At 45.0% G+C, this 144,179-nt stretch overlaps 1 protein-coding gene across 1 annotated transcript; it reads right to left on the bottom strand.

Annotated features, from left to right (window-relative positions):
* Positions 1 to 33,463: 33,463 nt before the first annotated feature.
* On the bottom strand, positions 33,464 to 105,057 carry CDKN2AIP (CDKN2A interacting protein). Its single transcript, XM_069199284.1, has 3 exons — positions 104,717 to 105,057; positions 69,247 to 69,377; positions 33,464 to 36,264 (listed from the first exon to the last, which is right to left on the bottom strand). Exons 1-3 carry the CDS (start codon positions 105,052 to 105,054, stop codon positions 34,247 to 34,249), a joined length of 2,487 nt encoding a protein of 828 aa, XP_069055385.1. The 5' UTR covers positions 105,055 to 105,057; the 3' UTR covers positions 33,464 to 34,246.
* Positions 105,058 to 144,179: the final 39,122 nt, after the last annotated feature.

The following is a 144,179-nucleotide window of genomic DNA, read 5'->3' as shown; positions in this document are numbered from 1 at the left end:
AACATCAGAAAAAAAGACTAAGTCCGAACGTAAAAAGTTGACCGGGACCTTCCAGCCATCGTATCCGAGAAGGGCTCCACGGACGTCGGATCAAGATCCAGGTTTACCCCGGTCGAAGGATTTTCGTCTCGAAAAAACGACTAAGTCCGAAGGTAAAAATCACCACCGAGGAAACCGACTTCGCGTATCCGGACAAGGGCTCCAGGAGGTCGGATCCAACTGGCAGGTTCGTCCCGGGGAAGAAAAACATCGAAAAAGAGACTAAGTCAGAAGGTAACTTTTTGACCGAGGCCTCCCGCGACTTGTAGCCGAGCAGGGCTCCATCGCGGTCGGCCTGAAAGTTTGACTTTGCCCCGGTCCTGGTGCAACCAGATGACCCGATTGGCGCTTTTCGTTTCTGAGCGCTAGAAAATAATAATACTTTAAAAATTCATATCTCCGGTTCCCCTGAACCGATTTTAATCGTTTTTGTGTCATTTTAAAGATAAAAATATAAGCTATTTTTATAAATTGGTTTTGGATTTTTAAACTGTTTCCTGTGTTTTATTTAATTACTGTTTTGTGATATTTGAATGCTTTACACTTTGTCTCCTAAGTTAAGCCTTGACGCTCGATGCTAAGCTACCAAGGGTAGAGCTGGGATTAATTTACTGAGACCTAACTGTACTTTTGTGGAGGTTTGTGGCTTGTTGCTAGGTGTAGGTACCTACCTGCCCTATCAATAACCCATTTTCCAACAGAGCCCTTCTCGGATACGATGGCTGGGAGGTCCCGGTCAACTTTTTACGTTCTGACTTAGTCTCTTTTTCGGATGTTTTTCTTTACCGGGACGAACCACGAAGTCAGGCCGGGTCGCGGTTGAGGCAAGCTGGCTAGAATTTCCGCGGCGGGTCGGTCCCTCTCTGGAGCTTTTTTACAAAATTTGTCAAATCTTCTCCAAACTTCTGGGGCTTCACCCAGATGTTCTTTTAAGGTTCTTTTGGGGTCCACAGCTCACCCCAAGGGTCCAGAAGTTCTGTGATGGTCCTTGGGGGGTGCGGACATCAACTCCCAGAATGCACCTGGCGCAAACTCCTTTTTGGCCACTGGACAGTGGTCAGCTGGTCGCTTTCTTCAGGAGTTGGTGCAGGGGACTCTGGTTAGCAATTTTTCACCTGTACCAAACAGGGAGTCCCTCCTTGAACCAGTTGAAGCCAGGCAAAGTCCTTCTTGTGGTGAAGCCCAAGTGTGCAGCTGGTGCAGTCCTTCTGAGTGCAGGTTCCAGGTGCAGGCCAGGGGTCCAGCAGGGCAGTCCTTCTTCTCCTTAAGTTCTTTCTTCTTGAAATTTGGTGGGGATCTGAGGCGTGGGTGCAGGTCTGCCAGTTTTATCCTTGCTCCTGGGTGAAAAGCAGGGGGGCCCTGGTTCTCCAATCAGGGACAGGGTCGTCCCCCTGTGATGACCACTTCCTGGGAAGTGTGGCAAAAATCCATCCCAGAAGGCAACAGTCTCTAAAAATCCAACATGGATGAATCTGATTTTTGGAGGTTACATCTGGCTGAGCCCACCCACTGGTGTGGCTAAAAATCATAAACACACCCCTCTCCTGCCCTCTCCTAATCTAATCAAGGGGGCACCTAATTGTCTGGGGTTGCAGGATGTGGGGGTGTTGCTGGGTGCTGCAAATGTCCTTCTCTGCCTTTGAAGACCAGTTTGGCAGCCCTCCCCCTTCCTGCCTCACCATCTGCTGAGGGGAGATTCTCTCCCCCAAGCACATTCCTTTGTGTGAAGCCTGGCCACTTCACACCTCATCAAGGCAGCCTGGCAGAAGCTGCTGCAGTCTGGCCAATCAGAGCACAGCAGCAAAAACAATGCAGAGCTGAAATTGGCAACTTTTTAGGTAAAGTCTAAACTTTTTACCTGGACAAGTTATATTAAATCCCACAACTGGAAGTTGTGGGATTTATTACAACAATTAATTTGATACCATATTCTTGGTATGTAACATTTAAGGAGACTTTAAAATTTAAAATAAAGTCTGCCCATTCTAGCCTATGAAGGCCATTTACTTCAATGAGGGAAAAACGAATTTGGCTGTTTTTACCTCACCAGGGCTTATAAATCTATTTTTATAAAGTCCCTGCTTATAGTTACATGGCACCCAGCCCTAGGGGCACATAGGGCACACCTTAGGGGTGACTTATATGTAAAAATAAGGTAGTTTAAGACTTTGGAAGTACCTTTAATTCCAAAGTCGAATTTGCATATAACTTTAATTTAAAAGCAGCCAGCAAGGCAGGCTTGCTTTTAAAATGACACTGGGCACCTCAGCAGTGCACCTAGGTGTGCACCACCTATGCTGTGGTCCCTAAACCTAAATGCCCTACCATATACTAGGGACTTATAGGTAGGTTAACTTGGCCAATTATAATTAGCCTAATTTGCATATCCATTTTACATAGAGCACAGCCCCTGGGACTGGTTAGCAGTACCCAGGGCACCATCAAAGTCAGGAAAACACCAGCAAAAAGAGGAAAATGGGGGCAAAAAGTTATGGGGCCTCTGCAATCAGCCCTGTTTTCTCACACCACCCCCCCCCCCCCCAGCCCACACGCCCAGGAGACTCAGCCCAATCCTGGGAGAGTCTTCCTGGCTTGTTAGGCGAGGAAGACAGTGAAGAAAACTGGCTGTCCCTTTGCAGGGCCTACTCTGCCTTATATCCTCCTGTCAGGGTCACTCCCTATGGGTAGTGAAGCCATCCCAACAGTAAAAGGACCCAACTCAAACTGAAACTTTCCTCTAGGGGGGTCTTCCTCCTTTCTCTCTGCCAACTTGGGTAGTGAGGTGCCCACCTCCCCTACTCCAAACTTTGCTAGGGCAACACCTAGCTTACCCAAAGAGGTCACCCAACACTTGAGCAACCCCACCATGACCAATAGGGTCAGGGGGCCTTCTTTGCTATTGGCCCTGGGGTCTGCCTCCCAGGCCAAGTACAGTGCTGCCAGGAAGGCTAGCACCCAGCAGAGGCTACTGACAGCTGTCAGTACCCAGAACCACACCCTAAGCTCTCCACTGACAGGTGGCTGAGCTGCTTTAGGGGCAACTTTGGGGTCCTGGCACCCCTCTTGCTGTCTAGAGTGGGGGGCTACCACCTGCTGTGGCAGACACCCTCCTTCCACTCTCCCTTCTGTCAGTGCAGGGGCAACACCTTGCATCTGGACAGCTGCCTGACTACTCAGGACTTCCTTGGGGTCAGGTGAGGCCTCACCAGTGCCAACTCTGGGCTCCCCCCTTACTGGGGCAGAAGGCCCTTGGCTCCCTGGATCTCTCTTTAAGAGTGGCCTACCCTTCCTTTTCTTCTTTCCTTTTCTTGGGGACCCCTGTCTCCTAACTGTAGGGACTGACTCCCCAGGACTTTGGGTTGGGGGGGCGCCCTGGGCGACCACCCCATCTGTGACCAGACTCACCTCTGGGAGGTCATTGCCCAGGATACAATCTAGGGGAAGGTCAGCACTGACTACCACCCTAATCCAGTCAAGGATACCCTCCCTCTCTAGGGGCACTATGGCTACAGGTTTGGAGGTGACCTCCCCTGTGGCTATCCTGACTTTCTTTGTCTTTCCTGGGACATACATGTCTGGGGTCACTAACCGGTCACTCACTATAGTGTGACTGGCACAGGTGTCTCTCAGGCCAGTGGTAGGGATCCCATTCACTTGAATGTGGTGGAAGTGCCTACTCCCACCCTCAGGGATCACCAGCTTACCATCTGGTCCTGTCTCCCAGCTCAATGCTAGGAGGACTTCATCATCTGAGGAATCCTCCTCTATGGCTACACTGGACAGCCCAGTGCTAACCACCTTCTTTGGACAGGCTGCATCTCCTCTGAAGTGACCTGTCTGCTGACAGTCAAAGCAAGCCCTACTGTCCAAGAGCTTTTTTAACCCTGGGTCTAACTGTCTCTGCTGGTCAGAGTGGGATTTACTCTCCTCCTTCTTAGGGTTCTGGGGTACAGAGGGAGTCTCTGTGGTGGGCTTACCACCTCCCTCCTTAGGTTTTTGGGGACCTGTCCCCCCCTTCTTGGAGTCTCCCCCATGGGACTTGACAACCACCCTGGTTCTCAACCACTCATCAGCTGCCTCCCCTAGCTCTCTAGGGTTGGTCTGCTTAGAGTCCACTAGATGCTGGCGTAACCTTTCTTGGATACAATTGGTCAAGATGTGCTCTCTTATGATCAGATTGTATAACCCCTCATAAGTATCTACTTTGTTACCAATAATCCAGCCCTCTAGTGCCTTTAGTGAAATGTCCACAAAGTCAACCCAAGACTGGGTTCTGACCTTCTGGGTGTCCCTGAACTTCATTCTATATTGCTCTGGGGTCAGACCAAACTTCTTGGCTAAGCACCTCTTCATACTAGGGTATGAATCTGCCTCCTCCCCCCTTAAGGTCAGAAGCCTATCCCTCCCTGAGTTGGGGACCAACTCCCACAAAAGGGAACCCCAGTATTGAGGCCTAACCCTTCTCATTTGGAGTGCCCTCTCAAAGGCCCCCAGCCACTTATCTATGTCATCCCCCTCTACATAGGCAGGAACCACCCCTTTGGGTAATCTGGGGCAAACTCCCCCACCCATGGACACCTCAGCTTCTTTATCGCTGCCTCCATCTCTTTTCTCTTTGTATGCCCACTTTTTCTTTTCTAGGGCCAGCTTGTCTGCTTCCAAAGCTATGTATGCTAGCTGGGCCTCCAGCTCTCTTTCTCTGATGGATGGGTTCTCTCCTCCTGAAAGGACCCCCTTCCCACCACTAGCTTTGGGTCTGCCCCTAGTGACTGTATTTACTGAGGACCGTTCTTCCTCATCCTCACTTAGGCTCAGATGCCTTCCCTCCCCTGAGTGGTTAGAGCTTGCATCCTCCCTTCTTTCTCCCTCCTCTGGAGCTTCCTCTGACTCTACCTCTTGGGCCTCAGCCCATGCTGTCAGGGATGTGATCAGGATTTGCTTCCTGAGATCAGTGGTTGCAGGCAACCCTCTTTCAATACACAACCCCCTAAGCTGGACTACTGTCAGTGTGGGTAGGCTAGCCAGATCAAGCTCCATGGTTCCCTAGTTTTGTGTCAACAAAAACTTTTTGCAAAAATTGGAAACAAGAATTTAGAAAAATTACAAAAATTCAATAATTGAAATTAATCCAAATTAAAAATTAAAAACAATTTTTGCACTAGGACAATTTAAAGGATTTTTTATTTGTTTTACCCAAAACTGTAACGTGATATTGAACACAAGTACAGGATCCCATCGCTGCTTCCAATTATGTTGGAAAATGGGTTATTGGTGGGGCAGGTAGGTACCTACACCTAGCAACAAGCCACTAACCTCCACATAGGTACAGTTAGGTCTCAGTAAATTAATCCCAGCTCAACCCTTGGTAGCTTGGCATCGAGCGTCAAGGCTTAACTTAGGAGACAAAGTGTAAAGCATTCAATTATCACAAAACAGTAATTAAATAAAACACAGGAAACAGTTTAAAAATCCAAAACCAATTTATAAAAATAGTTTATATTTTTATCTTTAAAATGACACAAAAACGATTAAAATCGGTTCAGGGGAACCGGAGATATGAATTTTTAAAGAGTTATTACTTTTCTAGCGCTTAGAAACAAAAAGCGCCAATCGGGTCATCTGGTTGCACCTCGACCGGGGCAAAGTCAAACTTTCAGGCCGACCGCGATGGAGCCCTGCTCGGCTACAGGTCGCGGGAGGCCTCGGTTAAAAAGTTACCTTCTGACTTAGTCTTTATTTTGAAGTTTTTCTTCACCGGGACGAACCTGCCAGTTGAATCCGACCTCCTGGAGCCCTTGTCCGGATACGCGATGTGGGTTTCCTCGGTGGAGACTTTTACCTTCGGACTTAGTCGTTTTTTCAAGATGAAAATCCTTCGACCGGGGTAAACCTGGATCTTGATCCGACGTCCATGGAGCCCTTCTCGGATACGATGGCTGGGAGGTCCCGGTCAACTTTTTACGTTCGGACTTAGTCTCTTTTTCGGATGTTTTTCTTTACCGGGACGAACCACGAAGTCAGGCCGGGTCGCGGTTGAGGCAAGCTGGCTAGAATTTCCGCGGCGGGTCGGTCCCTCTCTGGAGCTTTTTTACAAAATTTGTCAAATCTTCTCCAAACTTCTGGGGCTTCACCCAGATGTTCTTTTAAGGTTCTTTTGGGGTCCACAGCTCACCCCAAGGGTCCAGAAGTTCTGTGATGGTCCTTGGGGGGTGCGGACTTCAACTCCCAGAATGCACCTGGCGCAAACTCCTTTTTGGCCACTGGACAGTGGTCAGCTGGTCGCTTTCTTCAGGAGTTGGTGCAGAGGACTCTGGTTAGCAATTTTTCACCTGTAGCAAACAGGGAGTCCCTCCTTGAACCAGTTGAAGCCAGGCAAAGTCCTTCTTGTGGTGAAGCCCAAGTGTGCAGCTGGTGCAGTCCTTCTGAGTGCAGGTTCCAGGTGCAGGCCAGGGGTCCAGCAGGGCAGTCCTTCTTCTCCTTAAGTTCTTTCTTCTTGAAATTTGGTGGGGATCTGAGGCGTGGGTGCAGGTCTGCCAGTTTTATCCTTGCTCCTGGGTGAAAAGCAGGGGGGCCCTGGTTCTCCAATCAGGGACAGGGTCGTCCCCCTGTGATGACCACTTCCTGGGAAGTGTGGCAAAAATCCATCCCAGAAGGTAACAGTCTCTAAAAATCCAACATGGATGAATCTGATTTTTGGAGGTTACATCTGGCTGAGCCCACCCACTGGTGTGGCTAAAAATCATAAACACACCCCTCTCCTGCCCTCTCCTAATCTAATCAAGGGGGCACCTAATTGTCTGGGGTTGCAGGATGTGGGGGTGTTGCTGGGTGCTGCAAATGTCCTTCTCTGCCTTTGAAGACCAGTTTGGCAGCCCTCCCCCTTCGTGCCTCACCATCTGCTGAGGGGAGATTCTCTCCCCCAAGCACATTCCTTTGTGTGAAGCCTGGCCACTTCACACCTCATCAAGGCAGCCTGGCAGAAGCTGCTGCAGGCTGGCCAATCAGAGCACAGCAGCAAAAACAATGCAGAGCTGAAATTGGCAACTTTTTAGGTAAAGTCTAAACTTTTTACCTGGACAAGTTATATTAAATCCAACAACTGGAAGTTGTTGGATTTATTACAACAATTAATTTGATACCAAATTCTTGGTATGTAACATTTAAGGAGACTTTAAAATTTAAAATAAAGTCTGCCCATTCTAGCCTATGAAGGCCATTTACTTCAATGAGGGAAAAACGAATTTGGCTGTTTTTACCTCACCAGGGCTTATAAATCTATTTTTATAAAGTCCCTGCTTATAGTTACATGGCACCCAGCCCTAGGGGCACATAGGGAACACCTTAGGGGTGACTTATATGTAAAAATAAGGTAGTTTAAGACTTTGGAAGTACCTTTAATTCCAAAGTCGAATTTGCATATAACTTTAATTTAAAAGCAGCCAGCAAGGCAGGCTTGCTTTTAAAATGACACTGGGCACCTCAGCAGTGCACCTAGGTGTGCACCACCTATGCTGTGGTCCCTAAACCTACATGCCCTACCATATACTAGGGACTTATAGGTAGGTTAACTTAGCCAATTATAATTAGCCTAATTTGCATAGCCATTTTACACAGAGCACAGGCCCTGGGACTGGTTAGCAGTACCCAGGGCACCATCAAAGTCAGGAAAACACCAGCAAAAAGAGGAAAATGGGGGCAAAAAGTTATGGGGCCTCTGCAATCAGCCCTGTTTTCTCACACCTTGGAGAAAGCACAAAGCAAAATAAATGTCCTACTAGGAACGTGATGCTTTCCTAGGCGAAAGTACAATGAGAGAACAAAAATAAAACAGCACTACAAATGTGGCTATTGCTAGAAAAATAAAGCAATGCTGGATTAAAGTGCACAGCGGGAGGCCTAGTAAGCTAAAAAGATGTGTCTAAAATATGGCTAAAATAGCTATACAACACCCTCCCCTTGCCGGTCAAAGGTGGTTTAAGAGCTCAAGGTAAAAGAAATATAATAAAACCCTTCTACTAAATCCATAAATGTCAATAGTGACAAGTTAAGAGACACAGTGGCAGGAAAAGAACAATCTGAACAAGTAATGCAAAAAATCCAAATTCAATAGTCAGTGTCACTTTGGAAATCGCCAATTACATCCTGGACAATTAAAGCCAGGAGACGTTTTACCTCAGCAGGTGGTAAAACATCCAGATCATATCCAAGGGAAGCCACAGAGCACTCGTGGTCCAAAGCCTGAGCTCCGGCTGAGGCAGCAGCATTCCGTATCGTGCCCTCCATAGAGTTAAGAGTCGTGGAATCCACAAAAGGCAACTCATAAACGACTTCCCGTAGCAAGCGCATCCTCAATGTGCATGTCTGATAAGCGCTGCGTAGAAAGACAGACTTTCAGTGCACATTCAAAGAGGCACCAGAGGCATAGGAACATGGCCTGCACACAATCCAAAACCAGTTGGAATGACAAAGACCAGTCACACTCCAGTTTTCATTTATTTCTCGTTTTCCTCATGAAAGCTTACCATACTATTCAAAGTGAAATGAACGTGCTGAAGAGAGAAGTGTTGTAATTGTTTTCAGGTGTGGAAACTTGTGGACTATCAATCCCAGAATGTGGCTTATAAACCCGGATGGCAGGAGAGAATCAGAAACAGCAGACAAAACCACCTGGAAGAAGACATTATGTCGAAATGCGTCTTGGTGTCTGATGGAAAGCTTTCATGAGGAAAACAAGAGAAATAAATGAAAAGTAATTATTGCAGCCTCCGGGAGTGCAGCGTAGTTCTTCTGTGTTTATTTAGGAAGGTTCTGTTCTTAACCCTAATGCTGCACCAGCAAGAAGGCGCATAGCTATCTATGACCAAGTGTTTGTGTGTGAAGAACAAGTTACTTACCTTCGGTAACGCTTTTTCTGTTGGATACACTTGCTACCTGTGGATTCCTCACCTTATGAATTTGTCCTTGCGCCAACATCCGACGGAAAGTCTTCTTCCTAGCTGTCCACGTCGACGAGGACGTCATAATGGCACGGCTCCACGTGACTCCGTCTGACGTCAACGTGCCAATAAGAGGTCCTCGTTGGCGTGCTGACGTCAGTTTAACCTCACTTTTTTACGTGCCTTTGAGGCGAACAGGTGAGAACCGACCCATCAAAAATCGTAAAGAAAAATACATATATACAAGAACATTTCCCTTAAACGCATATATTTAAATAAATATATAAATACATATATATATATATCCAGATAAACAAAAGTGAAATAACTGTGAAATCAGGCAGGCAACGGGGAGGCGGGAGGGACTGTGAGGAATCCACAGGTAGCTAGTGTATCCACCAGAAAAAGCGTTACCGAAGGTAAGTAACTTGTTCTTCTGATGCATACAACTACCTGTGGATTCCTCACCTTATGAATAGAGACCCAAAGCCGTACCGCACTCGGTGGTGGGTGCCTGCCTGATTACACCAAGAAATCTTGCAATACTGAGCGAGCAAAATGACCGTCCCTCCTCACTTCAGAGTCCAAACAGTAATGTTTTACGAAGGTATGGAGGGACGCCCAAGTTGCTGCTTTACAAATGTCCACTAATGGAACTCCTCTCGCTAGGGCCGAAGAAGCGTACTTCGCCCTAGTAGAATGGGCCCTGATACCTTCAGGGGGAACTTTCTTCGCCAGAAAGTAACAAACTTTTATACACAGGATGACCCACCTGGAGATTGTTCGTTTCTGGACCGCTCTGCCCTTCCGCTGTCCAACATACCCTACGAACAGCTGATCATCCGGACGAAAGTCTTTTGTTCTCTCCAGGTAGAAACTCAGAGCCCTCTTAGGGTCCAACCAATGGAGCCTCTCTTCATCCTTAGAGGGTATGGGGAGGAGGGTAGAACGAGGGAAGGGTAATAGCCTGACCCATATGAAAAGGAGTGACAACTTTTGGCAGAAAAGCTGCCCTGGTTTTCAACACCACTTTATCAGGGAAAAACATGGTAAATGGAGGTTTAACAGAAAGGGCTTGAAGTTCCCCAACCCTCCTAGCAGAAGTAATCGCAATCAAGAAAACAGTCTTTAGGACTAAGTATCTCAACGGGCATGAATGCATAGGCTCCAAAGGCGAACCCATCAGAAATGTCAGTACCAGATTCAGGTCCCACTGAGGCATGTGAAAGGGCATGGAGGAAACTTACGAACTAAACCCTTAATTAACCTATTTACAATCGGAGATTTAAATAAAGAAGGCTGGTCCAGAAGGCAAAGAAGAGCCGCCAAGGCCGCCAAATAACCTTTAACCGTAGCTACCGTACAGCCTTTCTTTGCTAAATCAAGAGCAAACAAAAGAACATCTGAAAGGTGGGCCTTTAAGGGATCTTTTTGATTCTCTCCACATCAAACCACAAATTTTGCCCACCTACCGGCATAAGTGGATTTAGTGGAGTGTCGCCTGGACGATAGAATAACATCCACTACATCCGGTGGGAGAGAAAAGGAACTCAGGATGCCCTGTTCAATCTCCAGGCATGAAGGTGCAGGCTCTGGAGGTAGGGGTGTAGAACCTGCCCCTGCGACTGTGAGAGGAGGTCTGCCCTGAGCGGGAGACAGAGCGGAGGGCACTGAGAGAGTTGAAGCAGGTCTGTATACCATACCCTTCTCGGCCAGTTCGGTGCCACCAAGAAGACCTGGGCCCGGTCTTGACAAACCTTCCTCAGAACCCGAGGAATCCAGGGTTGGGGGGAAAACGCGTAAAGCAACTGGCCGCTCCAGGACATCTGAAACGCATCCCCCAACGCTCCTTGCAACGGATACTGGAGGCTGCAGAACAGCGGACAGTGCACGCTCTCCCGAGCGGCGAATAGATCCACCTGAGGCGTATCCCACATCCCGAAGATGTAGAAGACCAGGTCTGGATGGAGACGCCACTCGTGATCTACTGAGAAGAGACGACTGAGACCGTCCGCACGTACATTCAGTACTCCGGCCAAATGATTCGCTATTAACCAAATCTGATGGTCCTGAACCCAGGACCAGAGTCGCAGAGCCTCTCTGCAGAGAAGGTACGACCCTACTCCTCCCTGCTTTTTTATATACCACATCGCGGTAGTGTTGTCTGCAAGACCTGAACTGACTGACCGCGAAGGGAAGGGAGGAAGGCCTTGAGCGCCAAACGTACCGCCTGCAACTCCAACAGATTGATATGCAACATCTGTTCCGCTGGAGACCAATGACCCTTGATCTCCAGGTCCCCCAGATGAGCTCCCCACCCTAGAGTGGAAGCATCCGATATTACTGTGGCCACAGGAGGTGGTAGTGAAAATGTTTTTCCTTGGGAAAGGTTGCCGTCCACTGTCCACCAATGAAGATCAGCTACAGCGTCCCTGGAGATCTTTATTGAATCCCCAAGATCTCCTTTCTGCTGGAACCACTGCCTGCAGAGGCACCACTAAAGAGCCCTCATATGCCAGCGAGCGTGAGTGACCAACAGAATGGAAGAAGCAAACAGACCTAGCAGGCGTAAGACCTTGAGGACTGGAACTGCTGCTCCAATTTGAAACATTGGAATCAGTGCCTGAATGTCCTGAACCCGCTGAGGCGGGGGGTAGGCCCAAAACAGTGTTGTGTCCAGTGCTGCCCCTATGAACAGGAGGCGTTGAGAGGGCTCCAGGTGAGATTTGGGTACATTTACTGAAAAACCCAGATCAAACAACTGGGTTGTCATTCACAGATGAGACAACACAAGCTCTGGAGTCTTGGCTTTGATCAACCAATCGTCCAGGTAGGAAAAAAACGCTACTTCCCTCCTTCTGAGATGTGCTGCAACAACCGCCATCGCCTTTGTAAAAACCAGAGGTACTGAAGTAAGTCCAAACGGAAGGACCGCAAACTGGTAGTGTTGCGTCCCGACCACAAACCGGAGATACTTCCTGTGAGACTTGATTATTGGAATATGAAAGTACGCATCCTGCAAGTCGACAGACACCATCCAGTCTCCTTCGTTCAACGCCAATAGTACCTGCGCTAGGGTCAGCATTTTGAATTTCTCCTGTTTGAGGAACAAATTCAAAATCCTCAAGTCTAGAATCGGTCTTAGACGACCGTCCGCTTTGGCAATCAGGAAATATCTTGAGTAACACCCCTGATCCCTTTCCTGCAACGGCACCAACTCTATTGCGCCCTTTGACAACATGGTCATAACCTCCTGTTGCAACAACCAAAGATGGTCTTCTGAACAAAATGAGGGTCGTGGGGAAAGGGAGGAGGGGACTCCTGAAAGAGGAGAGCATAACCTTTTTCCACAATTCTTAACACCCATGAGTCCGTTGTAATCGACTCCCACTTTTGGAGAAAAAGACTCAATCTTCCCCTACAGGAGAAGTATGGACGATAAAGTGGGGAAAACTAGGGCTGCTTCTGCTGTTGTCCACCGGAGGAGGAGGAGGATGAAGATGAAGGCTGCTGGGCTGGCCCTCTAGCTCTTCCCCTACCCCGCCCTCTAAAGGCACGATAGGGTGGATTGGCAGGTTGCTGGGCCAAGTATTGGGCAGAAAGGCAGACGCCACGTGTAAACCCCCTAAACCTGCGAAAAGGTCTATAAGATGCTGCAGCAGAAGTCTGTAAGCCCAAAGACTTAGCTGTTGCCCGACTGTCCTTAAACCGTTCAAGGGCAGAATCCGCCTTGTCTCCAAACAGCTTTTCCCCATCGAATGGTAGATCCAATAAGGTGGATTGAACGTCCGATGAAAATCCAGAGGACCTTAACCAGGCATGCCTCCTAGTAGCCACAGATGTTCCCATGGCCCTGGCTACCGAATCAGACGTGTCCAGGCCAGACTGTATGATTTGATGTGCAGCCGCCTGCGCATCCGTAAAAAGAGACCCAAAGGACCTTTGCACCTCCTGTGGCAGATCCTTGGCCATCTCTTTAGCGGAGTCCATAAGGGCGTGGACATACCTGCCCAGCACACAGGTAGAATTAGTAGCCTTGAGCGCCATACTACAGGATGAAAAGATCTTCTTCTAAGACTGCTCCATCCTCTTGGACTCCCTATCAGTTGGGACTCCAGGGAATGCTCCAGGAGCAGACTTTGCGGAGCAAGACGCCTGGACTACTAAACTTTCAGGAGTCAGATGACGTGACAGGAAAACCAAATCTCCTGGTGCGCCCCTATGTCTCCTCGCCACTGCCCTGTTCACTGCAGGAGTCGTAACTGGCTTCCTCCACAAGTCCAATATAGGCTCAGTTAAAGCCTCATTGAAAGGCAGCAAAGGATCAGCACTGGACGCAGAAGGATGCAACACCTCTGTGAGCAGGTTAGTTTTCACCTCCGCCACAGACAAAGGCAAGTCCAGAAACTCTGCTGCCTTCCTTACCACCGTATGGAAGGATGTGGCCTCTTCTGTAAACTCCCCCGGAGACGCAATGTCCCACTCCGGGGAAGTATCCAGCCCACTTGCAGTGGCCAGACCTTGGAATTCATACGAAGGCTCAATCTCACCTTCCTCCAGCTGTCTGTATTCTTCCTCCTCCAAAAGTCTTAAAGCCTTCCTACGAGACCGAAGATGTGTCTCCAAAGCCGGCGTCGATAATGAATCCATCGACGCCGAAGACTTCGGAAAGGCCCAGGAAGAGATGGGTGACTGCTAGCCCCACCCGGCGCCGACACGGAGTCCAACGATGACCTCCGCGGAGTTGGTTGGCAAGAAGGTGATGGAGCCGGTCTGGAAGGAGACATAATCAACGTCAAATGGCGCGCCGATGGCGTCGGCTGACGCGATGGTGGAGCCACCGTCACAGGTGGTGAACTCCCACAAGGAGATACCCTCGGCGCCGAGCCGACACTCTCCGCTGGACATAAGGGCATGAATGAGCCGCCTTATACGGCGCCGGCGAGCCCACATCAAATACCAATGGCCTTGTGGGACCCGCCGGTGCACCAGCAGGGGCCATGGACTGAAAAACAGCATACATTGCATTAAAAAATGCAGCCGGATGCATCAGGCTCCCTCGACGAAAATTGAGGGCTATGATGACCAACCTCAAAGACAGACGGCGCCGGCGACAACTCCGGACTCCTGGGCTGAGGTGTCACAGTAGGGCTCATCTCCCATGTCTTCTGGCGTCGAGAAGACCGAGACCTCGACCTCGATCGGCTCCGCTCCGACCGGCGCCGAGAGTCATGACGGCGTCGTGAATCATGATGACGCCGCTTCTTATGCTTTTTTGGTGAAGCATGGGAGGAATCCCTCTTATGGCCCTTCTTCGCTTTTGTCAGAAAAAGCTTCGCCTCACGCTCTTTTAGAGCCTTAGGGTTCATACTCTGGCACGATGAGCATCCTTCAACATCATGCTCAGAACTAAGGCACCAAATACAATCCGAATGTGGGTCGGTCACTGACATCCGACCCCCACATTCTCTACATGGCTTGAAACCGGACTTCTTTGGAGGCGACATTGTAACCACCAAAAAACGCAACAGTAATCAATGAGCCACGAAGAAAAACCGTTGGCGTCGAAGGCACGGAAAAAAGGAAAACTGACGTCAGTACGCCGACGAGGACCTCTTACTGGCACGTTGACCTCAGACGGAGTCACGTGGAGCCGTGCCATTATGACGTCCTCGTCGACGTGGACAGCTAGGAAGAAGACTTTCCGTCGGATGCTGGCGCAAGGACAAATTCATAAGGTGAGGAATCAACAGGTAGTTGTATCCATCAGAAATATTTAATTAGCGACAGTGCCCTGCATCAAAAACTGTGGAGAATTTTGGAGTGAGCAAGGAAATATTTATCTCCTGCCTTTGTACACTGCACTGGAAGAAAAGGTACTGTGGTCTGACTTTTAAAAGCGCCTGGTGCTACCCCAGAATGGAAGGCACTATCTCATCAGAAAAATATGGTGAGCAGATGCCTCAAGTTTCTTACATTGCCGATGCGGCCCTATAATATAGGGTCCAGAGACTGCGTGTTTTACTTTAGTTTATACAAATAAAAGCATGGCGACCAGGAAATGGACTGAGGGTTTAAATCTTGTATGGAAACAAAGAGACATTGAGGATGGTGTTTTAAAGGGCACGGTTTGCTGGAACACCTTTATAATTCCCTAGTATATGGTACCTAGGTACCCAGGGTATTGGGGTTCCAGGGAATCCCTATGAGCTGCAGCATTTATTTTGCTACCCATAGGGAGCTCAGACAAATCTTACACAGGCCTGCCACTGCAGCCTGAGTAAAATAATGCACACGTTATTTCACTGCCATTTTACACTGCACTTAAGTAACTTATAAGTCACCTATATGTCTAGCCTTCACTTAGTGAAGGTTAGCTGCAAAGTTACTAAGTGTGAGGGCACCCTGGCACTAGCCAAGGTGCCCCCACATAGTTCAGGGCATTTTCCCCGGACTTTGTGAGTGCTGGGACACCATTACACACGTGCACTATATATAGCTCAATACCTATATGTAGCTTCACAATGGTAACCCCGAATATGGCCATGTAACATATCTAAGATCACGGAATTGTCCTCCCATGCCAAATCTGGTATTGGGGTGCCACTCCCAAGCACCCCGGGGCTCCACTATGGTCCCCGGGTACTGCCAAACTAGCTCTCCGGGGTTTTCTCTGCAGCTACCGATGCTGCCATCCCACAGACAGGGTTCTGCTCTTCTGGGGTCTAGGCAGCCCAGTCCCAGGAAGGCAGAACAAAGAATTTCCTCTGAGAGAGGGTGTTACACCCTCTCCCTTTGGAAATAGCTGTTGAGGGCTGGGGAGGAGTAGCCTCCCCCAGCCTCTGGAAATGCTTTGAAGGGCACAGATGGTGCCCTCCTTGCATAAGCCTGTCTACATCGGTTCAGGGAACCCACCAGTCCCTGCTCTGGCGCGAAACTGGACAAAGGAAAGGGGAGTGACCACTCCCCTGTCCATCACCACCCCAGGGGTGGTGCCCAGAGCTCCTCTAGTGTGTCCCAGACCTCTGCCATCTTAAATCCAGAGGTGTGAGGGCACAATGGAGGCCTCTGAGTTGCCAGTGCCAGCAGGTGACGTTAGAGACCCCTCCTGATAGGTGCTTACCTGACTAGGTGGCCAATCCTTCTCTGAGGGCTATTTAGGGTCTCTCCTGTGGGCTTTTCCTCAGATAACGACTTGCAACAATTCACCAGAGTTCCTCTGCACCTCTCTCTTCGACTTCTGCCAAGGATCGACCGCTGACTGCTCCATGACGCCTGCAGAACTGCAACAAAGTAGCAAGAAGACTACCAGCGACATTGTAGCGCCTAATCCTGCCGGCTTTCTCGTCCGTTTCCTAATGGTGCATGCTTTGGGGGCTGCCTGCCTTCATCCTGCACTGGAAGCCACAAATAAATCTCCTGTGGGTCGACGGAATCTTCCCCCCTGCTCCAGCAGGCACCAAACTTCAGCATTACTGGTACTCTGGGTCCCCTCTCATCCTGACGAGTGTGGCCCCTGGAACACAGGTGGTGGACCCAAGTGACCCAGATTGTGCAGTGGTCCAACTGTCCAAATTTGGAGGAAGCAAGTCCTTGCCTCCCCTCTCCAGACAGTAATCCTGTGCTCCACGTGAACTGCAGCTGCTAGGGCGTCTGTGCACTTTTGCAAGCATTCCTTCGTGCACAGCCTAGCCCAGGTCCCTAGCACTCTGTCCTGCATTGCTCAACTTGCTGAGTTGACCACCGGCTCCGTGGGACCCTCTTTCTTAGTGTTGAGACGACCACTGTGCACAGTTTTCTTGAACCCGTGTTCAAGTACTTCTGCTGGTGCTGCCTTCTTATGCGTGGGCTCTCTGTGTTGCTGAGGGCCCCCTCTGTCTCCTCTCCCAAGTGGCGACATCCTGGTCCTTCCTGGGCAGCACCCTTTTTCTTCAACCGTGAACTTTGCAGCTAGCAAGGCTTGTTTGCGGTCTTTCTCCAAAGAAACAACTCTGCATCCTCCAGCGCTCCGTGGGACATCTTCTGCACACAAGAGAAGTTCCTAGCACCTTTCGTTGTTGCAGAATCTTTAGCTTCTTCCATCCGTAGGCAGCCATTTTGCACTTTTATCTGGGGTTTAGTGGGCTCCTGCCCCCCCTGGACACTTTCACCACTCTTGGACTTGATCCCCTTCCTTTGCAGGTCCTCAGGTCCAGGAATCTGTCTTCAGTGCTTTGCAGTCTGTTGTTGTCTTTGCAGAATCCTCTATCACAAGTTTAGTGTGTTTCTGGGGAAGTAGTATCACTTTACTCCTACTTTTCAGGGTCTTGGGGTGGGGTATCCTGGACACCCTTAGTGTTTTCTTACACTCCCAGCAACCCTCTACACACTACACTAGCCTAGGGATCCATTCATGGTTCACATTCCACTTTCAGAGTATATGGTTTGTGTTGCCCCTAGGCCTATTGCATCCTATTGTATTCTACAGTGTTTGCACTACTTTTCTAACTGTGTACTTACCTGATTTTGGTTTGTGTGTATTATCCTAAGAGAGTATATCCTCTGAGATATTTTTGGCACATTGTCACTAAAATAAAGTACCTTTATTTTTAGTAACTCTGAGAATTGTGTTTCTTATGATATAGTACCTATATGATATAAGTGGTATAGTAGGAGCTTTGCATGTCTCCTAGTTCAGCCTAAGCTGCTCTGCTATAGCTACCTCTATCAGCCTAAGCTGCTACAACACTACTGATCTACTAATAAGGGATAACTGGACCTGGCACAAGGTGCAAGTACCATCAGGTACCCACTATAAGCCAGGCCAGCCTCCTACACTGGGGTTACGCTCAAATTGGGGTTAGTGCAGAAATCCACCTTACAGTCCTACTGGATGACTCGCACGGTTTGGTTAACACCCATCTTGGCACCATACATGAGCAGAGATAGTTTTTTGCTACTGCAGCGCATGCTGCATTTCAATGACAATTCTGCTGCTGCTGTGTGCTTGAAGCATGGAAAGTGGCATGAGAGTCGGTATTACTGTCCAAAGTGCTCATCTCAACCAGGCCTCTATGTCCCTACTTGCTTTACGTTGTATCATACTAAAGCAAAGTTCTGGAAATTGACTGAGGTGGAGCTGCCATTGGGTAATCCTTTCAGTGGCTGTGCATGGGTACCGAACGTTCATGGGCCACTGCTTCGATAGGCAAGCAGCCACAGAATTTTACCTCATCTACTTCAGGAAATCATGGACTTCCTTATGGCCTGCTTGAGACCTATATCCACCATCAGAACGTGGTAGGTGTTCTGTTCAATTAAAGTGCATTATAGTCCGCATACTGCACATACTAGTGGGCAGAACATATGCCACATTGTCACAGAGTACCCTGTGTGGCAGAATGTTAAAAGCATCACTTAATTTTGAAGTGCTTGTTAGGGAACTTATGTATGCTACATAAGGACCACCATGATTGCCAACGAGAACCAGAGTAAGTGTAATAAGTCAAACAAATGTCCCGATTCACAAACATTTCTACTTGTTTGAAAGTGTACAAACTCAATTTGTAGCTTCACTTTCAAAGCAAAAGTAAAAGTCCAGCCCTTAGTTTCAAAGGTAGATATACTCACTCAGTTCGAGGAATCACTTTGTACGGCATACTCGGACACCCCCAACTTGCATCCACAAACTGGAAGGAGTTGGATTTAGCACAGTGAGTGTGCTAAAGGCGCATGAAAAACACGTCTTCCTGAGCCTCGGGTGGCTGTCATGGGAATCGTTAGTAAAGGTTAGTTACACATGCCTTCAATAATGTTCAGGAAGAAGGAGGTGGTTACTTGACAGGTGGTAAAATGCAGTCAAACGTATTCCGTCCTGTAGCGTATGGATGTGATGGGCCCTTGTCTGGCAGCGGTAAGTTAATGTTAGTGCAGTGATTGGTTGGATTGGGCCCAAGGCCCGCGGTATGAAAGGGTTGTTTGTTGTGCGTGTATGGCATGTGAATGGACCATAAAGAGGTTGGTGCCTGGGCGTGGCTTTATGGCCCACGTTCAGAAGGCTTGGTTTCAATATTCAGATACTTTGATAAGTATTCATGCTTTGAAACTATAATTTCTGGAGGTGCTAAAACCAACTAGTGTGAGTGGTGGATTAACTTTAACTTACTAGTACGAGGGGAGTCCAAGGGTGCAGGACTTGCGTGGCTCTCACCAATTCTCCTTCACCCAGAACCCACTTGAAATCACAAAATTTGCTTAAAAAACACTTTTGCCTTGCATTTCAGTGAGGGAAGTCCTGGACTCTGCAGCAGCCACAAATTTTCTACCACCCAGCGTTCCACTAAGTCTCCAGAGAAAAACTGCCTCACTTTAGTGAGTGGGCAAGTGACCACAACAGGAAATTACCCAAAATGGATTGTGGAGACATAAAAATTACCTACCACAAAACAGCCTAGTTTTGTAAGACAGTCACCTGTGTACTAGGTCCTGGGCTCGGTGGCCATATAGGGAAATCTACCAAACCCAGACCTTTCTGAAAACTAGGACAGCCGAGGCAGTCCACCGAAGTGTGGCGTGTTTGGATTTCACACATTTTTCTTACCCAGAATACCCTGCAAAAGTGAAACATTGATTAAAAACACAATTTTCATCACAGAAACTACAGGAATGTGCAGGGATCAACAAAATTCCTACCACCCAGTGTTTCTCCACTTGCCCTGATAAAAACACAACCCCACTTGTGTGCCTGGGCCTAGTCTCTGCGTCAGGAATGGATCACTCCAGGGTTAACAGTAGCCCTCATGCGCGGACTACCATTGAGACTTGGGGGAATACTGGGTGGAAAGAGGTTTGTGGCTCCCCTCAGATTCCAGAACTTTGCAGCACCGAAATTTGACAAAATAGTGTTTTTTGCTACATTTTTAGGTTTGCACTTGATTCTGGGTAACAGAACCTGGTGAGAGCCCCACAAGCCACCCCTTTCTGAATTCCCCTGGGTGTCCAGTTTTCAAAAATGAATAGGTTTGCTAGGTTTCCCTACGTGCCGGCTGAGCTAGAGGCAAAACCCACAGAAAGGCACTTTGAAAAAAATAGGTCAGTTTTCTTTCGGAAAATGTGAAGTGTCCATGTTGTGTTTTGCGGCATTTCCTGTCCCGGGCACTAGGCCTACACATACAAGTGAGGTACCATTTTTATCGGGAGACTAGGGGGAATGCTAGGTGGAAGGAAATTTGTGGATCCTCTCAGATTCCAGAACTTTCTATCACTGTAATGTGAGGAAAAAGTGTTTTTTTTTCTCCAAATGTTGAGGTTTGCAAAGGATTCTAGGTAACAGAATCTGGTGAGAGACCCACAAGTCACCCCATTCTGAATTCCCCTAGGTGTCCAGTTTTCAAACATTTATAGGTTTGCTAGATTTCCCTGGGTGCTGGCTGAGCTACAGGCCAAAATCCACAGCTAAGCACTTTGCAAAAAAAACACGCCAGATTTCAAAGTAAAAATTTGATATGTCCATGTTGCTTTTTGTGTCATTTCCCATCTCGGGCACTAGGCCTACCCCCACAAGTGAGGTACCATTTTTAATCGGGAGACAGGGAGGAATACAGAATAGAAGAGCAAGTGTTACTGCCCATTGTCTTTCTCTACATTTTCTTCTTCCAAATGTAATACAGTGTATAATAAAGAAGCGTATTTGAGAAATGCCCTGTAATTCATATGCTAGTATGGGGACCCCCGAATTCAGAGATGTGCAAATACCCACTGCTTTTCAACACCTTATCTTGTGCCCATTTTGGAAAATTCTAATGTTTCCTGGATACCTATTTTTCACTCTTTATATTCACCAAATAATTTGCTGTATACCTGATATCGAATGAAAACCCATTGCAAAGTGCAGCTCATTTTATTGGCTCTGGGTACACAGAATTCTTGATGAACCTATAAGCCGTATACATCCCCGCAACCAGAAGATTCCAGCAGCTGTAACGGGGTATTGTTTTTTAAAATATCACATCGCAGGAAAAAGAGTAAAACGTGGAGAGAAATGGCTGTTTTTTTTCCACCTCAATTTCACTATTTTTTTTATTTCAGCTGTTATTTCCTATAGGAAAACCTTGTAGGGTCTACACAAATGACCCCTAGCTGAATCCAGAATTTTGTCTACTTTTCAGAAATGTTTAGCTGTCCAGGATCCAGCATTGGTTTCACACCCATTTCTGTTACTAACTGGAAGGAGACGAAAAGCACAAAAAATTGTTAAAATGGGGGTATGTCCCAGTAAAAGACCAAATTGTGTTGAAAAATGTTGTTTTCTGATTCAAGTCTGCCTGTTCCTGAAAGCTGGGAAGTTGGGGATTTTAGCACCACAAAGCCTTTGTTGATGCCATTTTCAGGGAAAACACCACATGTTTTCTTCTGCAGCCTTTGCTTCTCCATTTTTTGGAAACAAACACATTTTTTGCTTTATTTTGGCTAATTTCTTGGTCTACTCCAGGGGAATCCACAAACTCTGGGTACCTTTAGAATCCCTAGGATGTTGGTAAAAAAAAAAAAAAAAAAAAAAAAAAAAAAAAGAAGGACGCAAATTTGGCATGGATAGCTTATGTGGACAAAAAGTTATGAAGGCTTAAGCGCGAACTACCCCAAATAGCCAAAAAAGGGCCCAGCAGGTAAGGGGTTAAACTGGTACACATCTTAATTTCCAAATACATTATACTACTGCAGATCAGACATCATAGCATCAACAGTTTTCACATCCCAATCATCAGAAACCACTCCGGGTGTGATTACATCTATCACAGAGAGTTTGAATACATATGGTATTTGAATGACCTAAGTTGGCCCATATATATCAAATAAAAGTTTATCCCAAACAATCCCATCAGGAATTGGTATGGCTGTAATGTTCACTAGGGACAAGTCTCTGCAAATTTTGTGTGAAGACAAATGTGGTTTTAGGACCTCATCCACTAATTCAACTGTAGAGCGTTCAGGAAGAAAATGACCATGCATAAGGAAAAACAAAACAATAACAATCCCAATCCACGGGAGGAAGGCGAGTACAGTCAATAAGTGCCATAGATAAATCCATGGACAAATGAAATAGTTAGTTTTAAGCCAATGTATCAGCTTGTGACAGTTCAGTTGTAGTAGAGGCAGATGAGTCACTGAAAGTGTTGTCAACGTCAACAAAATAACCAGAATCTCTTTGTGCAAAAACTGCAGCTGTGTTTTGAAGAGGAGAACTTGCTGAGGATTCCATTGGTGGTCCATAGCAAATTATGACATTCATTTGTGTGAAATTTGTAAGAAATTGCTCATTATTTTAATCACTAATTGCAGAAGCAGTTGTAAGGGGAACTAATGAAAGCTCAGTTTCCACCCTCCCCAAGCTCAGAGAGGTATCAACTTTGCTGTTGGAGACTTGTAGGGGAACATCCTGATCTGTAGAGGGAGGGATTCGGGCACTATTCAGGAGCCCTCTAGGTCTGCTGTGCAGGATCGCCACATGGTGTAACTTGACATTGTCGATGAAGACAAAGTAATTTTCTTTAGAGCCAGGCAGCGGTGGTAGAATCACAGTTCTGGTACTGTGTATTCCCAGGACTGGAACCGGTGCAAGAGAAGAAGAACCAAACTCCTTTTTCACAGCAATATCTTCACAAGTTTAGGAATCCAGCTGGTAGATGTTACTGGTACATCCCTGATTCCAAAACAGGCAGCACTGGCAAATGCGTTGTCATTATGGACCTGTATTAAGTCCTGCAAGACAGTGACACGTTTGTTTATGTCAAAGGGTGTATCCCCTGCCTCCACACCAGGACTATCAAGATATGGAACATACATTTGAGTTCCAAAGAGGCATTCATATGATGTACCCCCTGCAGGGACCTTCTGGGCAGAATATTAAGTGCTCTCTGGACTCCATATAGGTGTGTAAGCCAACTATGACCCGTGCCTAATACTCTAGCTGTTAAAGATTGCTTTAAATCTTGGTTTTGTCGCTCTATTACACTATTTCCCTCAGGATAAAATGAAGATGAGTAATGCAGTTGGACCCCTAATGAAGCCATGGTGAACCTGTAAGCCCTTGAGGCAAAAGCAGGGCCCCGGTCCGAGTGGAAAGCCGCAACAGCATATGTGCTGATAAAGACTCGCAAATCTTTAATAACAGTTCGGGCATCAGCCGAGCGTTGTGGCCAAACGTAGAAATCTGGAGCGTGAGTCAACAGCGACTGGAATGTCTTTGTATGCACTATCTGGTGTTAGGGGACCACAATAATCCAGGTACACACACTGTAAAGGTTTGTTGGAAATTAGGAGGGGTGTCTGCGGTGAGCGTTTCACGGTGAACCCCTTTATTTGCTGGCAGATCTCACAACAGAGGACATACTGCTTGGTCTGTTTATAGAGACCAGGCCACCAACAGCGTCATTGTAATATTGAAATTGGAGCCGCCATATCAGCATGAGCAGAAGCAACTCCCTCCTGCACTGCTTTTATTAATTCAGGTCTTAGGTCTTTATTGGGAATTACTCCAACTCCCACACCTGGTATTGATACTTGTGCATCAAACAAGCCTGCCATCCGATAGGAATATTTAGCAGGATACGCTTTAGGTAAAGGCGTGCCATCATCTGAAGCTTTTACATCTGCTAACATTTCATCATCCACTTTTTTTTTTAGAATGAGCGACTGCAGCAATAAAAGCCAGGTCTACTGCTGATTAGGCTGCTTCATCAGCTAGGGTGTTGCCTTCAACGTGGATTCCAATACGCTAATGTCCTAGTGTATGCACAACATGGACATTAGGTAGCGTTTCTGTCAGCTCCGCTACTTTCCCCCACAGACGTCTGTGCTTAACAGTGTTGCCTTTTGAATCTCTGAACCTATTTTGGCATCAATGATGCAGATATTCATTGAGGAACTCGACACAATATTCCAAATCACAGACAAAGTCATCTGCTCACGATCCGTATGTTCCATTGCCATCACCAGAGCCTTAAGCTCTGCAAGTTGTGCAGTACAATCTCCTGGAGTCTGCATGTAAGTATTTTGTGGATGGAACTTGTGATCCTTCATGTAACCACTCACGACTGCGCAAGCAGCGGAGTAGTAATGTTTTGTTTCTATTGCTGATTGGGCTGAACCGTCAGTGTACACGATTCTATGATACGGATCGATAGGCAATGTATTTGCTGGAACTGGGTACTCAAGTTCATATTGCAAGAATTGTTGGGTCTGTAATTTGGAGTCAAAAACATAATCAACATCAGTGGCTGTCAGAGACGCTGCCCACTGGATCCAACTTGGATGCAATGCTTTAGTGTTTGAAACACTTGCTTTGGTAACAGCCTCAAGGGCTGGTATCGGGGATACCACAATAATGCACTTCCCCTGGGCAAGAGGTCTCTCTTTAAGGACCGCCATCTGGACAGCAGTGAGGATTTTCTCAGTGGGAGCAAAGCATTGTTCAGCTGTGGAGTATAAGTGTGATTTATATTCAACCAGGATGGTCTCACCCTCATTGAAAGTCACATAGGTGAAACCAATGGCATGAGCAATTACTCTGATGACCAAATGTTTTTTATTGTCCCTTGTGTGCAAGTGTTTTGCTTCAAGCATGTCTTTTTGCAAAGCTTTTAGAATGTGCATATGTTCGACTGTCCAAATTTTACTACTACAATCAGGACGGATTAAGTTGTACAATGGTTTTATGTGTTGTGCATAATCTGGAATATATGTTCTGCCAAAGTTTAAAAAGCCCAACACTGACTGGAGCTTTTTTATTGTGTTTGGAGGTTGTAGTTTCTAAAAACTGGGGCTCCAGGCTCCTACCTTCATTCGACAATTCGTATCCCAGAAACAGGACACTAAGGAAAGCTATTTTTTTTTTTTTTAAGATTAATTTATATCCGATTTAGGCAAATCCTACAACAATGCAGGATACCCGTCTTAAATGTTGCATGAGGTCGTGAGATAAATGTCATCCACATATGACAATGCCCCAGGGTCAACGTTGTGTAGTATAGATGTTACACAAGCTGAAAACAGTCCTGGGCTGTTCTTGCACCCCTGCGGGAGTTGTCAGAATTTCTTCTGTGAGCCAAGGGCGCTAAAGCTTGTAAGGTCCCTACTTTCAGTTACTAAGTTTGGCAGAAAAACCCATTGGATGTATCCAGAGTTGTCTTATATTTTGGGCGCACTATATTGTTGTGCTGTGTGCATTTTGCATGGCAAATGTTTTTGTGTGACTGTTTAAATGTCTGGAGTCTAAGAATATTCTATATAAATGGTCAGGTTTAGTGACTGGAAATAATGGATTATTTATAGATGAGTCGGAGGGTTCAATGACACCCTGGTACTCTAATTGGTTGAGGATTTCTGTCTCAGGTGCTTTTGCATCATATTTTATTGGGTATTAAGGTTGTGGTTGGGGATAGGATTTTATTGGTATTTTGGGTAGGGGGAATCTTTGTCCCATCCTACAGGATTGCGATATAACGCAGGTGCCTGTGCCACTGCCTAATCAATGGCATGCATTTCAACGAGCTTTCTGGGAACAAGAAGTGAGAAGGATTTTTCATGAATTCTGGCAGCCAATCTTTTTCAGCCAGCAAGATGATCATAAATAGAAACGACGCCGTACCAAAAGATGGCGTTTGTCCTACTTCAATGTCTCCTTCTAACTGAATAGTTACTCTGTACACCCTATCGGTGTGAAGACACGCATGCCCGCAGTCTCAACTTGTAAGACGTCATCAGTTACTTTCACCTCCAGATGCTCTTGAAGATCCTGGTAAACTATTGTGACCTCTGCTCCACTGTGAGCAGTGCCAGTGCCCACTTCCTCTTCTTTTGTAAAGCCCTCTTCTCGAGTGGCATGTCGAATTGTACCTGCTGCCACCTTTTTCTTTTTAAATAGTTTTTTTTGCTGGGGAAGTTTCTATTCTTTTTTTAACTAAAACTTCAGACAAGCGTTGGGAGTCCTTTCTCGGCTTCACGTACTCAGTTCGCTGCTCTGACCACTCACCTCTCTCACTGCGTTTTTCCAGTGAGTCCTGAAAGGAAGCGATTGGCGTGTATCAGTATGTTGATATCTGTCAGACGTTTTTATACTTTTTTGGGGGGTTCTCCACATGCGGAGATTCTCCCCTTTCTTTTTTAGGTATCTGTTGTTTTTATCCCAGCATTTTTTTGGAACCTTCAAGCGCTTGTTTGGTGGTACCTTTATTAGATCTACCATGAAATTGTGGTTTAATCAGTCTGGCCCCCAGACTATCTCAACCAATACCTTAATAGGTCTCTGCGATAATCTTTGGTAGCTCACGTTCTTGGTCCTATACAGGAATATCCCGGAGCCGCATGCGCACTGCTAGTGCAACTGCTTTCCCTTTAAGCTTACTTAACGTGATTGACGATACTGTGGAAAAATTGCCCATTAATTGCATCCCCAAATTGAGGGCCGGGGCAGCCCCGTATTTATCTTGAATTTGTTTGAACACCTCCAGAAGATTGGCAAGTGTTGGTGTATCGTGTGCAGTAGTATAGAATGTGGCAAATACCGTGCCTCATGGATTGTAGTTATCAACTGTGGGAACCATCCCGAATGGCAAGCACATAGTGGGAATTCTATGTTTATCCTGAGGTCCTGTATGGGGAAAGACAGCTACCAGCGCATTTATTTTTTTAGCTTACCAAAACGTAATTTCCTCCCGCTTGATGGGTACCCTACCCATGATTGAATGTACAGTTGCAGGGTTAATGCCTGGCGTAACTGCATGTTGTTGCACAGGGGCAGCACGTGCTGGGTTTGTATTTAATGTTTGCATAACAAACTGTACAAATAGTATGTTTATTCTCGTGAGCTGTAAATATAGGTGGCGAACCTCAGCTACAGCTAAGGTTGCTGCATCAGGATGTGGTGTATATGTGGCCAATAAAGGCCAGGTCGGGCCTTCATTGCTCAGAGGTCCTAACCCTAATGTAATATTCTATGTGGTAGGGCGCCATTAAGCCAGTTATTATGGTCTTGATCAGATAAAGGTATTTCTATAAAAGCATAAGTTCTGTATTGTGCAGGGGTGTTTTCAGGAGTGTAGTTGTGAAATGTATTTGTGTTCCCATCTACTGCTGGAAAAGTGACCCAAGAGTAAACAATGTCTGTTCTATAAACTGGATGAGCTTAAACCACAAAGGTAACTGGACCCCTCCTTGGCTGTTAGGACATTAGCCAATAAATGTGCAGTATGAGGTGGTTGCATATTTACTGCCATTGCTACCCGATGTGGGTTCGCCATTTTAATGGTAGGTGTATGTTCAGAGATAAGGACACCAAGTGGGGATTAGTCAAGCATGAACAACCTACAGATCAAGATAGGTACTACCTATTTAGCAGAGGAGGAAATCCTCAATACCACAGATGTCTCTGTATGTAGTATTGAGGTGTCTGAGCTTTAAATGAGACAGAGATACTCAGGAGGATTCCAAAAATAGTGCCTGACCAAACATTGGTGGCGCCATGTTGCATAAGTTCTCATTATGCTATTAAGGCTACTGGATTTGTGAGACAGGATCACATGGATTGTGGTTACTAAATACGATTCCACGCCACATGACGCCTGTCGGCCTAACCCTGGTTCTCCAGCTAACTAGCAGCGCCTCATCTCTGGCAGAGAGGATTGTAGCAAAAGGGCGCATGAAAAGACGTACTCCTCAGGGGAATCGTGGTCAATCAGATCCCATCCCTTTCTCTCAGTTACCAAAAGTCTCATGCCGGCAAAGACAACAGAGGCAGAATATAGTTCAATAAGGATTTATTGAAGTAACTGCATCTTAGATTAAAAAAAGGCATGTATTGCAATGACTAGGATGATAAAACACAATAAAAGCAACCAGGTGTAAAACACAAACACAGTTCTACCAAACTGTCACTAGGAGTAATATATATTTCCTACCTACACTATGTTTGAGCGCATCGCAATAAGCCTAATCTGCCCTTCGGGTTACCTCTCTGGTGGTACATCACCCCTCATACCTGGAGGAAGAAGCCTGTAGTCTAGAGAGACACTGTTCCCATGTGGATCAGGGGTTCAGCCGTCTAAGCAAGTAGCTGCAGCGAAGCAATCAGCATAAAGTCGTGGTCATCTGGCTGGAATCTCCCTATAACGTGTCTAGGACAAAGGGGTGTTTTTATAATAAAACAACTGACATTCTAAGAAATGGTCCCCACATACGAGTGTGTGTTTTCTGTGAATGTTGGAGGCACCGCATACCACTTTTGTCAGCAACCGTATCTAATTGTAGCATTGGAGAAAGCACAAAGTGAAATAAACGTCCTACTAACAGCAGGATGCTTTCCTAGGCGAAAGTAGAATGAGATAAAGAAAATAAAACAGCACCACAAATGTGGCTATTGCTAGAATAAGAAAGCAATGCTGAATAAAAAGTAACTGGAATAAAGTGCACATCAGCAGGCCTAGTAAGCTAAAACTATGTGTCTAAAACATGGCTAAAATAGCTATACAACACTCCCATCGGTGACGGCTTGGGAGACAATAGCAAGGCCTCCTCCGGTATCTGCGGCAGAACTTGTGCGACCGTATCCAACAGAGAGTGACTATAACGGCTCAAAAGGCATGCAGTGTTCACTGACCGCAGCGCGACAGTGGAGGAAGAAAACATCTTCCCAAATTGTTCCAGCCTTTTTGATTCCCGATCCGGAGATGCAAAAGGGAATGCGCCCGAAGATGAGGATGTCTGGATGACAAGGCTCTCAGGCGTGGGGTGTTGGGACGGGAATTTAGGGTCATTTGGGGAGGGCCGATGGCGGTGAGCGATTGTCCTGTTCACAGGAGCCCCTGTGTTAGGTCTGTACCAAATACCCAAAAGGACATTGGTGAGGGCTACATTGAATGGAAGAAGAGGCTCAGAGGTGGAAGCACCTGGTTGACACACCTCCGTCAGGAAAGTAGACCTGACCTTAACAGTAGGCAGCTCAAGGCCGAGGACGTCAGCCGCCCTACTGACCACCAAGGAGTAAGTTGCTCCCTCCGCTGTAGCCACGGTAGGAGGAGACAGCATGCCAGTGTCTGAAGAGGTATACAGACCACTTGCCTCGCCCAACTCCTGTGCCCAGCCCAAGTTACGGTCATCCTGTTATTTATAGAGGTCTAGGGACCCCCTCAAATCCTGCCCCGAATTCAAATTCATAGGAATAAGGATCAGAATCCAACCTGGGGCTGGGGAAGGTCTAGATGGTACGAACGGCACCAGTGCAGATACGAGAGCGCATCCGGAGGGGAATTCAGTGGCCAGAGCCGGAGACACAGAACCCAAAGCCCCTCTAACAGAACCACTTGCCCAAAAATGAGGCGCAGGGCCTCATAAAATTCCTTCAATTGGGCAAGGGTCTCCCCGTCTCCCGGAAACTCAGGAAGGCGTTGAGCAGACCAAAAAGCAGGCTCCACAGACTGAGGCCTAGAGTGTCGACGCTCCTCCCATGTCACATCAGCTGAGCGACTGGGTGAAGTCGAAGGATGATTGGATTTCTTCTACGACTTCTTCTTACCTTGACCCGAAGACTTCGAAGATGAGTGGTGGTGGCTCCGCAACCAGTCTCGAGACCTTCCTCTCGAGCAAGACAAGGACCTATGCGAAGTCGAGCGCTGGGCTGCCATAAGCTTGAGGGACTGTTCCCTCAAGGCCTTCGGGTGCATGACCTGGCACTCGGAGCATGACTTCGGGTTGTGGTTGCGATCCAGGCACCACAAACAGACCCGATGTGGATCAGTCACCGACATCATGCCGTGGCAGTTCTCGCATGGTTTGAAGCCGGTCTTCAGGGACATCCCTTGATGCACCAAAAACCTCACAAAAATTTGAGAAAAGAGTCAAAGTCAGTCAAAAACGGACCACAGATAGCTGTCTACAAATCAGCACGTGGCATGGAAAGAACTGACATCACTATGCTGAGGCTGCGTCTGTACTACTACCGACATCTTCACAGTGACCATGACACCAACAACGCCTGCAGAGTCGACCGACACCACCTACCGACACACAAGGGTATTGCTCAAAGAAAAAAAAAAAAACTCTGGATGCAGTCTGATACCTGGGGGAAATTTCTAAGGTAAGGAATCTGCAACTAGAGGTCTCTATCAGATTCAAGCATTCCATCCATCTTGTTGTTTTTGATGTGAAAGGAGTCAACACTTTTGGGAGATAAGAGTCTTGGGTCCCCAGGGCCAACTTATCCAGAAATAAAGTGTATGGTGGGTTCACCAGCTAGCTAGCTCCCTTTCATGTCACGCCAATGTTATGGCAACTAGGAAAACTGTATTGAGGGTCAGATGCCATAATGGACAGTTGTGCAGGGGTTCAAAAGCATACGCATGAGGAACTTAAGGACTAGATTCTGGTCCCACTGTGGTATAATGTGTGAGATTTCCAGGCAGCACACCCTCCTGGCCCAATCCAGTGACACCAGGAGGACTTGGGCCTGGTTGTTCCTGATCTTCAGAACTGTGGGCAGTAGTTAGCAACGGAACAGCGTACAGGGGTCCAAGGCTCCACTCCAGATGGCATGAGTCTCCAAGAAAGAGGAGTCTGGTAAACTACAGCTCTCAAAAGTGCTCGGCGGGGGCAAAAAGATTGAGCCAATGTTCTCTCCATTCGCAGGAGGATACCCTGTGCACCTCCAGGTGCAATTGCAATTCATAATAGACTAGGCATTGGCGGCTGAATTTGTCGGCCTTAGCATATAGACATCTGCCAGCTGGTGTATCGCCATGAAAATGCCTGGTGTTCCAGCCACTTCCAGATCTGCACTGCCTCCTGACAGAGGGTCAACTAACCCACCCTGCTCTGCTTGTTCCTGTACCACATGGTAGTGGTGTTGTCTGAATACCTGCACCAGCTTTCCTTCGATGAATGGCAGGAATACTTTCGACAGCAAGCGGATGGCCCATAAGTCCGGGAGGTTGATGGGGAATCGGGCCTCCACCGGAGAACAGACACCTCAGATTTCCACCTCTCTCAGATGTCCTCCTCAACCCAGAAGCGATGCATCAGTCACGACTGTAAGCTTTTTGGGGGGTAGAAGATGGGTCTGAGGCTGCCCCAATCATGGTCCAGTAGCCACCAGTGCAGGTAGTGTGAGGTCTCCTTAAAAAGTTAGACGTGGTCGGAGAGATTCCCCTGATGCTGTGACAACTGGGAATTCAGAATCTACCACAGAGTTTGCATATGTCACCTGCCTTGCTTGACCAGCAGATCGCAGGAAGCCATCAGTTCAAGCAGTCTCGGGTACATCCTCACTGAAATGTGCTGCAACATCTGGATTATAGCCTGAAATGTCTTGGACTCTGTGCTCCGGGAGGAAGGAATGAACTGCATGATGTTCAGAATAGATCGGGTGAAGGGGATTGTATGCAAAGGAGTCAGGTGGGACTTTGATATGTTGATAGTGAACCCAAAAGACGTCAGAAGGCTCGCTATAGAGGTGAGAGACGACTGCCTAGGGCAAGTCTGCCTTCAGCAGCCAGAAGCAGAAGGGAGGAAGAATGGAATCCCTGACCTCCAAAGATGTGCTGCTACTATTGTCATCACTTATGTAAATACCAGAGGGGAGCTAGTGAGACCAAAAGGGAAGTAATTGAAAGTGTTCCTGATCCACTATTAACTGCAGATAGCACCTGTGGGCCTGCAGGACAGGGTTGCGGAAATAAGCGCCCTGCATGTTCAATGCTACCATCCACTCTCTAGGGTCAAGTGCCGGCAAGATTTGGACCAGAGTGAGCATCTCAAATTTGTCCTTTTTCAGAAAGGCAGAGAGAGCAAAGGTCTAAAATAGAACGAAGGCCTCTGTCTTTCCTCAACAACAGAAAGTAGCAGGAGTAGCAACCAAAGACTATCTTTGATGTTGGTATCCTCTTATGGCCCATCTGCACAAAAGGGTCTGCACTTACAGCTGCAAGAGGCACAGGTGATCCTCCGCCAGCTACTGTGAAGGTGGTAGACAGTGCGGTGGGGTGAAATAAAAAGAAACAAAAGGGTATAACCCCACAGGACCCACTTGTGATGGCTTGTCATCTTCGGAGAAAATGTCAGATCCTGCCTTCGACAGGGTGGCTATGGGGAATGAAGGAAACATTAAAGAGGGTTTGCAGCTTCAGTAGGCTGGAGGAGCGTAGGATAGGCTGCAAGCTGCCCCTGTTGTCTACGTGGTTTGTGGGAACCGCAGCTTCAGCCAAGAAAAGCCTTCAGAGTTTTCTGGGCTGGCTGCATGTGTGGGCGTTGGCAGTAACGAAAGCCTCTACCATTGCCAGGGAGGGAGCGGAACTGCATGGTGGAACAGACACTCCAGGGCAGACAAGCCTATGAAGCATGTCATCAGTATAGGGTTGAGCAAATTCGTCCTCTTCACCATAATGATTTTTATCAGAGTATGTGCAAAAAAGGTTCCAGATGATCTGGTCCCTTCATTGAAGCAAGGGCAACGTATCAGAATCCAAGGGGTTGCAGGAAGTCACCGGCCCAATCGGATTAAGATGCACCCTCGGTCGAGCGAAGTCAGCTCACAGTCAGACAGCACTACTGATTGTGCTTCTTCTTTCAACGTTGATGCTCCAGGGTCTTGCTCTGGTTGTGGTGCTAGGGCAGATGTCAGCACTGAATCCGGTACAGGGTACAAATAGGCCCATAGGATTCAGCTGGCTCAGAAGATGGTACCCCCCCCAGCAGGGTTCCAGGTGGAGGTCTTTGAGGTCCCTTAAAGCCCAGAGGGATGTGCTGTGACAACATCGATGGACCCAGAAAGTCGGATTGCCCCAGGACAAGATTTGGAATCGGCTCCAAAGTAGATCAAGTTTGAGAGTGAGATCAAGAGGCATATTTACAATGTTGCATCCTCTCAGACATTCAAGAAGGAGCTTCTTTTTCGACTAACTTGAGGAATTGAACAGTGATGAAAATCTACTGAAGGAATGACTTCTGGAGTGGGAACAAGACCTTCCCCTAGACTTCCACCAGTCACTGTGTGCAGCCCTCTGGTAGTTGTCAACATATAACCACGTCACAGTAGCAAATGGCCTTTAGATTCATCAAAGTGGAATTTCTGCAGGTCTTGGAGTGGTGTTCTAATCCTAAACACCAAAGGTGCATCTGATGGGGATCGGTCAGACATTTGCTTGTGACAGTTTGAACTTAAGAATGACACCTAGAAAACTGCAAAGCTAGATCCTATCTTTATCAAACTGGGTTTACATTGTTTTTTGTTTGCATGTGTACAGAATGTGTGTGTACGAAATTTGAAGATCTGTGTGTGGGGTAAACCTTGAAAAAGTAAACCACAAAGTAATTAAATCAAGTTCTATTGTGAGTCTGTTCAAATAATCCGTTTTCAGTGCTACCCGACAATGTTCCTTCTGAGTGGCAAAGCCATAAAAAGAACAGTATATTAAATCTAGAACTGCATCAAAAAGGGAAATAAATGTGACTTTTGGAAACAGTGATAATAATTGCAACAAACTTTTTAATAGCATTCATTCACAAAAGCATTTCCCTGCATTTAGCAACAGTGCCATCCTGCCGTTTTCTGACAATGAATCAGATTCACAGATTTGGTTGAAACAGTAAACATCTGTGCGCAAACTTTAACAGAGCCAAACAATCATTTGCTGTTGAGCCAATCCAGTGTAGGGAAAACTATATCAACTAAGTGGATACTTCTTCATTTATTATTTAGAATCAAATCTATTTGTATTTGTAAAACTGCCATAATATCTATTGTTTAGTCATTTTCACTTCATTAAAACAAGACAAATAACATTATCTTTCTGTCTGAATGCAAAACCACATATACTTCCACATCTTAATTAAAATTAGGAAATAAAATAACCATTTTATGAAATAATATACAGTAGTCTGCCATTGAGGCATACAATTAAATAGATGGTACACCATCCTGCAGGTCAGGATCTAAAATGGTCATGTTAGCCAAGGTGAAAACCTACCATTTAAAGAACAAGCACAAGTTGCTGGCCCTTCACTGTGGCACACAACCGACAAACAAGTAGAACTGGGCCCAACTTTCATTTTTAATAAATTATTTTAACTGCCAAGGAGTAAAAAAAGAACAAAAATATATTTTTCTGTAAAATTGGAAAGGAGGAAGGAAATACAAAATATCTTGAAAGAAATTTGTATACAAACCAAAAATCAATCATTGAAATTCTCCTTTATCTTTTTATCTTTAGACTATAAAACACAGAGCAACATATATTATTTAGGGTACATTACAGCAGGTCCTGAGGAATTCTCAATGCAGGAGGCAAGCTTATGGGTCGAGAAACTTCATCAAGAAGCACAAGGTCTTCGATTTCCTGCCCACAATACTTTCGTTTACAGATTGTAACCACCACCTTCTTTTTGAGAAACACCTTCAGAGCCTCCCTTCCAGCAACAGCTTTGGCATTCTCCTTACTCTTCCCACAACCTGTACCCAGATACACAGACTTACATCTCAGTTCACACACAATATTCTCTTGAGAAGTTTTATTCTGAGGCAAATCTGCCAGTTCTTTAAGTGGGACAAAATCAACATCCAATGTAGATTTCAGAGACTCTATTGCTGCTCTTAGGATCTCCACATGATTCACCGAAGGGCTAAAGCCCCCAACAGAAACAAGTTTCCAAGCAACACTTTTATAGAGCTTGTTGAAGAAAGTCTGCTTTTGTTTGGTGTCTTCGGCTGTTAACTTGCGGGGTAACTTAACTGAACTGACCATAGTCTGAGAAGTGCTTTTAGATGAAGATTCATGTGGGATATTGGAAGAGTGGTTAATTTCATGAGCGACAGTATTTAGTTTGGATCCACTATACTGTGCTGGGCGATAACTTGATGTAGATTCAATGGGAGGCAAAGTTGGTACTGTCGACTCATTCCTAGGTAAAGCCCTTGTCACAGACTGGATCAGATTCAATGCTGTTGTTGTAGATTCACTACGAGGTAAAGACGCTGCCAAGGATCCACTCCGTGGTAAAGGTGCTGATGCTGACCCACTCAGAAGCAAAGGTACTGCTGTGGAGTTGCTCCGAGGAACAGGCACGGTTGTAGATTCGCTTCGAGGCAATGGCACTACCACAGAGTCGCTTCGAGGCAATGGCACTGCTGCAGACTCACTTCGAGGCAATGGCTCTGCTGAAGACTGAGTTGAAGGCAATGGCCCTGCTGCAGACTTAATCAGAGGCAGAGCCGTTGATGTGGTGTCAATAAGAGGCAGAGCCGTTGCTGTGGTGTCAATCAGAGGCAGAGGCGTTGCTGTGGTGTCAATCAGAGGCAGAGGCGTTGCTGTGGTGTCAATCAGAGGCAGAGGCGTTGCTGTGGTCTCAAACAGAGGTACAGCAGTTGCTGTGGTTTCAATCAGAGGTACAGCCTTTGCAGTGGTGTCCATCAGAGGTACAGCCTTTGCAGTGGTGTCCATCAGAGGTACAGCCTTTGCAGTGGTGTCCATCAGAGGTACAGCCTTTGCAGTGGTGTCCATCAGAGGTACAGCCTTTGCTGTGGTCTCAATCAGAGGTACAACTGTTGCTGTGGTATCAATCAGAGGCAGAGCCAAACCTGCAGGTTCATTCAAAGGCAGTGCAGAAGCCACAGGCTCAGTTGGGTCAGCAGTTGTCTCAGGCTCAATCAGTGACAGAGATGTTGCCTCGGGCTCAATCAGAGGCAGAGACATTGTTCCAGGCTCAATCAGAGGCAGTGACGTTGATGAGGGCTCAATGAGAGGGAGAGCCAAAGCTGCAGGCTCAATGAGAGGGAGAGCCAACGATACAGGTTCAATCAAAGGCAGTACCGACACCACAGGTGCACTCAACTCACCTGTTGCAGGAGGTTCGATCAGAGGCAAAGATGTCGCTATTCGTTCAATATTGGGCAAAGCTTTTGCTGCAGATTCAATCAGACGCAGAGCTGTTTCCCCAGATTCATTATTAGGAGAAGTCATTACTGTGGATTGAAGCAAAGGCAAAGTTGGGGCGGTGTCAGTCTTTTGACATCCTTCATCATTTTGATCATCTGGACAACTTGTCCTGGCTGTTGTTTTTAAACACTTTTCTTCAAAGCCTGAATTCAAAGAAGGCATGTCCGAATTCGGGTTTAGCTGTGAATCATCTGCTTCAGTAACTTTTGTTTTCTGCATGAACTCACTAGGGGAGCCCGAAACAGTCCCTTTTTTAACCTTCACCGCACTAGGAATAGTCTTAGCAGATCTACATTCTGTAGACATTTTTTTCTTGCAAGGTTCCTCGTGCTCTTCTGTAAAAGGGAGAAAAATAGTATTACTTGACATCGATTACACACAGAAAACATTTTAGAAATGCTTCACTAACAGCCATTTTACATTTTCCACTTAAAAAGGACTAGATGGAAAATAACACAATGAAGTGGAAATTCCTTTGCAGACATAGATGCAATTAACCAGTTTATTTTGGGAAGCTGAATCAAACTACAAAGTGAAGATGAATCTGAAGTTTAAGTACAAGAGTTCTTAGGTGATAAACAATCAGAGAAGGGTGGGGAGAAGAGAGGAATAAAGGTCTGGATTTGTATTTTTTTTTATGGGCGAGCAAAAAGTGCTCCGTCCATTCTGTAGTCTCTCTTTGGGCTTGAAACCACGTCAGTCACTTACATTGGTGCGTGGGCTTGCCTTTTAAAATCCGCTTGCTTTCATTTGTGAAAGGCATGCATACCTCATGCCTTTTCCGGTGTTTAGCCCACCTACACAGCACCGGTAAAGTACCAAAAACATAAGAGGCTCGATGTTTTCAGCCTGGAATCCGGACTACTTTATCTGTTTATTTTCCAAGCAGCGCGATTGCGCTGCGTTTTTTTTCGCTTTACAAATCTAATAGCTCTAACTCGAACAAATGCGAGACCCGTTGCATTGAAAATGCTTGTCTTTGTATGTGTTCGATTTGAAAGATAGAAGAAACAGAGCGATTAGTGACAGTCATCAGATTTGGTTTTAATATTTTGCATGCATATAAAGCATATTCATTGACCAATACCCCTAGAAATAGTAATTTTTACGTAGTCACCCATGAAAACAGACCATGCACAACAGGAGGCACAGGCCGAGGTACAGTAGTAGAACTGGCCGGAATTAAGTCGCACAGGGATAGTCATAACAGAGCAACCTACGTAGGACATGAAGTTTAGAAGCCACGTTTCAGTTAGCTCACTTAGGGTATGGATATAAACCACAAACTCTATAGCTTGCAGAAAACGCAAAACTACCATCCACCCACACACGTGCTTTGTACTATAGGGCTCCATAAGGAATTTAAAATGTAAACTTGTGTTTAATATACACAGGAAATTTACAATAATTGGACCGGTGAACCACGGTCATCTTTAGGGAGACTATTATAAATTGATGACTAGACATCAACTAGAAAAGTTCCACTAAAAGGAAAAAACAAATCCTACATTTAAATAATTAAAACCTCTTTTGCATCGATGAGTTGTTAAAACTGGATAGATGCAGCCTTCCCTTTTCAAAATCTGCGGGATATAGTTATCATTGATTAGCAGTACTTGCAGCCCTTTGCATTTAAAGCTTGATTATTTATACAAAATTGAGTTTAAAAAAATCATTATTAACAATGGATTCTGTCTTGAAAACTTTCAGTAATTTAAATAAAAGGTGCGGGATAGTAGATGTCTTACTCCGTTCCTCGACATATGGGTAGCTGGAAATTAAAGCCTGTTGGTTAAAAACAGTAATCTTACACTTAATCCTTAATATTTGATGCAGAAAAGAAATCACGAATGAGTGAACGCTTTATGGAACTGACAACCAGAACGCTGTCTTTTCCCTGAATATAGCACAAAGTCTCATGACGTCCCACTGTAAACATGCACAGCCCACCCACTTCTATTTAAGCTCTGTCTTATTGTATTTGATGGGATCGGACGAGTTCCTCACTATGGAATTTTATAAAAGCACAAAAGGAAATTTTCAGCCTCTCTAATGCATTTGGGTGCTTTTTTATGCAATGGCCGGAAGCGATCTGTGGGTAAACCCCACAAACAGATCTTTTTCAAATACCCTGTATTTTATATGCACCCATGGACAGAGTCGGCCACAAACACAGAGGCATACACAAGAACACCAACACAGATGCAAGAGGATCAAAGCAAAGTGCAACTTCATCAGCTTGTCTCAGGGTTATTTTTTAGCCAAAACTGCTGTCATTTTCATAATGGTGGAAGGAAAAATGACAAGTCCTGGAACGAAAAGATCTTTGGCTAAGAAAGGAGAACTGTCTGGAAGTGGTCAAAAGAAATGGGCCACTTAGCAGTGATGTACATAGGCGAAAATTAGACCAACTCTTTATGACGAGAAAGTGCCTTCATTAACAATTTCATCTATTTTCTTTTACCCTGTTCTTCTGAAATGACTCCACAGCCAGCACTGAACGTAATAAACCATTGCAATACGATATGCCAATGTTTCATTAAATACTGCCAGGCAACTAACAACCAAAACTGAACGACTTCTGTGAAGACTGCATTTCTTTCCAAAGGTGATCCACTGCAAACATCAGATGCCATAAGTACGATACAGTGAAACACATACAATTCCTTGGTGCATGACGTTGTCCACACAACCAATGCTAAAACCAACCAAACAAGCACTAGCAAAGCCATTAGGGCTGGCCCTGGCTGCTAGCCTTCTAGCTTTGTCAGTTTGTTTTCTCAAAGTTTTTGCAGAACATTTTTTCAAGATGCTGGGCCTTTGCCAATATGAAAACTTAAAGTGAAATTATTTTTTGGTCTAAATAAAACAAAAATTGAAATCAGACTGGGATAAGAGTGCCGGAACTGAAGGGAACTACTGTGTACGGATGTGCTCCCTGGGAAAGAAAGGCATGCTATCACTCACAATGAAAGTAGGGAAAGGCCGAAGCATGCTAAATAGTGCTGAAGTGGGTCAGAAACAAATGTGAATGACAACAAAAACAAAAGACCAGCGGATGAAAAATATATATATATATATATCTATATATTAATATATATATATATATATATATATATATATATATGGAAAATGTCACTTACCCAGTGTACATCTGTTCGTGGCATGTTCCGCTGCAGATTCACATGCTGTGCATACTTCTGCCATCTAGTTTTGGGCTCGGAGTGCTACAAATTGTTTTTCTTCTAAGAAGTGTTTTCGAGTCACGGGATCAAGTGACTCCTCCTCTTCGGCTCCATTGCGCATGGGCATCGACTCCATGTTAGATTGTTTTCCCGCAGAGGGTAAGGTAGGAGTGATAGAGTATAAAGAAAAGAGATGTACAAGCTAATGGAATGTTAAATATATATATCTACATATGTACAAGTGTTGTTAACTTAAACGACTACAGGCTGCCAGGAAGGTGGGAGGGTGCATGTGAATCTGCAGCGGACCATGCCACAAAAAGATGTACACTGGGTTAGTGATATTTTCCGTTCAATGGCATGTGTAGCTGAAGATACACATGCTGTGCATAGACTACAAAGCAGTTAGTCCTCCCATAATAGCGGTGGTTAACCTGTAGGAGTTGACGTTGTTTGAAATAATGTTCTTAGTACAGCTTGACCAACTGTGGCTTGCTGTGCTGCTAAAACATTTACACAATAGTGTTTAGTAAATGTATGTGGTATTGACCAAGTAGCTGCCTTACATATTTCAGCCATTGGTGTGTTTCCTAAGAAGGCCATTGTAGCACCTTTCTTCCTTGTGGAATGTGCTTTAGGAGTATCTAAGAGTTGTTTTTTGGCTTTAACGTAACATGTTTGGATGCATCTTACTATCCATGTTGCTAACCCTTGTTTTGAAATGGGGTTACCAGTATGGGGTTTTTGAAAAGCTACAAATAGCTGTTTAGTTTTTTCTGAATGGTTTTGTTCTATCTATATAGTACATTAGTGCAATGTTAATGTCTAATGTATGTAGAGCTCTTTCTGCCACAGAATCTGGCTGTGGGAAGAAGACTGGTAGTTCCACTTTTTGATTGATATGAAAAGGTGATACTACTTTAGGAAGAAATTTAGGGTTAGTTCGTAGTATGACTTTATGTTTGTTTACTTTTATGAACGGTTCCTCAATAGTGAAAGCTTCAATTTCGCTAACTCTGTAATTATGTAATTGCGACTAGGAAGGCCTTCCATGTTAAGAATTGCATTTGACATGAGTACATAGGTTCGAATGGTGGGCCCATGAGTCCCGTAAGCACTATGTTTACATTCCACAAAGGAACTGGAGGTATTCTGGGTGAATGATGTGTTTTAAGCCTTCCATGAAAGCTTTGGTAACAGGAACTCTAAATAAAAAGCTGTGCTGTACATTTTGCAAATCTGCGGAAATTGCAGTAAGATGTATTTTTATGGAAGAGAATGCTAAATTTGATTTCTGTAAATAGCATACAATATCTTGTATTGATGCTGTAAGAAGGGCAATTTGTTTAGATTGACAGTAATATACAAATCTTTCCCATTTGTTAGAATAGCACTGTCTAGTAGTGGGTTTTCTTGCTTGCTTAATTACTCCCATACGTTCTGATGGTAGTTGTAAATACCCAAATTCTATGACCTCACGAGCCAAATCGCCAGATGGAGTGTGTTGGGATTTGGGTGCCTGATCTGCTCTTTGTTTTGTGTTAACAGGTCTGGTCGGGAGTTTGGAGTGTGGTACTACTGACAGGTCTGATAGTGTTGTGTACCACGGTTGACGTGCCCACGTTGGTGCTATGAGTATCATATTGAGTGTGTTTTGACGCAATTTGTTGACTAGAAATGGAATGATTGGGAGAGGGGGGAAAGCGTAAGCAAATATCCCTGACCAATTGATCCATAGAGGTTTGCCCTTGGATAGGGGATGTGGGCATCTGGATGTGAAGTTTTGGCATTTTGTGTTTTTCGCTGGGGGTGAACAGATCTATGTCTGGTGTTCCCCATTGTTGAAAGTATTTTTGAAGTACTTGAGGGTGAATCTCCCACTTGTGTGTTTGTTGTTGATTTCTGCTGAGAACATCTGCCAATTGGTTGTGTATCCCTGGAATGTATTGTGCTATCAGGTGAATTTGGTTGTGTATTGCCCATTTCCAAATGTTTTGAGTTAGGAGGGAGAGTTGGGACAAATGTATCCCTCCCTGTTTGTTTAGGTAATACATGGTGGTGATGTTGTCTGTTTGATCAGGACATTCTTGTGAATGAGAAGAGGCTGAAAAGCTTTGAGTGCTAGGAAGACAGCTAACAACTCTAAGTGATTTATGTTTAGCTGTTTGTGTTGGGCATCCCATTGTCCTTGGATGTTGTGATTGCTGAGGTGAGCTTACCAGCCAATCATTGATGCATCTGCTGTAATTATGGTCTGAGGCACAGGGTCTTGAAATGGCCGCCCTTTGTCTAGATTTGTGGAATCCCACCACGGAAGGGACATGTATGTCTGGTGGTCTATCAACAGCAGATCTTGAAGTTGACCCAGTGCTTGTGACCATTGTTGTGTAAGGCACTGTTGCAAGGGCCGCATGTTTAGTCTTGCATGTGGAACAATTGCAATACGTGATGCCATCATTCCTAACATTTTCATGACACATTTGACAGTGTACTGTTGACCTGTCTGTATCTGTGCTATTATATTTTGGAATGCTTGTATTCTCTGCATATTTGGACTTGCTAGCGCTTTTTGAGTATTTAGTATTGCCCCTAAATACTGTTGTATTTGCGCAGGCTGTAGTTGCGACTTTTGGTAATTTATGGAGAACCCTAGCGTGTGCAGGGTTTGTATTACGTAATGCGCATTGTTTTGACACTGCGTATGACTGTTTGATTTTATCAGCCAATCGTCTAGATATGGAAAGATATGTATATGTTGTCTTCTTAGGTAGGCTGCGACTACCGCTAGGCACTTTGTGAATACCCTTGGAGCTGTTGTTATTCCAAAGGCTAACACCTTGAACTGATAGTGCTTTTTTTGAATGACAAACCTGAGATATTTTCTGTGCGCCGGATGGATGGGTATGTGAAAATACACATCTTTGAGGTCTGATGTTGTTATGAAATCGTGTTTTTGAAATAGTGGGATAACATCCTGGAGAGTTACCATGTGAAAGTGTTCTAACAGGATGTAAAGACTGAGGGTCCTCAGATCGAATATTGGCCTTAGGGTGCCATCCTTTTTGGGAATGAGGAAATACAGTAAGTAACCTCCCGTCCCTACTTGATTTTGTGGCATGGGTTCTGTTGCTTGTTTGAGTAATAGAGATTTGACTTCTTCCTGTAACAGAGAGAGTGATATGCTCTTTGGATAGTTTGTGTGGCGTTGGTGGAATGTTTGGTGGAGTTTCTATTAATTCTAAGCACTAGCCATTGCGGATAATTGATAATACCCAATTGTCGGTGGTAATGTTTAGCCAATTGGTGTGAACTTCTGCAGTCTTCCTCCCACAGGGGAGGTGTGGATTGGAAGGGAATGGAACAAGTCACTGTTTACTGTGTTGTGAGGCTTGTTTAGGTGTTTGATATTTCCCTCTAACTCTGGGGTACTGGCGTATATATGTGCTCTTAAAACCACCTTGTTGGTATTGAGGTTGGTAGGCCGGCTTTGGCTGCAATGTGAATGCCTCTGCAGTTGGAGCCCTAAATCCACCTCTAAACTGGGGTTTGCGAAATGATCCGGTTTTTTGTAGTGTATAGTGCACCCATCGCTTTTGCGTTGTCTGAATCCTTACGCATTTTTTCAATTGCAGTGTCAAGCTCTGGGCCGAAAAGCAGTTTTTTGTTGAATGGCATATTCTACACTGCCTGTTGGATTTCAGGTTTGAACCCTGAGGACTTGAGCCATGCATGCCTCCTGATTGTTACAGCAGTGTTGATGCTTCTGGCCGCTGTATCTGCTGAGTCTAGGGCAGACCTAATCTGATTGTTGGTGATGGCTTGCCATTCCTCAACTATCTGCTGTGCCCTCTTTTGCTGTTCCTTGGGGAGATGCTGAATTATATCTTTCATCTCGTCCCAATGGGCCCTGTCATATCTAGCCAACGCCTGTGAGTTGGCTATTCTCCATTGGTTGGCTGCCTGGGATGCCACCCTCTTCCCTACAGCTTCAAATTTCCTAATCTCTTTGTCTGGTGGGGGTGCATCAGCTGGCGACTATGAGTTTGCCCTCTTCCTGGCAGCGCTTACCACTACTGAGTCTGGAGGGAGTTGCTGAGTAATATAGACAGGATCACAAGGAGGTGGCTTGTATTTCTTTTCTACTCAAGAGTTATTATTCTCCCTTTTACAGGCTCACTAAATATTTGATCAGCATGTGTTAGCATGCCGGAGAGCATAGGGAGCGACTGGTATGTTGCATGCGTGGAGGAGCGTGTATTAAACAAAAAATCATCCTCCAACAGTTCCGTGTGCATGGTGACAGTATGGTATGCTGCTGACCTAGCTAGCACTTGATTGTAGCCTGTAATATCCTCTGGTGGTGAAGGCTTAGAGGGATAGCAATCAGGGTCATTTTCGTGAATGGGGTCTGGATCATAAAGATCTCATGGGTCCTCATTGTCTTGCTGTGAGTCAAATGAATGTGATGGTGACTGCATTGGTGTAGGACTGGTAGTAGGAGAGATATGCAGGTGTGGAGAGTGAGGAGGAGAATGAGGAGGAGAAAAATGAGGAGGTGGAGGTCTCTACTTTGTTTTTGGCACTTTAGCTGGAGGCTGTGTAGTGTCCAATTCGTCCTGAAAAGCTAATTTCCTCTTAGGTTTTAGAGGAGGTTCTGTTAAAATTCTGCCAGTTTCTTTATGGATGTGAATCCTGGCTTGCCTTTCATCCATTACTTCCAGTATTGGCTGTATTTGGGAGTCCTGCTCAGTCGTCTTATGGCTTTCTTTAAGTGCTTTTGAAAGTCCATGCTCCTCAGTGTAATCTGCTCTTTTCGGCTCAGAAGCTGGCCTTTTCGGTATCGAAAAAGATGGCGTTGTGGATGGTCTCAGCTCAGAAATGGTTTTTTGAAAGTTGGACTTGGAAGAGCGCTGTTTGCTCGAGTCGGAGACGGAGCTTTGGCTCGACTCCGATGGCTTCCGGCAGTGGCATCCCCAAGGCCTTATGTTTCGGCTTAGATGGTACAGGGGCAGGCGTACTCATGTGCTGTCCTGCCGTGATCGGTCTGTCCTCCTCGGAATCCCGGTCGGAGTCGGATCCTCGAACAGACACTACGGTCTGCATGATCTCCTCTTCGACATCGAGATGTTCGGAGCTTTTTGACGCCATCTCGAGCCTTCGTGCTCTTCTGTCCCGAAGTGTCTTTTTGGACTGGAAGGACCTGCAGGCCTCACAATTTTCTTCCCGATGGTCTGGGGAAAGGCAAAGATTACAGACTAGGTGTTGGTCTGTATAAGGAAATTTAGCGTGGCACGGAGGACAGAATCGGAATGGAGTCCGATGCATGAGGCTTCCACGCGGTCGGCCCAACCAGGCCCAAGTTAGGCACGCAGGTGCCCCGAAGGGCGAGTAGAGATGTTTGTTCCGACGGTACCGGTGTCAATAAAAGGTGTAATGCGATCGAAACAATACCGACGAGAAATGAAGCATTTCCAAGGTTTTCCAATTCAGACTATCAGAGCGAAAGGAAACACGTCCGAACCCGACGGTGAAAAGAAAACAATCTAACATGGAGTCGATGCCCATGCGCAATGGAACCAAAGAGGAGGAGTCACTGGATCCGGTGACTCGTAAACACTTCTTCGAAAAAAACAACTTGTAACACTCCGAGCCCAACACGAGATGGCAGAAGTATGCACAGCATGTGTATCTGCAGCTACACATGCCATTGAACACACACACACACACACATATATATATATATAAAAATTATTGGCAGTCGCCAGTAGGTATAGTTAGGACCATGCTTCCATAGGAAAATAATTTTTTGACTTGCCTATATCTTTGGCATCGTTTGACTAATCTTCATGAAATTATCCCCCAAAAAAGTGTTGCTGCGATTCTTGTTACTCATGGAAAGTTTCGGGGTGATCCCTTAAACGGGGTCCCAGAAACTGGGGGCTCAAAAAATGTTGTGTTTCCAATGTTAATTTCAATAGGATTTTTTAGACATGACTACAGGCCGAACCACTAGATGGAATTACACCAAATTTTGCATAAAGCTAGCTGTCGGTATGTAGATTATGGTGTAACTTATAGTATTTAAAATTGCTTTATGTTAAAAAAACCATTTAAATTCACTGAAAAAAACAAAGGTTACAGGGACGTTATAGATAGGTTCTGAATTTACTCATACAAAAGCATAGAAATTCAGCAGTTAGAGTTCTTTTAAGTAACTATAACTTGCGTCCTAAGGTAACTATAACTCGCGCCTTTGCCATGCACAGCTAATAATTACTACACATTATATCATTGATGAGAACTTGTATGGCATCTTTGATATTATCACTGCAACATTTGCAATTAAATTATTGATAATAAAACTGTGCATGGCATGAGCGGGAGTGATAGTTACCTTAGGGTGCGAGTCACCCATACTGGTAGGCAGTATAATTTAAGAGTGCTTGGTCTGGAGAAGCACAAACTCAGAATTTAAAATGTGACACCAGGGGTGGGGGTTCTTTTTAATAAGAACAACTGATTTCTACACCTATAAACCCTTTTTGCAGCATTAGGATAATGAAAGACAGGGAAAAAAATCATAACACTCTAATAACAGCTCCTTAATGACAGATAAAGGCTCTTTGTTCTACATTAGGATTTTAAGTTATGAACTGCAAGTAACAACAAGCATTTGCAATGCAACGGGTCTTGAGTTTGCTCATTTTAGAGCTGATAGCGTTGAAACTCCTAACCCGACTTTTCACCTATCGGGCAAAAGTGCATTTATATATGTAACCGAAAAAGTGCAATTAACTATGTAAAGCGCTCGACTTCTGCCAAGCGAGCTCGCGCTCGTAAATTAGAGAAAAAGAAGTGCACGAGCCTGATGGAAAACAGCGAGCCTCGCATGTTTTATGTACTTGGTCGCTGCGCTCGAGGAGGTCTAGCCACCGGAAAAGGCATGGTGTGCGTGCCTTCGACTAATGAAAGCAAGCAGATTTTATTAGGCAAGCCCACGAACCAATAAAAAACACTGACGTGATGTTGACAGGGCTCCGAGCCCTTTTCTAAACACTAAAGAGTCTTGCTGCAATACGCCTGCGCATGCAACGCAGGCTCGAACCTAAAAAGTACTCTCGGCAGAAGCAGTAACCCACTGACCTATTTACATTATATGCACTTTGTGATCTGTATGGTACACGTTCTTCGCAGCAGGCATATTAACCCCCTCTGCTACCTTACGATGAGTCAAAACGTTCCACAAGACAAAACTGATCTCTCTCCAGGAAAACATTAATCACTGGACATATCCTGACATCTTTATTGCTGCCTGAAAATAGCTGTAAGAAAGGGACCGGCAGCAGGTGTTTATAACCACAATTTTCTTGCAAACATAGCACTCCCCCCCTCTCCTCCCCCCCCCCCTCAGAAGTCGGCACCAGGTGCTATGGCACTGATCGCACCTCCCTAGAGCTGGCCCTGTCTACAAACATTGACTTGAAATTGTGACACCCGTAAACGTTTTCAAGCACAGCAACACAGTCAGTTCCAGCCTAATCGTAAAGCTCTTGGACTGTTATTCAGTGAGTTGAAGATACAAATCTTGGTAGGTCATGGCAGTGTGTTGTTTATTTACACGTGTTTTGAATGTTAAACATGCCTAGTGATGGAACATTCACATCTTTTTCCCATCAGAATCTGTGCCTTGACCGCCATCATATCTGGACACTAAAGAAAGGAGTCGCCTGTAGCCCAGTGGTTAAGGTCTCAGACTGTCACCCTGAAGGTTGTGGGTCTGAGTCTAGGTGTGTCTGTGGTAATTTCCATATTTGAATTTATTTTCAACTTCAAATATTTAATGTACACATAAATAGGGCATCTCACTCTTCTTAGTTGACAAAAGCATTTCTATTTTCAAATTGTCTTAAAATATCTCATTCTAAGTATATCCTTCAACAAAGCCTAAAAACACAGTCTCTTCCTCTCACTCTTTCTATCAACTTCTCTTTTTTGATCTTTCTCCCATTCGCACACCCACTCAGACTCTTATTCACCAACTCACAGACCCACTAACGCACTCAGACACACTTTGACGCGCATGCACCCATTCAAAGCCCCACTCAGTCCCTCACACACCCAGTCACAGAACCGCTCAGACACTCCTGCACCCACTCGGACTCACAGACCCACTAAGACACTGATGTACCCATTCTGACACCCAGAGACTCATACCCAGATACACCCTCACATCAGAGAGACAGACCTCAGTCAACGTCCGACGCTTCGATTAACATATAGTAAAAACAAATGCTTTACATAAATAAAAAATAAATAAAAATTACAACAAAAAAAAAAGGTTACAGGAGCGTTATAGTTAGGCTCACATTATAAACATACAAAAACACAGAAATTCACCTGTTATAGTTAGAGTGATCTCAAGTAACTATAACTCATGCCCTATGGAAACTAACTCATGGTCTCACCATGCACTGCTGAGTACCCCACAAATTACAGCACTCATGAAATCTTTGATAACATCATTGATATTATCAATTTAATATTTGCAGTAAACTCCTTGACGAAAAAACTGTGCATGGCGGGGGTGCAAGTTACAGTTACTTTAGGGCACGTCCTCACGGCTCTCTCCACTGCTGAAAGAGACAATGCGCCACCTCCAGAGGGAGATGCAGTCTGTGATCGACCAGGCATTGTCGGCTGAGTTTGTCCGCTTTGGCATTCAGAGAGCCAGCAAGATGTTGAACCACCAGAGAAATGCCCTGATATTTCAGCCATGTCCAGAGGCGCAGAGCCTCCTGACAAAAGGGTCCACGACCCCACCCTGCTTGTTGCAGTACCACATGGTGGTGGCGTTGTCCGTGAACACCTGCACTACTTTCCCTTTGAAAGAGGGAAGGAATGCCTACACTGTCTGTCTCATCGCCCTGAGCTCTAAAATGACATGGAGCCCGGACTCTGCCATAGACCAGACAACTCTATCTCTGCCTCTCCCATGTGGCCGCCCCATCCCAGGAGTGACGCTTCTGACACTACGGTCAGGTCTGGTTGGGGAAGGGAGAAGGATCTGCCTCTGACCCAGTCCTGGTTCAAGAGCCACCACTGCAGATCTTGCACTGCTCCCTTCGAGATCTGGACCATATCAGAGAGATTCCCCTAGTGCTGCACCTATTGAAACTTCAGGTCACACTGCAATGCCTGCATATGCCATCTGGCATATGACACCAGTAGGATGCCGTGAGGCCCAACAGCCTCAGAGTCAGTCTCACTAAAATCCAAGATAGAGGCTGAAACATCGGTATCATAGCCTGAATGTCCTGGCTTGCCGCTTGGGAGGATAAGCCCGAAACAGCACAGAGCCCAGAACAGTTCCAATGAAAAGGAGTATCTGGACTGGGTTGAGGCCCTTGTCCTTCCTGGGTACCAGAAAGTAGCGGGAGTAACAACCACAACTTACTTCCTGCACAGGGACCATCTCTATGCTCCCTTGCCAAGGGCCAAGTGATCCTCTGTCATCCAATCCTAGGATGGTGGCATGGATGGAGGCATAGTCCTTGAAGGGGAGGGAATAGCCCCTTCGGACTATTGTGAAACCCACCTGTATGACGTGATGGACTGCCAGCGGGGCAGGTGATTTTGAATCCTGCCTCCGACTGGTCCCTGGTAGGGAAGCGTCAGACTAGGAAGGTTTAGAGGCTGCTGCTTGAGGGGGGCAGTGGACTGGCTAGACTGAAGACTCCTTGATCCACGAGGACGCTGGGTCCCACATCCCTGGCCATGCGCAGCACAGTGACAGGAGGAGAACAGACGTGATTGGATGCCCCTTCCGTAACCATGAAACAGGAGAAAACCAGACTGAGGGGGGCGTGGGGCAGCTGTGAGGCCCAAGGTACTGCTCATAGCTCAGGACTCCTTAAGGCGCTCAAGCGCAGAGTCTGCTTTGTCTCAGAAGAGACGGGTGCCATCAAAGGGCATGTCCATAAGGGTGGATTGGACCTGGTGCCTTCAGGCCATTGTCGATGAAACCGATCTACCTATGAGTGACATATCCAGCCCACATCGTATTGTGAACCGCGCTGCGTCTAACCAGTCAGCAACAGATTAGGAGAGAATGGCCCGGGCCTCCTCCAGGAACTGTGGCAGCACCTGTGCAATCGTGTCCTGTAAGTATGGGTGTAATGGCCCAAAAGGCAAGTGGTGTTCACAGACTGCAATGCTAGGCTGGAGGAAGTAAATATCTTCCACCCAAGCAAATCCAGCCTCTTGGATTCCCTATCCAGGGATGCGGAAGGGAATGAGCCTAGGGACGTGGAGGCTTGGGTAACCAAGCTCTCAGGGGTTCGGGTGTTGCATGAGGAACACTCGGTCATTTGTGGCTGGTGCTGGGATGGACAATTGTACTGTTCACAGGAGCCCCTGTGCTGGGTTTGAACAGGCACCCAGCAGGACATTAGTGGGGGTTTCATTAAAGGGCAAAAGGGTTTCAGAAGTGGAAGCCCCAGGCTGAAGCACCTCTGTCAGGAAGTTAGTCCTGATTGCCACTGAAGGCAACTCGAGGCCCAGGACCTCTGCCGCTCTCCACACCACCATGGAATAGGACGCTCCCTCCTCTGTAGCCACAGCAGGAGCAGAAAGCATGCCAGTGTCAGTATCCAGACCCCTGGCCTCACCCAGGTCCATCCGCCTGTCCATGGGATCTTCTAGTTGGTATTCCAAAGGGTCCAGCGACCCCTCCCAATCCTCACCGTACCTCAACCCAAGAGACTATGGGTCAGGTCCAGCCTAGGTCCCTGCTGGTCCGGCTCTGTGGCAATGAGGGTGGGGTTGACGCCAATCGTTGGCACAGGCGGCGTCAGGAGCACTCATGTTGGAACTGTCGTTGGGGGAAGGTAGAGTTGGTATGACAGTTGCCGGTTCAGATCCAGGAACGGAGCCATGGGTGCTCACCCTGCGCCAAAGGCACTCCAGCAGTGTTGGACTGCCCAAGTATGAGGCGCACTAGCCTCACGGAGTTGGGCAGGGGTCACTCCAACTCCCAGAAACTCAGGGAGGCACATAGTCAGCCCAGACGCAGGCTCAGAGGACAGAGGCCTAGAGCGATGAGGCTCCTTTTCCTTTTTGTGCCTCGACTTACTCAACTGTCCAAAGGACTTGGAGTGGGACGATGAAGAATGGGACCTTCCTCGTGACAGAGATCAGAAGCAAAGCAGATCCAAACACCAGCCACAATGAGCTTGAGGGACCGCTCCCTCAAAGTTTTCGGATTCATGGTCCAGCATTCGGAGCACTAATTTGGGTCGTGGTTGCGCTGTAAACACCAAAAGCATATGAGGTGCGGATCCGTCACGGACATCGCCCGATGACAGGATCCGTGGGGCTTGAACCCAGTCTTGCGCGACAACATCCTCAATGCACCAGGGGTGTACACACTCACAAATCTTTGACAAAATGGGTGTACACACTCACAAATCTTCGACAAAATGTTAAAAAGAGACCAGTCAAAAAGTGACTGAGGAGAGGCTCTTCTTTGGATCTGCGCTAGCTGGAGCAGAAAGAAAAAAACTGACTTTGGCGCGCCGTGGTGGTTCCTGTATAGGCAAACGATAAGGGCAGAACTGGTTGTTCATCTGGAACGCACCAGAATCATGTTATATGGCACTCCATCTAGTTTTACTCCTAGGCTTTTAACACTTTTACTAGAGGAAGAAAAAGGGACACACGAACTGGACCAAAATTGAGAGGACAAGGAAGAAGCATATCCACCTACCAGAATTTATGATTTGGCTATATTTAGCTTGAGACAATTTGTATTCATCTATAATTTGACCTTTCTTACGCATGGTACCTGACTGGGCATCTGTTAAACCAAAAAGTGAACTGAACAACATCTACATATGTGGAAAAAACAGATTATGACGGACTTAAGGTAGCCAATGGTTATACATAGACATTAAACAAATGTGGAGAAAGAAAAGAGTCTTGAAGTACGACAGTGGCCTCCACTTCAGTAGAGGATGTGTAAGGGACCCAAAAAATGTCATTAGAACTGATCTTTGAAAAACAAAATAAACTATTTTAGGGCCTTGCTGGTAATACTGGAGGGAGAGCCTGTGTCTCAACATGCTGTGATTAACCTATCAAAGGCTGCTAAATAAAGTACCTACACACTGATGTCATTGAGGTAAGAAGCCAGATCGCACCTTTCAGGATGAGATTTGAGTTGCAACATGACATTCTAAATTTGTGGAAACTGCTAGTCAAGAGCATAATTGATCTGAAAATGAGCTTTATAAGGCTGATCTAAGACCTGTTAGGGTGAAGTCAGAAGACAGTAAATGAAGAATGACAACGTTATTAATGGACTACATTATGCCTGCTACTATAAAAAGCGGAATCTTCATAGGAAATGGCTCAGATGGTGCATTTGAATTATTTATATTTTGTCGCTGGGAGCACAATATATTTTACTAACGAGGATCAAAAACGATTAGAGCACAAGGGTAGTGGAGGTCCATGTGCTGATTGAAGAAGAATTTGATAAGTTATCAAGCAAGAGACTGGGTCTAAGAAACCAGACTCTGTGCCAAGTTACAGACTGAAAGGGCAAGGACAGTGGGCTCGGCTATGTTGTTTCACTGACAAGACTGACCTAATTCGAAACTATTTGTCAAATGACTGTTGAGATTGAAAATTTGGGGAGGGAAAAAAAAAACCAGCAAGTTGGAAAGCTCGTTTACCAGGGCACGAATTCTTCTGTTTGTTCATAGTTGAAATGATGTAACAGAAGCAATATTCCACAAAAACTGGAAGATTAGTGTGAACTGCAATATGAGGAATTCTGGTTATGGTCTGTTTCTCTGACAACGCACCTAGAGTGTGCCACATTTCATAAGTGGGGTCTGTAATCAAATTTGGGAGGGGGGGGCTCTATCTTTAGTCTGTGTCAGATGCAGAAAATGGGGTTGAATATTACTATCCAAGCAAGAATGAATGCCCCCCCCCCCCCCGCCCAAGAATACGGGATTATTTTATAAGTGGTAATCACAGAATTTATTTGAATGAATAGTGCTAGAAACGTACAGGAGTGGTGGGGTAGGGCAAGTGGGGATCGATTGGATACAACTACCCCAGCCAAGGTGTGTTACAGAGAAATGTATGGACACAGTCACAATTTATGTTCCTGCAAAGCTGAGATTCTGGGAAAAGACACATTTTAAAAGGCTTCTATAGGACTGCAAACCCGCCGACATGTTTATCCCCAGGTCCATCATGCCTTAAGTTAACCTAGTCTGCTGGGAACAGAATAAACAGAAGAAAGTGTGAAAGTAATTTACACTTTTAGCAAAATAATTATATATACATAATTGTATCAAAGATCGTTCTCCGACAAATCACAATTCATAACTAGAACTTGTTGCTGATGACTTGTGAACATTACACACCTACCCCATTCTTTGAGACATTTCTTGTTTTAAATACAACAAACTGCGGTTACTTCAAACTAATATATCAGCTAGTTCCACAGCATATTTGGGCATGAGCTGTCACTGGGCAAGTCTGCATGAATATTTTTGTGGTATGATGTATAGAAGGAGAAGGAAAAGGCAAATGTGCAGTAGCTTTAAAGAGTTTGCTATTACCAAACTTATTTTTAGCTGTATGCACAAGTATGCTTACTGCGGAACGTTTACTTAGTGTTCTTGATTGCAGCAAAGGTGCTGCACATCTGAGAATTCTAAGTTTGGTTGTTGAGCAGGTTAGACAGGGCCAGTCTGAGGAGAGGCTGGGTAATGAGATGGCTAAAATGGAGCACACCCCAGCTCCCAGTACACTCTAGGCACGGACAGGCTAGCTCCTGGTGAACCTGCCCACTGAACGAACATGGGATGGCTATTTTTATACTGTTGATTCAGCCAATGCATGCTCCAAAGAGAAGCAGGAGGGTGCAAACAGTTAGATGGTTTTGAAGAGAGGAGCAATGGGAAGGAAAAAAGAGGAAGTGAGATACGAAAGTATACAGCAGTGGGCCAGGTCTAAAACCTCGTTCGAGTTACTTGACTACCACTTAAAAAAGGAAGGGGAAAAAAGACATGAACTTTAACCCTTAAAGGCTGCGAACTATTGGAGAAAACGTCAGCCCTAACTTCAAGGCTGTAAAAGGCAAAAGAAAACAAGGACCCTCTGGTAGAGCTGTGGACAGCAAAGTATAATTAACCACTTGAAACCCGAGACTCAGCTCTTCTTGCTCAGCATAGGATCACCCTCCTCCCCCAGTCCAGTAACAGCTCAGTTCAGGCTGCCAGCTGTAACAGAGCAGCAACACTGAGCAGTAAACCACTAACATTTTTTTCAAAAACTCGATCCAGAAGGGACTCCTATGGAAATACATCGACATGCACCTCGCTGGTTCAGCACTGCATCGTGCTCACTTCCAGTAAGCAGCAACAGCCGGTGTACCATTAAAATAAAGCAGCCACGCCCACCTTTTGCGGATCAGGAGGTTCTGCCACTAAGAGAAAAGTAAACTGTGGTTTAAACTGGCATTACCAAGTCTCACTGAAGGGAGGACGAATAGTTCTGGAAGCTATTATACCTTTTTGGCTTACTGCATGTAGCTGGAGAAACAAACATGGATAACCAGTAATCAAACACAATTGTATTTTACTTTTTCATGAAATCTACATCACTGATGTATCACAGCATCAAAGGAACCAGTAAACACCTGCAGAGACTATGGTCGGTGCAGCAATGATTCACGCGTTTCGTTCCCATCGTGCAACATAAAAAGTATTCACTTTAAACGCACAAGCCAAGCAAGGAATACATTTTCTAACCTTTCGCGAGTTTCAGTAAACAATGACATAAGGGTTTTTATTCCGGAAATCCAAACTATAAAGTGCCCAAGTTTATGTCGAAAAACGTGTTACCACTTTAACTGAAGATGCGTGTATCGGGTATCATTAGAAACGACTTGTACATTCCATACATAAGTCAATGGACTATACTCATATTGTAAAGGAAACAAGGACACGCTTTTATGTTGTCAAAAAAGAATGAATGTCATATTTTGTGGTGAAAGTGTTTTTTTTCAGCCAGTGAAAAAGAATACATTTCCCTCCTGGAACATTCCAGAAACCAAACCTACATTTTATTCCACATGAAACAAGAAACAGACCCTCCTTTGAATGCACAGCAAATGTGGGGAGATAAGAACGAGATTTGTAGCCCTATTTAGAGCGGAGCTCGGTAAACCAAGAGCCCTCAAGTCCTCATCTCAAGAGATTCCAGATTAAAGACAAGCATTTTCCATGCAAGGAGTCTCACATTTGCTCGAGTTAAAGCTATTAGCGCTGTAAAGAAAAAAAACGTAGCGTGATCGCGATATGTAAAATGCAGCGCGATCGCGGTGCGTGGAAAATAAACAGTTAAAGTAGTCCGGACCCCAGGCTGAAAACATGGAGCCTCGCATGTTTTTAGTAGTTTAGCGGTGCTGTGTAGGGGGGCTAAACACCAGAAAAGGCATGAGGTATGCATGCCTTTCACAAATGAAAGCAAGCAGATTATAAAAGGCAAGCCCACACACCAATGTATGTGACTGACATGACATGGGCGTGGTTTGAAGCCCAAAGAGAGATTACAGAGCACTTTGCGCTCGCCCATAAAAAAGGAAAAATGGGCTATCTCCCAGTAAAATGCCAAAACTGTGGTAAAAAAATACTTGGCTAAATCAAGTCTGTATGTTCCCAGAAGCTGGGAAGATGATTTTAGCACCGCAAACCTATGGCAGAAAAAAAAAATAACGACACTTTCGTCTGCAGTACTTTTTACACCCCTCCCCCCACAAAATAACGGAATTTTACTATATTTTGGTTAATTTCTTGGTCCCCTACAGGGAAATCCCCAAACCCTGGGCACCTTTAGAATCCACAGGATGTTAGGGGGAAAAAAGGACAAAAATTTGGCGTGGATAGCTTATGTGGAGAAAAATGATGGAGGTCTAAGCGTGAACAACTCAAAATAGCCAAAAAAGGCTTAACAGGTGAGGGGTGAAGTTTAGCACCAAAGGGGTGAAACTGATGAGCCCTCTTGAAACAGAGGTCCAAGCACTGGGAAGGACCGGCCTCTAGAATTGAGTCGATATCTTGGTGGCAGCAGGAGTCCAGTGTTGGATTGTGAGGAAATATGGTTTATTATATTGTATGGTTGTGCAAACTCATTGTGTACTAATCTCACAAACCTGCCCTGGGTCCAGTCTGGTTCGTTTGCAAGACCTTAGCTCAACACTGGGTAACTATGGCTTCGAGCAGTCAGGATTTGTCTAAGGAACAAGTAAAAGCACTGAGATGACAGAAACAATGACAAAGAAAATTCAACACCAATTTTTTAAAATAGCTTGTTATTTTTATATTTTTAGGCACTAAAACAAATAAAATCCACTGAAGAGTTTTCTGGAGATATAAAATATTAAGCCAGAGATACACATCTTACAATCTTAATTCTCTGCTTTTCACTCAAATTGCAAACAAGCATTGGCAACTACCAGGGTTAGCAGTTACTTTGAAAACATTTGTAAAAGTCGTCTTCGGTTATTCTGGCCTGCTTTGGTCAATGAACTCCGGCAGGTCACAGGGGAGAACTAAGACTTGGCAGGACCGTTACCTTGTAGCGAAAGAGGTTCCGGTCCACTTCAGTGCTCTATGGGGAAACCGCCATAGAAATCAATGGAGTGATCCTGATCCAAGGGATACAGTGTGCTCAAAGATGCTGTGGATGCTGATCTGGTCGGCAGGGGTCTTCCTGGGTCCACTCCTTGATCCGTGAACATGGTGGGGGGACTTTAGCCACAGAGGTCCATGTCCCTCAAAGTCCGGGCAAAAACCAGTTGTCATTGGTATCAGGAAAACCAGCTGTTCCTTTTAACTGAGGCTGGTGTCTGTCTTGGTCAACTAAACTACACTCCAATGACTATACTGGGTCCAGCAGGCTCAGTTGCAACTCTTGAGCATTGAGACTTGGACTCTGAGGCTGCATCTCAGTAGTCAGTGGTGATCAAGAGATTGTGGCTAACTCCTCGACAAGACAGGCTTCTTTAACTTTTCTGACCCTAGAGCTGTAACAGTAAATCAGCCAACTGACGTTTGGAGTTCACCTCTTCTTTCTGGGGCTCAGGTCGAGCAGGGCACCACAGGCACAATCCTCTCTTTGCAAGCCCAATGATTAGCAGGTACAGTCAAGCCTTTGGTGCAGTCTCTCTTAGCCGGGTCCAGGAATCAGCAGGCAAGTCCTTCTTTGATCCTCTCTCCAATGCAGATATAATCTGAGGTCTTGGAACCTTTTATGCCCACATCTTGTCCTTGGGTGATGCGGTCACTATTAGCCAATGGCTGCCAGGTCCCCTACAGCCTGACTTCCTCCAAAGTGTAGCATCCAGCTATCCCAGAATGCAATATACTCAGCTTGATATCTCAGCTTAAGGGCGTGGATACTTAAGGGCTACATGACCATAGGAAAGTGGTTTGGCAGCTGTTTCCCCCTCTCCATCCCCAATGCCAATCTGTTTACCAAAACAAAGGAGCAGACCCTCTCTTGTGTCTCTACTACTGGCCCTTCAAAGGTGGCTTCCTCTCTGAAGTTCACCTTTTGGGTTCACTCAATTTGGTCTTCCTGCCAAGGAGATATTATTCCCGGGAGCTCTGACGACGGAGTAGGTCGGACTGACCATGGCGTTCTTTAGTTAAATTGTCTTGATTAAAGAGCAGCCAGCATCCATGCGATCCTGAAGGGGCCCATATACCAGACCAAGGAGGGTCTCCACATTCAGAAGTTTGTGTTTCCAACCTAAGATTTCAGTTATTTCTTAGATAGGCAATAGGAGTAGAGTGTTTTTTTAAAAACTCTTAGTGAGGGTTAGGCACAACAAACAGGTCCTGAAGAATCGCCACCTGATCCGTGTGACTGAATTAGGCGAGAAACATGTTGACATTGACTAGCAGTTCTGTAGTGTAAAGAATACCCGCACGCAGTACCATAATATCTAAATCTCTAATTAGAGTGGTAGACATACATTTAGTTGCTGGTAGAGAACCAGATCATTGTTTTCTGTACTTCCCCCCTTTTTTGTTTTTAAAACTGGCAGGGGTGCCAGGCTGTCTTAAAGATAGTTTTCTTAGGCACTCTTAGCCAATTTTAGAAGTTTTGAAAGCCCCTCTCACAGCCACTCACTACCTGCATTCTTTCTTGGAAAGATCTCTGGCAAAGAGCCCTCTAGTAGGGCCCGTCAGGCATTGTAGTGCCAGGAGGAGCAAGGCCAGATGATGAAGCATGTCACCCAATGGTGCATGAGGGCTACTGTTCCTCCTGTAAGACAAATGCATGTGGTGACTAAAAAGACCCCCTACCATAATTGGTGGAATGGAGTCCTTTCTTTTGAAACAGTGCATCTTATTTCAGTTATAGATATTACACCTATTCCAACGGTTGGCTCTTTATGTGTTCTTTCCTGGGTGTCGTTCACACACCTCCCCAGGTGGGCAGAAGACACAGAAAATGGCCAATTGCTGGCCACAAGACAAAAGTTACATTTAATTTGACTTGGGCATCAAGCTGGGTTTAATGGAACAATTCTTTTGATAACTTGAAATACCAACTTTTGTTGTTCGGTTTAGAAGTTAGCACAACTGAGCTGAGTGTGTGTAACCCTGTACTTGCCAATTAGGCTACTAGCCTTTCTACAGCAAAAACAACAATTTGGAAGCAGAGATAAAACACATTTCCTACTTTTTAATATGCAGCATCTATCCTGCCTTGGGGTTCGATAGGCCTAACTTAGGGATGGCTTATATATATTTAAAAAGAACGTCTAGAATGTGTCACTACTTTAAGTGGCAAAGTCAGGTTAACAGTTCGAAAACTGCTTTTCCAATCTGCAGTGCCATGCTGGGAGACATTGTTTATTTTGTCACACTCATGAGTCCAAGAAGAAGACTTCAACTTACAGGCCCTGGGTACCCCAGGTATCCTATACTAGGGACTTATAAGTATGTTAACCTGTGCCAATTGGGCGTAAGCCAATTGAACACACAGTTTTATATGTCAGAGCACATGCACAGCAGACTGGTCAGCAGGGCCCAGTGCATCGCAGTCATTACACCAGTACCTAATAATCAAAAAGTGGGGCAAAAAGAAAGGGTGAACTTCCAAAAAGCCATTTCCTAATGTGGATGATCTGAGTATCTTATCTTCTGAGAAACTCAAATTGTCCAACACCAGATACCCGTTGCCTCCGAGATATTCCCTCAATCATAGAGGGGTTGTTTTTTTGCTGTCCTTGTTCCCAAACTATGGAATATACTCCCATAAAGCCTGAATACTATCTCTAAACGTTCTCATTTTCTAAAATAATTAAAAACTTGGATCTTCTTGGCATCTTAGAACTTCACTTTCGACCCTGACAGCTGGTGTACAGCTTTCAGCGTCTAGAGGCCATTTCCTTGGGTATTAGTTTGCTATACAAATTCATACTACATTACAAATAATTCTATCTTAAGGAATACTTATGAAGCACATAGAAACTTGTGTGACAGTGAAACAAAATATTCACTGCAAAAAACGAATTCTTAACATTCTATTTCAGTTACACCAAGTATATTTGCTATCAATTTCATGCTGCAGACAAAAGCACAATCTATTCACTAAGGTTGTTACACTATTCCAGAAAAATCTCTCTAAATATTTGGATTCAGCAACAACAGTAATGCATGAAAGGTGCCCCATTAGCTTTTGTATGTATGAGGCATGGTCTTAAACTGTGTGCGCAGTAGTTTTAATAACTTTCGCTCTGAAGTAGAAATATTTTTTGTTAAAAAAACACATTAGTACAGGACAGATAATAGATTGTGTGGCAGGCACAACAGATACATATTTAGACCTCTGCCATGCCTATAGTATGAATACATGGTAAATAGTCATCCCAATGTCTACGGGTGGCACTATCTACTTAGGAACATAGTATAGTAGCAAAATCTGTGTCATTGCGATTAGACTGAAGTGTGGTATGTAGGAACTAGTGTGCCTCTTTGCAAATTCCTTATGAAACAGACCCATCAGCATGATGGCTCCAATTAATGACAATGAGTAACATGATCATTTAAGAAGTAGTAAAGTCTAAAGACTAGATTTGATGTTGGTACCATAAAAGAAACAGCATTATCCGGGGGTAAATTCCAGAATAAGGGAAAGGAATGAATGGTGGAGAATGGACAGTAAAGTGAAAAAGTGTGTGGAACGCTGTTTAAGCTCAAGAGGAGCATTTTATTGAGAAAATGCATATACTCCCACAGTGACCCGAAGACCCATGGGCCCTCAAGCATTGGGATATTAATTTTAGTATCCTGTAAATTCACTGCCCACAACCACTAATTATGCTTAATTACTGCCAGCACTTTGGCCAAAATGCAAGAGTGATGGGCTTGTGGATGATGGTTGTGAAACAACTCCTGTGCACCTGACTGCAATGCGAGGCTACAAGGACCCTGGGGGTAACAGCGAGTATCCAGTGAGCCTTCTAGTGGTTGGCGATTGTGTGGCCAGTCCTGTAACAATGGGCAGAGAAGAAGACAATGGTGGCTAAAACTCATAGGATGGAGGCATGTGAGAGGAAGGAGTGCAGCGTGAGGACGAGAGGGTGACAGGTGGTCGGAGCCCAAAGGACATATGTGGGAACAGACGTGGCAACCGGTGGAAGAACAGAGGAAGTGAGGAAAAGACGGCAGCAGCAGTCATGGAGGCAGAGGGAATTTCCCCAAAAAGAGGCAATACGGACATGGACGTCGCAGCTCTGGTTCAGACCTGTGGCCTCAGGCAACTGATCTGCAGGGGCCCAGGAAATATACAGTGGTGTGCAGCGATATGGAAAGCAATAACTGATTGCAATAGTGTTTTGTTTCACAGATCACAGGTGTTTTATCTGCGGCATGAACTTTCACAGGAAGGTTTCTCTCAAAACGGTCACATTACAGAGTAGTGTTGGATTCTTTGTGAAACAATAAGAACATGATTATTACGATCTATGTCATTTTAACCAAGATGGTACATCGTGTCATTGCACAGAGGGCAGAAACCAGTTAGTGAACCAAGGAAGACGACCCGGCGGGGGAGTGATTCGACCATACAGGAATGTTACCAAACATATTTTGTGTTATACCTCTAACACCTCTGTAGGGGCATCCAGTGCATCAGCCTATTGCAGTGGTATCAGAAGTGGGATAGCCAAACAGCAACCAAAGGAGATGAAGGCTACACAGCCCATCACTATAAAGAATTGTCAGAGGGGCAACACCACTTGCAATTAATGGTAGAACAACAGACACAAGTCGCACAGCAGGAGAGAGTAAAATTGCATACTGCCCTGAAAAGTCAGGCCATCATGATCACAAAAAAATAATAATCAACAGATACAGGATACCACTATACAACATCTTGCTGACACCATAGAAAGTAACAAAGTACACCCTAATGTCCCCAGTTTCATGTTACAAAACTTTCAGCAGGGGGAAGATCCAGATTATTATTCTTTTTACAACTTTGAAAAAACTTCTAGAAGTAAATGGTGTCTTGACACCAGTATTAGTTGACTCAGGATAGAGACATTCTGTTATAAGTAAGGAGAAGGTAAATCCTGAACAGTGGGAACAAGGCGAAACGGTAACCATTACCTGCCTCCATGGGACAGCAAGCCCTATCCGGTAGCGTAAGTAACCATCAATTGAAGAGGACAGCCTTAAATAATAAAAGCGGGTGCAAACCCTCACATGGTGGAGAAAATGATTAATGGGACAGACTATGTAGACTTTTCATCACTACTAACCTCCACTAAAAGACAAGCGGGTGAGTTGACATGGTAGGAGGAGGCCCCTTTTCGTGAGGTAGAAATAACTGGTGGCAAGAGCTGTAGGAAACTCACACCCGGAGAAGCGCATACATAATAAATTACATGTGTTGGCTGGTAATTCCAATACTTCCCCTTTTTCTTACTCCTCAGCAGATACAACAGACACAAAGCCTACTTTCAGAGTCGCCGAGAAGGAAGACCCCATGCTTGGCCATGCTTGGGGGCAGGCTGTGAAGGATCCCCATGGTCAGGTAGGCCCCTACTTTAATATTTCGAAAGGGTAATTATATAGAAAGACAAACAAGAGTCAATGTAGTCAGTCAGTTGGTGGTACTCCACTACTTCAGGCAGCACGTCTTACATCTAGCTCACAGTCAAGCAGTGGGAGGTCACTAAGGCCTTGAAAAGACAGAACTGTACCTACCAAGCTCTCAAGCATGACCACCACCAGTGGTCCATGTGATTACAGAATTATTTTCAAGAGTAGGCTTCCCCAAGGAACTGCTCACTGATAAGGGAACTCCTTTCATGTCCAAATTAATGAAACAAATCTGTACTATCTTGTGTTTAACCAAAATGCGGACCTCAGCTTACCATCCACAGATTGATGGTCTTGTAAAAAGGCATAACTGAACCATTAAAACCATTCAAAAGAAATTGGTGTCAGAAACAGGGAGGGACTGGGACAGGAATCTGCTCTTGGCCTTGTACGCTATCCATACTCATGTCAAATCATCCAACGGATGCAGTCCTTTTGAATTAGTATTTGGGAGACAGCCACAGACGCTGCTGGATATCGCTATAGAACACTGGGAGGAAGAAAAGGCTGATGGGTTAGAATTCCTAGAGTATGCTACAACCCTTAAGAAAGAGTACATAGTCTTTCGAAGGAGGTACGGAATAACCTAGAGAAAGGATAGGATCAACAGAAAACTGCTTATGACAAAACCAGTCAACTGAGGGAATTACAGGCGCGAGAAAAAGCGATGGCATGCTGCCAAAGACACTACAAGATAATTTCTCAAATCACCCGGTAACTTATAAACTAGTGATACCACAGAAACACAAGAATGAACAGATCTACCATAGGAATCTCCTTAAGAGGTGGGAAACGGAAAACCAAACATGGAGGCAGGGACCCTCTGTCATGTTTGTGACTAATTCACAACCCCTAGAGATTTCTTTCATGCCTGTAACAACTTCTGAGGAGAAGAAAGTTTGTCTAGGGGATTCCCTTGATATCACCCAGAAAGAGAAGGTAGATAATCTCATAAATCAGTACAGTGATGTATTTTCCAACAAACCTCAGAGAACTTCACTTATTTGTCAAGATATCATTACCGAGGACAACCAGGTGGTACGATTACGACCCAACAAAATTCCAGAATAACGAAGAGAGGCTGTGGAGACTGAAATCAATATTATGTTAAAGGAATGTATCATAGAATCCTCCATTAGTGCACGGTGTTCTCTGGTAGTACTGGTACCTAAACCTAATTGGACCACTAGGTTTTGTATTGATTTCAGACAACTGAATAGTAATGATCATGATTCAATACCTTTCCCATGCCTATGGTGGATGAATTAATGGAAAACCTAGGGTCTGCCTCATCCTCATCACCTTAGACTTAAAAAAAGGTTACTGGCAAATACCTCCAACAACAACAGCTACAGAAAAAAAACAGCATTTTCTACACCTACTGGTCTGTACCAGTTCAAAGTTCTGCCTTTCGGGCTACATACAGCACTCATGGATATCACTCTCAGACCTCAATAGGGCTATGCAACAGCATACTTAGATGACATTGTGGTATACAGTCCCCAACCAAGAATTACATCTACTTTATTTGGATGCAGTCTCCCAGTCCCTCACAGAAGCAGGGCTCACTGTCAATCCCGAAAAATGTACAGTGGGCACTACTTCCGTTTGGTACTTGGGATATCACATTCAGAAAGGAAAGATCTGCCCCCAGGGTGGGCAAAGTTCAATCAATTTGTGATTTACCCAGACCACAGGATAAAAAAAGGGGATTCAAGCTTTCTTGGGCTTGGTAGGCAACTACAAAAGGTTTATCCATCATTTTGTTGAGAAAGCCACTCCATTGACTTATCACTCAAATCCCAGCCCAACAAGATTGCGGAGTGAACCTCGGAGCAGCAGCAGAGTATTGATTGTCTGAAGTTCTCTGTGTGTTCTGATTGCATTGTAATCTGCCCCAGTTATTAAAGACTGTTTGTATTCCAGCCTGAGACCTCAGACAGAGGTATGGGGTTGCTCTTTCTCAACCTGATGAGAATGATTGTTCGAGACGCAGTGCTTACATCAGTAGGAAATTGCTTCCTTGGGATCTCCACTACCCGACGATAGAAAAATAAGTTTGGCCATCAAGTGGGCCATGGAGGCTCTGCAATATTACTTATTGCAGCATTCTTTCCTGTTGCCAAATGATCATGCCCCGCAGATTCGGCTCTCCGGGAATAAGAATATTAATGCCAAAGTCCTCAGGCGGTTTGTAGCTTTTCAACCCTTTACATTTCAGACCCACCACCTCCCAGAAAACTGCAGGGCGCTGCTGATTTCCTGTCACGAACTGCTGATTCCTCATGGCCCGAACGGCCAGACCTGGGGGGAAGGCACTGTGAAGCAACACTCGTACACCCAATTGCAACACGAGGCCAACGGGACCCCGGGGGTACCAGCAAGTATCCAGTGAGTGTTCTAGTGGTTGGTGATGTTGTGGCCAGTCTTGTGAAAAAGGGTGGGACAAGGTGGCAATGGCAGCGAAGACCCAAAGGACAGAGGCATGCAAGAGGAAGGAGTGCGGCGTGAGGACGAGCCGGTGGCAGGAGGTCTGAGATCGGAAAGCCAAAAGACATCCATGGGAACAGATAAGGCAACCGGTGGCAGAATAGAGGAAGTGCGGGGAAGACGGCAGCAGCGGCAGGTGTGGCACAAACGTATTGGGTGTTTTATCTGCAGCACAAACTTTCACTTGAGTATTATTCTGGTTTCCTTCACGAACAACTGCACAACGGTGCGAACAGTCAAAAGTGATTTTCCAGTGGAGAGGAAGGTTTCGGTCAAAACCGTCACATTATGATGTAGTGTTGAATCCCTTGTGAATCAATAAGAACCTGATTATTAACAGCTATGCCCCTTTCTTCCCGAGGGTACATTACACCACTGCACGGAGGGCAGAAACCAAAGAGTTCAGTTAGTGAACCCAGGAAGAGGACCCAACGGGTGGGGATTTCACCATACTGGAATTTTATCAAACATATTCTGAATAAAATGATACCTCCAACTCCTCTGTAGTGGTGTCCAGTCCGTCATCCCCTTACAACGGTTAAAGAAACTATAGAGCAAGGTCAAAGTATAACCAAGGCAGCCCTTTGGACCCATGTGTGATGTGAGTCAAGTAACTGAAGTGGGGAGAACGCCTTCCCCAGCAAATGAGAGGCATGACACAAAGGTAGTACACAGAAGAACACAAGCCAGGAGGGTATCACAAGATTTTGTCAACCTCAGTTGAAGACAGTTACAGATGTCATCTTCCCACAAGTTCCTCCACTTTGAAGATTTGAGGCAGCTGTTAAAAATGTTGGGAGAAATGAGCCCTCCCCATTAAAAGTCTGATAATCTGTGGCAAACCTGATTTAGCTGCATGGCATCACACAGACTTCTTAGTAACGTGCGTTAAGCTGCAGGAGCACCTCATCTGTCAAAGATTGAGCTAATTGTCCTGAGGCTCCAAATGAAGTTTGAAAATGTTCACTAAGCATATTCTCTCATGGACAGGAATCAACTTAAGGACCATGCAGCTGTATCAGAGAAGATCCGATGACATTAGCGCTTTCTACCCACCCACCTTCTTGTCAAGATTGATAAGTAATTTGTACTCTTCCTGTAGTTGCCTTGACAATAAGGAGGTATAGAAGGCAATCTTATATCCTAGCTGAAATCTATAGATAACTATTGCATTAGCCCAGCCTTAGAATAGACCAGTGGTTTGGCCTCTTCCATAATGTGTATAAAATACTTTCAGGAAAACCACTAGTAGAAATGGAGGCGAGTCCAATGTACCAAACACAGTAATTCTGGAGAACCATGTACCTGAGAAGAACTTTAGAATGGAAGGGGCAGAATTGGGTTTTTCTAAACCTCCTGTATCCTTTTGAGCCCCAGTGTGGTATGCATGGTACATGTACAGGGCACAGTGAGCGCTATAAAAACAATCGAGCTGGATGTTGACTTGGAATGGAGAGAGAGAGACCTGTCAGATGGGGATGCCTTCCTCAGACATAACCTAATAGTCTAATATATGCCCCTGTTCTCTGCCTTGCAGAAAACAAGAATCAAGCCCACACAGGTGCACTCAGCTTGAGTTTGCTAAAATTGGAACCTTTATAAATAAAAAATAAAAATAAAAACTTTCCATTTCTTTTGCCCATTCCTTCAGGTCAGTGCACTCACTAAAGGATAAAACTACAGATCTGACTTTACTAAAAGTTTTGCCACACTGGCAGTGTGGGAAAAACTTGATAAGAACGCTGTTTTGCATAATCTGGAAAAAGATGCAGGAACCATGGAATGAAGCATATATGAATTCATGTCAATTCAAAGTCAGAAGACACCCATGAGTCCCAAAATCGATATAAGTCCAGGCAGGTTTGAAACAACCAAGTGATATGCAAGAGTCAAAGGCATTCCTTAAGAAAATAAAAAAGTGTGTGCTCCACATGTTTTTTGGGAGCAAGCATGTCTCGGAGATCCCGGAGTACATAAATCATATCTAAATATGGAATAAAATACAACTACTCAAAGAAAATGTTTGAAAACAAGTCTGTTACACCTGGTGTACTTTTGTTTTTAAAATAATTAGGTTAAATGCTGTGTTTTACATTGTATAATAATTACCAGCTTGGCGTCTGCCCTTCTAATTATTTTCCATTTAGGTTGGCCATTTTGTCTTTATTCACGAGGATTTTTAGTGGTTATTTAGTAGCCATCTAGTTCTTTCCTGTGGTGGTTGGAAGGTACCCATTAAAAAACAATGAAACTACGTCCATTGTCGCTGAAACTGTGCGGACCACCAGGAGAACCCTGTCCCATCCTCCACTCAGCAGAAGAGTAATTCCAGGCCAGATACACCGGTTACTGCCTGTCTGCTGTTACCAGCAACAGTATTGCTGAACTGAGGCTATAGGATCTAGACGAACTGTGCAAACAGCATTAGGCCACTTCACACATTAACTTCCACTCACTCTCACACACGAAGTGGAGGCACAGTGAACGTTTCCACTCCGTCCTGCCTACCAGTTTGTTTTAGATAAACTAGTGGACCAGATTCCTTACCAGATAAAGTCACTGTGCTGGGAGATGTCTATCTTAAGTGAAGAGCCCTCAAGAGCATGTCACTGAGCCAAGCAAAGGGATCCAACTCACAATGCCAGTCATAACCCTGACCTTATTTTGGCAACCTTCAATCTAGTCAACTTATGACTTGGACAGCCAATGCTCTAGTACTAACTCTGACATATTGTAGTAGGCCTGGACTCACTTGGTAAGCACACAAAGTCAAGCTACCCCTACCACTAGCATAAGAAGAGAGACAGGCCTTTGACAAATTTAAATCACAGACAACTGACCTTCCTGCTTATTTCCAACCTTGACCCTCTGTCTGGAATCAAGTTGGGAAAAGTTGTAATGCAGGATAAACCTACCTTTAAGTCAGAGAATGTAACCCCCACAGTCTGAGGTAGTGAGGGACCTCAGTAACTGCACAAGATGGCCCATCTCAGTTTGAGCTTTGCAAGGACTGTGTGATAGGCTGGCATGCTTCTTTTTGAAGAAGGTACTGCCTATCTATAAAAGTGGCGGAGAGGAGGCATGCCCTTGGCACTACTAATAGGTAATGCACATAGTTTCAGCTGAGTAGTGGCCAGCTCTCCATCTCCCCTCAGGTGCTGGTGTCTCCTCAGTTAATGCAGAAGATTTTGGCTAGTTCACCCAAGACCACATCACAGCAATTACTCAACCAGCGGTTCAATTCTTCCTGTTTAAATTGTCTGTTCTCTGAGCAACAGCCATCAATTTTTCTCCAGCTCTGACTAACAATGAATTCCTAATTTTTGGCAGGGTGAGCTCTGAAGAAAGAGAAGGAAGTGGTGATTAAAATCTTACTTTAAAGACCCAATCTTGTAATTAATGTAAGGGCCACATACAGTATATTGCTTCTTTCTGAAACTGCCAGGATGGCAGTAGAAATAAGAAGCACACTAGCCTTCTCACCATCTCAAAGCCTAGAACATCCTAAACTTTCCCCAGATGAGCTTCCATTCTGCATTGGGAACCAAACTCTCAATCTGAGTCTTGGCCTGGAAACAAGACACCCTGAAGTCCCTTTATTATTATATCTATCCACTGCCTTAGGCATAGTGGATCATAGTATTTTCGTCCACTGACTGGCAGCAGCTGGCAATGTCATTATTGTACTCTTTCCAATAGAACTGCTGCAAATTATGGTGCTCCCCCACTTTTAGTCCAAACCTAATTTGGCTACTTGTGGAGTTCCACAAAGTTTGTGCCTCTCCATTTTAACATGTATACGAAACAGTTAGCAAGCACAGCAAATATTTTAAGATCCAGCAGTCTCTTATGTGGACGATACCCAGCTAATTCTGCTTATTGACTGACCTGCGTCTGAACTTCAAGAAGTCATGTGCCTATCAAAACCTGAATGAAAGAAAGCTTGCAGAAGCTTAAGTCCAGAAAACAGAACTTGAAAGAACCATCCTTTTAGCAGCCAACAACAAGGTAAACCCCTCCTTACCAATAACCAACATAGATTTTACTTTTTTTGAAGGGTGGAGGGAGTTCAGTGTACGCAGTGGCATCTTCCAGTTTTCATTAAATGAAGTTATTAAAAAAAGAAAATCCCCATTTGCCTCAGATGCAGAAAGTCTTTCTGAGCAGCCTTTGAAGACTTGTCCATGCAAACAAGGTCACTAGGACTGCCAAAGGAGTAGAGAGGGTGGGGGGTTGAGAAAAAGCAGAAAGTGCAAATCATGGCAGTGAGGCTTGTTACAGACCTGTACAATTTGAACCATGCGCCCATGACCTTCACTAGCATATAACTTCAAGATGTGTTCAAATTATGGCATTGTGCTGGTTTCACCATGCACACTACGTGGATGGATTTCATGTGCTGACTGACCACAATCCATTTAAAAGGTCTGTTATAATTGTGTGGGGTCTGAACCTCACCATCTTTATTAGTAGTTCCTTGCTTTAGGCAGGGGCAGCCTACGGAGGGTAGATGGAGAAACATATTTTCAAATTGGAATTCTCTCTGTCCTTTGCTTTGTCAGATGGGGGCCATGGTGCTTTTAAGGGAGGCCTTTAACACGTTTGATTTATTAGGGCCTCTAATATGCCCTGCTGAACCAATCCATTCTATTCCTCAGTACTAGTGCCATGATTCTTTCAGGCAAACACGTATTTTGCTATTGCCTCTCTGAATCGATCAAGAGTGCACATAGAAAATATACTGCAATTTGGATCCTAAAAATTTGAAAGCAGATACCCGAAACAAAATGTAGAGACTTGGAGGCAATTGGCTTTTATTGGCTATTCTAATAATGTATTGATGACATACTTTAAGAAAAACAAAATTGAAGGCAATAGAGAATCACAAATCACATCTTTCTAAAAACAAGCAATGGATGGGACAATATGACGAGCTGGCCAACAATTGGTTTCAAAGTGCACTCACTCCTCACAATCAAAACCCCCAATCAATTGGGTCTCCATAAAGCGCTTATAGAGAAAACTTCACAGCAAAAAGTAGCATCCCTGCATCCAGATGTGCCTGTCAACTCAACTTTACTTTGGATGACAGCCTTGGACCCTTGACCCTGCCAAAGGCTTTCAAGAGTAAGGCTAAGGTAAACACATGTCTAGTTTTCCTGAAAGAAACTCGAGTAGTCCAAGAAGGATTAACATTCAGGGAACTTGGTATAAATAAAATTATAGCTAAGTGCCTGAATCTTCTATATCAGTTGAAGTTGCCCTCCTTGGTATCAGGAATCGTGTTTCATAGGCAGTGACAAGAGATGGTTAGGAGTTCATTTTCATGATTCCTATGAATTACAGATTACAAGAGTCAAATGTTAGCACAACTCAATACCCAAATCTATCACCAATTGCATATCATTAATTAAGATTATATCTATTAATTGCTAACCATTGGAATCTGAGATCCCTCTTTTCTTCACCTTGGAAACCAGATCATCTCTCAAAGTATGGGTGGGAGCATCAACCACTTTAATGCCTCTTGCCATGTCGAGCACCTTTTCCATTACTTTCGGAGGATATCTAGAAAGAAAAAGAAAACGGTCACTTTAAAAGTTGACAAATTTGACATTCAATCTAAACCTGTGAGCATTATTGTCAAGGTAATACAAACAATGGGAAACGTTCATTGAGATAAAAAAATATAAACACATAAAATATAGCCGGAGACACTGGAATTATGTGAGAAATGAAGATCACATTACGTGGCAGGGGTGACTAAAGTATGCATCAAGAAAAGGCAAATTGTCCGGCGTAGTGGGGAACATTTTGTGGCAGTCTTACTGCATTAATTTTGTCTTTTTTGCATATGTAAAAAAATGTCTGAACAAAGGTTCAAGCTCATTAGTAACAGTTTACCTCTCCAATACAGCAAAGGGAAATTGAACGGTGACCAGTCGATATTTGTGTAGGGCCTTCCTTCCACTGTGCGTCAACATATGATTCAGTAACTTTATCCATTTGAGTTACAAGCATTTTTTTTTTTATTTGACAAAATCTGTGAATTATGCAGCATATGACGAATTACTCTGCAAATGCTGCAAATTCATGATTATGCACAAAATGCAAAAGTACCTCATAATTCCAGTGCTTTGAATATAGCCCACACCTATAGTAGTAAACCGTGCATTTCTAAACACCTTAGATTTAAAACTATGAAAGTGAGAGAGCTTTAATGCACGGAGGGGGGCCTGGAGAGGTGAACCAGTGTGTTCCAATGTTAATTCAACAATCATTACCAACTTACTTTGTGTAACATCACAAATTCAAGACCTTCAAATAAAAAAAACATACTGTGACACAGTTTGCCTCGAAGTTAGGACTTAAGCTTTTAGTTATGAACCGCAGCAGCTGTTCTGAATGATTTTCCAGAATAAACCAGTTCTTAGATGGCATCTGGCCCTAGAAACTGACGCACCGGCATCCATTTTGCAATTTATTTCAGCTTTCAATGTACTATTCAAAACTGCTGTTTTTGAACACTATACAAATCACCAAAAAGAAAGCACAGGAGCGCAAAAAAAAAAAAAAAAAAAAAAGACGACGACGAGAGCTGCAGCGCCCAACTGCTGGGCCCTCATTAATGAAAATATATAAATCCTACTTAGTAGATGAATGCAAGCCTATGATCTTGGCCCAGAAAAAGAAACCCTAGAAATAATCTCGAAAGAAGAGATTCTTAGGACCATATCCAGCTTGCACTCATCAAAAGGCCCTGACCCAGAAGAATTTAAAACTAAGCTTTATAAAACCTTTGGCCCCCAAATGTTACCCCTGCAGCGGACTCTATTGAGAGTTAGTGGTAGTTAGTAAAGTGAGGCGCAAAATGGCTGAAATCACATTCTCACTGATCCTGAATCCATGGAAATCAACAGCTGAAAAAAACCATTTGATGGGGTGGATATGGACTTTATGGAGGACACCCTCAAGATTAGCCAGAGTAATAATTTCAGATGGAGGATCATGTCGGGCTACAGCTCAACAAGGGCAAGAACAAGACTGAATGGACAGCTTTCACAGTGGGTACACATAAAATGGGGAATAAGACAGGGTGTAATGCTATCTGTATTTAACCACTGACTCCCATCTTGACTCGTGATTTAGCGCTAAATGCCGTCACATTGGTGGCGCAGGTATTTTTAAGCGCACAGCTTGTTAACATGTTTTTCGCTTTTCTCACAAGGGAAGGGAACATAATGTGAGGGATGAAACATTGATAAGACTGTACAAGGCTGAGAATGTTTATGGTAGAGAAGGATACAGCTCGGTCTTGGAAATACACCTTAGAATCTGGCCATTCTCTAGCGTGTTTTTTCAATACTGACCTAGTACAGCCAGTGCTTGAATTTCACAACTTACTAAACGGGAGGGGGGTTTCTAGAACCTTCCTCTTAAACTTGTTTAAGGTATATCAGATGGGGAAGCTTGACACAGAGAGAAGGAACGCATCTCAGAGTGAATGCATCTCAGAGTGGACGCATTGCTCAGAGTAATCCTGTTGGGGTGGTCTCTCCTGCCTCAGCTGTCACAAATTCCACAGCTTGACGTTGGCAGACAAAGGATGATGTTGAATTTGAGCCCCATGGTGATCTACTTTTAATTCTTAATATCTAGCTTTACTGCGTGGATGCATAAATATACGTAGTCACTATATATTCATTGTTGATGTATTGCGTTTTCTTAGATTATTATTCTTTCACTGCTGTGATTATTTTAAGAGTTACACGTGTATTGCTGCATTCACATTAAGTGCTAACATTATTCTCTTCGTTTATATGAAGCCTGGGAAGTGCCTTAATAAATTTGTTATTCAAACTACAAGTGCTGCATTCTTTGCATTCATTTAGCTTCGTCCCCTCTCTGTCTGAAGCAAAGCAGGACACAGGGGTGTTTACTTTCACCCCTGCTATATGCCCTAACACTTAAGCCAATAGCAAAGCAATCTGGGGCCAACAGTTCCATCAAAGGAACATGGTTCAGGAAAGAGGAGTTTAAACATCACTATGTTTGCCACCAATCTATTTCTCTCTCTGACAGTTCCAACTAATTTCCTCCTGCCCCTTATGAATGAACCAAAAATATCAGAAAGTATCTTAATTGAAAATAAATCTAAGCAAGTCTGAAGAGCTTCATATCTCGAGCCCAAAAAACAAAGTAATAATTGTACTAAAGTCTTTGCTGCCTTGAGGGACTGAAACGGACAGGCGCACATTGCTACTTAGCTCTGCATTATACTAAATCTGCACCTGGAAACTTCCCCTTTATATGACTATGAGGCACTGCCACCAGTGCATGCAATGACTGTTTATTTTTTTCACAGAACAGCAGATGGCAGTGAAAGCAGCCTTACATAACTGCCACACTGTTCTCCAGACCTGCAATTGCATTACCAAATTATAAGCAGCACACAAAAGAAAACCATGTCAGTTATTGTCTGTTTTTAGGTAGAACGCACAAGTGCTATGACCTGTTGTAAGTATTGTGGCTTTTAACCACGCCCATCACTTTCACTCGTTCGTGGGCTTGCCTTTAAAAAATCGTGTGATCTAATTTGTTATTGCTTTATGTTTGTCCAGCCTTGAGACTGTTTTTGTCATGGATAAATGCACAACTGACAGCACGAACAGGCACAACAGCGTGAACTCACTCAGCAGAATTGAAGCGATGGTAATATTGTTCACAGTTCCCTAATCAGAGTCATTTCTCGTGGCTCACTCCTAACAACACTTGAAATTGGTAAATGCTTTACATAAAACAGAAATCCTCAAAGTGAAAGCAGCTCTCCCAGCATAGCAGGAGAGCTGATACTACAATATTCACTGCACTCGTGGAAAACTCGACCCATAATGCTTTGCAAGCATTCTTTTTCACAACATTTTTGCCCATAACGTAGCCAGTGGTGGTCCTAGGACAATGGACCACCACCAAAACGTTCACAACAACGCGCTCTGCCTAGGTCATCTCTGGGTCCCCACACTACAGTAATGGGGACCCGCAAAAAAAACCTCTCACCATTCAGTGTCTTTTTAAGCATTCTCACGGCTGGAACTTTTGTTTTACAGCTGGGAATAACCTGCGTTTCAAGGGCCTTGTTTCTAATATCACTGCTATAGGCCTGCTACCCCTGAAAATATGCAATGTACTATGCCCTTTAGGAGCTACATATATGGTTACTTTGCATTATTTGCCATTTTCTTTTTGTATTTTGTCATTTTCTTTTTGTGTGGGTATGCCCTCTAGAGGCTAACTTTATAGTTATACAACCATGTTTCTTACAAATGCTATTTTAATTGTGGTGTCCGCTGATTACTGTCATATTAACATATTAAAATATTGGTGGCACAGAAACCTGCCCCATAATGCTTTTCGTGGCATTACTTTTACAAAACATTTTTGCTCGTAACTCAGCCAGTGGCGGTCCTAGGACGATGGAACCACCTTCAAAACATTGATGCCAATGTGCTCTGTCTACATCATCTTTGGGTCTAACTAAGTTAGTGGGGACTCCAAAATAATAATCTCTCCCACAATTCAATGTCTTTTAAGCCTTCTCATGGCTAGAACGTTTGTATTACAGCTAGGAGAGGTTTTGTGTTAAAGATCTTGTTTGTAATATAATTGCAGTAGGCCTGCTAGCCTTAAAAACACCCTCTAGGGGCTAAGTATATGTTTACACTACATTACTTTCTCCTGTTTTTTTTCCACTAGGGGCTAGCAATATGGTTACATTACCAGGTTTCTTACAAATTCTATTTTTGCTATGGTACCTCCTAGGGGCTGTTTTGAGCATTACAGTCTAATGTCAAAAGTTTATTTCTGATAAAGGTTTAAATGATAATTGTACATGTTTTAATAATCTCTCCTTATTACAATTATGACCATAATTTAGGCCAATTTAACATCCTTATTACATTAGGACTGTTGAAACACTCTTGATATGTTTGGGTGACCCTTCTAGTTTATTTCCCCTTTGTGGCTGTCTTGTGTTTTTTGGGGGGGAATTGTGTTAACCAGCCAGCAACGCCGATGGTGGGGTGGTGAAAGTGGTATTCTACTGTAATTAGCATGGCAGATTTAAATTAGGATGCTAAATGGCAACATTTTAATTTTTTGCTGCAGATAGCGGAAGGAGGTAAATGGAAGTGCTTTAGTTATATGCACGGCCATTGGAACTATATGGCAGGAAAAGAGAAATTATGAGCAGGGTTGACCAATTTATGTGGCAAGAAAAGTCTAGTTATGAATTTACAACGCCAATAGCTCTAACGCAACCAAATGTGATACCTATTGCAATGAAAATGCTTGTTAAATTGTCTCTTTATTAACACTTTTGCAAAGCAATTGGTCAACCAAAAATAACATGTATCAAAAAATTGCCAATGAAAATAGCACAGATCCTGGCGCCAATTCTGAGCTATCTGGTCCTCACATGGAAAATTACTTTTCCGCAACAAGACCAATTTTGGGCTTTTATAGAAAGTGATACCCAAGAATACTCTGTAGACGATTTCATTTGTTTGCAACAAGAAGCAACTGGATTAACAGGTGGACAAATTGAATCCAGAAAAACTGTAATTACAAATTGTACATGAGGTGACGCAGAATGACTTTTAGCGATCATGGCACTACGTTGTGGCAGACTAAAAATCATTGATCTCCGAGAAACCTTATAAGATATCAAAGTTTGAATGACACACAACAACTTTAGTAAGGACAGGGTGTCTGGACGAAGATAAGTTTGAACTCTGGCTAAAGATAGGCAAACCTCTGAAGAGAGATCAAACTGATTACTGCAACAGACAATTGTAAATGGATCTGAGGGTTGTAAATCACTTTGTGAAAGAAAACATAGAAATCTAAAGGAGACCAACCTCCTACAACAGACAGGAGACACGGATTCCTGCAACAGAGGAAGGCTGATCAATGAGGAGGAGGTTGTATCCACTGTGTTGAAGGATACAAACATTCATAAAAAAGGACAATTAAAATATTTCTACTTTGTCAATGGCTTATAGAATGTTATCTTCCATATCAACCAGAGCTGTTTCCCTACCAAGGAGAAACCGGACGTTCTTTGTGGACATCATTGGTCCAAAATAATAAACATCTTCTTGAAAAGCTTACTGATCAATGCAATTACTATAGAAAACAGGGAGGGAGGAAGTAGGGTGCGGGATTCCTACTGCCCAAAATCCCGGAAATCCAGGAAATATTGTTTGAGGGTCTGGGTCAAGAACAACAGGTTTTCATGTTTGTTGTGGCCACTGGACAATTAGGCCCACCCACTGCAGCACAAAACCTTTGGATGCCCCAGTAGAGATCTGGGGAACATGAGTGTTACAGGCATTAAGGAAAGAAGTGTATCCATGCCTATAAGCTGTTCATACTTGCAAATACAATTCTTTAATACAAAATCCTTTGCTATTAAGGTGAATGCTCTGAAGAAATTCAGTGAGGCGTGAGCTCAGCTTGCATCACAGGTGGTGGTTCAAATATAAAAACGCAAACATGTTTGCCAAATGTAAAAAAAAAATTAAAACACATTTTATTGGTTTTATTGAAGACACACACACTCATTTTATCTTTAAGCACTGAAAACTGTGAACATTGAGATTGCGCCTGGAAGGCCCTGACTCCTTATCTTGATTAGGACACATTACGTTATAGTAAACAACAAGAAAACATTCTGCAACAATTGTTGGACCTAACATTACAGAGACATTGTCCAGGGCACTGCCGGGCATGGATCTAGCCTGATGCCCCTGTGATCCACCCACCTTCCCCATATTTCACTGTATTTTTGTGTTTTTGTAGTAGATTGGTCTTTCGAGGGACATACAATGGTCCATGGCGTTAGCTCATTCCTAATCATAATAATGCTCTACGATATCTGTTACTTGCGATGCCCTCCAATAAGTGAATTAAGACCAATATGGGGTCAGTAGGAACGGCCCAACCCAGTACTGCCTCAAGTGTGTTCAGAATGTGAATCCAGTAGTTATGTAATGAGGGACAGTGCCAAAAGTTACGCAGTAAGCTGCCGACCTCTCTATAGTTTCTGAGGCAACGAGCTGTTGGTTTGTGTATAATAAACTCTGTGTAGCATTTTGAGTTGTACAAGTTGGAACTGTGAGGCGATTAAAGTTTTCCATGGGGCAGCTAGCGCCTCATGGCAATCATCATCGTCCAGAGGCCCCAAGTCCACCTCACATGCCTCTCTCATGTGGGTCATTCTGTCGTCAGCATTATGGATCAGCATGCAGTAGATGTCTGATAGTTTGTGTTGTTTTATATTGGTCAACAGTAATTTAGCCTCTGGAGAGAAGTCAGGAATATTCCAGTCAGGGGGTACATATTGTTGCAAGGCATTGCGTAACTGCAGGTACTGGAAAAATGTGGTTGGTGAAGATCATATTCTGTCTGAAGATCTAAAAAGGATTTCATGAGACCGCCCTGCACGATGGCTTTGAGTGTCAATATTCCTATAGTGTCCCAGGCAGTGAATCCGTTCAGGGCTGCCACCAGGGGTAGTCTAGTTCCCTGCCACAAAGGGGTCTCTATGATAAGCCTGGATGCCCAACCGATGTCTGCATGTGTCTTCCTCCAGCGGCAGCCGATCTGGGAAGGCGCCAACACAGAGCACATGGGGTAGTGTAGTGCGGCCCATAGTCCTTCCTTCTGATGAGTAAGCCGGGTCATCAAAACTCCCAAACCACCAGTCATTTAAAAAGAAGAGGTGTGCAGCTCTGTAGTAGGAGAGCATATTTGGAGTTGCAATGCCCGTCATAATTACGGGGCAAAAGCATTTGTTTAGCGAAACTTGTGGGGTTCCTCCATTCCATAGTAGTGGGTGTAACGCTGTGCTGACCTTCATGAAGAAGAGCTGTTAGATCAGGAATGGGAAATTTGTTTAATAGTTGAGAAGCAACCATTTTAAAAATAGCCGAGAGCCGCAAGAGGGATAGCTGTAGGGTGGACCAGAACTTGACAGTGTGTAGTGTCTGTAATGCGTGTTGTAAGTTACGGGCATAGGCTACGTACTTGTTAGGTGTTATAAAAACTACAGAATATTTGAAGCCTTTCATGAGCACCGGCAGGTCTGGGGCGCGGGCTGCACAATCTGGACAGTTGTCGATTCAGTATACACCCGACTTAGCTCTGTTCATACGGAGTCTAGAATAATTGCCAAATAGGTCAAGAATTTGAAGGGTGTGCAGCCCTGTTGTATCAGGGTCATCCATAAATAGTAGGACGTCATCAGTGTTCAGCAAAATTCTATCAGTGACATCCCTGAACCAGTGCAATCCACAATATATTGGGTCCACTCTTATCTATGACCCAATGGGTTCAATGGCCAACACAAACAAGAGCAAGGAAGGGGTAAGCGGGGTGCACCCCTGGCAAGTTCCCGGCTACAACGGGAATCTCCTTGAGACGGTCCCTTCAACCCACACCTGCACTAGCAGGCCGGAATATAGGAGTCTGACATAGTTTATGAAGTGTGAGCCAAATCCACAGCGGTGGAGCACTGCATGCAGGTACTCCCAACCCACTGTGTCGAATACCTTATGGAAATCTACCAGCAGGAGAGCCTGGTGGCCCAGGAGGCTTCCGCTCAGCTCCATGGCAATGTAGACCCTGCAAATGTTAGGTCTAGTCGCCCGATGGGCAATGAAGCCCGCTTGGTCTGGGTGGACTACATGATGATCAATGTTGCTAACCTCTCTGCCAGCAACCTGGCCCATATCTTCCCCTCAGTATTTATTAGGGGAATGGGCCTGAAATATTCACACTTAATTGCTTAGAGAAAAAGGCTTTGATAAAACCCCTATGTCTGCCATTCGTAAGTCATGGGGTAGCTCCCCCTTCTCCAGAGCCACATTAAACATACTGAGCAGTAGGGGGCCAGAGATGGGCCATATCAGTCGCCAGAGCTTCGCTGGGAATCCACTGGGCTCTTGTGCTTTGCCTGGGTTTAATTTGCCTAGGACACCCCTCAATTCTTCCACAGTAATATCCTCTTCTAGGGAGTTGCGTGCCTCAGGAGGTAATTGTGGCATCGGTACATCCTCCACAAAGCGATCCAGGTCGTCTGGGAGACCCCCCCCCCCCCCAGAGCCCTCCTCATAGCGCTCACTAAAGAAGTGAGCAAATTCCTCCGCTATCTCAATGCTACAGGTGATTTGCGTGCCGTCCATCAACTCCAGTTTAGGCGAGCAGAGCCAATGTAGTCTTGCTAGATTTGTCACACCATTGGTAAATGTGACTTCTGGTAGCCATCCAGGCTTCTTTAGCCTTTTGGATCACCTACTGTTTTAAGAGTGGCTGGGCGTAAAGACAGTAGCGAAGAGCCTTATCGCAGTATTGTTCAATGTATTGTTGCTCCAGGTCGAGGACCCTTGTTTCCAAGTCCTCTACTGTTTGTCTGGCAAGTAAGCTGCCTTGCAGAGTGGCCTTCTGGGCTTCCCATAGGATCCCAGGAAAGTCTATGGTGCCTGCATTTGTGGCGAGAAATCTCCGACCCTTCTCCTGGTATGCCTCCCTGAAATCCTCATTTTGCAGAAGCCAGCCCTTCAGCCGCCATTCGGGAGGAGCCACCAGTATACCCATTCGACCTCTGTGGACAGCACCTTGTGGTCGGGAAGCCTCTGGCCAGTATGTTTGCGCTCCTTACCCGATGACCCTCTCGTTGGGGGGTGAAAATATAATCTATTCTGGAGAGGGAATAATGGGTTTCAGAGTAAATTGTGTACCCGTGCTAATGAAAGTAGTGCGCCCTCTATAGGTCCAGTGCCATTATGTTGTGTAGGAATGTGTAAAGCAGAGAGATAGTATTGCCGCGTGTGCGGCTGGAGTGGTCCAGGTCTAGGTCCATCACGCCATTAAAATAGCCACCAATTAGTCAGGGCCCATCTAGTAGCTCTCAGAGAAGGTCGGTCACAGTGGATATAAAAGATGCATTCAGAAGGGGGGGGCATATATGCTAATGAGTGTAATCGGAAATCCTCCCATAAAGCCTGATATTGATAAGTACCTTCCGAACTAGTCATGCCACGTGGGAGACCATCAGAGAGAGGTGTTTGTGGATTAACATTGCCACCCCTCTTGAGCCTCAGTGAAATCCAGCGTGGTATGCCGGTTTATAACCACATCTGGCCAGAAACTGGCATTTAGTGCCCATCAGATGTGGTTCTTGCAATAAAAGGATATCCACCCCATGAAAGTGGGCTGATTTGACTACGCCGCCTCAAAATTTAACAATCTGAAGCTACTTATAATGCTAACAGATTGCACCTGGCCATATGCAAATACATACAGAAGCTTAAAAGAAAAACTGGTGATGCTTTAAAAAAAAAAATGTATATACATATATAAATATATATAAATATATATACATATATATATATATATAAATATATATACACACACACATATATATATATATATATATATATATACACACATATATACATACACACACACACAGAAAACAATCAGAACAAATGTTCCGCTAAAACATGTTTGATGCATGCCATTTTTTTTTTTTTGTAAATGTCCTTGCATTACTACAGATTTTCGACCCAGGATTTCACACGGGTTTATAAAAGTGGATGTGGAAACTGTATTCCATGGGAACTTTTGTGATATTTATTTTCTCACCAGCAAATAAGCATAGATACATTTACTCATGCACAAATTTGCTGATTATCTGCAAATTCACTTCACCCACACCCCTTTACCCCTTTTCTCCCACCATGAAAAATGTTTGTTCCTGCCTTTGTCAGTGAATTTCAGGAAGTTTTCAACCTTTTGCAATGTGAATAGAGACTGGAAAGGCCATGGACATGTACGTTTGTGGGTGTGCGCTAACACACAGGGCATTTCAACCCTGCTACTGTCACTTCCTATCTACTTCCAGCCCCCGTATGACCTAGATTACAATTTGCATGGAATGGCGAGGTGGTAAATTCACATTCATAGAAACCGGCACCATGCAGTAACACCACAGTTATGAGTTTATCCCACAGAATGGGGAATAACCATGCAGTCCTAGTTTTACAGTGTAGAGTTATGCATGGCATTTCCTTATATGCAGTGTTATCACTCACATTCACCACAAGTTTTGGGAATGCCATAAAAGTTAAAGGGGGTGGGAGAAATTACTTGTTTTACGTATGCAATAATTTTCCAGTCACCGTTCCTGCAGGTTGTACATTTGGATGCAGGAAAAAAAGGCCATTCATGATGCAGTGATACAGAATTCCATATGGAAATTTCACTTCACTCAACTCCGAATACAGGCCTATACAGATTTAAAGGAGGAGGAAAATAAGAACCTTGCCTTAATACAACCCGTGATATAACGAACTCTGGCACAATAAGCCATTATCAGAGCTTTTTTATAATGATAATGGCACATAATTTGCTACCTCTGTGTGACACCAACATGACAATCAGATTTCAGTGTCATCATGTCCATTAGACAAGTAGATATTTTACAACACTGAAGAAAGTTTGGTGAAATTATAGAATTATAGCAAATTTTAAACTAAATTAACCACCCACATCATTGGCAACTTTATGACGTCAGCTAGAAGACTGTGAAACTTACAGACCTAATGCCTTTCATGCACAGTGAGGGGAACTTGGAAGTGCATTTGTGAGAATCTTTATTAATTAGAACAATGGTTACCAATGCATGCCTCTTTGTAGGTCATAGTGAAGTTGAAATGGGGCTGATCTGAAGTCTCTCTCCATTATGAAAGAAGGCAAAAAAGACAAACATATAAAAAGTTTAAGAATCATGTTTTTTTTTTCACTACAGGTAGTCAACCTTTATTCTCAAGACACCATTTTTTGAATTACCGAATGTTTTTTGACGGAGCATCTCATCCATTATATGCTTAAAATGCAAGGCATCCGAAAGAGATGCAAAATGATGGATTCCAATAAAGTCTGAGTGCCTCCCTGAAGAAACTGATTTGAGAATATGGATGTAAACAAGGAGTCATTTTACCACCTTTTTTGCATTACACGTAAATATGTAGAGTTTGTCTTCTCTACTGCACATACAAATACATCTTTCTCATTAAATATCTATAATTCAGGGTTGTTATCATCATCTTAGGAAACCACTTACCTTATTTATAGCTATATACAGTTCACAACAGGTTAAGGAATAAGTTTTTCCAAAGTCTTTTGGGGAGCTGCTTGGAGTTAAGGTGCACTGCTGTCAGTAGCTCTTGGACCCTTTGAGTTTCAGGGGGGTGGAATTTAATAAAATATCGACTTGTCCATGTGACATCTTGGTTCTTAAATCTACTTGTCTTGTAAAAAAAAAATCTACTTGTCCCTTTGGTGCCATGTAGTGCGGCAACAAATTATGGCAGAAACCCCATTATGTAAGCATTCTGACAATAGCCTCTCTGATTATGCCAGGGTTACTACTGTAATAGGGCTTGAATACTTGCAGTTTCAATCCCTACTATAGCAATTTCCTTATTTTGCCACCTTTCTGCAGATCTACATACGGGGCTGGATGAAGCAGCAGAAGTTCCAGGGTTGGAATGCCTTTGAGTCTGCAAACCTACTAACTTGCATGTTTTAAGGATTTCCACCAGCTCTTCTCTAACCTTGTCCCATAATGAGAAACGTTGGAAGTTTATTCCTGACAATGGCAGAAGTAGAATTTCTTCCAGGGATAGGAAAAAAGTGGTTGAAGGGAAAGTGAACTTGCAAATGCTCAATACATTTTCACATGAGCAAATCTACACATGCATATTTGCTCGTGCTAAAATACAGTAAACAAATATTTTCTAGGAGTACGATTTCCTGTTCTACTTCTGTAAGTTCTTCTGCATTCATGAACGACACTAATTCAAAGACCTATACCATGGGTGCACTTTTGAGACTTTTTTAAAAGAATTGGGTCCCTAATTGGGTCTGCCGTGAACAAATACATTTTGTTTTTATTAAACGTATATTTCTCTATCTATCAGCTGGCTTTACTGTGAATAATCACATTCTGCTCTTCCACAGGAGCATATTGGCACACAAAGTAGTTTTGTTCAGTGGCAGGAACTACTGTGGTAATAAGTGGCATAACAAGTCTGGAGGGCACAAACAATATGGGGGGGCCCCCCCTCAAGACTCACTCAGAGTAGGTGCTTTGCTGAGGGGGTCCCTGTAGGGGGGCTGCAGGACCTTTGTTACGCCACTGGTGGCAATATGTGATTTTTGAGAACAAACGCTTTTTTCTTTTTGCCACTGTTTGTTACAATGGTGAGGGCTGACAGCTCCCACAAGAATAAAGTGTTACAAAAGCCAAGTCCAAAGAAGACATGCACTGATGAAAAAATAAAGACTCACCAGTATTGACTTTGAGATGTAGTCCTTGGGGTGTGTACACACACAAACAAACACATATTCTTTTAGTCGAGGTGTGGTGAAGCACTAAGAGGAAGACCAGTAGGAGTGAGAAAAGGGCCACTTGATAGGGTCAGAAAGATATTTTCAAGACATTGATTTTCCATGTACTTGGTAACCACGGCAATCACACACAATGCACAGAGTTTACATCAAATGATGCATGGGAACTTAGTGGAGTGGTTACATGAAGCCTGGGGTTAGAAGAGGGAAGCGCAGGTGAAAGACGATGTGTGAATCATTATACACTGGAGTCCAAAGGGTGATGGGAAAGCAATATGCGCCTGTGACAGCAAATGTGTGTGTGTGTGGGGAGGGGGGGTGGGGAGAATTCTAGGTGTTGCCATTTCAAACATGAAGCAGTGCTATTCGAATGCTGTTTTAGACAGCGCTTCTGGATGCAGCAACCCCAAAGCCCCAGTAGCTGTGAAGGGACTGTCATCAAAGCAATGACACCAGGGAATTCTAAGAGGAGGAAGTGAAGGAGTTTGCTCGACTTTTGTGCCTTATGATACGCTGCTCCTCTGACTATGGCATCCCTGCACTGCAGGGTTAGGAAAATGGCTGCCTCTACTAACTTAACTATTTGAAGTGGTCCAATTTACATCCAAAAGCTAGATGTTTTTTGTTATCAAGGTTGAGGCCGTGAAGTGCTTGGGTCTGGAGTCGGAACACCTTTTCCACCATTTTGGAGAGAGCACCTTTCGCCATCTTTTTGCCTAGAACTAACCTATGTGCTTGGCTGGTGATCCTACGGAGGTTATCAAGAGCATGTGCTATTGCCTAGTGTTAAGCTCTACTCATGTCAGTTGGTTAAAGCACCCACTGCAGAGGTCCTGACAGAAAGAGAATTTCACAGATTACAACCCTGACGTAACTTTCTCACCTCTTCATCTCTGGAAAGTCGAGCCAAATGAATTATAACGATTTTCTTAAGAATGGCACCTGTTATGCGGAGCAATGAACTGTCAGAAGCTGTATTACCAAGTGCTATATAAAAAAAACAAGTTATTCCCAAACTGCCCTAACACGCACCAGACAAAGAACCCCAGTGGAGAGGATGTAGCTTAAGCGACAGAGCTGCTGGAAACGATTAGAGTCTCTGCACCTAGATAAACACCCTGTGATTCTAGGCAAATCACTTAATCTACCCTTGCTACCAAAAATATATGTGTTCTTGTGTAATGTATCCGGCGTTCACGTAAAGCGTTGTAATAACTTTGTATCGAGTCTGCGCTATAGAACACTGCAAAAAAAAAAAAAAAACAGCAACATCGTAAAGAAACCACATGATGCTGGAAAACAAGAAACAAACAACATACCGCACGAAGCGGCGAGGCAAAAGAAAACAAGGGGGTATAGGACATGGGCCACGGTGGCACAGGAGTTAACAAGCGACAGCTGGAAGAGGGCGATTGTGTGGTGGGACAAGCAAGAATATGTGGTGGGGAAATTAGATTTAAGCGCTATAAACAGAGCAATAGAGGGTGTGTACAGTGCACCCGAGCTCAGCATTGTAAGCACACTGACTCACAAGAGCAGGAAACCAAGAAAAAAAAGAAAAAAAAAGGTACCCAAAGAACAGATAGACACCACAAAGCATAATTATACAGTAGTTAATCCCTGCTCCCAAAGAGAACAAGCATTTGCAATGCAATGGGTCTCACGTTTCCTCGGGTTAGAGCTATTAGCGTTGTAAATTCCTAACTGGACTTTTCTTGCCTCATAAATTGAAAATGAAAAAGTACAACAGTTGACATAAGCGAGCCAATTCAAAGTGCCACAGCTGCCGTAAGCGTGAAGGAGGGACACAAAAGGAAACAGAAGTAACGAAGTTAGCTCACAGTCAAACGTATCGGCAAAAGTACAATTATCCATGTAACAGGGTCGAAGGCCAAGGCGGTAACAAAACTGTCCCCAGGATTGACAAACGTAAAGCAAAGGATTTTTGAAAGACAAGCCCACGAACGAGTGATAGTGATAGGCGTGCAGTGGGCGTGGTTTAAAGACCACAGATAGATTACAAAAGGCCGGATCGCTTGCACGCTCGACCTAAAAAGAAGGGACAAAGAGGCATGAATGACCACTAGCAAGCAAGGTTGTTTAAATTACACTGAAACTAACAGATGAAATGGCTTTAAGCCCACAGAAGTAAATATACAAGAGGCCGTACACTCAACCTTAAAAGGGATCAAGTTACAATACTGGTGTACTTAGGCAATTCCTGCATCAAGCAAACATCACCACCATAGGAAAGTAGGTAGGTTAAGTTAAATGCTCTGTGACAACCTATCAAACCACATCGATCTAAGTTAGTTAATGTTTATTTCTACATCCTCTAATTTGGAACTTGGGGCAATTTTAACTAAGAGGCAGTAATTCCCATTTCCCTTTCTCCATTTTTAACCTAACATGGGACTGTAGATGTAATAATATAAGATTTATCAGTTTCTTTGATCACCCTTCATTTGTTGTGTGCAGAGCCTGAGCAATTTCTGTGCACTTTTGTCTTCATTCCCTGTTACAATAAATTTTTCCGAGTCTCAGAAATAGACTGTTGTTTTGACCAAACTCTGACTCTACAAACTCATCTGATCGTACCATCCAATTATTTGCTCTGTGTAAATATTAAAAACAAAGAGCTCACCAATGAATGTTTGAAGGACCAATTCTTATGATTTAATCAGGCTTTGCCCTTCCAAACTTATTGGATTATCTCAATTTGAATTAGTCACTACGTGAATAAATAATACCAAAAAAAAAAAAAAAAAACTCACCCAGGAATATATGAAAGACCAACTCCTATAATTTTACAACTTTCTGTGACATCAGCACATCTACCTGCAGCCCCAAGTCCACTTTAGGAAGACTGTAGCACTAGTCTGATCCTCACTCACAATACCAATCTCTTTTCATGCAAGTCCCTACTATCAAAGCATAGTTTGATGCCTTTACAATTCAATACACCTTATTGGTATGATTTGCCACAGCTGCAAATGTTTTGAAGCATAATCTCCACCTATGTCCCTTACGTACAATACTCAACTTTACACTTGCATAGAGCAGACACCACCCATACACTTGCCAAACATAGATGCAAGCATGGAATCCATTGCAATTGATGGGAAATTTCTAACTCTGGACACCAAGAACATATTGTTAGGAATGATGGGGAGTGTATGAGTATGTTTGTTTTGTCCAGTGGGTAAAGACACCACCCCACTAGCACAAAGCATCTACCTGAAACATTATAGTAGTGTGAGCCCACTAGGGAAATACAATGAGCTGAGTTTGCATAACAGACAGTGGTCCAATAAAAAAATAAAAAAATTAAACACATGTACAAGGTTGCAAACCAATTTGCGGCTATTTATAATACTCCCAGAACACTCCATGATTATATTAAATACATGCATAGGCATGATAGCAAGACTGATGTGTTTTTGCTTTCAAGATGAAATTTACACAAATTAACGTTTTGTTAAAATCGGGTAGTTTTAAATACAATTCTTGGAGGCGTTGCATGCTTGATACATGCCACTGTGCCAACACTTGTGTGTCTAATTCACAAAATATCATTCTTTCATTATAAACTTTATTTGATTATACCAGATATAATCATAAAAGTCACCACTACTCAGCTAACATTCTAATCAAACATCATATTGAGGAAGCTAAACGTAACTCTACAGCTCTTGAAATTCCAAGCAGAGGAAAAAAAAAAAACTTCTATGTATAAACAATAAAATGTTCAGGACATAAAGCGCAATAACATCTGATGGTTTGTCACTTGAGCAGAGGCAGTTTAGTTCACTACTAATCTGTTCCAATAGAAAACAAATAAGGTGGTGTATAATACCAATTCTAAACCTAGACAGAAGGGGTCTGTCTCGCAGACTAACAATATTTAATAAATAAGGTTTGATTCCACCACAGCTTTGCCAGTTTGAGAGCCGCCCTATCAATGCATATACAATGCAAATATGAAATTTTGACCTAAAGTTTAACAGCTTTCCAAACTGTAGAGGGATCAGAGTAAAGTGTTGGTCTGCTCAAGTCCTCCAGAGTCAATATTATATACCAGAGCCACTGAATCCATGTAATATTATCACATCTCATAAAATCTAAAATAAACATGATTAAAAAAAAGCCTTATGGTTACACCAAATTGATACCCACAACAGGAGTGGATTAAGTTTTAGAGATTCAAAAATATAATTTATGCCCAGCTCTTCGTGTCAGAAATCGTGAGAACAGTTTATTAAGAGGGAAAGCTAGTGTCAGCAAAATCGATTCTCCTCAAGCTGCAATAACTTAGCTTTGACATAACGCCAGATCCCAGTTCCACACACTGTTTAATTGGAAATGCAATGTAATTTATAGATTTCAATGTCAGTCGCTGTCGGTTTGTTGCCGATGTTAGAGGCAAAGTTAAAAACTGTGGTAACAAACTAGTGGAATTTGGATTCTAATGGTTAAAAGGTGGTAACTAAGTATTACCAAAAGATATGGCAAATCAGGGGGTTTTAAACAAACTTTCTTATCCACTGGTATAGTGCATATCCTGGGTTGTTGCAGCCACAGAACATCGCATACAACTTAGTTAAATTGGTCTGGAGGTTAAGGTCGTCCATAAAAGACGAAGCAAGCAACTAAAACATTACGGTTATTAGCTGTGCAGGCCATTAAGACAACATTGTTGATACTAGGCACATCTTGCCCACAATTTGCTAAAAAGTAGTTAAGATTACTATTATAAAGGAGAGTTAGGACACAGCTTTTTTGTATTGCCCATTAAAGATTAAAAGAACAAGAATATAGACCATTGTTATCATACCTAACTTTGGCAGAAAGATTTGAATATAAAATTGATAGAAAATCACCCACAGGTGGGTCAATATCATTTTGAATTAGATGAGATCAGAGTTTAGGTATATTTACCTGGTGAAAGGTGTTTGAAAGATCCACAAAAGCAAGGTACAACGGACAGATTTTCATAATGGAGTATTTCCTATTAATTGGGTGCAATGTCAGACATTGCTCCACTGTACCTAGGCCTTCTCTAAATTCAAAGTGAGTTTTGCACAGAATGCTATTATCTATTACCCAATCCAGAATTCTGTTACAGATCACCTACCTTCCCCCACCCCATCCTCCCCACACACATTTAAATCACTGACTCTACCAAAGAGATAGGCATATAACTAATTGCCTTTCTGAAAAACTGGTACAATAATCAAACTGGCCCACGCACCAGGTAATCCAATTTTACAAGTGCTGCTAAGCACATTAGTGAGAAGAGTATCCCAGGGGTCTATGCTACCCTTATAGAGATCTATTGGGACTTCACACTCCATCCGGCCAGGGGACCTTACCAGAAGAATCTGACATCAGGGCAAGAACTACCTCTTGAGAGTCAACCAAAATGCCAATTCCATCATGTTTGAAACTAGGTCCCAGAGTATAGACATAATATCTAGAATATATTTGTCTTGAAAGTGGGTAAGCAAGACAGCAAGAGGAACGTGTGACCCCAAAATAAGAGTTATTATTAGTCTTTGTTAAGTGCACTAGTTGCCAATATGACATTGAATCCTTTTAGAGCATGCAGGTAGGAGTTCTTCCCAAATATTTCAGCACAGCAACTATTCACAGATAGACAAATGATAAAAAGGCCTAACTGTGATGTGATATAAGATTTCCAAGCAATATAAACGGAATAGGAAGTTTCCAGTCAAATCTGAGGCCTTTGTCTTTAGTCTTTAACAGTAGGTTATTCCTTGGATGCTGTATTAAGAGACTGACGGGTATCTCATGGGTAATGCTAGACGATTACAGTAGTCATAATCTTTGTTAACTACCTCACCAACCATAAGATGTTTAACCAGTCTTCTTGATATAAATATATAGTCAATAACACCAGTCTACCCTTGTCAAAATATGTTGGAATAGAATTTAGATTGTAAGTGCGAGATTCCAGGGCACTAACAAAATCATGTTCAGATATATAATTATAAAGTATATACCATTAGAGACAGACTTACTGTTTATAATAATGGAATCAAGCTAAACATTGAAATTATCCAAAAAGTTTCACCCAACAGCTTAGCATTAACACATAAAATTAGGTTAAGTATTTAATGAGGAGATTTGGTAGGCATGCCAATGCTGTCAATAATACTAAATAAAGCTTTGAAATTCTGTTGACCATTCCAAGTATATTTGTTATAAAAATGAAGGAGATACAACAAAACGTTACCTCATTTAACAGCGAAAATTTGAAACTCACTATGGTCAACAGCTATTTCAGTAATGTGAATAGAAAGCGATAACTTAAACCGAAATGAAAGACCACCATTAGTCCTACCAGAGTCAAAGGAACCTGCAGAGATGGAGTAACAGATATAGCTGTCAACATACAAATTAGTAGTGGACAATGTCACCTGAAATAAGACAATATCGTTAATTAACAAGCAACACTCAATCAGCAGTGATTCTTATTACAAATTCCGACAATGTTTCAACTTGCTACCTTAAGAGTCCTCATATCGCTCACCTATACAAAGCATCAGGCGTGGCTAAAGGATCAAAACAAGGAGAGTTATCTACGGAATTAGGTATGGCCGAGCCCAAGCAGGAATCTACCTGGGTAAGCCCTTACAAAGGTTTAAATCGATTTTGCAGTGGAAAACTTGGCTCTGGAATAACAAAACCAACAGAGCCATCGACTTTGACTAGTTTGAATAACTGTACTCTGATGCTTAAAGAGATGACAGGTAGTTAAAAAAAAAAAAAAAGACTTCAACAGGGCTAGTTATAGACTACCACTCACCTTGGAATAGTAAATTGCTGATATAAATAGATTTCTTAAAACTTGATAATTATACAGTCGCCCACCAAAGATTTTTTACAAGGGCTGGTCCAAGCAACTCTGCTCACCACCAAAATCTAATCATAATTAACAAAATTAAAATATAGATTTTTTTACACAGCCAATGCACAACTTTATTCTTCAGCTGTAACGCATCTGCCACTGGCGAGAATCAGAATGCATTAAGAAAGGAGAGAGAGGCTTAAGGTCAAAAGGTAAGGTCTGGGTCCATATACTGGTTTTGGGAACGGGACTCGGGCTAAATGTATTTATATCCCTTATAGGCCTTGAGCCAACCAGGTTATTGGTGTCACTTGGGGGTGTGGGGGATTTCTAATATGAGTTACTAGCAAGGTACGGACACCTAGAGGTGGAAAATATGCGACAGCAAGTCATAACTATTTGCCTCTTGTGAGCTACCACTGCACTCCCAAAATAGCTTGATGTAAATGGAAACTCTCATAATTATTATTGTGAAGGTTATTAAAAATTACAATTACGGTAAATGTGATTAGAAAAATTGGTAAGAATTATAATAGTAATTATGATTATATTAAGTACACCAAGTAAAATGTATAATTTTTTTTATTTATTTTTCCAGAACTGCTGGTGAATGACAGTGCAGCATCGTGAAGAAGTCTGAAACAAGCACATCCTGTCCCACTGATCCCCAGTGTATAATCTGAAGCAAGTGTCAGTCATGATGCTGGAACGAGTAGTGCACGAGTAAACGCTTAAGCAGAAGAACATCATTTAAGTCAAAGGTGTATGCTGAAGAATGTATATTTTTTAGAAAAATAAAACGCTACAAGGGAACATCAATGTATGAGAAATGAATCAAGGCCACAGAGCTCAGAGTTGACAAAAGACTTCGAGTGTGAAACCATTCAAAGATCTTAGCAGTTTGCAGTAGGGACATACTGGCTGCAGAAGCCCATTATCATGCATCTTGTTATAGGAACTATACATGGGTTAAAGCAGAGGAGGAAGATCATGCATCTAGTATTCAAACCAATGATCAATACAAAAATATGAGAGATGAGGCATATGATTAACTATTTCAATACATTAGAATTGTGATTAATACTAACAAAGAGGTATTATGTGTGTGACACGACTCACTGAAAGGCATGAAACCTTCATGACACGCAGAGGAATACAGGGAATAGACGAATCAACCATGAAGCATATTCAAAGAAAATTGGACTCAGAATTCGTTAACAGCCTCCACATATTCCCAGACAACCAAGGAAAATTACTGACCCAACCTGATAGTGTCATGCTACAGGACGTTGTAAGAGAAACCCAGAGTTCGAAAAGAGAATTATCAGTTTTAAAGGTTTAGGCAACAGACATGAATTAGATCACTGAAATGCAAACATCACTGCATATAAGAAGAATGATTAAAATAAACTTGACATCAACACCACAGCCATATCATCAATCAGACATTGATAAAAATTTATTTACGGTGCCTGATTACCTTAAACGGTTCCTATTAGGACCTCTGACTCAAGGTCCAGCAAACACAAAGTTGTCCAAAAGAGTCACCTTACTTATGCAATCATTCTGTCATGACATTATATATGCAGTCACAAATGGCCAGCAGAAACCACCCAAGCATTTGTTGCTCCCACACGGCGTAAAAACGCTGACAGGAAATGTTGAAATCATTTGCACACTGAACAGGCTTAGTCATGGGATTTCATACTCACAACTGGAAGAAAATACCGCTTGGTGTCTTCGGAAACTTGCTGCTACCTAACATTAGCAAATTGTTTTCCCAGATGACATTTAGTGTCTTAACTAACTTAGCATAGGATAACATTGATAGGGTGGAAAAGACCCTTACAGGTAATGGGACAACTCATTGAGTCAACTGTATAGCTGTGCAGCCCAAGTTGTTTGGAACAAAACCTTTTAAAGCTCCTCTACCAAGCACTGAGAAACAAAATCAATGATTGTTGACCACCACAAATACTGAAGAATTGTTAATGTATGTTTCTGGTGAACGAGTTGGACCTCAACCATTGGTCACTTGTACTTGAGTCATGCCGGAATGTGTTGCTCAATTGAAGCTTGCACAAAATAAGAACATCATCTGGGTTGTTACAAGGCAAGAAGCGAGCCTTGCAAAGATAATATCAAGTTGGACAGGATTTAACATCAGTACTAGAGACCTAGTTAATTTATCACAGGATTCCATTGGCTACTTGCTCACCATTATTGTCCCTGTAACTGAGTTGACAACTGTTGCTGAAGTAGACAGCGCTGATAAGGGAATCACTGCATTTGGTGAAAATTGTAGTGGTCATGGATAAAGCTCTCTACACAAAAGCAACTGAGATCATGTGGAATCATGAAGCAACATATGGGAGAACCATTCTCCAATGATGTTAAGATGTAAATGTCAATTTCCTTATCAAGCAGCACGTAGCAGAGCCAGCAGGACATTTTCAACAATGTCCATATACAACATCCAAACTGCAGAGAGATCCCATGGTGTTTTGCGTATGACAGGATGAACTTCGCTAGATATTTTCCTGTATACTGTGCCAAAATTACATTACTTGCAGTGAAACATCCAGAGATACACCACAACTTCATCAACGGATGCTTTTGAGTTCAACTGTCAGACGGTAATCGGTTTGGACGAAGTCCGGACAATCAAGCGATAGAGGTAACAGTCAAAGACACTGAATCCGGGTGGTACGACAAGGTTCAACCTCAAGGCAGGTGCTGTAAAAAGATAATGTATGACGGCTGAACACAGAAGCGCCTTTTTGGGTCAGATAAGCAAAATGGCTTGTAACAACAGATCAAATCTTACTCACACACACCTATATAAGCCACAAATTGAAAAAGACAAAGATATTGTTACAAGAGCTGTTAGTCTGGCTCAAAGCTGGATAGACCCATTTGTTGGGTGCTATACAGGCTTCAAACGAGAGGACCTTGAGAATAATCCACCCATTAAGAAGCTTCATGGCCCAATAAAATGAACTAACTAAAAACCTTTACTAACTTGTCCAAGAAGGGAGAAACAGCAATGACAGGACAATCATCATTAAAGCAGACAAAGCACTATGTGGTCAAATCATCGTGACAGCAAAGAATCGGACCCTTCAAATGATGGATGTACAGTCATCCCTTAGGACCTTTACCATGGCCTTTGGCAACTCCAGAAGGTCTGTTGTGAAAGACAAACAAAGCTGTTTTAGCAACCTATTTGCAGAAAAACATTACCCCTGCTGAGGAAGCACCTGGAAATTCAGCCACGCTGAGTGATGGTATGTTCTTGTTCAGAGATAAAAGAAGAGGAATCAAACTTTGGTGAGGCGGCTATACCCGTCTTGTCCATGGTTTTGCGGCAAGAAAATAGGAAATAAAAAAAAAAGTTTAAGAAATAATAAATCAATTTGTTTAATATGTCTATTAAAAACAGTGAAAGGAGACAATGGAGGAAATTCCGAAGCCACATAAGCAATAAAACAACTCTCATCGCATTTCTTGGTAATGAATTGAGGAAACCAGAGTATTTAGTAAAACTTGAGAATAAAACACTGTTCGCGATCTGTGAAGATAAATGCTACAAAAATCACATCAGAAGGGAGCCACAAAGTGGCCAATCTCAAAAGTACACACGAAGAAGCCAATGATCATTTGTTGCTGCATACACTGCTAATGAGGATTGTGAGGCAATGATGATCAGCTCAGATGTCACCAATGTGTTTACCCGTTGTTTGGGATTCCATGACAGAATCATGGCTAAAGTGTTTCTGAAATTTGGCACTAAAATACGCATGCGAGTCCTTGGCATTGGGAAAATAGCTTCAACTCTTGGTGAAAATGTCTGCCTCCATTCACCGGATGTGACACAGTAAGTGCATTTGTGGGAAAAGGAAGTGCATTTGAAATCCTGTTTGTCAACAGACATGCACAGGAAACATTTTCTCAGCTTGGAGACAAATGGGATCTCTCTGAAGAAGTAATGGACAAATTGGAGCAAGTCTCATGCTTGCTATATGCACCAAAATCTTCGGTTCAACATGTGTATGACTTGAGATGATATGTGTCCTGCGCAAAGAAAGGTGAGATAGACAGTCATCAACTTCACCTTGCAGGGACTGTCTGACGAAACACGCCGAATGTATGAATTATCAAGCCGAAATAATCAAGAGATATCTTCTGAATGATCCACAGACACCTAGTCCAATTGGGAGAGGGTGGAAGTTGGAAAAACATGAGGGAGCAGAGCAAATGGTAGTGGACTGGCTAGAGGGGCAGTCAACACCTCAGGCTATGTTAGATCTACTGACTTGCAACTGCATTAGAACTGCTAATTGCCAACATGTATCTGCTGTCTAAATTACCTCAAGTGCACTGACAAGTGCAGACTTCCTACCTGTGAAAATCAAACAGACGCAGTGAATGATGACACTTATTCAGAGGAAGATGATAACGACGAATGTGAATGATAAAATCAAGATTATGTTCACTCATGACATACATTGCCTATGTAAGATGTGACAACTATTATTTGAAATTGTAGGTGAAAATGATGCATATAATCCAATAATATCAGAAAAAAGGCAAAGAGTGATGACTTGCTATCACATATTTCAATCTCTAGACAGGCATACGTTGCAAAACAAATCATGGTAGAACTCATCCCCGCAAGTGGTACCAATGGCCTAAATTTGGGGTCCTGGTGCGTGGCCTATTATTAGGAGGATATGCTGGAGGAGTAGATTCCGAACTCATACAATATGGTCACTCGAGTTTTCCCTGATAACTCAAGAGGCGTGGATTGGTTAATGGAGCATAATGATGGTAAGTCTGAACCCAGAACAGTAGTCTGTTGCTGGGCTGTAGAAACTGACAAGCTGCTGTAGTAGTCTTTGATTTTACTGCCAATTACGGAACGAATGGATTTCCACACATCATGCTCTGACAAAGGGATTCATGAAAGTTAAAAAAAAATGAAAGTGTACTGGTTGTATTAACACCTTTATCAGCAACACTCAGTTTCTAGGTTGAGCATTGCAGCGCAGCTTTTCTGACGTGATGTTATCTACATGGACTTTTAACCATGTTCACCTCACCCCCATCACTTTTACTCGTTTGTGGGCTTGCTTTTCAAAAGTACTTTGTCATCAGTGGTAAAGGCTTTACGTTTGTCTCGCCTTGGGGAGCTTTGGTTACCGCCTTGGACTCTGACCCCGTTACATGGATAACTGCACAATTACCAATATGTCTGACTGAGCGAACTTCTTTTTCCTTTTGTCTCTCTCCTTCACGCTCATAGCGGCCATGGCGCTTTGAATCAGCAAGCTTTTTTAGGTGTCTACTCCTTGTATGATGTGCGTCAGTAGGACAAAAGCATGCACTTTTAGCGTCTGCTGCTCCTTATATTACATGCTTCTGTAGGTTTAAATGATGTGCTTGGGGGGCGTGGCTTTGGGCGTCAAGATGGTGGTCGCACTCCGAGAGTGCTCTGGTCCCCTCCGTCATCCGCCCAAATTTGACGCGGTCTGCTATGCCAACGGCGCTGCCCTGAGCGCACCAGTTGGTCCCCTACCCCTGGGGACCAAATTGAAGTGAAAAGATGACCCGAAATGGCCCCCGTGTCCGTTTTGTAGCCCGTCCCGTCAAAAACAAAATGGCGGCCGGGTCCGGACCGCCTCGACGAAGCTGAGACCCAGGACGCTCTGGTCGGGACCCCCGTGGCGAGCCTGGCAGAGGGTTTGGTGCCGTGCTCCAGACGTGGAGGAGTGTCGGAGCATCAGCTGGAGGGAGGGCGCCGGCCGTGCTGGGGCGCTGCCGCCTGAAGCGACAGCAGAACTGCGGTGACCAGTACTGGGAGAGGCGGAGACACACGCAACCGCTCTGGTCGGGAGCCCACGGTGAGACTGGCAAAGGGCTTGGAGCCGGGCTCCGGACGTGTTTGAGAGTGTCGGACGTCGTTGGGGGGGGGGGGGGGAAGGCACTGGCCGAACTGGAATGCCACCGCGCTCCCGCCTGAACAGCAGAGAAGAACTGTGGTGACCGGTACCGGGGGAGACAGAGACACTCCGAGCCGCGCAGTGAGGCACCCCCTTGGAAGGGGGAGATCACACGCCGCTGGCCGCAGATCCCGGCGCGATGAGGGAAGAGAGCTGAAAATACAGGCGGCCTCTGGGGGGGCATCTCGGTACCTCGAAGCACAGACGAGGGCCTCAACACCTGGAGACTGACCCGGGGCCACGCGCAGGAGGAAGGCACTCCCGCTTCGGCAAGGGGCGGGGGGGAGGAAAGTGTGAGGAGCTGCGTGGCTCGAGGATCCAAACCGGAGCAACACTGCGTCAGGCACCTCTGGGCCCGGAACCGACCAAGGGCCAAATGGAGAGAGAATAGATCTCCCGGATCCAGGCGAGCGCGCGAGGCGGCAGCGCAAACAGCACGCACTCGCCGGCCACAGCGACAAAAGCCAGTATCTTGGCCGGAATGAACGTGGCCTCCACTAGAGAGACACTGACACACCGGGAGCGCTGGGGGCTGGCCCTCGAGTGCTGGAGGTTCCCCTGGGTCTCAGGGGGACTTGAGGAAGCCGAGGGGAGGACCCCAAATTAATGGCCCCACAAGGGCCCAACAGTGGACGCCTCTTCGCCTGCTGGGTTGTCCCGACCAGAAGAGACGGCAGGGCTTGAGCTGCTGAGCCCAAATAAAGAACGGTGCCCGTACAGCCCGACACACATCCTCGGGGGCCCCGCGGTCTTCTCGTGGGGGTGCCCCCTCGACTCCCAGCAGCAGGAGGCTTCACGTGCGCTGAGGCCCGAGAGAGAGACCCACTAAGATAACATAATTTGTTCCCCTTTGAGCGGCAAAATGGGAAGAGACAAAGCGAACAAACAGCCCCCGTCCTCCCAGAAGATTGACCAGTTCACGGCGCGGCAGTCCCGAGGAGAGACGGAGACGCAGCCAGTGGAGGCCCGGCCCCTGATGGAGTGAATGCCATCCTCCAAGCAATTCAATCATCGCAGACAGCCGTGGAGACCAAGATCGGAGAGGTTCGGGAAGACATGGGCCTAATCAGACAAGATCTCAGAAACGCTGTGGGCCGAATCACTGCGGTGGAAAACCGGGTCTCCCAAACCGAAGAAAAATTGTCCGACCTCAAAACCAAGGTGGCCCTACTCCAAACTCGGACTAGCGAGCTGCACCGCCGCGCTGAAGACGCTGAAAACCGATCGAGACGCAATAACCTGCACTTCATTGGATTTCCAGAAGGCGCGGAAGAGGACAAAGCTTCCGAATTTCTGGAGCGCTGGATCAAGACCTGGATGCCCGATCAGACCCTCTCACCTTGGTTCGCAGTCAAACGAGCCCAGAGGGCCCTCGCTCCGCGCCCCCTGCCGGGTGGCCCCAGGTGCCCGATGATTGCACGTTTCTTTAATTTTAAGGACCGAGATCATATCCTCAAGGAAGCCAGGCGCTCCGATGATCTTCAGTGGGAGAACCATAAGATCTTAATATTTCCAGACTACACCCGAGAAGTACAAATTCGCCGCCGATCCTACGAGCATGTCAAACAAAAACTTAGAGCAATGCAACTTTCCTACATGCTCCTATTTCCTGCTAGACTCAAGGTCCTCATGGCCGGCAAGGCCCACTTCTTCGATTCCCCAGAGGATGCATGGGACTGGCTGTTGGGGCTCGACGGGGACCCCGGGGGCCGGCGGGTGGCCTCGCCTCTGAGGTGCCCCTCCCAACAGGAGGACCCCGGAGAAGCAGGTGGCGAACCAGATCCAGGAAGGGAAGGCAGAAAGATTCAGGCACCCCCGCAGACAATGGGACACCCCCGGGCTCCAAAGTGCGGGAGGGGGGCCTCAGGACCTGACCCGGGTCGCGGACGATGCCAGCCTGAGCCAGTCTCTGGTACTTGGCTGAAGTGGAGCAGGTAAATCCTGACGAGGAGGGCGGGGACGACCGAGATAATCCCCTTGGGTGTGCGGCCACTGGAGGTGACATTGCGGATGGCCCAACATTTCCACAATACACATTTTGTGTGACTTACTTAAAGACCGTTAATTGCATTTGATCCGACTAAAGGGAGGGGTCCACCACTCCACTCCAACAGCAGTCCTTTTGGCTGCCTTGTTCCAGTTGGGTAATTGGGCGACAGATGCTTCCGGGGGGGGGGGGGGGGGGGGGGGGGAGCGTTGGGGGGTGGTTGGGGGGCAAAGAGTTTGACACGGGTTTAGATAGTAATGTGTTGACAAGTTTGTGTTGTTGTTTTAATATTTCACTATTGCAATTGAAATGGTCATCCCCAGATCCACAGGCTGACACCCAACAAGATATAGCAAACACGCATCCCACGACTGGCCCTCACGGACTCAGGTCATCTCATGGAATGTAAATGGCCTGCTAGACAAGATCAAGAGATCCGCGGTATTCACTACCCTCCGCAGATACTTCCCTTCCGTGGTCTTATTATAAGAAACCCACCTTCTCGGAACCAGATGCCCCATGCTTTCACGGGGAGGATACGATAGGGTCTTTCATGCGGGTTTCTCCAGGGGCTCCAGGGGGGTGGCTGTCCTAATCCACCGCTCACTACCTTTGGTAGTCACGACCACGCAAACAGACCCACAAGGTAGATTCGTAGTAGTCACAGGAGTGCTTCATGGATCACCACTAAACTTGGTAAGCGCATACGCCCCTCCAGCAGGGCTTGACGCTTTTCTAACCTCACTCCGCCAGGTAATTGCCGGGCTCCCCCAAGGGGCCACCCTGTTGGGAGGAGATTTCAACGTCGTCCTCGATCCCAGTCTAGATGTATCAGGCGAGGTCACCACTAGCAGATCCACCCAGGCTTCGAGTTTCACGGGCTGGGCTGAGAGCCTCGGTCTCTGCGATATATGGAGAGTTTGGCACCCTAGGGAGCATCAATACACACACACACACATCGGCCGCCCACCCGACACAATCCAGAATTGACATTGTATTTATGCCCGCCCTTGACGTTACCAGCGTCACAGGAACGGATATATTGCCCCATGGAGTCTCTGACCACGCACCAGTACGGGTCCGACTGGGGGGAGAGGATCCCTCCAGGCGCTCAATGTGGCGCCTAAATGCTTGATATTTACAGGACAACGACTACACCCCCGAGATTAGAAACCATCTCACTCAATATTTTGAAATGAACCTGGGTTCAGTCCGATCATCAGGCACACTATGGGCCGCGGGTAAGGCCACCCTCAGAGGACATGCCAAACACCTTCTTCGTGTCTGCGAACGCGCACGAAACTCAAAAGTGTCGGAACTGGAGGCTAAGGCGCTAAGCCTGGAACACCAACACGGGACTTCCCAGTCAGCCTCCAGTTTGAGACACCTCACCATGGTCAGGGCCGAAATTAAACACCCAGTGCTAGAGTCGGCAAAACATATCTGGAGGGCCTCAACCGCCGGAGTATATGGATGGGGGGGATAATAGAGTCATTCCCGAAATCATCGAAGAGTCAGGCTCCCTTTCTAAAACACCTACCGAAATCGCACGAAGCTTCGCCTCCTACTACGCTCGCCTATACGCAGAACACCCTCGACCCACTTCTGAGAAAGAGTCCCCTCTCCTAAATGAAATAACTCTTCCCAGAAATCTCCCCAGAGACACGGAATAGGCTGGACGAACCCCTTAATCTCACTGAAATTGCAAACGATATCACCTACCTGGCATCGGGCAAGACCCCAGGGCCGGACAGACTCCCAGCAGAGTTGTATAGCAAATGTGGCGATATCCTCAGCCCTCCCCTACTTGAAATGTACGCGGAGGCCGAAAGGCAGGGGCGCTTTCCGGACGAGATTGATCAAGCCACAATTGTGGTGATTCCTAAGACACAACCCCCGTCAATACACTGCTCGGCATACCGGCCCATCTCGCTGCTAAATATGGAGATCAAAATACTGTCCTCAATCCTGGCCTCCAGACTGAAGGAGGCTTTGCCCGCGTTGGTACACCCTGACCAGTGCGGCTTTATGCCTACCCGCGGCACTAGGCACTGCATCAGACGGCTACACCTAGCCCTAGCACACCGCGGGACCCTCTCACGTAATCCCTTGGCATTACTCTTACTTGACTTTGAAAAAGCTTTTGATACGGTTGACTGGTCCTATCTTGATCAGGTTCTACGAAGAAATGGACTCAGGGGTAAATTCTGTGGACTAGTAAAATTGCTTTATTCTAACCCGATGGCCCGAGTATAGGTGAATGGGGTGGTTTCTGATTCCTTCCCTATTAGCCGCGGCACTCGACAAGGGTGCCCGCTATCCCCTCTGCTCTTTGCTTTAGTGATCGAACCTTTGGCGATATTATTACGCAGAGATCCTTTGACTGAGGGTTGGCCCTGGCCCACTTGCGAAGAGGACCGGGTGGCGCGTTACGCGGATGATGTCCTGCTATACATCTCCAACCCAAGCACGAGTGGTCCCCGCATTTTATACATATTGAACCTCTTCGCAGAGGCTTCGGGACTGACTCTAAACCCCAGTAAATTCTTGCTGGTTCCCCTCCATCGATCCCGAGACTGTGTGGACTGGCAACATACCATCCCAGTGAGAAGAAATACCTTTAAATACTTAGGAGTACACGTCGCGCTACTCCCAGAGCTAACCTGGGAACTTAATATTACACCTTTAATCAGAAGAATTAGAACTGACCTTCAACGTTGGAGAACCCTCCCTCTCAACCTTCTGGGTAGAATAGCTCTTTACAAGATGATGGTCCTCCCCAGACTTCTTTATCTTCTACAGAACTTCCCACATCCCATCCCAATGAAATGGTTCCGGGAGTTGGACGGGTTAGCACGCCAGTTCATGTGGAATGACGCCCGTCCACGACTGGCACTTATCAATTGCCAGAGGGACGTCCTTGACGGGGGTTGGGCATGTCCAATATTTATTATTACCATCTGGCAACACACCTACATGTGATTAATGATTGGATGAGGGGTGGATGGTCAGACCCGGCATACCAATTAGAACTCCAAACACAGTTATCCACGGATCTTCGACACCTTGTATGGAGGCCCGATTCCCCGAGATGTCCCAGATGTAACCAAGTTGGCCCTAATGGGATGGCGGGCGGCCCAAAAGATGTCGGGATGGTGGGGGCGCCTCACTCAACAAACACCGTTGTGGCATGGGAAACAGTTGACAGAGGTAGCGGGCCTAGAGGGATTTCAAAAATGGGACAACATCGGCATATCCACACTGGGCGACATTTGGAGCGGGACACACATACGATCCTTTGAGGATCTCCAGAAATTATTTGCATTAAACAAGACGCAATTCTATAAATATCTCCAACTCCGCCACGCCCTACAATCATATATGCAGACTGGAGACACCATACCGGAGTATAGCCCGATGGAGGCTAAGGTACTGATGGCGAGTCTAGGCAAAGGAGGTGTCTCTCAGATATACCATACCCTGGTCACCTGCGCAGCCAGCTCCTTGGAGGGACTCCGCCAGAGGTGGGAAGGATGGGTGGGCCCCATAGAAGAGGGAGACTGGAGTGATGCACTGATGGCACCTCGCTCACTAACGATGACCTCACGCTTCCGTCAAATCCAGACCTACTATCTTCACGTAGCATACTTAACACCCACTAAATTGCACAGAGCGGGCCTCCGACCCACAGCTGACTGCCCCCGATGCTTAAATCCCGCCGCCGACTTCTTTCATATGGTAATAGCGACTTACTGGAAGGCAGTTCTGAATGACGTCTCTGACGTCCTACAAGAGGAGATAGAGAGGACACCATTTTCCCCCCTACTGGGGATTATGGGAGATACTGGGCTGAGAAGATCGGACCGGACCTTCCTTGGGGTGGCGTGTTTGGTGGCCAAGAGGGATATAATGGCGAACTGGAAAGCCAGGGGCGCCCCGGCTCTGACTAAGTGGAGGCGTGGGGTGGACAGGTGTGCGACGTGGGAAAAACTGGTTTATGAGGCTAGAGGCTGTCCAAATAAATATAATAAGATATGGGGGAAGTGGGAGGCCGCAACAAGTGCTTCTTCTGTATTACTGTAACCTATTGCCATAGAGGGCCGAGGGGGGTCCCCCTCCTTGTCTCTCCTAACTGGTTAATGTATAATTTACTAAGGTCAGTCTAACAAATCTGCATGTAGCTTTCTTCTCTCTTCTGTTGTTTATAATGTGTCACTGGAACAAGGGGTTTGACCAATGCTGGGTGCCCGTTGGCACCATGTTAAATGTTTGTATCATTTTACTTGTTTGCAAAATAATAAAAATTACTTTATCAAAAAAAATGATGTGCTTTTTGTGTGCCTGCTCCTTGTTTTGCATGGGTCAGTGGTTTGAAATGCAATGTTTTCTGTGTTTTTCCTTCTATTAAGAGTCTAAATGGGATGAAAGGATGTGCCTTTTGTGTGTTCTGCTCCCTGTATTTCGTACCTCAGTCGGATGAAAGAATGTGTTTTTTGTTGTGTATCTGTTCCTTGTATAACTAACCTTAGTAAGATGAAACGCTGAGCTTTTTGCTTGTCTGCTCTTTGTTTTACGAGCCTTGGGGTATGAAACGCAGTGTTTTCTGTGCTTTTCTCTGTGTTATTTGGCTCAGTGGGATGAAAGGATGTGCCTTTTGTGTGTCTCCTTGTATTAAGAGCTGCATGGGGGTGGGGGGAGGGGGGAAGGCTGTGCTTCTCAGAGTCAGCTCCCCATATGCCCCAGCGGGAAGAAAGACTGTGCTTGCGTGGTTTGACTGGAACTGTTATGTTTTAATTTGTATGTACATGGAGAGGTCTTAAACTCCAGATTCCCTTTGCTGTAATGTAGCTGGCAAGAATCCAGGCCCAAAGTAAGTGATTTCTCTGTGGTAATAATATTTGCATAGATACAAATTTCAGCCAGCAATGCTACCCCGCATTGGAAAGAGACATGTCTTCCACGAGCTTAAGACAGCAGAACTATCTCTGATTTTATTTCTAACGTTAGATCTATGAAAGGCCGGGGCCTTAACATCACCATCTGTTGTGCTAAAGAGATTTTCTACGCACTGGCATTAGGAAGCAAAGCTGCCACTCATCCAAAGGAAATATGATGAATGGGAGCTTTAAACAGTAGAACTATCTCTCATGTTAGAGCTATGCGATAGGCGGATAGTTTTGCAGTACAGTCTCTCATCTTAAAGTGATGTACTTAACAAGAGCCTTAGAAAGCATCGCCAAACTTCGCATCAAACAAATATGAGACACAGGGGCTTTAGACAGCAGAACTACCACTCACGTTCGAACTATGTGACAGACAAGTGGCTTAGCAGCACTTGCATTCTGGCTAAAGAAAACTGGCAGGCAGAACTGAAACAGCAGTGCTATCTTTCATGCCAACGAGATGTGACAGACAGAGGCATAAGACAGCACAACTAGATATTGTGTTAAGAGAGATGTGATAGACAGACTATAGGCAGCAGGTGCCTGCAGAGGATTACACACCTTTAACACTCAGACATTGAACTCCCTGTGGAGCTGTACATTTAGAATTCACTTATGTTTCTGAGCTAGAGTGCCCAATTCACTGTTCTCATTGCTTGACACCTGGAACAGCAGAGCTATACTGCACAACACAGAACTCATAGGTTGAGACCTGAGAGAACAGAGCTTTACCGTACACGGCTCTCACAGGTTGACACTTGGAAGGCAGGGTTATGCCCCATAATGCTCGGATCTCGCAGGCTGACACCTCGCACAATACACAGAGCTCACAGTCTGGCACCAGGGACAGCAGAGCTATTCATCACAATATACAGAACTCACAGGCTGACACGTGGGCCAGCAGTTAGCCATCACAATAAACAGAACTCACAGGCCGATGCCTGGGACAAGAATGCTAACCATCACAAAATACAGAACTCAAGGGTTGGCACCTGGCACAATACACAGAGCTCACTGGCTAACACCAGGGACAGCAGAGCAATCCATTACAATATAAAGAACTCACAAACTACACCAGGGACAGCAGAGCTATCTATTACAATATACAGAACTCACAAACTGACACCTGGGACAATACTTTGACCTGTGGTAAGCATCGTGAGATTTTAACCACGCCTATCATTTTCACTCCTTTGTGGACCTGCCTTTCAAAAATCCTGTTATCATTGGTAAATGCTTTATGTTTGTCCCGACTTGGGCAGGTTTGGTTTCTGCCTTGGGCACCAACCCTGTTACATGGATAATTGCACAACTGCCAATATGTGCGACTGTGAGTGAACTTCTTTTTCCTTTTGTGTCTCTACTTTACGCTCATGCTTATGGCAGCCATTGCCCTTTGAATCAGTGCACTTACGTCAACTGTTTTACTTTTCATTTTCAATTTATGTGGCAAGAAAAGTCCAGTTAGGACTTTACAATGCCAATAGCTCTAACTGGAGCAACTGCGAGAACCACTGCATTGCAAATGCTGGTCTTCCGTTTGGCTACGGTTCGCTGCACACTGAGAGACTTAACACTGGCCACTGAAATCTTTAGAGAACCTGCTCATGTAACGCTATAGAAGATGCACACGAACTGGGGCTTATAGTAATAGTAGAAGTTGGGAGTCTGTGAAGTGTGGGGAGGGAGGGCAGTATAGCCCATACAAAAGCGCCTTTCAGTGAGCTCAATTCCTTTAGTAATTACCCTCATAGCACTCACTAACATCATCAAACTTGGAGCCTTTGGGCATCCTAGGGGTATTAGAAAGCTTTATAATATTATTTTACCCAAACAAAAAGGGGTGGTCTGGGCCGCTTTTTCCGGTCGGCGGGAATGTCTGATCCGTTTTATAGCGCTAAAAGGGTACTGGTGAGCAGGAGAGGATATCTTCTCTACGTCCTCCTGTATAACAGGCTGGCCACAGAAGTCCAGGAAAGACCAGAAGCGGTATCCAAAGGTGTACTGCGCTATGGGAACGTCCGACGCGCTTTATAGCACCAATATGTCACAGGTAAGCCCACCTCCTTGAACCAGGAAGTCTCTCGAGGTCCAAAAAACAGCAGTAGTATGCAAAATACGTTCACTATATTGTACGTCATAATATTAAACTAGGTTCATGTTTCGCTTTCAGAAAATCTGTCACGTGGTTTCCGACAGAAAACAAACTGCTAATTGAGACACTTTAGTTTAGCCTTTAGTGTCATTTCACAGTTTTATGCCAACTGTACCGCAACCCTAAACGACCAGCCTCTTGGGAGGAAACAACGAATATGTTATTTTTGGAAACCGAGAAAGGTGCCTAATCAGACTGCAATATCACATGCATCTAAACATTCGCGCACTATATGGCCTGTCCCTGTCTACCCCACAGTACCCGAATTTTACAAGTATGCTAAAAACTGATACGTGAACAGGTTAAAAAATAGTAGATTGCGTACCGAAGTGTAAATGAGAATTTAAGCACCAGTCATTTAACTGCATGGTTCGAGACTAAGACTGCCCATGCCACGATCAATATTCGATCTGTGTGCTGCTATCATCATCTTTCCATTGTATCTTTCCATGTACACCTGACGCCCTGTACTCACCTGCAGCCCATGAAGACGTGGTTGGCCCATACCATGGAGTAGGCCAACAGCCGGTCTCGGCAAGTACCAGAAGGTCCACTCTCTGCGTTGCGCAACAGAAACTGCCGGCGGTACAGCCACTGCTTGTCCGATTCACAGTCGCCGCGCGCTGCCTCTACCCACGCGGGCTCTGCCTCCTCCTCCCCACTGGCATCCATCTCCCGGGGGAGCTTACCGTCTATCCCCGCTGGGTGTGGGGCTCGGGACCTGGTAACCGCCGTCTCTTTCGAACAGATGGTATGCAACAGACAGACTGAAGCGACACAACAAATCCCGGTCGCGCACTTCCGGCGCCTCATTATGACATCACCCGATATTTTTTCGCATTCTGTTTAGCAAGGAGATTGTGACAACTTTGAGCTTGTGTTAATGATCTAGAGTGCTTCCTTAATTTACAAATTTGGCAGGGGGGGACGTCACGTTGCCAGTCTTAAGACGGTATTGTCGTTTAGAATGGAAATAGGTTTCTCGGGCTAGGGCCAGTTGTAAAAACATTACTATGTAGTACACTCGTGCACTACTTTGTAGTTTTATATAGCGTGAACTCGTTTCGAATCATGTATTGCTGTACATGCGCACCAGTTACATTACACAAGGTCCCATTCAATTTTGGGGGGCGCAGGAAGAGTAAAGTGATTTTCCCAGGATGTTTAGCTTCCGCTGAGACTGGAACCTGATTCTCCAGTTCCAGAGTTGGCAGCTCTGGCCATAAGATGACACATGCTCCTTATTATTTTTATTTTATTTTCATAATTGAGTCAAGAACATTGACACCTCAGTAAGGTGACCAGATTCTGTGGCAGGACCGGAGGTTTAGGATTATGCTTTCTCTTTCCTTTACTGTTCAAACAGCAGCCAATCAAAATGTTACAAACTTTAAGCTACATATTCCATGAGACAGCCTCCAATTATATCGCTGCCATGACAATGAAAGCCCAGAACACTAAAACCCTTCCTCTTTCTTTGCTGCTGCAGCCGCCATTTAAGTGCTTGTTTTATCGGGCTGAAAATGAAACGACCACAAACTCACTGTAAGGGGTAAAAGGCCGCTTTAATAGAACAGGTCTGGCAATAAAACCTTGGCATTATAGCCTCACAAAACTACCCAAACCTCACTAATACAAAAACCATCACCTAACCCCTCCCCCTCCCTCTAAACTGACCCAACCGCCCCACCCTTTGTCCCATCCCCACCTTGACCCAACCACCCCATTAAACCATCTGTCCTGCAGTCACCTTGTCCAATTACCCTTGACCAGTGCAAATTCCCTACCCTCTCCTCTTTCTGAACTACCCCTTCCCCCCCCCGAAAGGCCAAACAGCGCATTCCAATAAATACACAATCCATGCCAAACCTGACTATCAGCGGCAATAAAATGATAAAAAAAACCACCCACCTTCAACCTCTAAACCCACTAACTAGTCCCCCTAAACCATGAACCTATACACCCCACAAAACAACACAAATAGACCTGCCCTGTTAAAACATAGCTACCATAACAAGCATACCGAAAAAAGAGGGAAACCCACCCAGTGGAAAAATTTGTACCAAAAATTTGACCCAGCAAAAAAGCTTTAAGTAAAATAGAATAAGCTAAAAGGGAGGGCGGGAGGGCACGAGGACCAAAACGCCCACTGGGTGTGACAACGGCCAAAGAGGCCGCCCACACCCAGCCCCTCTCCTTTATACCCCTCCCGACGTCACAAGCCCAGTTCCCTCCCAAAACCAATCCCCAGTCGAGTCTGTGGAACGTTCCACCACAGCCCGATAAACCCGGGGGGAGACGGGCAAGCCCTGTACTCCCCCAAGTCCCCATCGGGCTGAAAATGAAACGACCACAAACTCACTGTAAGGGGTAAAAGGCCGCTTTAATAGAACAGGTCTGGCAATAAAACCTTGGCATTATAGCCTCACAAAACTACCCAAACCTCACTAATACAAAAACCATCACCTAACCCCTCCCCCTCCCTCTAAACTGACCCAACCGCCCCACCCTTTGTCCCATCCCCACCTTGACCCAACCACCCCATTAAACCATCTGTCCTGCAGTCACCTTGTCCAATTACCCTTGACCAGTGCAAATTCCCTACCCTCTCCTCTTTCTGAACTACCCCTTCCCCCCCCGAAAGGCCACACAGGGAAACCCGAAGGTGTTTCCCTGCCCCCACCCAAAAAATATTATCTGTCCCACAAACGTTCACCCAATAACTCAGCAATCAACAACCTCATGTCCAGTAAATAGTGCTCGTTACCCAAAAACGTTAAATGAACACCATCCTGGCGAAACAGATCTACGTCAGAAAGTCCAATGTCCACATGACACAAAACAGAAAACCCTTGAGCTTTACAAAAACGTTTCATCTCCCTATTAATTTTACGCCGTTGCTTTTCTATACCCTTAAAAGAGTGAGCACCCCTCCATACTCTTCTCGGCATCAAACACGTCCAAACTATGTGTGTACCCGCCCAACGTTCCTTAATCCGACAGAGATCCATCTTCATGGCCTTTATCAATCCGATACCTGACAAGGCTACTAAATCATTTTCCCCCAAGTGCAACACCAATAAATCCGGGCAAATACCCCTTTCCATTCTCTTGGCCAAAACATATAACAACTCTCCCCATCTCATTCCACTCTTACCTACCCAACTAACCCTTATTCTTGAACTATCTAAGCCCAATTGCCTCCCAAAATGTCTTGCTGCTGCTTGCTTCTCCGCCCATCGAACAAATGAGTGTCCCACAATCCATACGGCGCACACCTTGTCAGGACCCCCGACACAACCTACAAAAGAAAATATGTTAAGTGATGCATATACAACCTGCAGAGCCAGAACTAAAAGGAAACAGAAACATTAGACAGTAAAAGCATTAAGTTAAGCAAGGCAAATAAGAGCATAGGCAGAAAATAGAGAGAATCTAAACATTAGGCAAGAACGCTATTTAAAGGAACGCACATACTTCTTAAAACAGCCCGATCTCCACCTACCCATTTGTTTAATCAAATGATCAGATTTACCTTGCTTCCGAGCCTCCGTGGCGGCCCCAATCCTAAATGAATGTGTACCAAAGTTAGAAGGATCCAACCCCAATCTCCTCAATGCCATCCTCATTACCGATAAAAGCTGAGAAGCTAATAACCGTGTTCCATCCTGATGAACTAATACATACCTGGAAATATGTGACCCCAATGCTGCAAAAGAAAACCAGCAGCGCACCGGGCAATCCTTAGAATAAACTGCCTTTAAAGACACCTCCTGACCCCTCCCCAGCTGGTCCATTTTGGAAAAAGGTAACCATATAGAAACACCCCCATCACCTACCTGAACATTGCTATGAATAAGACCTTCTTTGCCCTTCACCCCTAGAAGCTCTGAGACACGAAAAGCCCCATGAAACAACCATGACATACAAAGTGAAAATAAACCTACCTCCCAATCCGAAAAACATATGCTCCCCAAAACCTCCAACAAAGCCCTCAACATGCTAAGTGTGATCGGACGCCTACGATCGCACCTCACCCCCCCCCTCCCTGGCCCATCCTGCTAAAATCCTCCGACACAACTCCCCGTCAACCGGGTCATAACCCCAAAAATACTTACCGTAAAAAGAAACACCCGATAACTTACCCGATATAGTAACTGCCGCCAACCCCCTCTCAATCTGCTGCATTACAAAATTCACTGCATCCTCTTGCCTGGAATAGAGTGTGTCATTGCCTGCAGAACGCATTACCGCACCCGAATCCAAAAATTCCAACCATGCTTGCCAATAAGCCCTCCTCGTTGACGGAGCTACAGACTGTTGGACCAGCTCTAAAATCCTCAATCTCCTAGGGCCCACAGCTCTGGAGGAATATCCGTCTTCAACGCGTCCGCCCCCGGCGCCAGACCACGGAATCTCTGCCACTGAAATCGAGATAACGCATCAGCTATGTCATTCTCAACACCGGGCACATGACGAGCCTTGAATAAAATGTTGAACTTCAAACACTTCAGCAAAAACATCCTCAACAACTTAAGCACCTTCACATCCTTTGCCTTTTGATGATTCACTAAATGTACTACAGCCTGATTGTCCACATTGAAAACCACTTTTTTGTTAGACAAAAATCTGCCCCAAACTGCCAAAGCTACAACCAAAGGAAAAAATTCCAAAAATGCAATGCTGAGCTTCGCCCGCTTCCAACTCGCAGGCCATGCCTCCGCCGCCCAATGACCATCCCAAAAAAGACCAAAACCATGCGCACCAGACGCATCGGAAAAAATCTGAATTTGCCAAAACCAATCGTCGTCATCCACGAGCATCGTCACACCATTGAAATCCTTCAGAAATTCTATCCACATCTTCAGATCCTCCTTTATACCTGCCCGCAGACGAATATGATGATGCGGCAAAAAGGCTCCCCGCATTGCAAAACCAAGCCTGCGGCAAAAGGCTCTGCCAACCCTTACCACTTTACAGGCAAAGTTTAAATGACCCAGCAACGATTGCGCCTGCCGCAATTCCAACTTGGGTCTTCGTATCGCATCCTCTAACAAAGAAATCAACTTTTCCACCTTATTCCGAGGCAACCTCACTTCCATTTCTTCAGAATCCAATTCGATGCCCAAAAAACTTAGACAAGTCGCAGGCCCTTCAGTTTTGTCTCTCGCCAAGGGTACACCCAACATTAGCATCAAACTTTCAAAATCTTGAAGGGCTCTGCGGCAATCACCCGAACCGGCGACTCCCACAAATAAAAATTATCCAAATAGTGGGTCACAAAGCCAGCACCTCTAAGAAACACAAAAACCCATTCTACAAATGAGCTAAACATCTCAAACAAACTACATGACACCGAGCACCCCATTGGCAGCATCCTGTCAACGTAAATGGCATCCTCAAATTGCATGCCTAACAATGAAAAATCATCAGGGTGCACCGGCAGTAGCCTGAATGCTGACTCCACATCAGATTTCGCCATCTCCGCGCCCTTACCACACCTCCGAACCAATGCAATAGCTTCATCTATTGAAGCATAATGTACCACTGAATCTTCTCCTGCAATAAAATCATTAACCGAGGCCCCCGCGGGCCAGGACAAATGATGTATCAATCTGAATTCGCCAGCCTGCTTCTTAGGGACCACCTCCAAAGGAGAAATCATCAGATTTGCCAAAGGCCAAGCTAAAAAGGGGCCCACAATCCTGCCCAAATCCACCTCCTTCTTCAATTTCGCTCTCACCACCTCAGGATGCTCCCTCGCTGACCTCAAATTATTGGCCCATCTTCTCAATCTCGGGCCCTGATAGCGCAACCTAAAACCTTCCAAAAAACCACTAAACAAAACTTTGGCCTCTTCCTCAAGATTATAAAATTGTAGCCAATAAGCAACAACTTCAAAATTAATAGGCGTAGGGCCCTTTTCCCGTAACTTGTTGTGAAGAACCCCTACCCCTATCGACGCCTCTGGCCTGCGGCCCATGCCAGGTCCACTGAAAACCTCCAAGACACTGGAGAACTGGATGCTTTCCCCCACAGTTGGAGCAATCATGCCTGAACTTGCACTGCTGTCTATTACAGGTGCCGCTGTTGTAAGACCAGCATGCCCCATTCGCCTGAAACTGCCCTCGGTGCCCAAAACCCACCCCAAATTGGGTGGGACGCCCCTGAAAGGGCTTATACAGCACTGGTAAACCACTCGCCGTATGAGTTGTGGGCGCGTTCCTCGCCGACCTCAACCATTGCATCCACAATTCTTGATCAATTTCACCCCACATCTTAGAAGGGTCCATAGCCTTCTTTGCCCTAAACTCCTCATCATATCTAAACCAGCCAAAACCACCAAATTCCATCTGAGCCCTACGGACAACATCCATATACTTCATCAATGCTACGCAAGACTCCTGATGCTTCTCACAATAGACGCTAGCATAAATCAGGAAAGCTGACGTCCAGTTCTCAATCGTGGTAGGAACTCTAGGTCTCCTAGCTAGTTCCCACTCCTCCTCTTTCGAACCTTCTTTTGCCTGAACCTCCCGATGAAGCAACTTAAAAACGTCCACGAATTCATCCTTCCAAATCTTTTCCTTCAAACTTGGAGTGAGATGCGCCCCCAAAGGCATCGACACTCCCATATATGGTAACCTTTTAGCCTTAACGCTTCCTCCAATGCCCTCCCCACCCATGTGCTTAGACCCCACCTGTGCTCCATCACCCCCTTCTGCCTTATGTGATGACCCTTCAGACCCGGCACTTACCTCCAACTTACCGACTTCCATAACCACGTTCGCTTGAATTGCAGCATCCACCTTATGACCTATCTCTTTCTCACCCTGCAAATGCAATGCCCTTAAACCACCAGAAACCCCACGACCAAAACTCCCACACTGTGGTACCCCAAAAACACCCAACCCTTCCTCACCTCTGGAAAAACCGCTTGTCGACAATACATGAGACCGCTCTGGCACCTGGCCGCCCTGAACCGCACCAGGCGTCTCTCTCTGAATTCGATCAGACTGCTTGTAAGGAACTTGAACGTCCAAATCTTCGTCATAATCAAGCAGATCGTCGCACCACTCATCCCAACCATCCCCAGCGCCCTGGCTAGTAGATGGCTGAGCGTCGCAAACTCTAGATGCATCCCTCGAAGTCGGGCGCACCGCTCCGGATCGCGCCCTCCCTTTTGCCCGGTGTGTTGAAGGCGCTCGGACCTTCACCGGTGTGCTCCGGTCACCAACCATCCGCCCAGATGGCCGATAAACCGCCTTCACCCCCTGCCCGCCCGAAGCAGGAGGCGTGTCACACCCAGAGGGCCCCTCACTCCAAATTGCCTGTGAAACATCTAGCTGAACAATTGCCCTTTCCCCTGCACTAGACCCGGAGGTCTCACCAAAAACCTTTCCACTCAGTACACGCCCACTATCATCCACAAATTCTACCTGCTCGCCCAATCTAAAAACAGCCCTTTTAACCAAATGCCCTGACTGCACCTTACCTGACCTTGGACTAAGCGACCTACTAATACTCTGACTCATCCTGCCTTCCCCTTTCCTACCAGCACCAATAAACACATCCAAAACGTGATCCCCAGCACCTTCCGGACACCTCAATTCACCTTCTTCCTCATCCGATATGATAACAACCTCATCCTCCTCGATCACGATGGGTGCGGCCATCTTGTCGGACGCTCCTAATTGCCTTTTCTCTAAATCTGGCTTATTCCTCCAATCAGAGACCGAGGGGGCGGCCATCTTGGGCGCGCCTCCCAAGGCTCTTTCCTCGAATGAATTCCCTTTTCGTTCCCCGCCTGTTTCTAAAGGCGATAGAGCTCTCCGAGGCCCCCAAGCCGATCGCGCATGCGCGACAACAGCCCGCGCCCCCATGCGCCCAGTAGCGCGCACCGCATCTACTGGAGCCGCCCCTCGGCCTCCAGCAGCCACGCGCCTCGACAGAGATGCACCTTGCCTACGGGGAAAGCGGCAACCGCCACGCCGCTTCCCCACAAAACCTTCAACCGGACACTGAATTGGGGAAAAACTGCTCATCGGAGGTGAGCGCGCCACCTTCCTTCCCCTCTCACTTTTCGCCTTAAACTTTTTAAATGTTTTAACCGGCGAAGTGCACGCCGCAACAGCTGCTGACACGCCCTCAGCCGATAGTCTTTTTGGCCTCTTAAGCCCAACCCATGCTTGCTCCAAAACTCCTTCCCTCAACAAATCCTCTCTACCCTCATCCTGTAGAACTTTAAGCGCCTGCACTACCTTATTAGGCTCCATGGTAACCAAACAACAATACCTAACACAAGCTCCACCCAAAACACCAAAAGCCCACCTCTCAATTCGCCAAACTCACAAAAATTAACTCCTGGCACGAAGACCAAAACGCCCACTGGGTGTGACAACGGCCAAAGAGGCCGCCCACACCCAGCCCCTCTCCTTTATACCCCTCCCGACGTCACAACCCCAGTTCCCTCCCAAAACCAATCCCCAGTCGAGTCTGTGGAACGTTCCACCACAGCCCGATAAACCCGGGGGGAGACGGGCAAGCCCTGTACTCCCCTCAAGTCCCCATTTCAGTTCATTTGTGGATTGTAATTGATATTGTGGCATATTGCAGGCACATGCTTCTTGTTTCTAGGGCTTGTGTGGGGATTGTTGATCCCTCGCGCTTGCCAGAGTGGAGCGAGAGCGAGGCCATCGGAGTTTTCTTCCACATATTCTTTGAGGACGCTTTCTCTAGCTGTAAAGGCGTGCGTATTGAGCTGGATCGGAATACATTTTGTTTTCCAATCTGCTCGTCACGCTTGTGTCTTACTTGCAAGCGCACTGGTCTCATTAACTCCCGATGGGGCTGCAAAGCGTTTTTATGGCCTTTTTGGGGGATCTACTCCACAGGATGGGTAAGACACCTCCTCATTACAATCTTATCCCCAAGAGGTTTCGTATGACCGTGCCCTTTCTGACTTTGATGATTCACAAAAGGATTCTTCGCCATCTAAGAAAAAACGCAAAACACATAATTTGTCCTCCGATTTTTCCACTCCAAGTGGACAAACTCTCTGGTTTGCTCCGGAAGACATTATTAATCCCCATGCCACTGAACTGGTAACCTGTGTGGAAGTGGCACATTACATGCAGGACAGATTGCATAAAACCTTCAAAAAAGATGTCCGAAACACCTTCAGTTCTGAATGCTCGTGTCCCTCCCTTTTGGGTAAGGTGGCGGACACCCTCTGATCTAGATCCTAGCATGAGAAAGTTTTTGAAAAAAAGTTTGCAAAGGAACCCAAAAAGGGTTTAGACTACCTTTGGGGTGGCTGCCAAGATAAACTCTTAGGTCTCTCAGGCCCATTGACTAAAATTCCGGATTTGGCAGTGTAGGCAAAGGAATCAAACTCTCCCTTAGACAAGTCATCCTGAGGTGGGCACCAAGGGCTATATTCCTTTTGGGCAATGCAAACTGCGCCATTACTATAGAACGTAGGCGTTCATTCCTCATGCACCTGGACCAAAAGACAGCAGAATTGGCCTCTAACGAAGCTAGGACCACAACAGTTAAGGTTAATTCCCTCAAAAAACGCATAACCCTTTTCTGGAGCATTTAGTGTTCTTCTGCCCTATTTAAATGAAAGTTGCCAGTGGGTTGAGAACATGCCCACTTACTATAATGTCTGTATGTGAGTGAATGCATATAACTGAATCATCCTGAACAACCAAAATGATATATTTCATCATCAAGCTAATTCCTTCTATTTCCTCACATGTCCATTCCTGATTCTGGTACCTTCACAAAATTAACTATTTTGCTCAACAATTTAAACACAACTCTCCCACAATGTAAATACAGTCTCCTACTTGACCTGGGGAAAGGGATATTCACATTGGTGGTACACATCCTTTTGTTTGAAAAACAAGCTATCGCTGTTGCTCAGTTACGACTTTCTATTGGTTTCATGCGAATTCAGGTATATGAGTGCCTCAGGCGCAATGGAGCAAGGGCTGAAAGAGTCTAGCCTGGTCAGAGTACCAAGGCCCAGGTAAGTCCTTAGGGGTTAGGGTACCTGAGTACACCTCGTCTACCTTTCCTTTGCCTGATGTCTTTGTTAGTGCACAGGATTGCAACGTTGCATATGTGGTAACATTGGTCAGTAAAAAGATCAATGCGTAGTTTCCATCTGAAACCTATTTAAAGGGCATCCTCTTACCTAATAGCGAGGGGCAAGAGAGATAGCAAACAAATAGAATTTGTGTATGCATGTCGGAGAAGTTAAACAACACATCAGCTCATAATGTAGTGTTTTTGTAACTACTTTAAAAATGAGATGTAAATAGCATCAACACCTTCTGCTTCTCCAAATAAGTGAGCAAAAAACCTTGGTTTTAGCATGTGTGAAGCACTTTCTTATACACTGCTGATAGGCCATTTCAGCTCCTAAAAACAAAGTGGCATATGAATATTCCTTGTTTATTATAACAGGCATCATTCAATTCAATGTATTTATTTAATGTGATGCAAACATCAGTTTCAGTATAACTGCATTTTATCCATGTATTTGCACAACACTAAGCACAGCAATACCCTAGGAAAGCTCTGCCAATGAGTACTGTTCTGTACTGAACCTTAATGTTTACTATATGTACTGTTGTATGCACCACCCAATGAGTACCTAGCACTACATGGGACTGTGTCAAGCTCAGTGAACTTCGGGCTTCCAGGCAAACTCTAACAATGACTACTGTGCATTCTGATAAGAACTGAACATTATTATTATTATTTGCAAATTTGTTTCTCATGGTGGCTTGGTCTTGTTAACATCCAAGAAAAAAGGCTGGTGCAAATGTGTAATATAATTTACATACAGCTGTTCAGGAAACTCAACAAGGTGATGGACGGAGTGCTGAAACTTTTCAGACGTTCACCCCCAGTCACAGATCTGGTTTAAATCTATCATTCTTTTCCTCAACACGCCACCCCACTTTGGAACCAGCCATATGCAAATCAGTCTTGACCCTGCATACGGCTGGGTCCAAGCTGGTGTGACGTGATGAGTAAAAAAATGGTGGATTGAACCTAGACCTGTGACTGGGGGTGAGTGTTTGAAAAGTTTCAATACTCAGTCTGTTATTGTATACAACTGTCCTCCCCATCCCATGTGACAAACAGCAATAAAAAATGTTATTCTTAAGCAAGTTCGCCCCCTACTTTCCCTGTGTTTCTTAGATAATGTTTGCCATTGCTCCAAACATGAGAAATTGAGGCACGTTCAGCTCAAAATCATCACATAACTCTTGAAATGAGCTCGAGTATCTTCTCAATAAAAATCTCAAATTGCCTCTATTCGGACCTTCTCATTAAATTGCAGCTCTACATTTCCCAGCTTCAAGATGGCACGTATCAGTATTTCTGGAGAATATGGAATATCCAGTCCTCCATGATGCAAGTAGCCTTTCCTGCCCCAAACAATTGTATGCAATGCTTTGGGGCACACTTAAAGTAAAGCGCCTGTCCCCACAAAACATTCTGAGCCCCCAGCTGCTTTAACAAGTGCTTCATCTCCACAAATTCCACATCGGTCATCTCTCCTATCCAGCACATAAGCCACTGAAGTTGTGCTGCAAAATAATAGCCTTCATAATTCGGAGGACCTATACCTCCTCCTTCCAAAGGACAGAATGCTCTACACATCACCAACCTATGTGTATCTGATCCCAAATCAGCGATCCAAATAGTGTACATGTTAGAACTGTCAGCCTTAGGGTGGCCTTCCCCCAAACATTTGCCTTTCTCCTTCATTTTGTGCTGATCTAGTTTTTGTTGGCATTAGGACTCTGTGCACTTTATAACTGCTAACCAGGGATAAAGTGCAAGTGCTCCCTATTTTAAACATGGTAATATTGGTAATATTGGCTTATACCCAATTGGCACATTTAATTGACTTGTAAGCAGTGCTTTAAATGGAAAAATAGAAGTGCAGGTACTCTGTAATAGAGTACCTGCTTGTTTCTGAGAAGTGCCGGTACTATCCAATTAAAAGTATTACGTTTTTCCTGAGATGTGCCGGTACTCTCCCTCTCAAAATAAAAAAGTACCGGTACTCAGTACCGGTGAGTACCGGCCCATTTAAAGCACTGCTTGTAAGTCCCTAGTAAAATGGTAATACATGTACCTAGGGCATGTTAATTAAATGCTACTAGTGGGACTTATTCACTAATTGTGCCACCACCTAAGTAATCTTGAAAACATGTCTCATGCATGCCACCGTAGCCTGTGTGTGCAGTTTAACCTCCCATTTTGACCAGGCAAAGTTAACATTTTGGCAGGACTAAACCTTCCTTTTTATTAATATATATATATGTCACCCCCAGGGTAGGCCCTAAACATCCCAGAGAGCAGAGTGCAGTGTATTTGAAATGTTAGGCATGTACTTTTAAGTTTTGCATGTCCTGGTAGTGAAAAACACCTAAATTCATTTTTCAAAGCTGCAAGCCCTACCTTTATCAGAGGATAACATTGGGTTCTCTTATTACATTTAATTAGGCGTAACTTTCAACTGGGAGCATGTGGGCATGTTTAGTTTGGTGTTTAAGAACTGTAATTTAAAACCCTGTTTAGTGGTAAAGTCCGATTTTAAGGCATAGTTCTGAAAATGCCACTTTTAGAAAGTTGGAATTTACTTGTCCCAACCATTTGGTGCTTGTAACCTGGGTCACATGACTGTCGAGAAACATGTGCTTGAATCACCTGAATCATACCGTGCCACTAGAAACATACTGTACCGTAGTAATTGCTGCTCATGTGAATCAAACTGTGCCTCTGTAAATATACTGTTTGGTAGTCATTGCTACCTTACACTCTGTTACTTTGTGTAGTTCTGTTATTATCAGTCCATGGTGTTAGAAATGGGGTCTCCAGTTGGCCGTGGTTTGCACCCTGTCCAAGTAGGGACCCTCACTCTAGTCAGGATAAGGGAGTCACACAGCTAAGATAACCCGTGCCTACCCCCTTGGTAGCTTGGCTCGAGGAGTGGGGCTTATCTCAGAGGCAATTTGTAAAGTATTTGTACACACACACACACAGTAACAGTGTAAACACCACAAAAGTACTCAACACCATTTCAGAAAAATAGCCAATATAAAGACATGTATTTCCAAAGATTAAATCTTAGTAAAGCGCTTAGAAACACAATAGCTCCAAATGGGGCTATAACAGTGTCTTTACAGAGTTGTTCCCAACAGTCTGATGCCACTTGCGAGGGAGTGTGGACTGGTCACAGAGTTGCATGGTACAGTACAGTACAGTACTTTGGAAAATGATGAGGAAACAAAGACACCGCAAGAGTCGGAGATGTGAGGGGTCACTAGAGCCGATGCGGCATTGGTTCCTTATTGCTACCGGGGAGGTGAGGCGTTGGTTCCTTACTGCTAGGTAATGGAGGTGAGGCGTTGGCTCCTTACAGTTGCAGGGGAAGTGATGCAGCATTGGTGATGAGGCGTCGGTTCCTTATGACCCAGCAGGGTAGATGAATCCAACAGGTCAAAATGCAAAGTGTCAACTTTGCGGTGTCGCAATCACACCACGGGGCCACAGGTGCTGTGGTAGAGTCAGAGTCGGGTGTCCCGGATGTTGGAAATATCGCCCTCGGGATTCACGCTGTGGCAGGACTTCAGAGGTGCTGCAGCAGCATCGGGCCTCTGTGACATGTCACGGTCGTTGCACTCAGCATGGACTACAGTCCGGTGCGGGTGGCGGCACAGAGTCGGAGAGTAGCATCGGTTCTGAAGTGGCTCTGGAGTCGATGTGCTTAGTTTCTTCTTGGTTTCACCTGAGCTCACTTCCAGGGGGCCCAGGAACTGGAGTTGGCACAACTTGGCAAGCTAGAACTCTTAACATTAGAGCCCAGGCACTGGCAGGTGAAGTCTTTGATGGCCCTGAGACTTCTTAATAAGAGTCAAGCTCAGTTCAAGCCGGTGAAGAATCTTGGAAAACAGGATGTAAAAAGCAAAGTCCAGTCCTTTCACTCCCAGGGCAGAAGCAGCAAGCAGCAGGCCAGGACAACAAAGCAACAGGCAGACTGGCAGTCCCTCCTACAACTTCAAGCTCTTCTTCCTGATAGAGTGTCCTCAGTCCAGAAGTGGTCTAACTATGTGGTGTCAGAGGTTCAGTACTCACACCCACTTTTGTCTTTGAAGTACGCCAACTTCAAAGAGAAGTCTTTGAAGTGCTCAATACCCTTCCATTCCTGCCCTGGCCCCAGACACACTCCAGGGAGTTGGAGACTGCTTTGTGTAAGGACAGGCACAGCCCTGTCCAGGTGCAAGTATCTGCTCCTCCCACCACTCTAGCTCAGGAAGACCCATCAGCCTGGTGATGGGCCATCAGGATATGCAGGGCACACCTCATCTCCCTTTGTGTAACTGTCTAGAGTGAATATACAAACAGCCCAGCTGTCATCCTGACCCGGGCGTTTATTAAGCAGACAGGCAGAGAATGGTTAAGCAAGAAAATCCCCACTTTCTAAAGTGGCATTTTCAACCTTACAATTCAAAAAACAACTTCAACAAAAGATGTATTTCTTAAATGTGATTTCAGAGACTCTGAACTCCATATCTGCTCCAGGCAGGAAATTACACTTAAAATATATTTCAAGGCAATCCCCATGTTACCCTGTGACGGTGATAGTCCTTGCAATAGTGAAAAACTAATTTAGCAGTATTTCACTATCTGGAAATGTAAGACACATCAGTACATGTCCTACCTTTTAAATACACTGCACCTTGCCCACTGGGCTGCCTTGGGCCTACTTTTGGGGTTACCTACATGTAGTAAAATGGAAGGTGTGGGCCTTGCAAGTGGGTGCACTTGCCAGGTTAAAATGGCAGTTTAAAACGGCACACACTGGCATTGCAGTAGCAGGCCTGAGACATGTTTGCAGGGCTACTCATGTGGGTGGCACAATCAGTGCTGCAGGCCCACTGGTAGCATTTGATTTAAAGGCCCTGAGCACATCTGGTGCACTATACCACGGACTTACTAGTAAATCAAATAAGCCAATCATGGATAAACCAGTCACCATTATCTTTTAGAAAGAGAGCATATGCATTTTACCACTGGTTAGCAGCCGTAAAGTGCTCAGAGTACTAAAGCCATCAAAAATAGGTCAGAGAAAATAGGAAAAAGAAGGCAAAAGGTTCGGGGATAACCCTGCAAAAAGGGCCAGGTCCAACAGAAATCGTGCAGGGTGACTCGGCAGACCACTTCACATCACAGGTCATTTCTGTCTTCACTCTCTGAAACAGTAGGCCTTCTCTGGGTGCTCCTCACATCGTGGACACAATGTGCTTCCCCTTCTGAACAGTCTCTCTTCCTGCACAGACCAGCACACTCCTTCTTTCTCTTAGCAGGGAAGCAGGAAGAATTGCACTATAAAAGAGGATTACTTTGAGAATGGTGACGTTTTGAAGAACAAGCTAATACTGAGAGGGTACCCCCAAAAATTGGTGAGGCAAGCATTAAAAAGGGCATGGTACACACCCAGGGAATATTTATTATCCCCTAAAGAAAAGACAAAGGAGACACCATTGACATGTGTCATAACTTGTTCACCACTATCAAATAAGATTAAGCTGATCATTAACACTAATATGAAATTGACTGAAATCTTTAATATTCCTAGACCCTTTTTTGCATTCCGAAAAAGCAAAAACGTATGGCAACATTTGGTGAGAGCTACCCGTAAGAGTGAGGATCCCACCCTAACACGGATGTTAGGATTACCCCCAGTATTTGGACATTACAAATGTACTAAATGTGTAGCATGTTACTTTACCAAGAATAGAAAAGAAGTGGAGATGGCAGGAGTGATATCGTATCAAAAAGCTTTTTCGAACTGCAATACCAGAAATGTGTACAATGCCCTTGCAATAAAATATATATGCTCAGAAAACTCAGCTAGTGAAGAACAGGATTTTACAACATAGTTCCGGCATTAAATGCAAAATACCCGGGGCACCTTTGGTGCAGCACTATATGGAGATATGCCATAACGAAAATTATATAGAATGGACTGTACTATGTGTGGCATTGAGAGAAGTGCATAAATCACAAATAGAGAACAATCTGTTAAGAACAGAATCAAGACTTATAGCAAGATTTCAGGCAGCATCATGAGGACTCAACAACCATGAGGAAATTGGTGCACTGTTGAATATAAAATAGATCCATGGTCGATTGATGTTAATACCCCAATATGTGCACCCAGGCAGATGTAGGATCATATACCTCCAAATAGTAGGGCAGGAAGAGTGATGAATGACATGGTTTACGTAAAACACAGTTACTTGATGGGAGTGTACATACTGTATATATAATAGAGGTTTTATTGTGACATGTGGTATAGATTTATGGGTCTTGAAATAAAGGAAAAGGATATTGACTAGCAATCCAGTAATTATTTAGGGTACCTGCAGCAATACAGATGTGTCTGGGAGATTTGCTAGGCAAAAATGGCATTGTGACAAGAAAATCCTGTTTCACTTCAATGAGAAGTTGGAGATCGTAATAAATCAGTCGTTGTTAAAATAAGTTGTTCCAGCCAGAGGTGTGACAATAGAATTACGTCTGTATAGAGATATTTAGATAAGAATGTAGTAGGTTAGCTCTCGAGAGCAAGTGAGGGGTTACACGTTTCCCCTAGTCTCCCCTATATTGCGGAGTGATTTTACAGGACGCTAGCATGGCCGGGCTGAAGGAAGTTTCCAGCTTAATCTTGAGGGAGGCAGACAAGTCAAGATGACAGCGGTTTTTCGCTGAGAGATAGCGAGCAGTCCAACGCACATAATCAACCAATCGTTGTCCGGGGGATGATTCTAGAAGCCAGGCGTGAGCTCTATCAGCATGTTACTTAACCCCTTCGCTTCCAGGCCTTTTCCCCCTCCTGTGCCGAGCCTTTTTTGGCTATTTGGGGCAGTTCGCGCTTAGGCCCTCATAACGTTTTTTCCACATAAGCTAGCCAAGCCAAATTTGCGTCCTTTTTTTCTAACATCCTAGGGATTCTAGAGGTACCCAGACTTTGTGGGTTCCCCAGAAGGAGGCCAAGAAATTAGCCAAAATACAGTGAAATTTTTGTTTTTTTCCAAAAAATGGGAAAAAGGGGCTGCAGAAGAAGGCTTGTGGTCTTTTCCCTGAAAATGGCATCAACAAAGGGTTTGCGGTGCTAGAATCACCAGCTTCCCAGCTTTCAGGAACAGGCAGACTTGAATCAGAAAACCCAATTTTTCAACACAATTTTGGCATTTTACTGGGACATACCCCATTTTTACGATTTTGTGTGCTTTCAGCCTCCTTCCAGTCAGTGACAGAAATGGGCATGAAACCAATGCTGGATCCCAGAAACCGCAACATTTCCGAAAAGTAGACAAAATTCTGAATTCAGCAAGGGGTAATTTGTGTAGATCCTACAAGGGTTTCCTACAGAAAATAACAACTGAAAAAGAAAAATATTGAAATTGAGGTGAAAAAAATATCAATTTTTCTCTACGTTTTACTCTGTAACTTTTTCCTGCAACGTCAGATTTTCGAAAGCAATATACTGTTACGTCTGCTGTACTCCTCTGGTTGCGGGGATATATAGGGCTTGTAGGTTCATCAAGAACCCTAGGTACCCAGAGCCAATAAATGAGCTGCACCCTGCAGTGCGTTTTCATTCTATACCGGGTATACAGCAATTCATTTGCTGAAATATAAAGAGTGAAAAATAGCTATCAAGAAAACCTTTGTATTTCCAAAAAGGGCACAAGATAAGGTGTTGAGGAGCAGTGGTTATTTGCACATTTCTGAATTCCGGGGTGACCATACTAGCATGTGAATTACAGGGCATTACTCAAAAAGATGTCTTTTTTACACACTCTCTTATCTTTGGAAGGAACAAATTTAGAGAAAGACAAGGGGCAATAACACTTGTTTTGCTAATCTATGTTCCCCCAAGTCTCCCGATAAAAATGATACCTCACTTGTGTGGGTAGGCCTAGCGCCCGCGACAGGAAACGCCCCAAAATGGGAATCCAAAAGGGGGTGACTTGTGGGGCTCTGACCAGGTTTTGTTACCCAGAATCCTTTGCAAACCTCAACATTTGGCTAAAAAAACAAGTTTTCCTCACATTTCGGTGACAGAAAGTTCTGGAATCTGAGAGGAGCCACAAATTTCCTTCCACCCAGCGTTCCTCTAAGTCTCCCGATAAAAATGATACCTCACTTCTGTGGGTAGGCCTAGCGCCCGTGACAGGAAAAACGCCCCAAAACACAACGTGGACACATCACATTTTTTTAAAGAAAACAGAGGTGTTTTCTGCAAAGTGCCTACCTGTAGATTTTGGCCTCTAGCTCAGCCGGCACATAGGGAAACCTACAAAACCTGTGCATTTTTGAAAACTAGAGACCTAGGGGAATCCAAGATGGGGTGACTTGTGGGGCTCTGACCAGGTTCTGTTACACAGAATCCTTTGCAAACCTCAAACTGTGGCTAAAAAAATACGTTTTCCTCACATTTCGGTGACAGAAAGTTCTGGAATCTGAGAGGAGCCACAAAGTTCCTTCCACCCAGTATTCCCCCAAGTCTCCCGATAAAAATGATACCTCACTTGTGTGGGTAGGCCTAGCGCCCGTGACAGGAAATGCACCAAAACACAACGTGGACACATCACATTTTTTTTAAGAAAACAGTCGTTTTTTGCAAAGTGCCTACCTGTAGATTTTGGCCTCTAGCTCAGCCGGCATCTAGGGAAACCTACCAAACCTGTGCATTTTTTAAAACTAGAGACCTAGGGGAATCCAAGATGGGGGGACTTGTGGGGCTCTGACCAGGTTCTGTTACCCAGAATCCTTTGCAAACCTCAAAATTTGGCTAAAAAAACACATTTTCCTCACATTTCGGTGACAGAAAGTTCTGGAATCTGAGGGGAGCCACAAAGTTCCTTCCACCCAGCGTTACCCCAAGTCTCCCGATAAAAATGATACCTCACTTGTGTGGGTAGGCCTAGCGCCCGTGACAGGAAACGCCCCAAAACACAACCTGGACACATCACATTTATTTGAAAGAAAATAGAGGTGTTTTTAGCAAAGTGCCTACCTGTAGATTTTGGCCTCTAGCTCAGCCGGCATCTAGGGAAACCTACCAAACCTGTGCATTTTTGAAAACTAGAGACCTAGGGGAATCCAAGATGGGGGGACTTGTGGGGCTCTGACCAGGTTCTGTTACCCAGAATCCTTTGCAAACCTCAAAATTTGGCTAAAAAAACACGTTTTCCTCACATTTCGGTGACCGAAAGTTTTGGAATCTGAGAGGAGCCACAAATTTCCTTCCACCCAGTGTTCCCCCAAGTCTCCCGATAAAAATGATACCTCACTTGTGTGGGTAGGCCTAGCGCCCGTGACAGGAAATGCCCCAAAACACAACGTGGACACATCACATTTTTTCATAGAAAACAGTGCCTACCTGTGGATTTTGGCCTCTAGCTCAGCCGGCACCTGGGGAAACCTAGTAAACCAGCGCATTTTTGAAAACTAGAAACCCAGGGGAATCCAAGATGGGGTGACTTGTGGGGCTCTGACCAGATTCTGTTACCCAGAATCATTTGCAAACCTCAAAATGTGGCTAAAAAACAAATTTTCCTCACATTTCGGTGACAGAAAGTTCTGGAATATAAGAGGAGCCGCATATTTCTTTCCCCTCAGCGTTCCCCCAAGTCTCCCGATAAAAATGATACCTCACTTGTGTGAGTAGGCCTAGCGCCCGCGACAGGAAATGGCCCAAAATACAACGTGGACACATCACATTTTTTCATAGAAAACAGTGCCTACCTGTGGATTTTGGCCCCTAGCTCAGCCGGCCCCAGGGGGGGCAGAAGGTCGCTCCTCTTGCGTGACAGCGCAAAAAAAAGATCCCTGGTGCCTAGTGGTTTCTGCCCCCCTTGGGGGCAGATTGACCTAAAATCGGCCGATCTGCCCCCAAAGCGGGCAGAAATGGCCTAAATACAATTTGCCCCTCCAGGGAAGCGACCCTTGTCCAAAGGGTCGCTCCCCATCAGTAAAACAAAAAAAACAAAAAATCCCTGGTGCCTAGTGGTTTCTGCCCCCCTTGGGGGTAGATGAGCCTAATCAAAATAGGCTGATCTACCCCCCAGGGGGGCAGAAATGGACTAAAATAATTCCCCTCCCAGGGAGCGACCCTTGCCTAAGGGGTCGCTCCCCTTGGGTGAAATTCATGTAAAAAAAAAAAACGCCCTGGTGTCTAGTGGTTTCTGCCCCCCTTGGGGGCAGATTGGCCTCATCAAAATAGGCCAATCTGCCCCCAAGGGGGGCAGAAATGGCCTAAATATAATTTTCCCCCTAGGGGAGCGACCCTTGCCTAAGGGGCCGCTCCCCACCTAAAAAAAAAAAAAACATAACAAAAAGAAGAAAAAAAAAATGATCCCTGGTGCCTAGAGGTTTCTGCCCCCAGGGGGGGTAGAAAAGGCCTTCCCAAAAAAAAGCCTCCCCTGGGAGCGACCCTTGCCCAAGGGGTCGCTCCCTTATGTCCAGAGCAGAAGCAGAGCTTCCAGCACGATGGGGGAGACCCTGTAACTAATCAGCACACGCTCGCGCGCTGATGTCACAGGGGGGGTTGGGGGTGCCGGGGGTGGAAGGGGACTTCCCCTTCCATCTCTGACTTGGGGGGATGGGGGGGAACCCCCCAGAGGGAGCGCTAGCGCTCCCTCTGGGCTCTGTGACCAGGACGTAATGGTTACGTCCTGGGCACAGCAGCACTGTGCCTCAGGATGTAACCATTACGTCCTGGGCACAGAACAGGTTAAATCACATGTGAATGCATCGGTTGTGAGCAGTTCCTGTATGCCGCTAACTGAACGGAGATTGTTTGGATCGCGTCCTATACACCTGGAAATTTTGAATTAAGTGCCTGCATTTCATCACGGGTGTCTCTTGTCTGTGTGATAGCACGAGAAGGGGCGTCCCATTTTGGGTAAATGCCTGCCAGATATGCAACATATATGGATTTTGTTTTGCAGTAAGCGATTATAAGGTGTAGAAAGGAAGCAGGAAAGATAAAGGTCATGTGGCGACACATAGTGCACCCAGGAAGTTATGGTGATAAGGTAGGAGGGATTCCTGTAAACTATATGAGGTGTGACCTATAGGTGGATTGGACCCTTGAAAGATCACTGATCCCTCGGTATTTCTACAAGACACATCTCAGACTGGAGTCTTTTTAGATGTTTAAGAGCATGTACATGTGTGTGTGTGTGTGTGTGTGTGCACATATATATGTTGATTTAGGCTCTGTTATATATCCAAATTAGGATAACAACTTGGATTGTGCCACACTTTCGTTTTTGTGTGATTGTCCACGTGGTGATAATTAGATAGTGATTATTTATTAAAGATGCACAGTTAAGACTTGATTGTATATATGTTTTTAACCAATATGTATACACGCTAATCATACCATCCTGTGTAGGCCCTTAGACACTAGGCCGAAACGTGTCAACACCTTTCTGAAAATAAGTAGCCCAGTCTGAAAAATCAAGACATTGTGCAAAAGCATTAGAAGACGTCAGCCAGTATCCACAGTGTGTGCATAAGATAAGTTGGAGAGATGGCGATTAAGGTCATGAGAATATGGACTGCCAAATAAGATTGACTGCATACAATTGGCTGTCAATGTTTTAATTGTTGTATAAGGAATTGCGTGTAAAAGTTGGACAAGAGTGTTCCATTTCTTGGGGGGTTTGAGATATGATAAAAATAATTGTTGTTTGAATCTCCATCTGCATAGTGTCTATAATGTTTTTATGAATGAATTACAATACAAAAGATTACACCCATGCTTACAAGGCACTACACACCAAAAGACCAGCACACCTCGACAATCAAGTGACTTTCCACCAGCTGATCAGAGAACTCAGTTCCAGATCCCTCTCCTTGGCAGCTACCCAGCGCATTTGCCGGTCGGACAGCAGAGGCCACTCCTTCTCCCACCTTGTGGCTAAGACCTGGAACACCTTCTCCCGGCACCTCAGAGCCTCACCATCGCCCCAAAAGTTCAGGAAGGACCTCAAGACCTGGATGTTCAACCAACAGGAACAGGCAGCGTGATCCTACAGCACGACTCCTCAGCGCCTCGAAATCCTCACGGGTGATGCAGACACGATAATCAGATCCTGATTGATTGATTGATTGAAAATGTGCCCATTCCCATGAAGATGCACAACTGTTACATTCTTAGGAGCCTTTGCTGTCTTGTTGTCTTTTATGTTGTTTAGGTCAACTCGCACTCCATGAACAGGAAGCTCATATCCAAAAAGCTCCAAAAAAATCTTTGAGAAACTCACACTTTTTTGGTATAGTGCAAGACTGTATTCTGATACACGCTGTAGCTCTGATTTGGCTTCTGGTCTTAGATTAGGATGTCATCACTCACATTCGTGCCTCTGCTTAGGCCAACTACCATTACACTGTTTCCATTCTTGAAAACTTCATCCGTAGATAATATGCTGAAGTTCAGCCTCCTGTATCTCTGGAGTCTAATTTGTTATGAGTCTGCTGATTTGCACCAACATTAACTGATTGTGTCCTGCATTGAAATCCAGTGTGGGGGGACAAGAGTTCCAAATTCATGAGTCAACCATCAGTTATAAAATTGTAATATGTAACCCAGTGCTTATCTTATATGTAAAAAGAGAGCACGTTTAATCTCACAGCAGAACTCAATCCTATACAATTCAATGGGAAAGTAATAAAGAGTTGTAATCTAAGTTGTGTGTCACAGTACAGTGTTATAACCTCACATTAGTCTCTTGTTCCAGGTGTAAGAGTAGCCCTGTGTTTACCTGCTGATTATCAATACAGCTGTCGTAGGTGGTAGATGCAATTCATGTTCCCACTCTGCTGGTGGCAGCTTCTCTTTTGTGTGGGCCGGATTGGCAGCTTTGCTATGTGACAGTATCAATGGATTGAGATTGGTGAGGCAGCTCTAGTTGGAAGTGATTTTCACCCTGTCCAGCAGGGCCCCTCACTGTAATTAGGGTAAGGAAGCCACACAGTTAAGATAACCCCTGCTCACCCCCTTGGTAGCTTGGCATGAGCAGTCAGGCTTATCTCAGAGGTAATGTGTCAAGTATTTGTACCTACACACAGTAACACAGTGAAAACACCACAAAAGTACTCCACAACAGTTTAGAAAAATAGTCAACATTTATCTGAGTAAAATAAGACCAAAACGGCAGAAATCAAAATACACAAGTAACAATACGAATTGTCAAAGATTAAGGGGGTCATTACGACCTTGGCGGGCGACATCAGATCGGACCGCCGGGCTGCCGCCAGTGCGGCCGCGCTCCCGCCGCGGCCATTTGGAGATCCCCGCCGGCCCAGCGGGGATCTCGGCCGCAACACAGGAGCAGGCTCCAAATGGAGCTGGCGGTGTTGCGGCTGTGCGACGGGTGCAGTTGCACCCGTCGCGCTTTTCACTGTCTGCTATGCAGCGCCCAGCGGTGATAATCCGCCCAGCGCAGCGCTGCCCAGGGGCCCCATGACTCGCCTTTCCGCCAGCCTTTTCCTGGCGGTTCAAACCTCCAGGAAAAGGCTGGCGGAAAGGGGACTCGTAATCCCCTGGGTAGCACTGCGCTGGGCAGATTATCACTGCTGGGGCAAATGTGGCGCTTCTGCCGCGGTCATATTATGTCATAATAGGCCAGGAAGCACCGCCAGCCTGTTGGCGGTGCTTCCGTCATTTTAGCCCTGGCGGTCTCGTACCGCCAGGGTCAAAATGACCCCCAATATGTTAGTATAGTGCTTAGCTCCAACTAGGGCTATCACGGCATCCTGACAGAGCTGTTCCTCAACAGTCTAACGCCACTCACAAGAGAGTAAGGCCTGGACATGGAAAGGGAGTGTGGCCCGGACAGGGAGTTACACAGATCCCAGGTACAGCGCCTTGGAAAATGATGAGGAAACAAAGACGTTGTACAGAGTCAGGGAGATAAGTCGTCGCTGGAGCCTGTGTGGCGTTGGTTCCTTACTGCTACCAGGGAGGTGAGCATCAGGTCCTTACTGCTAGGCAGGGGAGGTGAGGAGTAGTGGCCAGATGTAGGAAGGCTTTTGCGCCTCGAAAACGGCAGAAACGCCGTTTGCGGGGCGCAAAAGCCCTTACGCGATGCAGAAACACATTTTGCGAGTCGGTACCGACTCGCAAAATGTGTTTCAGACTCGCAAATAGGAAGGGTTGTTCCCTTCCTATTTGCGAGTCGCACCACGATGTAGAGTTGATTTGTGACCGCAAAAGCGGTCGCAAATCAACTTGCAGTCACCATCCACTTGAAGTGGATAGTAACTCATTCGCAAACGGGAAGGGGTCCCCATGGGACCCCTTCCCCTTTGTGAATGCTCAACAAAAATATTTTTTCAGAGCAGGCAGTGGTCCTATGGACCAGTGCCTACTCTGAAAAAAACCGAAACTAAAAGGTTTCGGTATTTTTTCTATTTGCAGCTCGTTTTCCTTTAAGGAAAACGGGCTGCAAAGAGAAAAAAGAAAACTGCTTTATTGAAAAGCAGTCACGGACATGGTGGTCTGCTGTCTCCAGCAGGCCACCATACCCGTGAGTGCCTAGACTCGCTATGGGGTCGCAAACTGCGACTCCCACCTCATAAATATTTATGAGGTGGGTCTTTGCGACCCCATAGAGAGTCGCAGAAGGTGTCTGAGACACCTTTCTGCATCATGAATTGCGAGTTGCAATTTGCGAGTCGCTCTGACTCGCAAATTGCAAGTCACAATTAGGCACGTACCTATATCTGGCCCTAGGTTCCTTACTGTTGTAGGGGAAGTGATGAGGCATCGGATGTATGGCGTCAGTTCCTTATAACAAAGTGGGGTCGATGAATCCAGCAAGTCAAGACATGAGGCGTCCATTTCACGTTGTCGTGATCACACCACAGGGCCACAGGTGTGGCAGAGTCGGATTCCGGTGTCCCGGACGTCGGTGACCCGACACTCGGGACTCACAATGTGGCAGGACTTCAGAGGTGCTGCGGCGGTGTCGGGCCTGTGTTGCAAGTCACAATCGTTGTACTCACCAGGGACCAGAACTCCAGTGCAGTCAGCGGCGTGGAGTCGGAGAGCGGCACCTTGAAAGAACTCTAACTCTCACTGCTGAATTTCTATGCTTTTATACGAGTAAATTCAGAACCTAACTATAACGTCCCTGTAACCTTTGGTTTTTAAGTGAATTTCTAAGGTTTTTTAAATTCTATTTCCTAACTATAACATCCCTGTAACCTTTATTTCTTACAGTGAATTTCCATATTTTTTTTAACGTAAAGTAATTTTCATTACTATACAGTAATCCAACCACCGCCATGCACGGCCTTTGGCCAGGCCCTGCAGCCAACCCTTATAACAACCGAACACCACACTGTGCATGACCATTGGCCGTGCACCTCAAGAGTTGGCCCAGGCCAGAGCAGTCCAACCCCTATAACCACCCAACCCTGTGGTGCGCACTGCCGAACAGTCTGTCTCTCTTCATGTGAGAATAGATGTTACAGGGTGTCCTTGGGTGTGAGAGTGTCTGTCTGGGTCTGTAAGTGGGTGCATGAGGGACTGCATGGGTCTGTGAGTGGGTGCATCAGTGTCTGAGTGGGTCTGTGAGTGGGTGCATCAGTGGCTGAATAGATCTGTGAGTGGGTGCGACAGTGTCTCCATGGGTCTGTAAGTGGGTGCATGAGTGTCTGAGTGGGTCAGTGAGTGGGCACCTGAGTGTCTGAGTGGCTCTGTGAGTGGTAGTGTGAGGGTCGAAGTGGGTCTGTGAGTGGGTGTGTGAGGATCAGAGTGGGTTGGTGAGTGAGTGCATCTGTGTCTGAGTGGGTCTGTGAGTGAGTGCATGAGGCTCTGAGTGGTCTGTATGAGTGTCTCATAGTGTGTGGGTACATCAGTGTCTCACTGGGTCTGTGAGTGGGTGCACGAGGGTCTGAGTGGGTGTGTCACTGTCTGAGTGTGTCTGTGAGTGGATGTGTGAGAGTTTCAGTGGGTCTGTGAGTGGGTGTGTGAGGCTCTGAGTGGTCTGTGAGTGGTAGTATGAGTGTCTCAGTGGGTCTGTGTATGTGGGTGCATCAGTGTCTCACTGGGTCTGGGAGTGGGTGCATCAGTGTCTGAGTCGGTGCATAAGTGTCTGAGTGAGTGGGTGCATGAGAGTCTGAGTGGGTGCATAAGTGTCTCAGTGGGTGTGTGAGTAGGCACATGAGTCTCTGAGTGCATGTATAAGTGACTAAAGTATATAAGAATGAGTCTGGTTTCTCTTCCAAATCTTTTTTCATATTTGCAAATATTTTGTGGCTAATTTGTGAATATTCACGAGTATCATGCATGGTGACGCAAAATTATTTAAAACACATATTTTGCCCCTGCCACTTTCAATTAAGATCTTCACGCCTGGGGACCGTGGCCCGTGAAATTAAATGGCAGCCCTAACTTTCTAGTCAGGTTGCGGTCAGCCAACTACAGGGATTCTTTTTTGGACGCGCATTCACAGAAATTCCAAAATATTTGCAAATTATTTGCGAGTCCAGATATACAAATTTGGATTTCCTTTAATATTTCAAAAACTATTGAACAGATTTACACCAAATAAAAGAAAGTGTAATCTGCGTACTGGAAGCTGGCTTTCTGCCAAATTTGGTGTAATTCCATCCAGTCGTTCGGGCTGTAGTTGTGTCTAAGGGCCATATGTACGAACACATTTTCCCATTGACACAGAATGGGGAAAACCCTTTGCTACATCTGGCCCTAAATGTCCTATGGCAATTACCATGGGAAACACAACTTTCTTGACCCACCCCCTTTTTCTTAGACCCCGCTTGAAGGATCACCCCAAACTTTTCATGCACAAGAAGAATCACCAGGGCACTTTTTTTGACACATTTCGTGAAGATTCGTCAAACGGTGCCAAAGGTATAGGCAAGTCAAAAAACACTTTTTCTATGGAAACTAGGGGCCAGATGTAGGTAGGCTTTTGCACCTCGCAAACGGCGAAAAACGCCGTTTGCGAGGTGCAAAAGCCCTCAAGCGATGCAGAAACACATTTTGCGAGTCGGAACCGACTCGCAAAATGTGTTTCCGACTCGCAAATAGGAAGGGGTGTTCCCTTCCTATTTGCGACTCGCACCGCGATTTAAGTTGATTTGTGACCGCGAAAGCGGTCGCAAATCAACTCGCAGTTACCATCCACTTGAAGTGGATGGTAACTCATTCGCAAAGGGGAAGGGGTCCCCACGGGACCCCTTCCCCTTTGTGAATGCTCACAAAATTATTTTTTCAGAGCAGAAAGTTTCGGTATTTTTTTCTATTTGCAGCTCATTTTCCTTTAAGGAAAACGGGCTGCAAAGAGAAAAAAAAAACTGCTTTATTTAAAAGCAGTCACAAACATGGAGGTCTGCTGACTACAGCAGGCCTCCATGTTTGCGAGTGCCTATACTCGCTATGGGGCCGCAATTTGCGACCCACCTCATGAATATTCATGAGGTGGGTCATTGCGACCCCATAGCGAGTTGCAGTCGGTGTCTGAGACACCGTACTGCATACCAATTTGCGAGGTGCAAATTGCGAGTCGCATGGACTCGCACTTTGCACCTCGCAAATTGGCGTTTTGCTACATCTGGCCCTAGGTCCTTACTATAACTACCTATTGGCGCCCGGACCGAATGTAGGTGATATATATATATATATATACATATATATATATATATATATATATATACATATATATATATATATATATATATTTGAAAACAAATCAGTCAATTTTTTGAGTGGCGCACTTATCAGCCGGTGCTAGTGATGGAGGAGATCATCCTCGTAAATATGTATTCCAATGAAGAAATTCATTACACTCCACAAAGTCCAATTGTGCAGTCTTTATTTAAGTTATACAGCCACCAACACGTTTCAACTCATCTAGAGTCTTGCTCATGGTTAGTGAGTCCCTTTTCACTTTTTTCTTATATATGACCAATCCAAGCTGCCACTTATGAGGCATACTGGATAACGTAGGGTGAAAAGAAAATGTCTGAATATTACAAAAATTACAAATTAAAATATCAGTCTAATAGTGCATCATTTAATAATGGTGCTGCAACTATAACCTAATGTTTTCATTTGACTTAGCATAACAAGTTTATAAGTGTATATGTGTCAACACCAGAGCAGTACGCGCTCTATTGGCGACAAAAATGCAAAAATCCAGCACTCTCAAAACAACGTTATTTATGCATTGTGCTGATATGTTGTGGTTTAACCTTTTGTATTGCAGAGTTCAATCCTGAAAACTTATTTTTAATATGCTTACAAATACTGTTTGTAAGGAAATGCCTCCTTGGCATGGTTACCCCCTGACTTTTTGCCTTTGCTGATGCTATGTTTTGATTTGAAAGTGTGCTGAGGCCTGCTAACCAGGACCCAGCACCAGTATTCTTTCCCTAACCTGTACTTTTGTTTTCACAATTGGCACACCCTGGCATCCAGGTAAGTCCCTTGTAACTGGTACCCCTGGTACCAAGGGCCCTGATGCCAGGGAAGGTCTCTAAGGGCTGCAGCATATCTTATGCCACCCTGGGGACCCCTCACTCAGCACAGACACACTGCTTGCCAGCTTGTGTGTGCTGGTGAGGACAAAACGAGTAAGTCGACATGGCACTCCCCTCAGGGTGCCATGCCAACCTCACACTGCCTATGCAGTATAGATAAGTCACCCCTCTAGCAGGCCTTACAGCCCTAAGGCAGGGTGCATGAGCACTGGGCCCCTACAGTGTCTAAGCAAAACCTTAGACATTGAAGTGCAGGGTAGCCATAAGAGTATATGGTCTGGGAGTCTGTCATACACGAACTCCACAGCACCATGATGGCTACACTGAAAACTGGGAAGTTTGGTATCAAACTTCTCAGCACAATAAATGCACACTGATGCCAGTGTACATTTTATTGTAACATACACCCCAGAGGGCACCTTAGAGGTGCCCCCTGAAACCTTAACCAACTACCCGTGTAGGCTGACTGGTTTTAGCAGCCTGCCAAACTCGAGACATGTTGCTGGCCACATGGGGAGAGTGCCTTTGTCACTCTGTGGCTAGTAACAAAGCCTGTACTGGGTGGAGATGCTTATCACCTCCCCCTTGCAGGACTGTAACACCTGGCGGTGAGCCTCAAAGGCTCACCCCCTTTGTTACAGCACCACAGGGCATTCCAGCTAGTGGAGTTGCCGGCCCCTCCGGCCACGGCCCCACTTTTGGCGGCAAGGCCGGAGGAGATAATGAGAAAAACAAGGAGGAGTCACTGACCAGTCAGGACAGCCCCTAAGGCAACCTGAGCTGAAGTGACTCTGACTTTTAGGAATCCACCATCTTGCAGATGGAGGATCCCCCCAATAGGGATAGGAATGTGACCCCCTCCCCTGGGGAGGAGGCACAAAGAGGGTGTAGCCACCCTCAGGGCTAGTAGCCATTGGCTACTGCCCTCCCTGACCTAAAACACCCCTAAATTCTGTATTTAGGGGCTCCCCTGAACCTAGGAACTCAGATTCCTGCAACCTAAGAAGAAGAGGACTGCTAAGCTGAAAAACCCTGCAGAGAAGACGGAGACACCAACTGCTTTGGCCCCAGCTCTACCGGCCTGTCTCCCCACTTCAAAAGACACTGCTCCAGCGACGCTCTCCCCAGGACCAGCAACCTCTGAATCCTCAGAGGACTGCCCTGCTCTAGAAGGAACAAGAAACTCCTGAGGACAGCAGCTTTGTTCACCCAAGACTGCAACTTTGTTTCAAAGGAGCAACTTCAAGACAACTGCGTTTCCCGCCGGAAGCGTGAGACTTGCTACTCTGCACCCGACGCCCCCGGCTCGACTTATGGAGAAATAACACTTCAGGGAGGACTCCCCGGCGACTACGAGACCGTGAGTAGCCAGAGTTGCCCCCCCTGAGCCCCCACAGCGACGCCTGCAGAGGGAATCCCGAGGCTCCCCCTGACCGCGACTGCCTGACTCCCAGATCCTGATGCCTGGAAAAGACTCTGCACCCGCAGCCCCCAGGACCTGAAAGATCGGAACTCCAGTGCAGGAGTGACCCCCAGGAGGCCCTCTCCCTTGCCCAGGTGGTGGCCACCCGTGAGGAGCCCCTCCCTTGCCTGCCTGCATCGCTGAAGAGACCCCTTGGTCTCCCATTGATTTCAACGACAAACCCGACGTGTGTTTGCACACTGCACCCGGCCGCCCCGTGCTGCCGAGGGTGTACTTTCTGTGCTAACTTGTGTCCCCCCCGGTGCCCTACAAAACCCCCCTGGTCTGCCCTCCAAAGACGCGGGTACTTACCTGCTGGCAGACTGGAACCGGGGCACCCCCTTCTCCATTGAAGCCTATGCGTTTTGGGCACCACTTTGAACTCTGCACCTGACCGGCCCTGAGCTGCTGGTGTGGTAACTTTGGGGTTGCTCTGAACCCCCAACGGTGGGCTACCTTGGACCCAAACTTGAACCCCGTAGGTGGTTTACTTACCTGCAAGAACTAACAAACTCTTACTCCCCCTAGGAACTGTGAAAATTGCACTGTGTCTAGTTTTAACATAGCTATATGTGATTTATTTGAAAAGTATATATGCTATTGTGATTATTCAAAGTTCCTAAAGTACTTACCTGCAATACCTTTCATTCAAAGTATTACATGTAAAATTTGAACCTGTGGTTCTTAAAATAAACTAAGAAAATATATTTTTCAATACAAAAACCTATTGGCCTGGAATTGTTTCTGAGTGTGTGTTCCTCATTTATTGCCTGTGTGTGTACAACAAATGCTTAACACTACTCCTTTGATAAGCCTACTGCTCGACCACACTACCACAAAATAGAGCATTAGTATTATCTCTTTTTGCCACTATCTTACCTCTAAGGGGAACCCTTGGACTCTGTGCATACTATTCCTTATTTTGAAATAGTGCATACAGAGCCAACTTCCTACACTGTTCCTTTGCAATGTATTGCTGAAGGTTTTCACAGTGTTTTTTAAGGTGTGGCGCCTTTCCAGGGCCTTCCAGAGACTTTCCCTGCAACATACCTGGGCGTGGTTCTGGGCTGAGCCAAGACTCTATAAAAGAGAGCCAGCCCAACTCCCAGTGCTCACTATTCAGAGGTCCTGGTGCAGAGCAGCAGCTTCTTCCTGAGCTCCTGTCCCGGAGGCCTATTTGGATCTTCCAGTCTTCTGCTCTCATCCTTCATTGGTGATCATTGTTCCAGGCGGTAAGACGGTGGTTGGACATTTCCCGACACCGTTATTGAGAATTTTCATATTCTTGGTTTAATTCTTAAATGAATAACAGATTACTTGCGTGCTGCCATTTTTTGACATTTATATGGTGGTTTGCAAATAGGCAGGATGCGTGATTTATTCCATAAAGGTTTGACGTTGTTATTCATTCCGCGCTGCCATTTCTTGACATTTACGTGGTGGCTTAAGAATCGGCAAGACGCGCGATTCGTTTTATGGTGTTTGGACATTGTTGTTCATTGCGTGCTGCTATTTCTTGACATTTACATGATGTTTTACGAGTTGGCAAGACGCGCAACTCGTTTCATGAGCATTTAACTTTGTTGTTCATTGCGCTACCATTTCTTGACATTTACATGGTGGCTTAAGAATCGGCAAAAGAAGCGCGATTTGTTTCATTGTACTTTGATCTTGTTATTTATTGTGAGCTGTTATTCCTTGACATTTATATTGTGTTTTACAAATCGGCAAGACGCGCGATTCGATTAATGAGGATTTGACTTTGATATTCATTGCATGTTACCATTTCTTGGTATTTTACATGGTAACACTCGAATTGGCAAAACGCACGATTCTCTCCTCGAGTTTAATTCATGTTGTTTATTGTATGCCACTATTCTAAGATATTTATTATGTAATATTCGAGTTGACAAGTTATGTGATTTGTTTCCTGAATCCATATTGTGTTATTCATGGTGCACAATCCTTTCATGGTGTTTACTATATATATATATATATATATATATATATATATATATATATATATATATATATATATATATCTGCAATATTCGCAATTTGTGTTGAAACATTTTAAGAGTACACAGAAAGCCAGAGTTTCTAGATGCAATATTGTATGGTCCTAGTATGCATTCTCAAAACAGGGTTTATATGACTGGTTTAAAATTTAGTCAGAATGTTTTTTCTGATTCTCATGTAAAGGGAAGTACTTGAATAAGAAAGATTCATTTAATTCATCTTGATTCCCCTACAGGTATCCAGCCATCTTGAAACTTAGTCATTTTAAACTTAACTCTTAGATTGTTCATGTTTTCAGAGTGACTAGGCTTAGAATCATAGTTTAGTATTGATTTCAAGAGATATAATTTTCATATTGTGTGTTCTAACCTTTTTCTTACTACAGGTCTCCTTCCCAGCTATTCCCTTCCTAATCCCCTCTTCCCCTCTTGAACTCTCTCAGTCTCTGTGATTTATCTATCAGAGTCTTGGAGCTGTTCAGTGGTGGACGTGTTGGGAACTTGCACAGACCCGAGGATCTGGTGACTCTGACAAAATGTACACATTTTGTGCAAAATTAAATAGACATTGGACAGGAGTATAGTACGCTTTTCCAGTAACTTAAGCTAAGTGCTGGATGACTTCAACTTCCATATTTATTGTAGGTAGGATTAATGTGACTGAAAGTAATTATCTTCTGAAAATTCGAGCTTAGTGCTCTACACTTCCTTTTATATTTATCTGTTACAGAAACCCTCCTCACATTCTTAATAATGTAATATTATCATCTAGCCAAAAATTATATAATTCGTCACCACCATGTACAGTTCATCTTTGATGATACTATTCTCATGTATCTTTCATATTTCCTAACAGCCATTTATGTATGTTTCTGCCATATAAACTAAATTATCTTCCCCAGTCATTTCTTAGCTAAGCCTTTTAGCTATGCATCAGTCAGCTAAACAAATAATTCCTCATCCACATTTAGCCTGCCAGGTGTCTTCATACATAATTGGATGATATATTTACTTTCCAATTGTCTTAATTAGAGAGTCCTATCTCCTGCTCGTTCATCTTGCCTTCTAATCGTCAGACCAAAAAAACGAATACTTTTGTTCAGTTACATGATGTTTTGCGACGGCATAGCTCAGATCTTTATGTTAAGTATCCTTATTTTCAGGGGACAAATAGTAATACCTATGTACCATAAGCCACATTCACATTCAATCACATATACCACATATTTACTGTTACAAGTAATTCTTTGTGTGATGTGTATGTCTTTTCCCTTGCGGTCCTTGAATGTTTTTACATTTCTTGCTGTTTGGCAGACTTTGCATTTGTTACATTTGTAGAAGCCAACCGTTTCATTATTTAGCCAATTCTTTATGCTTGGCGCCACATAATGACTTTTCACAAGTACTAAATGACAAGAGGCATTCGATATATTTTCACAAATAATTACATTGGCTTCCACAATTAGGATTAAATTCAACAACATATTGGCTAAATATCGTGGAAGGAAGGAATGTATACTTTTCATTATTGTTATATGAATATGGACTTGATGAACACATCATAAAGCTATTCGGTAGCAAGTTATGGACATTGAGAGTTTATTAGAGGACATTATCACTGATAAGTATAATATAGCTGCATTTATTATTGAATACATTTTTGTGTATCTTACTTTAATGTAATAGGAGTTATCATGTAATGATTTTGGTTATCGCTAATGAATTTTTGGATGATTTTGTATTACTGTAATTATTTGTGAAAATATATCGAGTGCCTCTTGTCATTGTAGTATTTGTAACTGTAAGGTTTCCATACGGTTAGGACTGAGGGGTGAGGTCCATCAAGGGTGCACCTCATACAATATTGGTTCACTAATTGACCTACACCTGATTTGCTCAGAGACCCTTTTTCCTTTTTTTCCCTCAATTGAACGCACCCGCATCGAAAAAATTTAACTTTTCACAAGTATATGTTTGATCGAACGTGATTTTCTCTAAGTTACCATGGGCCTGGGACCCACAACTGTTTTAATATCTTGATCACTTTTCAATATATTCCAATTTAAAAAAAAATATTCACAATCTCCTTGCTCTTTTTACTATGAGTATCAGACGTGGACTACTCTTTTGATCTTCAGTAGATTACAATGGCTTTTCTACCAGAGTTTGTTGCCGTGTTTTCAGTTTGGCCCGTGTGGCGCCCAATTCTATGTGTGTACATGGATAACCCCTACATATAAATCCCTGTCTTACCTCTGCAAACTGAACTCCCATCTCCTCTTTGTCATTTGAGCAATTGCATCTGGTACGTAGAAATTCTCCAAACTGAATATTTTTCAGTAATGGTTTGGGATGAAAACTTGTTTCATGCAGGATGCTGTTCGTAGCAGTTGCCTTTCTAAACATGGTTGTATGAAGCTGATTATCCTCTACATAAACCTTGATATCAAGAAACTCTATTTGATCATAACTAATGATATATGAAAAACTTAATCCATATTCATTTTGATTCAGTAATTCAAAATATGTGCCAAATTAATCTTTTGTTCCGTCCCAAATTATAAATATTGAATCTATGTATCGCAACAATAAGATTACTTTATTGAGATGTTCCTGATGGTCTTCTTGCCATGCAAATTCCCTCTCCCACCAGCCCATGGTGAGATTTGCGCAGTTAGGTGAGAGAGAAATTCCCATGGCTTTTCCACATATTTGCTCATTAATTTGATGGTTAAATAAAAAAATGTTGTTACATAGATACATTTCTACAATTTCTAGAAGCATTTCAGAATGACGTGTTTCTTTAATGTTTCTTTGTTGAAAAAAATATTTGAGTGCTTTCAAACCCACTTCATGTCGAACTGATGTGTATAATGATACTATGTCCATAGTAACTAGCATGTAACTCACTTGCCATGTTAAAACAGAAATGGCTCTTAAGAAAACTCCAGTGTCTTTGGTATAAGAACTGAGTGAGGTTACCATGGGCGCAATGTAGAAGTCCACATACCAGAAATATTTTCAAATGGCGATTCACATCCCGAAACAATAGGCTTTCCAAGTTTATTTTTTAGCATTTTGTGATTTTTTTAAAGAAAGTATATAGTTGGTATTCTAGGATGATTCAGTCTAAGAAAGGTCAATTATTTTTCAATAATCAATCGCTCTTGATGACATGATTGTAATTTGCCATTCACTATGGCTCTCATTATGACATTGGCGGTAAATCCCACTCACCGCCATGCCGACTGCCGCCAACATACCGCAGCAGATATCTGTTCATCATATTATGACACACACATACCAATCCGTCACTATTCAGCCACACACACAGGTCCGCCAGCCCAAAGGTCAGTGATAAACTGGTGGTATCAAAACCCACACCGTTACACCAACAGCACAACGCCCACAACATTATGACCCACGAATCACCACAGCGGACATTCAATGGCGGTAAACCATTGGCGGTATATACCGCCGTGCTCAAAATACACACACACAAACAAAACAACACCACATTGGACAATTCAAACAGCCCACACCTGACACCCATACACACACACCACACCCACACCACTATAAAACACACACCCACATTACCCACAACCCTTTACAACTACAGATCATTGCCAACAGAGACAGCAAGAGTACTCACACAACCAGAGCCACATACCACCCTCACCGATACACCACCCACGCACCTCACATCACACACCCCAACACATCACCCTACACACCCTCACCCACACCACTCACACTACACCCATGGCACCACAACAACACCCCAGATTCTCTGAGGGGGAGCTAAGGGTCATGGTGGAGGAAATCATTCGGGTAGAGCCACAGCTATTTGGATCACAGGTGCAGCAGATATCCACTGCTAGGAAGATGGAGCTATGGCGGAGAATCGTGGACAGGGTCAACGCCGTGGGACAGAACCCAAGAACAAGGAAGAGGTGGAACGACCTACAGGGAAAGGTGCGTTCCATTGCAGAAAGACACCAGCTCGCAGTACAGAGGACTGGCGGTGGACCCCCACCTCCTCCCCCACTACTAACAACATGGGAGGAGCAAGTCTTGGCAATCATGCATCCTGAGGGCCTGGCAGGAGTAGGAGGAGGACTGGATTCTGGTAAGTCAACTCTTTACTACTTTCACCCCCCTACCTGCATGCTATCACATACCCCCACCCCACCCTCACTCCCATCATTCCACCACCTCCCACACACCCCACCATCACAACCCATTCAATCCAATGCCAAGCCCAGCATGCCATACCAATGCATGGACACTACTCACAGACCTGCATGGACACCTATCACTAAATCATGCACACTAGAGAGAATTAACTATCCCACCACATAACAACTCACACAAGGTAAAGCTGCCAGGGTAATAACAACCATAGAGGGCAACCCACCCATGCACAATATGTCACACACAGAAATTATAACACTGCATTTACATCCCCACAGGTGTCCCAGCCAATATCACTGGAAAAGACGTGCCAGCAACATCCAGTCCCCCCCACAGAAGAGGCCCACAGTGATGACAGCGACTCTGCTCTCCTGGATCTGGATTTCCAACCTGGCCCATCAGGGACCTCGGGACAGTCGGTTACCCAGGCACAGTCACACACCATCACAGAGCCTCCCCCCTCAGGAAATACCACCACAGCACCCACCCAGCGAACCCATACCTCTGTCCCCAGGACACGCCAATCAGCAGTGTGTCCACCACTACAGGGACCCCAGGGCATACCACAAAGCCAAGACAATCAGGGACCTGGGGTCAGTGGCAGTGGGCACCCGGTTCAGCGGACAGAGGCACAGGACAACGGGGAAGCTGGGAGGACTGCTGTGCGCCAGGGGGAGAACAGGCCCAGGGAACTGACTCTCCAGGAAGCACTCACCGCAATCCTGGGAGCATACCAACATACCCAGGATACATCGGGCCAGATCATGGACAAGTTGCAGGAGAACATGTGGCTGCAGGAGGGACAGTACCAGGGGATCAGAGAAGACTTGAAGGCCATTAACACCACCCTGGTCTCCATTGCAGGGGTGCTGGCAGACATGGCCAACATTAAGAGGGAGGTAGTGTCACACCAGCGGGCCCTTGCCACTAGCCAGACTACTGAACAGCCCTCCACCTCCGCTGCCGCTAGTGGACATGAGGTCTGCCACAGGACCAGCAGGCCACCAGCACCCCTCCCCCTGCAGAAGGAGAACCACCCACAAATGTTCCCTGTGATCCAGGCAGAAGCCAGAGACTATTGCTAAGACCCCCGCCAAGAAATAAGACCCTCCTGATTGTCACCCCTGTGTCCCACTCTGTCACCGTGTCCAGCTTGAACTGCCATTGCTCCCTTTCCTATGCCCCCTTGGACAATGCACCTGTTCTACAAATAGACTGGACTCTACCCTCTCCTTCCCTCCATCATCACCATAGCCATTGCACGTCCCCATTTTCTTCTTTGAGCACTGCAATAAACACACTTTGAAAAAATAGAAGTATGGAGTATGTCAAATGATTTAAGTATGTATTCGTTTAACAAGGTTTAAAAATTGCAATTCAACTGTACAGTAATGTATACATAGGAAAGACCTGTAGTTGGCTGCAGTGAACACACCAGAAGTGATAGTGGGGCACCAACATCTGCAAAAAGAGTTGACAAAGGGTACAGTAAGTGGGCATAGAAGTGGGAAATCACAGCCTGTCAGTGACCATGTCAAACAAAAAACTTGCAAAGAAATGTGAAGTTACACTGTCTTACCTGTGTGTCATTTGAAGTATTGTCTAATCACTGCAGTTCTGTTGTCCTCATCCTCATCCTCATCCTCTGCCTCCTCATCTTCACTGTGCACAGGATCCACTGCTGCCACATGGCCATCTCCAGCCTTCTCCTCCTGCAGAAAAGGCACATGGCATCTCAAGACAAGGTTATGCAACATGCAGCATGCCACGATTATCTGGCAGACCTTCTTGGGTAAGTAGCACAGGGATGCACCTGTTAGATAGAGGCACCAAAACCTGGCCTTCAGGAGGCCAAAGGTACGTTCAATTATCTTTCTTGTTTGCCCATGTGCCTCATTGTAACATTCCTCTGCCCTTGACCTGGGATTCCTCACAGGGGTCAGTAGCCATGAGACGTTGGGGTAACCAGAGTCACCTGCAAAAATCGAGGGACATCTGTTAGCCACACACTAACCCTTATGGACCACACCATACCCATACACCAACATCCACTGGGTGGGAACCAGGGCTAACCTATTAGCCAGACCCTGTTCCTCTGTAGTTGGGCCATCACATTTGGGATGCTGCTATTCCTCAGGAGAGAAGCATCATGCACTGAGCCTGGATACTTAGCATTGACATGGGAGATGCACTGGTCCGCCAAACACACCATCTGCACATTTATTGAGTGAAAACTTTTTTGATTTCTGAACACCTGTTCATTGTGATGGGGGGACAAATGCAATATGTGTTCCATGAATTGCCCCAATGATGTTGGGGATATGTCCCATTGCATAGAAGTCAGCCTTCAATGTGGCCAAATCCTCCACTTGGGGGAAAACAATGTAGCTGCACATGTGTTTAATCAGGGCAGCCAACACTCTGGTCAGCACTATTGAGAGCATTAGCTGTGACATTCCTGCTGCCCAGCCCACTGTTACTTGGAAAGAACCAGTTGCCTAGAAATGGATCACAGATAGCACTTGCACAAGAGGGGGGATCCAAGTGGGGTGACGAATAGCAGATATCAGGTCAGGCTCCAGTTGGGCACACAGCTCCGTGATTGTGGCCCTGTCAAGTCTGTAGGTGAGGATAATGTGGCTGTCCTCCATTGTTGCCAAGTCCACCAGGGGTCTGTATACGGGGGGATGTCTCAATCTCCTATTCATCCGCAGCGGTTGCAGTCTGTGTGGCAAAAGAGTGAGGAGCCGGTCATAATTTGTACATTGTAGCCACTGCAGTTCAATGCATGATGTGATAATTTAATGTAATAGTGGCATATGGAAAGGTGGAAGTGAGGTAATTCTGTTGACATTGTGCGCCGTTGCGGGAGGCGGTCGGGAACCGCTGTGCAACTCCTCATTGGTTATTATTGAGCCCTATGGGGTACAGTGGCCAATGGTGCTGTATGCTGCCGGTGACTGTATGCAGCGCCGCGGACTTCACCGCCATTTTCTATCTGTTCACTCACTTGCTACCTGACCTTCAACAGGAGAGGACCTACACTGCATGTGCTCCTGTGACCTGTGTCTGGAACCTACCATGGCCCGTGTGACTGGGGAAAGGGCCCCTGCCTTTGCCTCGGCAGAGTTGGAGAGACTAGAGGATAGGGTCCTACCCCAGTACGGACTGATGTATGGGCCTCCAGACCAACAGGTGAGTACACTGTGAGCACGATGGATGGGTCATAAATGTATGGAGTGCTGTGTGTGAAGGCCTCGTGTAGGGGGGGGTTTGGTGGATGGGCCCTGGGCAGCGTGCAGCATGTATGCTGGGCCATGTCTGTGCGTAAGGGGATGGGAAGAGCTATGGTGGGCCATGAGTGTAACAGGCAGGACGGTCTACCTAATACCTTTCCCTGTGTATATTTCTTCTGCAGGTCAGCGTCAATCAAAAGAAGGGTATATGGCGTGCCATCGCCAAGGACGTGCGGACCCTTGGGGTCTACGGCAGGCGGAGCACCCACTGTTGGAAATGGTGGGAGGACCTGAGACGCTGGGCATGGAAGATGGCAGAGGCCCAGCTGGGAATGGCCTCCCAACGAGGAAGGGATGCCCGTCGAACCCTGACCCCCCGATGGCCCGCATACTGGC

This window comes from Pleurodeles waltl, chromosome 1_2 (assembly GCF_031143425.1).
Source record: "Pleurodeles waltl isolate 20211129_DDA chromosome 1_2, aPleWal1.hap1.20221129, whole genome shotgun sequence".
NCBI lineage: Eukaryota > Metazoa > Chordata > Amphibia > Caudata > Salamandridae > Pleurodeles > Pleurodeles waltl.
This window is presented reverse-complemented; position numbering and strand designations above follow the sequence as displayed.

Bases quoted from the DNA above. Each gene is read 5' to 3' on its own strand.
- CDKN2AIP (XM_069199284.1), bottom strand. From the start codon at position 105,054: ATGAGGCGCCGGAAGTGCGCGACCGGGATTTGTTGTGTCGCTTCAGTC. The intron at 69,378-104,716 runs GTGAGTACAGGG...TTTTCTTTCTAG, and splicing joins CACGTCTTCATGGGCTGCAG to ATATCCTCCGAAAGTAATGG. The intron at 36,265-69,246 runs GTTAGCAATTAA...TCCCTTTTACAG, and splicing joins AGGGATCTCAGATTCCAATG to AAGAGCACGAGGAACCTTGC.